The following is a 107,708-nucleotide window of genomic DNA, read 5'->3' as shown; positions in this document are numbered from 1 at the left end:
TTCGATCGATGTTTTACTTGTGGTTCTTCGGGTAGGCAATGAAACTCTGGTACAGGCAGTTCGAATCTTGAAAATCGTGTAACTTTACGTGCGACATAATTCACCTGCACAACGGTTTCGACGGTTACAACGATGATCGTTCAATTTTGTTTCTCAATATTATCCTATAGAATTAACAAGCGTAGCTATGATATGATACGAAGGTATGAAATTTACGATGTTATACATATTTGACAGTTTCTATGAATCTTTTTTTGCTATATCATGCAAACGTTATAACGTATCTTATCGAACAAACGCATAGCTGATACTGGTCATTATGAAATTAATATCGAAGAATCACCCTACAAAATACGTTCTCCTATGTATCCGATAAAAAGTAAAAATATAGAAAAACCAATAATCTCAGTCTGAAAAGAGAGCAAATGCCATAAACGTTATTCTATGTTCCGTGTGTAAAAGAACGTTGTTATAAATTATGCAGAAGTATGGATATTTAATATTTTTGCTATAGAGAAATTCACTGGTTTGCCTTTGGTGATCGAGCCGATACTTCAAAGAACGGATACTTTGTGCAATTTTAATGGTTCATTTCACTGTATCGTATGTGAGAGGCATATGTAATATTTACATGGCACGATATGGTGTACTTGCAATAAAATCAGTTCCACAGTCTCGCTTTTGCACACTTTATATTCGTGGATAAAGATACTGACGAAACTACAATGGATTTGCAAAGCGTACAGCGGAAAGTTGCCAACTTTTTTACCAAATAGGTTACAGGGGGTAAGAAATTCCGCTAACTTAAGATCATTTGAACTCTCGTGTGTAAAATTCAACGAGACGTTTCACGTGAAAGAAATTTTAATGCGCAATTTGTTTCGAGAGAAAGTCAAGTGTCTCGGTGAAAATACATATGCATATGGAAACTAGGACGGTCCTTTAATCGTATACAAAATAAGTTTACCCTGTTCACCTTGTTTTATACGAAATTTCTTCGCCAACAATTTCGCGCAAAATATTTTCAAGCGATCTTGCGACCAATTACAGCTTTCAAGAAATTCTTAATACGCGACATATGACGCGACTTTCTAGCGAAACGTTTCCCGTATATCTTATAAAACTATTTTTATCAATTTTACGTTGTCAGATCGCGCTATGAATTGTGCCAGAGCACTAGAAAATAAAATTATAATATCGCGAAATACGTATTTGTTATATCTGTGCTAACTGTTAAAGTAATTATTAATACGCGTTATAGTAATTATTTATACGATATTGCAATTCCACGCATCAAGTTATATATAAAAAACTACTTTTCGTGGACAGTACGATTATGAAAGATGTTTAGGTACAACGGAGGATCGTGCGTCGTTGTCAATTAAATTGAACGAATACTACGAAATACGAAGTGTCTCGAATCTGAACCCTTATTCCCGTTCGCACGAGAGTAAAATGAACGAAAATTCTTTTCTCCTCAGAAAGATCAAAGGCAGATCGAAACGCCGAATCGTTTGTATGTTCTAGAAAATTAGTGGTTCTCTTGGCAAGATTTTTTTATCTCTTTGCTCAAAGATATCTAAAGTATACAAATTAAAGTTACAACATTTAATAACTGAAACAAATCTGAAATATTTAGATCCCATTTCTTCGACTATAGTCATGCAAATATGAAATTGTATAAACATCCTTAGTCAAGAGATAACGATAATAGTTAACGATTGTGCAAAGTTGCGTGGCAAGTGGCAGAAGCGTAATTAACTATGTTACCGATGCGTCCGCCTGAAAGTGTTAATTTTCCAACAAATATTTTAATGAGTAAAGTTGGCGACTCGATGGTTTAGCGTATTATTTTGAAGGAATCCGCACGCGAATTGGAAACAAGTGCTTGAACACGAATCTACAAATTTTACTGATAAACCGGTGAGAGTCACAAGGTGAGTGGATGTGAGCGGAGAACAAGGCACCCGGTTCGAAACTCAAAGCCAAGTTTCTTTAACGATGAAACCAATGAAAGCACTACCTACTAGCATTGTAATCTGTTCGAGAGCGCAGTCGAGCAGCAATACATCGTTGAATCTTTGCGCGTCTACACGCGCGTCTATACACGCACAGTACAGCGAATTATCTAGATGGCGAAAAGCGCTGGAAGAAGTAGTTTGTTTCTCCATTGGCATAATACGTTATGGCAAATAACACGTTATTATCAGAAAAACACGAACGAGAAAATATTTTTCTCCATTTTCTTCATTTCAATGTCACCTTACGATTAAACAAGACAATTTCAATATGGCATATAGATTGGAAGAGAAAACAACCTATTAGGTTCAAAGATGTTTAAAACCAATTGATAAATTGACGAAGCATTAAAGTGATATGGAAGCCAAATGTATAATAATCGAGCGATATTTTAATATCTTGGATATTCTAACATTACGATGTAACATATTTTAAAAGTCTCGAAGGGAATAAAAGAAGCACGTGTTTATCTCGAAAATCATATATAAAGACAATTTTGTAATATCAATGTTAAAGCTACTTCGCTGTAATAAATAGAAAATGCGACTTGCCATGTTTTTCCTCCGTAGAGCATAATCGTATATGGTAATATCGTAAATGAAAGCAAAAATAAAAATATGAGCCGCCCGAAGGGCAAAATGATTATCTCCGTTTGACGAACTTTTTTTTAAATCTTGGCATCGATAAAGTCCAGCGGTAATTTTAGCATCGGTAAAATTCATCAATGTACAAACGTGTCATAAAATTTTAACGTTCTTATAATAGTTTATCGACTCTCTACAACTTTGATTTCTATAACTTCTCGTTCAAATGATACGAGTTTAACTTTCATTGTCTACCATGCTATGTGTTGAAAGAGAATCAGTGGCAGACTATACCCTGCACATTTACCCTGACATTTGTCAGTCTGTGTTTTCGTTACTTAGTTATTTATCGTTAATTTTACGCGATTCTACTCGATTTTACGGTTACGTGTTTTTCCTTTTGTATCGTTAAAAGTATATCTTATCAAGCAATTTTCATATAAAACACAAGCAATAATTAAGTATTTGAACGATCGAAAATTGAAGTAAATCTTATTCGACTATCAGAAAAGTACAAATAGACACTATAATTTCCCTCGAAAACAGCTATAATATATATAAAATATAAAACTTTATGAATATCGATAATTGCGTGAAATTGATTACAACGTGTTCGCATCTAGTATAATATTTACATAACGACTTGATCGATTTACGGGTTACTATACTTATACCGTGAAAGTTGCGGTTGGAAAATTACCGCTTGGAAAGCAACCAACTCGCATATACCATACGTGATATACGTGTGTAGGTGTTAACAACGCATTAAATGAGTTAGGAACATTTATCTGTACCTGTCAAATTATATCGCGACTAGTTACAATAATTATTGATTGCGCGAACATTATCCGAATAGAAGAATTTCAAGTATAATTTAAATGTCTTCGAGTCAGATTTGTTTAAGTTAGGCATTTCAGACTTTTACACGAAGTGTCCCTAGCTTTAATTAAAAATATCTCACGAATTGTCCATTTTTTATAACATTTTACCTCAACATCTTTCGACGTGGAACGTTCCAAAGAATCCACATATGTAAAAAAATATATATCGTTTCGTTAAAAAGAACAAAGTTCGTCTTCGTATGTCGTCTATTCCTCTGATAAAAAAGCTAATCACGTCAAATTATGTTCTCCCTCGGAACGATCCAAATTTTATTTGAAATATATCTCGTTAAGTCATTGTTTGCGCGATAACCAAAGTGGCTGCAATTACGTGACCCACCCTGTATACGATATATACGATGGGTTCGTTCGTAGTTGCATCCGATTATTGTCAACAGCACAATAGCAATGTCGTCTTTGGTCTCGTTTTGATCAGGAAAATCGCATCGATGCGTTATTGGAATCTTTGTTCACGGAAGATTTCAAATAAAGAAGTTTCGTCGTTGCATTAATGTCGTTGTCTCGCTGATACGAAAGCGAGAGCGAAAGCGAAAGCGGAAGCGGACCCCACTGTGGGGTTACTGGGTAACTGGAAATACTTTTGAAAGAAATTTCTTTGACGAGTATGCGATGATTATTACTACGATCATCGAACGATATTATACATACTTGTACGAAAGAATATGAAAACTTAGATTTCGAAAATTCAGAACGATGATTAAATTCTCGATAATTTACGGTTCGGTGCGCGTTTACGTGCACGCTACTGTTCTTTCTGACCTACTAAATAAGAAACTTGATAATTTATTAGAACGTTTCGATTATTAGCACTGTTATTTGAAAAATGAAAAGGAATAGAGCGAAGACGGTTGAATAAAACATTAGAAAAATAATTTCACGAAATTGTAGTTTGTCACGATGAGGTAAAATTAAATAAACTGCAATAGCGGAGATGTTAGAGAGCCGCGTTGACTCGGTCGACTGGGGTTCGGATTCGTGGCCAAAGGGCTCACGGCACGGTTCAAGTTCCGGTTGATCATCGGCCGGCATTTCTGCAACTCGATTTATTCGCAATTACGTTGTACTTATTTCAGCGTGGTTCTGGTGGTTCGGAACCCATCTAAAGCTGTAGCTCCCACATGTTTAACCATTTACAAGCTCGTCTTTACTCGCTCCACGTGTGAACGTTTACATTCATACTGGCATACTTAAAGAGACCAAAACCTCCGGCAAAAATGAAAGTATGGACGTACAAGTTGCAAAAAGTAGTTACAAATAATCCTGACAGTCGATGCGACTTTAGATAATATAAAAGAAACTAAGATATTCGCGATACCGACGATGACGTCTTTGTCAATTTATATTCTATACGGTTAATGAATTGAATATCAATAAATTCCACCACTGACGAATCGGTGGTACTTTACGATCGCTCGATCAACCAGAAGAGAAAGTAAAATTTTGTTCCGTGTTCTATGACACGTAGTTGACTCGAACCAAACGTTGTTGGAACAAACAAGTAATAATTATTTATCGCCATTCGAATTACAATTATATTACTTGCTTTTGATGCTACGCACAATTACCCATCGACGATGAGAAGGCGATGTTTAATTCTCCCTGTTCCTTACAAACCAAACTACGCGAACCGTGCAAGATCGAGCTGCGAAACTAACATTGAATCAGGAAACAGCCAAAGGGAGTCTCGTCAAAAAGTTCGATCTCGCATTCGACGATTACGCCAGTTTATTTCTTATCATACAAATCGTACAGTTTCACGAAAAGCAGTTTGAGCGATGTACACGACATGACGTGAACGATTTCACGAGGAAGATAAAGTTCTATAAGTAGTTGGTCCGTCGTAGCCAGCACGCAGACGATTTCGTAGCTCGAATATGGCTCGCATTTCCGAAGGGGGAACCGATTAAAAGGAGGAGAGAAAGAAAGAGAGAGAGAGAGAGAGAAAGAGAGAGAAAGAGCAGAAGACTCGTAGAATTATATTGCCGTAGATAGGATGCAAGAGACCGCCGCATCTCGAGAATACCAATTTGATTTCGCTAGAAACGCCGGAAACGCAGCCGGAAGCTCGTAAAGTATACAAGCAACGTGGTCAACGAACCTTACGTCTTGCCGCTGCAGACTACCGGAAGTACTGTCCGTTACGAAAGGGTCGAGTCGGAGGCGAAGGTACTTAAGGAACGAACGATGACGCATCCCGAGTCCTTTTTCAGGCACTGATGTGGTCGTAAGAAGGATCATGCACGTTGCTCGACTTTTTGTCCCGACTCGAGCATTTTACTAGAATTCGCTAATGAATGCTGACCTTATTACCAACTTATACAAGGTTCCCTTTGTCTACCAAGTAATAGTTTGGTCGATTTTGGAATTCAGCAACTTTTGTGCTCGTTGGTTCGATTAGTTGTAATTTGAGAGTAATTAATACAGAGTTAGTTTAGTTCCGAACTTACAAGTTTGATTATTATTGGCAAATGTTACAACATCGAATTGCTTGCGCGAGAGCCTTTCAGAAGTCAGACTATAAATTAACTTTACTTTTTGTTAATTTCGTTACACGAAAAAAGCCAATCGACGCTTATGATAGTACGAGGTGTGGAGAAACAAACGACTCGATTCCGCAAGTCCATTTATTGCACAGAAATGACACAAACAATAGCAAATTTTAAGGTATACGTTTGAACGAATAGAATCGTTCAAAATGGTCCCTGAACGGCTCATATTATAGCGATTTTGTAATACATAGGCTTTCGAGAATAGAAACTTTGTTTCAGAATAAATATATCTTCGTAATTGCGTAACGCTTGCTTTAGTGAATTTTTCATCGGCATATGTTTGAAACGAAATTGATATAAGAACGAATAGCTCGTCGAGTTCTTTACGTTAAACGGAAAATAAGCGTGCCTGTATATTTCTGTTCGGCAACCAACCTCGGCCCCTGTTCCTCGAGAAACACGTACAACCGCAATTTCTCTCGAGCTTCGTTAACAAACGTTGAGTCGTAGTATTTGTCGAGGAGCAAATCACTCGAAATTTTTCATTTCCGTAACATTCGTATTTTTGGCTCGTAAGATGCGTGGCAAATAAATATCCTGAATTGAGTTTACCTAATCGAATCGCATCCGCCCTGGTTATGCGATCGTTCGTAAGTCTAAAAACAAATATCAAGTAATTTGGTTAAATTTCTCTCGCGTCTCGTCGTTCGTTTGAAGATAAAAATAAGAACGTTGTCGGCAAATGTTTGACCAAAAATCGTGTTACGCGTGTACGGGTCGTTAACTTTATTCGCTTTAAATATCTTGCTCTCTAGCCATAACAAAATCATTAGCGTTGCATCGTAGCCCCCTTTATGGGATAGAATTCTGCAAAATGAAAACAACCATTTAGTCAAACAATGTTCAAACGTTGATACGTCCAAGATCCTCGTTACCTATCGAGTCGTCTATTAATCCGACGGTGTTATACCCTGAGCTTCGTAAACGATAAATGTCAAATGTTCTCTCTATGTTCAGCTATAACGTTATGACATCATTCGTTACATACGGTGTACCTTAAGAACGGAAATTTCTATCTGTATAAATAACGCCGAAACGGCGCGAGCGGAGAATTTAGACGAATGATCCGAAGGAGCCATGCAAACCGGAACTTTTCGTCGCCTCCATTTTCCACCGAGAGTTCGATTTAAATGCTTCCTTAGTATACTTAAAACCACATTCGTAACGTTTCGCTGAAACTCGTTACACGGGATAGACAGAAGTAAGTCATTTACATTAGTGAAACAGAAAATCGGTTTCCACTTTAACGGGATTGATTTGCAGTTTGATGTTGGTCGAGCATTTTTAAATCGTTTCGTTTAACGCTACGAATTTAGATGTTTGCACGTTTTAAATACAAGAATTTGGTATATTCAATTTTTCCAGTCATCTTAATTTATGTGCTTCGATGATCGATCTCCGTGTTTTTCTATTTATATGAACGTCTGTTTTTACATTCGGTTAGTAGTTACTTGGAAAGATTGAAATTCGAGAAACTATAGCGTTCTCTTTATAATAAATATATGTATACAATTGCAATTGTCATTCGCAAAGTACTTTATATTTTCATTGAACAACGAAGTATCTATGTTCTACTACCTCCGTTCGTTTTTTTTTCTTTTCTTTGGTATTTCGAACATCGCATAATGTATGCCAGGTATGTAAATATGAAACCGGAATTTGTGTATAGAAAATACACGTTTATTGTATGAAAAATAATTAAAAATATTTTACTCGAAGTATTGCCCATCGCTAGCTATACATTTTTCCCACCTGCCTGGCAATTGGTGGATGCCACGCCAAAAAAACTGTCGCCCTTTTGAGGCAAACCAGTCATCCAGCCATTTTCGTATATTTTCGTAAGAAGCGAAGTGCTGGTCAGAAAGTGCGTGTCCCATCGATGCAAATAAATAGTAATCGGACGGAGCCAAGTTTGGTGAGTAAGCCGCGTGCGAAAGTATTTCCCAACTGAACGCTTCGATCGTTTCCTTGACCGGTTTTGCTGTATGTGATGGTGCATTATCACGAATGCAAAATTACTTTGTGTTGCCTTTTTTGATATTCTGGTCGTTTTTCACGCAAAGCTTCATTCAAATCGATCATTTGTTGTCGGTAGCGCTCGGTATTAACGGTTTCGCCAGGTTTTAACAGCTCATAATAGATCACACCCTTTTGAGCCCACCAAACACAGAGCATTGTCTTACGCCCATAGCGATTTGGTCTTGTAGTCGATGTCGGTGGTTCGCCTGGAGCTACCCATGATCTTTTACGCTTAGGATTCTCAAAATATATCCTTCGATATAGATCGCGACGTTGCGTCGCCTCGCGTGGTTTGTGTTTTAGAAACGCAGTCGCGCACGAGCGTCATGGCACCATTTAGCGTTGCGTGAAATGGTCGACTAAAATTGTGTCTTACGTTTCTTTCTTATCTACGTTAACATAATAATACAAACGCGATTAAACGTAATCGATTTCTATCGAAATTATTACATTTTTATGACCAATTTCAACGGAAGAATCAACGGAAACTTAAAAATGAAAAAACTCACGATTCAATTAGGAATGGGAGGAAGTTAGCCGGTCGAAGTGAACAAAATATCGATTATGATTCGATAATTCTTTACGATCTGCCAATAGTAAGAATGGTACGTGTTTATGCCAGCAGAATTAACTGAATCGCGTTTAATTAAGGTGCGTCTCCCAACAACGTCGATAACTCGATGACTCGACGGAAAATGTTTTCAAATTCCAATTATTGGATCTCGTTGAAGTTCTGTTTACGAGCACACGCTTAACATTATGTACTCGAATTCGTGTATAATCTGCGACTTCATAGACATATCCAACCCCCGTGATTGTAATTTCCCGTAAATGCTCTTAAACCACTTAATTTGTGGCTTTTCACTTTTCGAATAGCAGTTGTAACATAGAAACGTTATTGTATTATTTTAGACAGTTTGTTCTCTATTGCGATAACTAGCGTCTATGTTATTTAAGCTGCTTTCGAACGAATTAAACTTTGAACGAATTCTCGAAATAAATCTCTATTTAGGTTCCGTTTCTCTAGGTGTATTTAGAAAAAATATAAATTTAGATAAACATCGATACGATACATTAAAAATTCCATTGTATTTTTTACCAACACCGTTATATCTATAAACTATAGATCCATAGATAACGTCACAGTTACTTCAAAATTATAGGTAAATATTTCTACACCTGCACTCTAATCTAATCTAATAATCGAATCTAATACGTCGAGAATCCTATGTTATATCTTTTCCGTCGCTAATATATCGATTTCATTAGCGGTAATTTGAGAAGAACGTGATTCTAGAACGTGTCCCTGGATACGTTTTCGGTCGAAGGAGCTTCCGGTAGACTCGCGGTCTAGTCAGGCGAAAAAATTTGCAGCACCAAAGAAAAGTAAATATTCTGCTTGTTGGCTGCACTTTGGCGCTGGTCGGCAAAGAAACGGTGAAAAAGAAGAGAGGGGCGGGGAATGGGAACGCTAAAAAGGCTACGCGCGAGCGCATGCAGCTGCAAAAGCGTAACCGTTGGCTCGCAGTAAATCAACCTGTTAAGATGTGATCTGTTTGTAAAAAAGGGCAAGATACGGGAAGACCATTCACAACGGGGACCGACACCCCGTTGAAGTTATATTCCGGCTGTGAAGGGTTGAATCGTCCGTACGCGTACCTGTATTTTCGATTCACCCCTTTGTGCTACGATTACCAACATGTGATCACGCTTATTTCCACGCTTATGTGCACACGAGCTTTACTATTGGCTCGGGCAATATTTTCGTTTACGGCGCGTTCGTTCGCCTTCAAAGGCGAAGGATAATGGAATTGCTGTTTCGTCGGGTAAACATTTATCCGGCGGGATATCTCTTGGTCCTGTAATTTTTACAGCGACGTGCCTCTGACTTTGCCTATGGCACGCAACTGCCACGCTTGCCAACTCTTTCTGTTTTCCTCCGGAAATATAGCGGCTTTCTTACCTCCGGAGTAATGTTTGTTCGAGAATGAGCCGTTTCTATGGTAATTTTGCGAATATCAAATAGTCACAATTTTTTAGAAGCGGCTTAGTAACGAGTACTGTATATTCCGTGTCACGCGAGTACTTACAATCATTTAAGTATAATTTTTACAAATCCTGTTAAGTAAATATAATTATCGTTGATCGACAGATAAACAAAGAATCGAAATAAACGATAACGTCGCACGTAAACTATTTTTTGGCTAAAACTTCGCACTACACGTTTATTGGGAATTTTACATATCGTTTCGATATATTTTGTAGCAAATGCCTATGAAAATACGTAGAATATAAAGAAAGACGTTAAACGGTAATCTGCAGCGTATATGTTCCTTGCCTTGCATTTGTAAGGTTTACAACGATCGAAATCAGAATACTTTTTAAATGAATTACCTTCAGACTCAAATACGTAATACGCACGAGCGGAAAGTTGGCTAACGAAACAGTCAACGAGAGACGTACCGTATTTGTTCCTGTTCCGTGATCTATAGATTCAGACGATCGGCGGACGATTCTGTTATACATACTATAAACCAAATAGATCCGAATTTAGCAAATTTTCGAACCTCGGTGATCAAGTACTCGCTTTAATAGTTTTTTTTAAGAAAAAAAAAAAAAGAAACGCATCGATCGATATTAGTATACAAACATTAGTATATAAACATAGATCGTTTTTAAATTAAGCTGCATGTATATCTCTTCGCGTACATCTCGTACACAGCTTAATTTAAACAAGGAAGAAAAATAGAGGTCACCTTTAAACGTTTCCACTGCCATAGCAACCGCATAATACCATAATACCGTACGATGCACTACTCGAAACCGCTCAATTTTGCCTCATAAAATTTTCCACCATCTATCATTTTGAAGCTATGGTTTGGCCCAGTTGTGAGAAACGCTGTATATTCGACTGCATTGAAAGGGAATTATTTATTTTAAATTTCTGCTGAATAATGGAATGCTGAATTCATTATCTGGACGATTATTGCTCTTAGTCCGACATTAATTGCAGCAATTGAATGGAACATTCGTAAATGGTCAATAAAGAAAGGTATCGTTCATCGATAAAACAGTATTAGCCCTCGTGTATCGACAAAGAGTCTGCAGACACTATTGGTCTTTAACTGAAACGTTTTGTTCCATCTGTTTCATTCAGTGGACACAGTATCGTTCAATTATCATTTCTGCTAGTACTTAACAAAATCGTTCAACACGATCATTGTTAATCGAACGTTCTCATCGTTTATTGTACGTTAATTGCTAAATAATTTTCATGCGAAATTAATTTTTATCGTGTGAATTATTACAAAAAGCCATAAAAAATTTTGCGATCCATTTAATAAATTTTCCATTTATTAGGATTTAGCGAATAAATATCTTGACTTTAAAAAATTTTTAATTATATGGATATATGAAACAGGTTACGCTTATTGATAACATTTATCCTGAAACGACATCTAATTACACAACGAATTAATAAAAAGTGGGTGATATTCATGTCGGGACGCAAGTAACTTTATTAAAAAGAATCGATAGTTTCAAGTTAGCTTCGAATAAATCGCTAATAACGTCTAATAATAATAAGATTTTTAATAAATGAAACATTTCCTTTTAGCATTGGATAAATGTGCGAGATTCGCAACGGTAATCTTAAACGTGACGAATGATACTAAACGTTCAAATAGACTATTTCGTGTCGAATATTGCGCGAATACTTTATCCCGAATATCTTTAAATACGTGTTGAAAGTTTCATCGATCGAACGAAGCAAACAAGGCGAACAAAGCAAACAAGGCGAACAAAGCAAACAAGGCGAACAAAGCAAATCGATTTTAATTTTTCATTTCATTTGTTTATATCCGTCGAAGAGCAAATTTTATTTCTATAACCAAAGTTTATATAATAGTTCGCTAATTCTTCGTGCCGACTAGAATTTCTCGTTCGTATAATAGGAGTTTGCGTTCAGATAAGTAGATTCAATTGGCAGAAGCGCAGTTAATCAAGCATTAATTAGAATTTCCTAATAAATAGAGATTAGATAAATGAAATTCTATCGTATCTCTGATGCTTTTCCTCGGTATGTTCGTTTATTATGATTCTACGTGAAGTACTTGAAATATTCATTTACGAAATTATCGTTTAAGAATTACTTTTTATTAAACCTATTGGAAATAAAACCTATTTAAAACCTTAAAAAATTGTTACGTATCTTCAAAGATAAACCGAATATAAGGATCACCGAACGATGCAAATCGTTTCTTACGCAAACGTTAATGCCAATTTTTTCTTAAAAGCGTTACATGTATATGCCATCCTCTCTACTGTATCTTAAATAATACATCTCCACCCGTTGTGTCGACATTTTGTGCTTCTACATGAAATATTTAACGCTTCGATACAGGGCTCCTATTTCGTTCGATTTATGTACATTTACTTGATAACGCTTGTAATAACACGTGTCATTCGCTTAATTCGTTTCTTGACTCGTCGATGTAAAATTGAAATATCGATGTATTCGAAGTGTCGTTTCATTTTGAGAGTGAATTTGTCGTTGATTCGCTATTCGTAAAACCTGTCATTCTCGATATATACGTAAAATTTTTATAGTAACAAGCATTAAAGGTTCAAGATATCCGATAGTTGTCGCGCATATGGCGAAAATCTGTTTTGCGCGATAGCATACCTGGACGAAGAGCTATTAAACTAGCGAAACAAACATTCGGTTTCTCGTCGCTCGACTTCAACAGTGTGTGCGTTATTTGCAGGGGCGAAGCCCGCGTTGGAAAGAGGCTGCAGCAAGTGGCGAGCATTAAAAATAACAATGACGCATAGTTGTAGACGGTGGAGGACGGTGGAGGACGGTTGTCTCCGTAAATTACAGAAATTCGCAAGAGAAGCCGTAAATACTTGGTTATCATACTTGGCGGAAGCATGCAGGGGTATTATACCTACATTCGCGTACATCGTGGCCAGAGATGGCGCCAAGCGTGGATATGGCTTCACCGTTTCCATTCATCGGCCTGGATATCAAATGCAATAGTTCATGCCGCGCTTCCGACTAGGTGGTCGACCAGTCCTCGACCTCTACCTCCTAATCCAGCCACCCACCGTTTCACACCGGTCTCTGGCAGATTTACAGGCGGAGAGGTTTGATATCTGCATCCAAGAGTCCTGGACTAGTTCCACCTGTCTTGGATCTCTGTATACTTTCCGTCAACTTGCGCTTCCGTGAGGGCACCGTTCGAGATGAATCAGCCTCCACTAATCGGACGGATCTTTCGCTCCGTGTTTTCGCTTCTACAACGTGGCGTGGTACGTTTGACGAACGATGTCCTGTTCGACCTTGTCGAAGCGCGGTATCTCGACGCGTAAATAAACAAACGAGTAACGATACAGTACAACGGTACAGTTTTGAGATTACTCGTTCGAGGACAGGTTGTAACACCGAGTTATTTAATATTTCTTACTATTACTAGAAACGTACAGGTGCCGCTGGTGAAATTAATGCGTTATTAAAAGTTATTTTATCGAATTTATGTGATAATATTCTCTCGTCCATATGTTTATGATACCGCTTTAATCCCAGTTCTCTATTATAGTTCTAGCAATAGCAGCGGTTTCGATAATACGCTTCCACCAGTGTTCAATTCGCTTATTATACGAATTTTCATACAAGTAAATATATTGTAAGGTGAACGCTGCTCGAAATTAATTTTACAATCGTACAACGTACGTACGACGAAGAAGAAAGAATAAAAAGAGAAAATTCTCTGTCAGAACATAGTTGGGACATACAGGACAAGTTTCTGAACTTTCGTGACGTTTGCAACTTTAAGAGAATGACGTACCTTCGTTACCAGATTATAACTTAGACATTGTCTAAAATCTGTTTTAATACAGATATTCAATACGTGTAGATGCCATGGTTGCATAAATTCGATTTTGCACTTAATTAATCCTTGAGAGAAACATTAATCCTTAACCTATAGAGATTCGTATTTTTAATATCGTCACGGACAATTGCGATCCTTCAAATTCCTTCATATTCTATTTATCGAATCACCGTGTCATAAAAGTTAATTGAACTGTATGATTTGCGGAGTTTATTTGTTTACCATAGAAGACACACAAATACCGAAGCTTATAATATTCTCGATTACATCGTGGCAGTGAAATAAGAATTCTGTTCACGAATGATCTCACGGATTTTTCGTAATTTTCGTTTACATCGTTACATTTGTAAAATAATTAAATATAAAATAATTTTCTCTATAATATAATACGATACGTAACATCTGTCAAGCATTGGGAAATAAATATCGTTAACACTCGACCATTTCTTGGCTTATTACACCGATGAAATATAGGGGCAATGCGTGATTGTTATACCCCGGGACAGCCTCCGTACAGGTTCGCAACGTAAGATACTAGGTAGAATAAAATTTGTTATAGATTCGTGGTAAACGTAGCGAATAACGAGCGCTGTAATACAATGTCAATGATCGACTGTGTAGGCACTAAAATTAACCGAGATGCGCCGTTCGTTCGTATCGAAGATCTTTAATTCTGCCAGTTACATCGTTTACCATTTCAACTACTCATTTCCACGGGACACAGAAGCGTGTCGTAGCCGACGACTTCCACTCCGCGAGTCTTTCGAGCTTTTTCGGCGTCCGGAACACAGATCGCGAGACATTCGCCTCAATTTCCACTTCTCAATTTCCGTTTCTCGTTCGAACTTCTTGATTGGTCACTTGGCCGTCGATAGATAAGTAACAGCGGTGGAAGACAAGGGCCAACTTCGATCGACGGCCAGATCACAGCTTCGGATTTCTGCGCCTTCGTGATTATGCCCTTTCCCTTAACCCTCCAACATCATCAAACTAGCTTCGACCAGTAAAACTAATTTTTTGAAAACGTGGCCGACTAGTTTTAGAACTGTGGCTTCGATCGCTTCAACGCGAGTCGTATCTTTTGTTCGAAGGGAATTCGACAAATTCGTGTACCAGGGAATGAGAAATATAAAATATAAATCGAGAATGTGACGTACGTTACCGTGAGTAACCTTAAAGGCACCTCGAGTTTTCGCGTAGAATCACCCCCTTTCCGCTTGTACCATCAGTTACCAACCGCCCTGTACACTGCGTCTCGTTACTTCTCGTAAGGATTCGAACCTTCTACGACTACTTCGGTAAATGAAAAACGATACTTCCAATAACTAATTGTTTCGTTGTAAAACAGTAAAAGTTGATAAAATAATTTCAATCTCGAAGCGACTTTAGAGAGATTATTATCGTACAGTGAACTAGAAAATTATTCGCAAATTCAGGATTTTACAAAAGGTATCGTTCTAGCAAAATTAATATTCGATAGAACAGCCTTTTCGCTTTGTAACTCCAGCATAGTTTTAGTGTAATTCGTTGCTTCGTAAGTACAAATCATCGTTTTCTTTATGATATCTATGCAGGTTTCCTTTACGATTCGGTTTGTTCGGAATCTTAATTATCTCTTTCTAAATAACAACTATTAAAAAGTCCTTTGTGTCGTTTTGTTACTTAAACAATTTCTAATATATCTTCGAAAATAATTCTGCGCAAATAATTTTGTAACTCAATGTACGTATATCGCGCTGCATATCGCTATATACTGTCATAGTCATTATTCTTATCGCGTCGTAATTTTCGCTGTACGACGATTTGTTCCTTTCGTATTCTCGAGTAACGTTTCGAGTGCGAGCTATTCGTTTACATGTCCGTTCGATATGAGTAAGAAAATCGAGTTGACGTTTAAGAATGAAACGTCCTGTGCATCGAAACAGCAGTTTGAGTGGCAGAAACGAATTTTGAATCGAAGCTTTCATCAGACTAGTAAACGTTTCACTTCGTTCCGTCTGTATTGAAATAAAGTTAGCAAAACCCTAACCGCCGAGCGAGCTGTCCCAGCCTTCCCGCCCTCAACTTTTCCAGGGTCGATTCGCGTTCACGGGAACCACTCTTAAGTTGTTCGATAACTATACCGAGCTACTTTGAAACTTGCCGCTGCCGTAACTTCATTAACGACAGGTAAATGCTTCGTATTGCTTGGTTACATTTTCAAATATTAAAAGGAAAACGGAGGGAAAAGGGGGGAAGAAAATATGAAATTTCTCTTCCTTAGATCCTGCGGAGATTAAAATACGTGTTTTTAATCTGTACGGTCTCTATCGGTTGAATTGACTTTAGTTCATGGAATCGATAATGGTCAAAATAACGCTGATGATAGAATAAAATTTCTGCCGGTAAGGAAAAGGCGAAGAAGGAAGTATCCGTTCTAACCTACGTGTAATTTCGCGTACTTTGAGAACTATACGTTGTAATTTAAATCAATCATTAGATCTCTCCAATAGTATATTCTAAATAAACAGATCTATATACTTCGATGGAAAGGATTGTAAATATGGTAGGAATATTAAAATACGATTCAGAGTAATCGGGAATAATTTGAAACAATTGAAACGATAGGACCATCGTCGTACAATTAAAATGTAACAACTTTGAATTTTATAGTCGAGTAAGAAAGATCGAGACAACGCTTATTTTCGCCATGTTAAGATTATGTTAAGATTTTATGACAATTCATCGAACGAAGCGTTATTGGTTCACTCGTGCAACGATACAAGGAAAATAATTCGAACGGACGTTGCTTCGGAAAGAATCGATTTTCCATGAAATTTACAGTTTCTAGAATTATTTCGTATTTCACGCGTTGATATGTTATAATGTCGATATGTTCGCTATGTCTGTGATAAACGTAGTATCTCTTACGTTACGCACGATCAGTTCGATCGCATAAACAGAATCACTAGAGATCGTAAAACACGAATGAAAATTTGAAGAGCAGTAAAAGGAAGAGTGGTGGCATTCGAAATGTTTGTCGTGCAATTAATCAGAATGGATAATACGCGAGATCCACTGTAACTTGTCATAATGACGAGCATATTAAGTTAATTATGGTCTTCAAAGTAATCTACGGCTGGCAGAGCATTAACCACGATCCCGGGGGAATCTCCCGAAATGTCAGTACGAAATGTCATACAAGTGTGGCGTTGGTAATCCTCGTCACCGCTTATCCTTTGCCTCTTCAACAAACCCCGAGTCAAAGGTTCCTTTACGTATTCCCGTTCCAGTTATGCACAAAACGATGAAGATCAAATAGAGACGATGTACCGATTCATGATCCGAACGCACGACATTTACGTTGCGCGAATCGCCGTCGAAATCGTAAGGCATTTAGAATATAAGCTGATTAAACGTATATTATAAAATTGTGATCGCTAAGTAGGTCGCCGAATAAAAGCAGCGAAATTTAACGTTTTATCGATGAATTTCGTTAGATCGATGAATTTATTAAAACGTGGTTACAGAATTTATATCTTATTTCTATCTTTATATCGTAATTATCATAGTTGTCGTAATTTTACTACCGTTAAATTCGTCTAGGTTCGATAACTATTCGGGAATTGGAAAAATTACCGATAAAATGTACAGCTTCGTTAGAATCTCCATTTAGATTCGCCATCTGCTGGTAGATTCGGCACCAAAGTTTCCTTCCCATTCTCTCGCTCCAATTGTACACGAAGGAATAGAGATCGAACTTGGTCCGTTACATAAATACTAGCATACTGAAACGTAGAATTCTAGAGGACTACGTTTCAAACAAATTTATTATTCGCGGCTGAAGATCTCCGTACCAAATGATGAACGAACGTTTACTTTGAAATTCATTTCTCGGGACGTGGTTCAAATCAAATATATTTTATGCGTGCAGCACGCTAGATATTCCAACGTACGTAGTACACAATAAATGAAGGTAATTCTTCTCCGAAAGCTAAATAAAAGAGGCAGAGAGGCAAAAATTTTCTGCGCGAACCGTTGTCTCGAAGAAGATCAATTTTTAAGATTTATAGAAGACGCCGTATTCTATCTTTAACTTTGCAGACTGTTTTTAAGCTAAGTGTACGATAGAATATCGAGTACGATAGCAACGATATTGGTTTATAAACTCCCGTCAATTTTAGCATAAGCCTTTTCGAATCTTTTCGAACTGTTTGGTAAAATTAAAAGAGAGGAAAAAAGGAAAAATAAAGAAAATTACAAAATTTACGTAGAAGCATATTTACCGTATAAAAATTTACCTTACGCTTAAACAGATGTAGATATATTTAAAATATATTCAAAAAGAACGTATAAGCAAAAGCTCTTTTATTATTACCGTCTTACTATGCGTTATTATGCATAAAACAATGTACCTATATCGAGCAAAGTAATTTTTCTTCCCTCGAGACATTCGCGTTTTACTTTAAAAAAATTTCCCGTTGGTTTACTCTTTGTTCGGAAATCTGTTAAAACGTATCTTTTACGGTGTTTCTGTATTTAATTCGATCCGTAGTTGCGAATACTTTACTTTTAACACAAGATACATTTCCTGGTCTTTGCGATTGTCGGTAATCACATTTACGATCGATGATGAAACGTTCCCAGGAATGCACACTAAAAATCCAAGTAAGTAAGAAAGTGATTCAAGTGCATCGTACGAGCCAATATTCTGTCCAGTTTGTACCGTCTTATGTGCGGTAATGTGCACGGTCTTGGATCTACGGCTTAACTGCTACACGTAGAAGGAAAGTCGTAAAAAATGTTATCTCGGTAAACGAGATAGTAAAGCACTACCGTCGTGTATTTAATGTTTTTGTTATTTTACATCATCTTTATGTCCCCTCTCCCCTTAACTTTACGTCGCGTAATTGCTTCGTTTCTTTGAATAGAAAGAACAGAGAGCAAGTAATTTTCGATCGAACCGAACGAAATGACGAAACGGTCACCAGGCTCCAACACGCGACGAGACAATAAGCAAGCTGCTTCGAGTTTTGTATTAAATTTATTATCACTTTAGTGTACCATTTTTTATCATTATTATTTATCGTTATTCCCGATAACAGATTGTAATTTAACAGCGTATGACATTAGAAACAAAAATTTTGTCCTATAAAAATGAAATGTAGGGCCTGATAGTTTTTGCGATCATCGTACGCCACTTTTGTACCTTAGAAGTCGACGAGCTATGACTTCTATTACGAAAGTATGCATTCTGGACGAGCAAGAAATACGAAGTTGCTTTAGGACGCGGCCATAGATCACGGTTTGTTTGTTGTGGCGTAGTGTGGTGTCGATCGGTTTTGTCGCTGTACATGCAGCTAGGCCGTAGCTTGTACAACGAAGAACCAGTACAAAAGACAGGGTTAAATCGCAAAGATCGATAAAATTGTGAGTATACTATTGTTACTGGTATTAGATCGACGAGAGAGAGATATAGTTGAAGCGCGTTCGTCTTGATTAAATTAATAATCTTCCGTCGCGATGCGCGTACAGGTATGTGTCTGTAGGCATTGGCGTTTTACACCGTATTCGTTAAGTGGTCGCAACGATATAATATTATTTTATCTCTTTATTTGGTATTAAACTGCATCCTTGTTCAGAAGAAAAATTTGCCCCATTCTGGAGAGTTTAATTAACTCGCTTTTATTTCATGTAATAAAATACGCAGACAAGTACATATACGTCTCTTGATGAGATTATCATATTAGAGTTATTTTTCAGCCTCCTAGTGTAAAAATTTTACATCAGGTTGCTTATTTAGTTCGTATTTACTACGTACCGCTAAATATCTCTGCCAACGTAGAAATGTCGTTTAACCGTTCGTACCGTCTACGTTATTTACTATTATTTGTATGTAAGCACGTATATACATATATCAGTGTAACGACATTTACGTATTTTGATTTTACTAAATTTTTCTAAATTCTATATTTTACGTAATTGCTTAGCTTTATATGCATTTTCATACAGTGCTCCGCCCCAAGGAACAAAAACGCCAGGTTTTCCATAGGTAGCTTTATAACGCTCTCGTGTGTAACGCACTAGAAGATGCTAGCTGCGAGTTTACTCATCGCCTGTAACAATGCCCTTTTTATTTCCTTTATTCATCGCGTTCTCGATAAATTTATCGCGAACAAGTTACTCCGGGTTAACTCGGACGAGAACAAAGTGCAGTATAATTACCTAACACATGACAAACGCGTTCAGTGGATAGAAACTCGTTACGTACACGAAACATCGTGAAATCTTATCGGTACCGTAACGAGACACGATCGTCTTGATTATATTGGCAAAGTTTGAAACGAATCTGAAAATATATATTATACAAGTTATAAAATATTCATCGGAAGCATACACTTGGCAAGATCGCCAAATCATTTCAACGGACGATTATTTATTACTTATTGTCACTGACCATCGATCGTTCGCAGACACGTGTCACAGACAGTGCGCATTTGTCTTTCGTGGAAAATCTGTAGACAACGCGAGACAAAATCCGATTCCACACTCCGCGGATGAAAACCTAATTCTGTGCTGACGGAAAATTGTCCGTAGACGTATATCCGCAGTTAATGGAAAGACATCCAAGGATGGAAAATAAGAGACAACGTCTGGGGAAGAACGTAGCGATCGGACAACACACGCAGTTCGATTTAATCTTTAATCGTTTTTATGCTGACAGATTGCTTTTGCTGTGATTTTCTCTTCTTTTGCCGACCTTTCTTTCCTTTCGGCAACGATTCTCACGTTTCTTTTCATTTTTGGGTCAATTTTTTCTAATAAAATTTCAAAATCACTTTTCACCATCCTTACAAAATTCCTAAATCCTCTTCCAGATTTATCTTAAGACTGTCTTCTAGATTTATTTCTCGTGGCATCACGGCGCACTTCCACGAGTATATACTAGACTAAACGACATTGTTTTCAGATAACCTGCGTACGTTGTCTATCGACTGTCGGCGTACAACAATATACGTAGACTGTCTGCTGACAATGTCCGTCGGCGTGGACGAGGCTCGAGGCTTTAGGTTACGGTTATACTCGATGCGTATTATCTTGGAAATTACAGCCGCACCATTGTAACGCGTATAGGTAAAAGTTGTTCGGAGTGTTAGCGACGATATGTTCAAAGTTATTGAAATCGTCGAAGTGTTCTCCACTATCTGTATAATTATTGCCGAACAAATAATTACTGCTGACGAATAGCGTACTAAAATATAAGAATAACGAGTTCGTGCAACCGATATCATATATCATATCGTATTATATCATACCTTAGTACGCAGCCATAGAATGACTGTTAAGTATTTAATCTTGTTACGGGTTTTCGTTGCAAATAAATAACGTAAAAATAACTTGTACGGTCTCATACATTTTATGCCGCGATGCGCACACGCATCTTCATCTCCTAAAAACTCAGGGTAAAAAGAAAAATAGAAGAAGAAGGAAAGAACGAATTAAATAATCAAACGGAAGACGATAAAGATTTCTCGGAACGTTGTCCTATTATTGCCACGCCGTTTTTAATACAAATATTGTTATTAAACGCTGTAAAACGAATGATATTGTCATTAGCATAGCAGAAAGAAAGTGAAACTATTCGATCTTTTACCTACTTTATACGCTTCTTTCTTTATTCGCTTTCGATAAACACCTCTTCGATAAATATTCGCGTTATTCCGCTTATACGCCATTCTAGAAAGGATAAGGATCAGCTGATTTCTCCGCTAATGTTCGATCTAAATGCATATTTGTCCCACGAGACTCGAAACAAAATTCCATTGTATTCGTAATTACCGCTACTACAGAATACTACAGAATATATCCTTTTTCTGTATTTCTACGATAACTACGGTTTGGCGAACCACGCTGTACGACGACGAACGAACAAAGCGAAACGATTTTCGTCGTTTCTTCCTCTTCCCTTAATTTGCCTTTTTGCGAAAAGGGAGTAAAAAGGCAGAAAAGGGATAGAAATTGAACGATAGAAGGAAAGCAACGATTTAGCTGGTAGATTCGAAGTTTTAAACGTTTTAAATTTATACGTGGTATTTTTATTCGACTAGAACTATTCCAGTAGAACTATTTCAGGATCATTTTCCTTGTCGCTTAAACACTTTACATTTTTTAAATAATTATCTAAAAATCTAATTGCTCTAGAAGCGATTTTTATTACGATATCGTACGAATCATACGTACTTGCACAACAGCGATCCCCTAATTGTTCCGAGCAATGTGTACGCTATACTTTTTGTTGGGTAAAATTGCTCAGGACGTTCTTCTTTGTCTTTATAGCAGCTGCACTCTGGAAAAGTTCGTCGCACATTGACTCGTTAGTTCCCTCTTCCTTCTTTCCTCTCTTTTTTCTTCTTTCTTATCGTCGTTTAATCGAAAGAAAGATTATAAATAATTTCTGTAAAAGTCGTTTTCAACGCTAGATTTGTCCCGATCCAGTTAACTACCGGTTACTCGAATACTTTCAAAAATTTCTATTCCTATGGGACGCGATCGCTTCGCAAAAACGCAGAATGCGAGATTTCCCAAGTTTCCATCAATTATTACACGAGTTTTAATTACACTAAGCGAATCGTGACACTGAGGTTCCAAGTATCTTTCGCTCGATATTCGCCAGGACGACTTTTACAGCGACGGGTAAAGGCGATATTCTGCGAGTATTAGACGTTTCAAATATTTACTTTTCTGGCCGCCAGTGGAGCGTGTCACGATTACGGTATTAATCTTCCGTTTATCGCGTGGCACGTCAAAGCGTTCAACGAATTCTCGGTAATTTTTTTGTTTCGCCTGGCTGCGCCTCAATCGCTTGGAAATTAGCGAGTTGAATTACGCGTTCACGAGGCGAACCTCTCGACGTTACGTAAAACTCGCGTTAGTCCGATGGAGCTTACTCGTCCCAAAGAAACTCGCTGCGGAGAACTTTCGAGTTCGTTAGCAACCGACTAGCCGGCATCCCGGTTACATTCTAGCAGTTTGCATAGTTTATGTCTTAACATCCCGTTAACGACCATATTATTGATACATTTTTTCTCATTTCTCGATGAAATAGTTCAAAACGCGAGAAAGTTTCGACCTCACTGTTGATGCTCGTACTTCTGAGAATCCATGTTTCACGTTGAAGTAAAAATTTACACAATTCTACGCCAACTATAGATACCCGTTCGGTTTTCTCGGAGAATGAATCTCGCGAAGAAAGACAGATACATGTACCACCAGTTGATTATACAGAATGACACATTGAAACATTCTATTAAGATCTATTTGCAAGTGTTCTTCCTTTTATAAGGAATAACAAACTTGCTACTTGATCGAATAATATATTCAAAAGATAATAATTATTCAGTCTGCCCTAGTAGATTATACAGAAATAGTTAATCGATCCGAAATACACGGTAGATCCAATAATATTTAAGTAGTAACGATAAGTAAACTGTACGACAAATACAAAGTGAAGGAACATTTTTTCTTATATAATCGACGAGATCTTTATTAGGATATTGAACGTATAAATTGTTTATACGTAGAGATCTAATCTAAGATCTTTACTTCGTTTTTCTTCGAATGTTTCATATTTACATACGAACGGAGATAGAAATAGAAAGTGTTCTGGTGATCGGCGTCACGCTTGATCCGTTAATTGTCTTTCAAACCGGGTGAAAAATTTAAGTTAATCTTCGGCTCGACGGGACCTTTCTGCCGTTTTTACCGTAACCGAATCGATTTTGCAAAACGGAAATTGTTTCAAAGCGATCTTGAATCAACGAGCTCCGAGAGTGGAGACGCGTTGGATAACAAGCAGTGTTTTCTTCGATGCTTCGGGTACGTGTATGTATTATGGCGGAGTAAGTACCGGTATTGCCAGACCAAGGAGACTTTGTTCCTACTGCGAGGTATAACGGGCAACCGGTTGGTCATAGGTTCTGCCAGGGTTTACGTTTCCGCCAGAGAGGTATCGTCGTGCTTTGAATTTTAATTGCCAAGCGTAGGGCTGTCTGTGGATCCGCACGTTCGGCGAACAGAGAGCGTTAACTACGATCTTGCTTAATTCAGGAACGTTCAGCGATTCTATTCCGTAGAAGTTGGTTCCTTGGTCGTCGTTTGCTTATCGTTTGCTAATCGTTCGCCGTTCCAAGTTGTTTCGTCCCGAGACTTTCCAACGGATTCCGTTCGCTCCAACGATGCTTTCTTCCGATCATGACTATCAAGCGGATAGAAGCAATTTTTTGTTATTCTCTCTCTCTTCGGAACCCTCTCAAGTACTGATTTTTCTAATTTATGTTTTTAATATTTACTTATATTTATCTGTATTTATTCGTAGGGTATCCATTATCTATTCAGCATATTTAGCTATGATACTTTTTAAGTTATTTCAGTTGGTTTTGCGTGATTTTTGGCAGCGATTAATACAAAGATAAATAACCTATGGACGAGTATTCGACGATTGTTGGATTCATGGTAGTTATCTGTAACTCGTTTTAAAGTTTTATCCTATTTACATTTATTGTTATATGCGACGTAAATGATGAAACTGAAACGATCTACACGAAACGCTTGACCGTTATCGCAATACATCGGAGGATTTAGAGATTAAACAAGAATTTAGTTGATTTACCGCTATTTATCGTTCTTATATCGTTTCCATTATTTTATTTTTCTAATAAAGTCTAAAGAGCGAGTGTTTTTTTATGTTTTTAATTGTTTCTCGTGTAACCTGCTTTAACCTGGATTAACCTTGAAGAAATTTTACCATTAAAACGACGTTTAAACTGGTGGAAAATTTATAGTTGTGGTCAATGGAAATATATCGAGCGAAACGATTAAAAATCAGTCTAATGGGAGAATCGATATTTATAACCGTAATCTAACGGTAAAAAAGTGATGTATCACTTTGTAAGTGTCATAGTTATTTTTCTCTGATATTTTGGTTACGAATCGAGCGGAAAGAAAATAAGTTGAAAAGCTTTGGTAAAATAATCGAGGCTATATTTAAAAGTTGTGCGTGCGTTTGCGATCGAAAGGAATTTGATATTTAAGATACTTTGCTTGAAATTCAACCAACTCGATAGCGACAATTTCGCGAAAACGAACGTTTCAGTAGGGAATAAATTTTCAATTATTGAAAATTAAAGTTTCAATTTAAATTCCCAAATACAATTGGCTTGTTTTTCTATTTTTATTCGGTCGAATCACTACCGTATATGCGGTCAAATTGTCAGAAGGAGTCACATTTCCTTTTACAATTGTGCGTAACGTTTGTGCAACGGTGGTAGTGTGCGGATTTTTTTTCGATGTTTGGTTAATTCGATTGTAATCGATTGAGAACTAGATTTGTACCGTAGATTCTATCGTCGGTTTACGACGCATCAGATTGCCCCAAATCAATCCCTATTTGCAAACATCGTCTTCGTTCTAGCTCACCCTGAAGGCCATTCGATTCATTGGTTTTCGGGCCACGGATTAATCATGGCTCTCTGTAAGCAGTGATGCATCTGTTAATCCGAGACCCTCTCACTCAATTCAATCATTTCTCTAGCTCGATCCTATCGTGCCGTTATATAATGACACTCCTCCGCCTCTGCTGGATTAAACGCACAAACTGTTAAACCGGATAACCGTATAAAATAGTTTCCGGTCAACTTGAACGCATATTTCCCGATTTCGATTATAGCGTCCGTATTTGATGGAAACGGCGCACTAACGAAATAACCGACTTTCATTTTAATTGCGTTTTCGATTTTCATTTAACAATCGTTGTATTTCTGAGTTATCCTGCCTCTGTGTACATATTTATACACCTATCGTATTCTTTTCTCTGATTTTCCGTATATCAAACGCTTGAAAATAACGGGTGTATAAATAGGAGAATATCAGATTCAATTTCATCGAATTTTTAGTCATGTACCGATCGAGATAAAAATTTCGCAAGCCTGTAATCGTTAACCACCTATTTTCTAAGAGAAGCACAGCTGCAGACTCTGTTGTCGAAAGAAGACCTTGCTGTACGAAGGCGAATTAGAGAGTTTCCGGAATGACGATAACAATAACAAACAGAGCAACTCTTAGCGTACGAGAGTACACGTCACACGATGTTTGATCGCGTACGATGAAGTAAACACGCCAATTATCGTATTTCGTACATTTTGTTTTCCCACGTAATAAACATTTTCAGTACAAAATGGCATGGAAACGATTTATCGAGTGAAATGTTTTTTCGATTTGACAAAAGAGTAATCGAATTGTAGAGTTTTCATTGTCGACGGATGATATTTCCGCTGTCATTATATAGTAGTATAAAGAATTGGGAAAAATATGATTTTCGTTGATTTTCGTTGATTTCCGACGTTGGTTTTTCTGTCACTTGGTGGCTGAAACGAAGTGAATTTAATACGAAATAGTCGAAGAAGAAAATAAGCGATGGATAGATTCAAAGATATAGATATAAATCTTTACTTGATATTAGTTAATATTAGTTACTTGTAATGTTCAAAACACATATTTAATAATAATGTCAAATGCAAAGACAGTTTCGGTATGCGACTGATCGACGACCTATGGAATTTTGAAATTGTTCTTCTACAAAAGACGGGAAAGGAGACTTATCGTGTGTTTCTTACCTAGATAGTCGTTAAATCTGTAGGTATACGTACTAGGTTTTGATTTGGTATTCGTTAGTTTAAATTTCTACAATTCAAAAGGAAAGCAAAAATAAATTGTTGGAAGAAACAGTTCGATAAATACATTTATACGCTATGCAAACGTTATTGGAGCGGAATCTCTGACGACATTTACCATGTTAATAAATGTTTCGAAATTGAAAATGTCGGATTACGATTGAACGTGTGCCGATATTTTCCAATTTTCACACGGACGCGACTTTAAACGGACATAGTTTTTAAATTTCAGATAAAAATAGAGAACGAAATCGTGCTTGCTTGCGAACGTACACCTACAAGGAAACAAGATGCGTTAAAGTTTATTTGGACACAGCAGCTTCTTCTGCTTTTTGATTTACAGAATTCACATTTATTTGAGACAATTACGACGTTCGAATTTTCTAAATCCGACGTAGTATGAAATAACTTATTCGAATGCAAAAACGAATAACACCGAAATCGATTTCCAAATCGTTCTTCGATATATTTCGAATAATTTGAAGACTATTTGGAGAAGGACGATTACACAGCCTGCTACGAGGTTCCATCGTACACCGTGTTTCGTCGATAAATGACTGCTTATGAGCGAACCATTCGGGAACCTAGTGTTAGAGAAAAAGAGTAGTTTGGTCTGTATGCATCGAAGCTCTTTCGTTAGATGAAATAAAAATCTTTTCCATTTCAAACGCATGAATTGCGCTCGAACCACTGTGTGAATGCATTTTCACGTGATTGGGGAGAAAAATGTAAGTAGAATCCAATCTGAAACGTATTCTGCTGCATCGAAGAGTGAAAAGTTAAAAAATCACGCACCATTGACACCGAGAACATTTAAAAGCAATTATTTCCCGAATAGAGAAATTACGATAAAATAATTTGTAAAAAATGACACCCTGTCACACGAATATGTATATCGTCGTTCTCCAAATAGCGAGTCACCAAAGAGTCGAAATATTATAATTTCAGTTGAAATACTTTCGATACCGTTGATTCTGTCGGCAAATGTTCTAGTCGAATAAAAGTTGAATGGCTCGAGGGCGGGGAGGAGGGGCTGGAGTCATATTTCGATGTTGTTAGTTTTTCTGTAAGGGAGCACGTAAAAATCGCTCTTTGTCTTTTTTTAATGGAATAATATATTTTTTAATACGTCGGTCGATGCAACTTGACATCCTTTATAAAACGAAGAAGAGAATTTTAGGTCCGCGCTATTATTTGTTTCGTTCCGAAGATGATGTACAGCGATCGTTTATGAAAATCCATAAATATTAATATCGTGGATATGGGAATGTACGATTTAAAGTTTAAATACGGTTAACGCGATGTTAACTAGTTAAAATGTTATCATATTTCCAATACTTTAGTTTTTAATTTGCGTTATCGATTAGAGGCGACTGTGATCGATGTTTAATTGAAATCGCTAACATTTTCACCACGTATTGCACCTATATGTATATATGGACGAAATGATACCAGAGAGGCGTTGTTATCTGTAGATCGTGATGCTGCCAGATTTCCGGCATAGTTGCAACCGTTATCCGTCATCTTAATGCATAACCGGAAGACCGAGGGATGCACCGGCGCGGCTTATAAACGGCGCGATTATTCCTAGCTTCCAACCTAGCTTCTCCGCCCCTTTACGATGTCTCATCCCTTAGCCACGATAACCTATTCCTCTCGTCCAGAAGAATGTAACGCCGTTTGCAGGTTAGACTGCCGACCTTTCTAAATACATTCGTTTGAATTTCATGGAACACGACCCGATCGGACGAATACCCTTCGATATCTTTCCCTCTTACTATAATCTACCAAATGAAACCGACGTGCAAATGTAAAATATGACGTACGTCAAGTGGAATTAATCGTTCGATGAACAAAAATCAACGATACTTTCTAGTCTAGTTTCGGAAAAGCTAACGTATATGAAACGAGTTTATTGGCGCGCTCGAATATTACGATAGAAGCTGAACTCGCTAGATGGAATAGTTTATTACGAGTTATTCGATTCAAATGCAACTATCGTTTGCGATCTGTATTGACAATTAAGCAAGTATCAGCAGCCACTGTGCAAGCACATCGAGACAGTTTCTCAAATATTCACGATAATGCAAAGATCGTACGTGATAAAACGCGATAGATAATGATGCGGAAGAGAAGGAAAATGTCGGAACTGTAGTGGAAACTTATTCGTCGCGTTCTGTGTCAGATTTTCACTTTCTTTCGATTACCGAGATACGCTATTTACACGGAAAACGCCTAAACTATTTCGAAATTGTACAAAATGCGATAAAATAGCTTTCCTATTTTTAATAATATATCGAAAAATTTATTCGAAGAGACGCGCAACGACTTCTATATACTATAGTGCTGTACGAAGGAAGATACTACATCGTTTGGAAGAATAGAAGCTGTTTTCAAAAAGCGAATTTGTGCGAGACTCGTTTCGTACCATGAATTTAACGTGTCTGCTTTAAACGTGAAAACGCGATGATGGAGCTTTCGTACAATATGCGAAACTAGTTGAAACAGCTGGAGATCGTATTAGTCGGCTTTATAGCATCTGGTGTAAAAGGCAAGTTAGTTAGTAGTGGTTGGGCTCTTACTTTGCGCGACCAAGCAAAAAAAGAAGAAACGCGATAAAAAAAAGAGGTATTCAACGGGTCAAACATTTCTTGGAACGGAGTTTTCCTTAAATTAACTGAACCTCTTTTACAGCATGCCCGGCGTGTCTGACGCTTTATAGCGTTACCAAAGGAAGCCAAGCATTCGTAATTTTCCATCCGGACTCTCCTTTCGCCGAACGAGATTCATCGCGAGGAAACTTTTTCTTGTCCCCTTTAAAATAAAGCCAATTAACGTTTTACATTGAAAGTCGATGTGATTTTTAAAAAGAAACGTTCCGACTCTTTATGAAACGTAATTGTTTCTGGAAGCGACTCCATCGGTGTCGACCGGGGAAAGGAATCGGCCAAGAGCCAAGACAAGAAATCGAGAAGACTTGGAGGTAACGGATCCTCGCCATTTCCTTCATATTTCATCTCGCTCGAATCGAAGTCCGTTACTTAAAACTGGCTACTGATATTTTCAAACGTAGTCGGCACTCGTCTGGCCAGCGGATGGTCGAGATAGGTACGAGATAGGATATTACTAAAAGTACTCGGAAGCAAAAAGCAATCTAGAGCATAGACATCCAGAAAGGTTGTTTAACCCGTTGACCTCGTTAAACGGCCACGAAAAAGTTAAGTGAATTTCTCCCTGTTTCTTCGTCGCTTTTTCCACCTTCTCCCCTCCCTTCTTTCCATTTCTTTCTCCTCTCTTGTCCTTCTATCTCCGACTATCTTTCAAGCTTCAAGGGTCTGCCTCTCGCCCACCAAAGCGAAGCAGTTAGTTAATTAATTAACAAAATTACGCGGACGAATAAAAACGAATACTCGTCGTTGTCGTCGTCGCCGTCGCCGTCGGTTGGAAAATTGCAGGTAGGCAGGCAGACGTCGATCTCGTTCGGTCTATATCGTATGGAATTTCGAGGGCCGATCGAATCGACTCGAACGAGCCGAAGTGGCTCGAACGAAAATGTTCGTCGGCAGTAACGGCTGCTAATTATAAGATGGGATACGAAAGGGCAAGAATACCGTCTCGATGGAAGCCGATAAGATTCGAGTGTTTGCCGTTTCGGGAACACAACTAGTCGATCTTAGTTAACCCGAGCCTGGCTGAGACTGCCAATCCGGATTAACGGCCATCTATAAATTACGGATCTTCGAATATCTTTGGCAATGATAGGTTGGCGCCGCCATTAACGCGAACGGGCCGACAGTTCAACTCGACGGAGTTGCGGTTCCCGCTTGATTTCCATGGCCGCTTGAAACTTGGATTGCTCTTTGCTAGATTACGGAAGTTTAGCTGCATTGTTGCACCGTTCCTTCTTATTTTAGCTCGCGCTACAAATTTTCCGTCGAACAATACGGTATGTATAAGTTAGACACTGGCAGAAATTTAATTTTCCTAAGTAGTCGATCGAAATTCATGAAACGGCTAAAGTTTCTTTTATTATCTAAAAGAACCATGGGTTGATAACCATTACCAAAATGAAAAAACAAATGTAAAAAATTTAGATCTTTATTCTTAAATGGATGGTTATCAAGCTAGTTGGGTCCGTTTTGACCGTAGTGACAGTTTTTAGCCTCGTTGACAATTTTTCAAGTGGCAGTTGGTCGATAAAAGGCATTATCAGCGCCGAAACTACGCTGCCATTTAAGGTAATTTAAAGCGATTTAGATATCCGTTTTCTCGAAGGACATACGCGGAGACAAAACGGCCAGCCAAAAATTTCGCGGCAATTTTTGTCGTACTTATTCGTGAGTCGTTCGCCCAAGCTTGCTATAAGATGCGCGTGCATGCAACGAGAAACAAAGCAGCATTCCGAACAAATTTTAGTAAATTTTAGTATCGATTTGCTATCAAATTCAAAAGATCGAAAAGTTGTAACGTTATGTTATAGAAAATTACGTAAATTTCCCTTCTGTTGATAATCGATATTGTTGTGAATGTGCTAGCGCTTAAAAAAACAAATTTCATCATCGACACTTTAATAACTAACATTACGATACACGCTAGAGAATAAATTTGATAAATTTCTCAAAACAATCTTCAAAACGATTGTCTCGTTTAGTACAAATTCGTTATAAAGTAATATGAGAATGCGTAGAATCAATCGTATTTAGAGACTCACTTTGTATTCTGCTAAATCTTGAACCACGCAAGATAAAATTGCTTCCCTTCCAACCGGTGCAGTTACATTGGTAATTGGTTCCTTGAAATTCGGATGTAAAAAATAAGAAAATTCAAAGGATTAACGTTTCGCTAAAGCAACGATTGGAATAAAATATAGATCAAAATCAACAGAAATTACTGATATATCGATACATTCTCATTCTAATAAGCTACGTGTTTGTCGCATTTTGCGGCAAATTAATTATATTTTCGACTAAAAACTAAATAGATATTTAGCTGGAAAATTTGTATACAAATTGGGTTATTTAAAAATAAGGCATTTAAAAATAAGGTAATTTAAAAATAAAAAAAAATAAGGCATCTTTTATCCAAGGAAATGTAGTATGAAAACAACTGCAAAATTTTACTTACGTGTACCTGAGTTTCAAGAACAAAGCTCTTTTTCGTAAAATTTCATCTTCTGAAAATAGTAAAACCCGCTCATCTTATGAAATATTTCAGCGTTTGCGTAATTTGCATATTAGTCGAACATGACATTTTATAAAATAACTAGCGCGATAGAGAAACAGCTGTTTAATGAATTTGGCTAGTTATCAAGGTACATTAAGGGATGAATGAAAATTCCGTAAAGTAAAAGCCGCTTGCAATCGTTACTCGATATTTAAGGGGTTTCGTGTAAAATCGTGTTATACTTTCCATTTTAAATATTTATCGAGTAAATATAAGATCATCCTACGTACAGAATTTCTTCCACAAAGAAAATAAAAACGACGAAGATAAAATTGGATCGCGAGGCTTCCAGTTTTGGTGCAGAAATTCTGTTCAATTTACGCAGAATCTTCATCTGGTTACGACTCCTTATTTGACACCCACAAGGTTTTCTTTAGCAAAATAAGAAAACGAATCTTCGACGTTCCACTCAACGTCTGCACTTTGATATCTGTTACGACCGTTCGCGGAGAGACGCGGTCGCGAGGAAAACGCGTCAGCGAGAGGCGTAAATTCTCGCTACGATTCGGTGAATCGACGCCGCGAAGTAGTCGTTCCCCTGTTTCGGTTAAGATAACAGAGGTGGTTGATTGAATATGACACAGTAGTAAGTTATATTTCACCGTTTATTCCACAACTTATAACGAGGATAGTTACACTGGTGCGTATATACGAGATGAGTGAGTGACTGATCTGCGGGTGTGTAAACCCACTCGAAGGATGTTGACCGTTCGAAGGATGTAGAATCAGTACTGTACTGGGAGACGATGATGTGTCGGAGGAAAGCTAAGGATGGGTATGTCTAGCGCACGGGACCATCGGATTTGTTGGTGCCGATGTTATTTAGGAGAGTGAGGGAATAGGCTTCGTTTTTAATTGGTTAAACGAAGGGTCTTAACCGCCCTCGAGAGAAAGTGGTTAGTGGGAGGAAAGTTGCAGCGTGCGTGAGAAAAACCAACTTTCCCTTGTCCAGCCGTGGTAGACAATAGTGTTTAGAAATTCCTCGGAAACAGATGTTTGTTTGAAGGACCTTAGCAGGCAAGTGACTCGGGTTTATGACGGATGCTTAAGGCTATTGAGGGGTACGCCGTACGGAAGAGCGGACATCTGGTGTCCGTCTGGCCCGCGGTGTGTGACCTGGGCCAGGCAGAGAATCGCCCGGCGTAACAATATCTACAAAAGAAAAACAAAAAAGAAAATGTGTCGATAGTAGAGTTCGACTGTATGTCTACCATTTTCTAATATCTATGTTATAATTATAACTTATAATTCGTTCGACGATATAGGTGTAATATTCGTGGGCATTCGAATCGCCTCGAATCGTATGAAAAAAGAAATCAAAGTTACGACCTGCTATCTTCATTTATGTGAAGTGAAGTCACTGAAAAAAATAAAATTATATACGCGATCGAATAAAGGAACGTCATGGGTGTGATGGAGAAAATGTATGGATCAGAAATAAGCCGGTCATCGCTGCTCGGTTAGTTTGCCATTCGATACCTACCTAAACATGCAAAGCTTTTCAGTTAAGTACTTTTTTTTTTTCGTGGAGAAAACCTTCATAGGCGCCCCGCGCCCTCCGGGGAGAGGGCGCTGGGTAGTGCCGGATTCGTACCGGCTAAAACCTCCACGGTGGCCTGTCCTGACGCCTGAGTCGAGATGCACCCGGGATCTCTCCCGAATTACTAGCGGTTACCCCCGGGCGACTATCTCTCCTTTTTTTGTCGAAGGGAGGCGTCCTGCTCTTCTTGGACCGCTGGGGGGGACCACGCCCCCTAGCGCCTCGCTCCTGCTGCGTCATCCTGGGGACCCCGTCCCCTGACGCCTCTTCCTGGTTCTTTCGCGCTCCTGTGGTGGCCGCGGCGGCGCCGGTGGCGGCGTCGCGCCCCCGCGGCGCGTTGTGTTCCTCGGGCGCTGCGATGTCCTGGACGGATCGTGAGCTCGCTCCCGGTTTCTTTCCGCCCGCTCCTTCGCCAGCATGACCTGCTCGCAGTAGGTGCGGATGGCGGCGAACTCCTGGCGCCCTCTGAGCATGGCCGCGACAACCGCTTCGGGGGCTAAGCTCTCGCCGATTTCGAGCCGTAGGACGCGTCGTGGTTCCGCCCATGCCGGACAGAACTCCAGCGTGTGTTGCGCCGTGTCCTCCTCTTCCTTGCAGTGGCGACAGACGGATGTCGCCTCTCGCCGAATCCTTAGCAGGTACTCGCCGAACACTCCGTGGCCGGTGAGCACCTGCGTCATCCTGAAGGTCAGCGGCGCTTCGCCTCGATCCCTCCAGGCCTCCCAGTTGGGAAGCACGGCGCGAACGGCCCGGTGCGGCCGCACGGCGTCCTCCTGGATCAGCTGCGAGCGCCATCGTTCCCACGTCTCCTTCTTCGCCTCCTCCCGGATGTTCGGGGCCGGCTGGCTGGCGGTCGATGGCGTCGGGCCCCTCTGGTGTTCGTACACGCGTTCGAGCGCCAGGGCTTGCAGCTCGAACGGGGGGGATGCCGCCAGCACGGTCGCCGACGCGTATGACGTCGTCCTGTAGCCTCTCGCTATGCGGATAGCGGTCGTCCTCTGCAGTCTCCGCAGCAAGGTCAGGCTGCGGCGACTGGCCGTCAAGCTTCTGGCCCAGACGGGTGCCCCGTAGAGGACTCGGGACCGAACCACTCCCTCGTAGAGTCGGCGGATTCTCGATCCTGCTCCGCCGATGTTCGGTAGGAGGTCGCACAGGGCGTTGGCTGCGGCCGTCGCCTTCGGGACCAGTTGCCCGAAGTGCGGTCCGAAGGTCCATCTGCTGTCGATCGTGAGACCCAGGTACTTCATCTGGCGTTTCACCGGGACCTCTTCTCCGCCAATGTTGACCGACAGTCCGGGAGGAGGTGTTCCTCTTCGTCGCTGGTCGAAGAACCACAGTGCCTCGGATTTGGCCGGCGACACCGTCAGGCCGAGCCTTCGAATGGCGCGCACCGCGCACGCCACGGCGTCCTCCGTGCGATTCGCCGTGTCGTGCCACCACCGTTCCCCGGCCAGGACCAGGGTGTCGTCGGCGTAGCACACCATGCCTGCTCCCGGGGGCATCGGACATCGGAGGACGGAGTCGTAGGCCGTGATCCAGAGTATCGGTCCCTGCGAAACGCCGCGCTCGATCCGTCTTCTTTCCTCCCCGTTCTTCCCGGCGTAAACGATGTATCTGTCTGTCAGGTACGCTCGGATGATCCCTACCAGGTACGCTCGGATGATCCCTACCAGGTACGCCGGGACCTCGAAGTGTCACAGGGCTTCCACGATCCTGGCCCAGGGGATCGAGTTGAAGGCGTTGGTGACGTCGAGTGATACCGCTACTGCCACCCCTTCTCGAGAGACCTTGTCCTCGGCCATGGTCTTCACCTTCTTCACCGCGTCCACGGTCGAGCGGCCGCGGCGGAATCCGTATTGGCTGTCGTGCCATCCGGGCGCCCTCTCGGTCATGTGAGCCTCCAGCCGGGCGGCTATGATCCTTTCGAGCATCTTTCCCACCTCGTTTCAGTTAAGTACTGCTTGGAAATCGATGGTTGTCGTCGATCTATGCGAGCATGCAACAGACGTGAAATATAATGCAAAAAAAATCAGTGAGCAACCTTCGGTCAAAATAGAATGGTCAAAGATGCAATAAGCTTTCATAAAGTTAATGCGACTACCCGTTCTAAAGTTACTGCTGGATTGTTTCCAGAGAATATGAAATAGGACAGTCTGTCATGTTCTTCCGTCAATTAATCTTAAAGCCTTCATTAGAATTTCATGGAAACACAAATATCAGGCCGTGCGTCTACAACCTAGTTGTACAATTTGCAAATTACGTTCCACGGTATGATATTAACGATTTTTGTGGCATCAATCATATTACGGTTAGATTTAGTTTAAACCTAAGACTATATATATGTTTTAATTATAAACTCGTCAATAATACATTTCGCTACATCGCGTTCCAGCTTGAGGAAAGAAAAGGGTGAAATATCGTAATAAATTTTTGTATTCGATACTCTAACTTTAATTACAAGGAACACTCGGATCAATTAATTAAATACAACTACTATAAAATTGACATATTTTCTTCCAAATATTTACCTAGATAAAAATCGATCAAGGATCTAACTAAACTAACGACGCGTTTATCAATAAATATCGCATTGACGGTACATACTGATCCTTTTGGTTGAGAAATTGATCAAACTTGAAATATCAACGGTAGGTATATCGTAGCGACGATCCGAGGACGCCCTTAGATATCATAATATTTTTACTTATTCTTTTACGCGTTTTCTTCTTCTTACTAAGGATAAAATATCACATTTACATTAGCAAGGATCAAATTGACGTCAATTTCTTTTTCGTTGATTCGATGATCGTGAAAATTTTTACTTGACATACAGTACACTAATGATGTTGAAATTTTTCTTTAAATCGAACAACGCGCTAAAATTGGGCAAAATCGATTGAAATCCCTGTACGAAGCGAACGCTATAAAGTTCATAGAAAGTTAATAAGGGTTCGGAATAACGCTAACAAAATGGACTGTGAACTCGAGCACGCCCTACGCGATTCATTCGTATCGTGCATTAGGAGGAAATATCGTCGATCAAAGGTCATTCACTCCGTAGGCGGATACACGGTCAGATACACGGAGATTATTTGCGAAGGGCATAAAACAGCGAAGGGCGTCGTTAAGGGCATCGAAAGGAGAGCAACCACAACCATAGAACGCATAACGTAGATGGCATAGTAATGGGAACATAGGGGAACCATAATTCCATTGTACGTGCCTATCCATCCAAGCTGCTTGCGGGGGGTAACTCTCGCGGGAAATTCGAGCGTATTAAAAGTCTCGATCTAGGCCGGTTTGATAGATCGGCTGTCTCGAAATGGTTACCGATGCCAGCGTCGTTTTAGACCGCATCCCCTAAAGAATTCGTTCATGTAGTTGGAAATCGGCTCTTTTTCTTGCTTTTCACTTATTTTTATCAATCAGGTTATTTCCTTTACAGAGACTACTTGGAATTCTGCTTTTTCTACCAGATGGAGCATGAAACACGAGTAAACGTCGAGTAATCACGTAGAATAGAGTAGACTTTACGAGTTTGCTGGTGATTCAGAAAAGTAATTTGTCAAGAACAACGTCTCAAGTTCGTTTCATACACTTTCGTTCACGAGTCGATCGATACATCGAAACATACGTTAGATAAAACAGGATAGTAATAAAATATCGCAAACGATTAATACGATTTCTCCTATTTTCCTTACAATACAGACAATTGATAAGTATCGATATCATTTCGTACGTAAAATACACGTGAAATATACTAAAATGTGTTTATCCTAGGTGCGCTGAGAAGAAGTCTCCAATGACATATGGACAGTAGTGTAAAAAATATCAGTGATATTACCTTTAACGGTATGCGGATACTTTCTCGTAACATGACAAAGTCGTATCTCTCGAAACGATAAGAAATACAGGAAAATTTTATTTAATAAAATTCGATGGTTTCGAAGTGGTGCATCGTGTGGTATGAAAGTAGGAGGAGCGTTGTAAACATTTCACGTTGTGAGCGTTGTATCATTTTGCGTTCCAAACGTTCTTTTTCGTCTGTATAAATAAAAAGGTACCGAGAATCTTTTGTTAATATTTAACACGCACATATTTAACAAAAAATGTCAATGTCAATTAAGTTTTGTTTTGTAAAAAAATGTCTTATTCGAAAAGTTGGATATTACTGTATTGATAAATTCAACAAAAAGATCTCGCGGGTTTTCTATAAAATAGCGAATATGACCACATCGATACGAACGAACTACCGCTACGTGTCACGCGTGTGAAGTAATTTAACATATTTTCGGTGCCGGTGATGTACAGACTTTGTTAACTGACAAGTGAATAAGTGTTCTAGTTAAGTGTTCTAGTTAAAGTGCAGAAAATGTAATAAACTAGCTTCGTATATCTCACGGGAGAAACATTTTTGCCTATATCAGAGCGAAACAATGAAAGCTTTTAACGCGTCAAAATATGCAAAATTATTGTTAAAGATACGATATCTCGTTCAAAACACACAATATTATGTACAATAAATTTCAATTTTACACGTCACTTTATTTAAAACCAAAGAATTTCCAAAAATTAATTTTAGATTATGTTTGGCTATGCAATTTGCGATATGAAAGACATAAAGCAGAAATATATAACATAAATGACTTTTACTAAATATTTTAACAAATTTTATTTTAAAAATTACTCGATTCGTTCGTTTCTAGAACAAGAATATTTAATATAACATCGCGCAATGAAGTTTACATTCTCAATACCAATATAAATAGTTGTTGTAACATTTCTGATATATATTTCATTGTAATTTAATAAAACATATATCGATTATGTTTATAATAACAGCCAGTTGTCATTTTTTATAGAATTTTCGTTCTCATTGAGCGAAATATCAATGAAACGCTTGTACGTTTATTGAGCGCGGAAAGAAAAAGCGGAACAAGGCGACGGTAGTGACTAATGATAAAAGTGCTATTTAAATCGCCGTCAATGCTATGAATCGTTTACATTACTTTCGAGGCGTGTATTTCGTTTTCTAATTTGTATTACATTTAAAGCGTTAATCGAATAAAAGCGGTGCAGCGTGTTCGTTGCAAATGACGTTTCTTCCCCTTCGTCGTTCTCTTCTGTAAAGTCATCAACGGTTGCTTGTTCGTACGAAAAGATTTACGTAATTTGCACACACGTTGATGCTCCCTTTGCAATTACGGAAGATGTGATTTTCCATCCGTGTTTACGTCTCTATATCTATTTCTATGTACACGTATACAAAAGAGTCGATGAATTTTTTAAGATCTAAGATTCACGGTACGTACACGGCAATCACATCTTAACATACACGAGCTGAAACAGAAAGCATCAGATTTCACGGAAACAAGGTGTTATTAACCCCTTCGGACTCTTTCGAAAGTTTCCGCAAACAGTTCACGTAACGTTAATTGCGTAAGAAACATTTCCATTGCCGATTGTGTTTAGTCAATGGCTTTTCGCTTAATTGGAAAACGTACTTCCGAGTGAAGCAATTAATGCCCGTAAATGGGAAAAGTAATCGACCGAGCGAAGGTCGACGTTAAATATTCGTCACTTATTCAATCCCATTGGCTTTCGCATTCTTGCTCGTTCTTTCCCGTTCTTGCCCGTTTTTCCCCTTCTTTCTCCTCGGTGCAATGAACTTTGCCGTGTAAATCGAGAGAAACAGATATGAAATAGAAATAAACTCGCCCTTTTGTCAAAAGCATATGGAAAGATTTATAGTCGAAGGTGATTTATCTCGAGATGTACTTTAGGTGGATGGTTTTATTTTTGGTAAATTATTTTCAAGTCCACGAATCAAAGAACGATTCCATGAATCGAATAACAGAGAAAAAAAGCGACGATGAATGTTTCGTTTAATACCTAGCGTGAAAAAGAACGTGTGGTGAATTATTAATAAAACTAATCGCATAAATTACTTCGCGCCCAAAAATAAAAAATCGAACGTTAACGGTCTGACAATTTGATAAAACGTTTTCTATTCGATTTTTCACGATTAACAGTAAAAATAGCAAAAGCTAACGGAGTAAGATTAACGGAAAGAATTTCAGTTTTTTCCTAGTTAAATTAATTTGTAGAAAATTAACTTATATTCGTATTATCGATAATTATTTCATAATCACTCGATGAAATATTTAAATATTATTATCTGTATCTGATTTGAAATTTGATCGATTTTGTTTAGGGGAATTCCATACGTTAAGAAAATTAATTACAATTGCTCCAATAAGGTTGAAAAGCACGTGAAACTAAACGACAGCCTAAATTCTTGCGAAACGTTTAATAGATGTTCGTACGAATCGGTAAATATGTTGGATCTCGCGCTAACGAGCGAAATAAACCAAGAGAAGATAAGGAGAAAGCTCGGAAATTTTAGGGAAGGGAATGCAAGAAAATCAGATTTGCGTGCTTCCGCGAGATTATTTTCGTGGGAATGGGTAGAAATCAGCGGAGTGCCGACGTCGACGTCCCTTTATAATGCCGCAAAATAATAAGAATTTCGTCTGCTTAGTCCCGTGGGTGCTTACATTCCTATTTATGACGACAGTATCTCGGCCTCTTTATGCCAGCTGCTAGCAAATATGCACGGCTCGATCCCCGAGTTGCCGAGTATTTTCTTCTTCGGACTTCCTTGCCCAACCCTGCGGCAGAGCAACGATAATGGAGACAAAGTTACGCATTCTCCAGTCGATTCGCCCATTCTCGTCTTTTTCATTTTCCGCTTAGCAATGATAGAGGCGCAAACTGCGTAATCACTGTTGGAATACAACGATATCAGTCGCATGCGGATAGAGTATTTGATCGTACAGATTCTTCCATTCGTTGCCCAGCGCCATCCCCACCAGCGTGCGTTCGTGAGATGCACCACGGCAGTTAGCACGCTTTTTCAAAAGGACGCCGGAAGAAGCGTGAGGATATGGATGGAACATTCTAGACGGGCACGTCGAGAAGCTACTAGAAGGTTCTGTGCCACATGTGACGCCACACAGACACCCACACAGGTCACACTCATTACTGCATAGAGAGTGGGGCTCTAAACCTTTTCAAGGGCCATGGGTCACTAAGCCAGTCTGTGAATAACTAGCCAACTGTCTACATTCCAGAACGCACACTTATAACTCTCGAAATAATTGTTTAATAAATATCACATTGTATTATTTCAACATAAACATTGTGTCTTCCACAGAATATTAATCCTAATTCCAAGATTAAATTCTAACAATCACTCGGGCCGATTTCCTCGGCAAATCACCGTAAAGTACCGAGTCTTTTAAACTTTCAACGGCCTTTAAGGTATTTCGAAAGGTATCCATATACATTTCGCACGCGTTGCTACATCATACACAGTTACGATATATCGCGCGCTCGCTTCGCAAATATTCATTTCTTTCGAAAAGGAAAACGGTCGTCGAGTTTTCGTTCTTCCGTTCTGAATTTATTTACGACATTATCGCGTATTCGATGGATATAGTATAAATATCATTAGTAGTAGGAGTATACTTTTACCATCGCGTATATAAATTTCCTTCAAGACTCGTAAGGTTGAATAACGTATACGTATAGTTGAAGAACTGAATGGTAAATATTGGATATTCCAAAGGCGAAGAAGCTTTCCATCAGAGAAAAAAATAAACTACATTTCCCTTAATATCAACACTTTCGTCATTTATCATTTTTAATATCATGTTCTTTCAATCGCGATCGTGTTTTGTTCGCACGCTACTTTCAACTCGTTCGATTTTATCCAATGTGTACTTCGATAAATTCCCTGTTACGTCTCGTTGTCACGTGGCTTGAACAGCGTTTAAAGCTTCGTTTGGTTGGCCGTATCGCAACAACAGCGTCCCTTTCATCCTCGCATTTATCTTCCTTGCTCGTAAGTTCGCCGGCGAGCTGCGCGCCTCGCCGCGTCGTCTCTCTTCACATTTCCATTACGACAAGGACCTTAGTAGCTGCGAGGACATGGCATATAGCATAATAACGAGCCATGAACAGCACAACACGCGGCCGCTTTATTTCACCGTTCCTGCAGCCTGAAATATCTCGACCCCCTGAAATCACTTCACACTCGCTTCCAGTAACTCGCGTCCCTCTGGCTTCTCTCTTCACCGGCGGTTCTCCATCCGCCTCTCTCCTATCCATAGCGGGCTTAATGCGCGTAACGATAACTCATTCGAAACTCGTTCCGCCCGGAGAATGGCTCGCCGGATCGTACAGCCAAACATGAAAATAGAATCTCTGCTCGATTTGTTGTCAACGCGATACCCAGGACACGTGCGTGTTACCGTAAGGTAACGATCGGCGTGAGTTACGCGGCTAGCAACGGACTTACCAGCAAACTTTCACTTACCAGCTTAACAACGACAATCGTTTACACGCTGAAATATCCGCTTCAAATTTTATAAATATACGCTATATCTCAATCTCGATTAATATATGACGCTAGATGCCTTGGTAGTACGGTAAACACGAAAGCGTAAGATCGGCGTGGGACGAGCGTTTTCTTTCTCTTTTCGTATCACGTTCGCTTAACGTATGACACGCGTACTCTATCTTTGTGTCTCTATGTTTACAAACGAGCCACGTAACGATTAATCGATGTGATAGCTCGCAGTAAATACAAAATGCAACTTCTGTTTAATGATAGAAGCGGAAACGAAGCGATTCAGAATCTGATCGAATTCACCGAAGAAAGTAAAATACACGATTGACAAAGTAACACAACGCTCTTAATTAAAACGCGCGGTTGACACGCCGGTAACTTTCGTTTTAAATATAATACGTACCTTCGATTACATCGGGGCAATTATAACTTGTAAATAGTTTATGTTAGATTCTTCGTGAAAGTATTTTAAGATCTCGGCATAGATTCCATTAATGTATTTCCATTCCAGCTTAATAGTTAAGTAGAAGGTTAACGGGTCCTCGAGCCAATTGTGCTCTTCCGAGGGGAAAAGAACTAATACGGAGAAAAATAACGTGGAAGGAGATAACGCGTGGAATTAAAAATTTCTTTCTGTTGTTTCAAAAATTGGGAAATCTTCTAAAGAAACACTGTGTCGGAAAGGACTCAAAGGTGGTGACTAGGTTAAGTGAAACACTTTGAAGCAAACCGTTTACCTTAGACTAGACCTGGCCAAACTGTGGTCTCCAAAACGATTTTTAGAAACTGGTATGCGAGCAAAATACGAATTTACAAAAATTCAACGATAATACCAAAAATAGATACCTTATTAGCGTAAATTAACCGAATATTATGATTATATCTTAAATATCGTTTTATTCGAAGCGAGACTAACGGGAAATCAGAAATTTTATTCGATGATCCTCGTATTAAGTATAAATATTATTAATTTTTGAACAGAGAAGAAACGTTCCGTGGAAAAGAATGCCGTTGCCAAATATTTCGCCTTCTTTTTATTTTCAAGCTACGTAAATCGTAATTACGTGTTATTTCGCTTTTCGCGTTAAAAACAAAAATTAAAATCAAAAGAGATAGGATAGGCATGTTACGTGGGATAAAAAATTACTTAAACCATAAGCAACGAGAGAATTTCGTTTGATTTTAAGGAACATTATACGCACTGTTACGAGGCCAGATATATATTAGTCCAAATACGATTGTATTGTACAATTACTAGTAGGTTGAATACATTAGATAAGTAAAAAGAACGACAAGTAAAGAGAACGATAAGGGAAAATACATCGGGCTAATAGGTGAATTACAGAAATGCGTTCCATATTCTACAGTACAGAAAGAGAAACATTGTCGACGATAAGTAAAAAACTAATTGCACGAGTTTCGTGTGTGCGATTGTGACTCGTTGAAAACTCGTTCTACCTGGAAAGAGAAACGGGAAAACAAAGAGCTTTGTTTGTCTCTCTGAAACGTGTGTGCGACACAATTATTCCCTAACACTACTAACGCCGCTGTCAAATATGTGCTTTGTAATTTTCTAAATCGGCGATATTTCAAATCTTTGATCGATCGGTCATCGCGCTACAGTTGCAGAAGCTCGACAAATTTTAAAACGTAATATTAATTAATTTATCGATCATCATTGAAAACAGCAAACAGCATAGAAAATGCTTGTTCCTTAAAAAATTTCTCGTAATTTTCGATCGCTAGTTTTTCGTGTTGCATAATATTCTACGATTTGGTAAAACGTTTAACCGATACTGCTCCAGGGGCGAAATTTAACGGCTCGGATCCTCGAATAGACGAATATAATTCGAATTTTTATACCAATAAATTCCAATCGTTAAAAACAGCAAACGATGAAAGACTAATTCGATAATGTCGTACGATTCGATTGGAACAAGGAAAGACGAGTTTCAGACGAGTTTCGTCAAAAATTCAGCGAACAAAAGATACTTTAGAATACCGATATCCAAAATGGAATTTTTCAAATAGAAAGAATTCTACGCGCATAGTTTTATCTGCAATTTTTTATTTCGCGATATAACATTTAGCAATTCGCATGTAAAAAATAAAATCGCAATTCAAATTTTTCTATTTGTCAAGTTTCAAAACAATCGGTTATCTACTTTGCGATGATTCTATTGATATTCTATCCAAACGCAGTGCACGCGAACAAAGCTAAAAAAAAATCTAACGGACGTTGGAAAAAAATATAAAGCTCTCTATTTCCATGGGAAAACAGAGACGCAAAATCCGTAAGCAAAATACGATCGTAACGTGCGCGCGGGTCGAGATTTGCTAATTCTGAACGGAGAATGCGAAGAATCGGAGAAAACTAGCGTAACGTCGAATAAAATAATAGGATGAAACCTAGAGTCGATCGATTATCCGCGATATCGCGTCTAATGCAGAAGAACACGCGTATAAACGATATCACTTGTCACCGCGTTTCTCGTTTATTGCTGGCAGGATGTGTTGGCAAAGAAACAGCATGTGATACTTGTAACAGATTCCATTTCATGCCCAGACACACTTTGTTACCTGGGTTTACACTTTCATGCACCAGAAACGACCTCACGTTTCCCGGCCCGTGTCGGTCTATTTATTTTGGCCACTTGGGTTTTCAAGGCGCTGTCACCTGGTTCGTGACAGCGGGCCCTTTTCAAGTTCAGCGATCCGACTCGAAAAGCGTTAGAAAAATAGGCATTTGATGCATAAACCGCGGCCTTAATTTCCTTTTTCACAGCGCGTATGTTTTCCAAATTATTTACTATCCGATCTACGTACATACACGTATAATGTAAACACACAGGTACGCATCGTATCGACGATAACTTTTAGACAAGAGATAAGAAAATATGTGTACGTATAACGTAATTCTTGGGGTTAGGGGTAATTTTACGAGATTATGATACATCATACACACGTATAATACGATTTTCGACATTTCTCGAGATAAAATGATATTCAAAACCACAATGGTCTTTCATGGCTTAAACAAATGAATTTTTGATGACAATAAACGCAAAGCGTTATTTCATGAAACGGAACAGCAAACTGGTTGATAACAACATTATGATTCTTAGCCCTCCAAATATCCATACATGTGCGTATAACACTAATCTAATATAATCCGAGAATCTGATTTTCCGTATAATTTTTTTATTAATTATATTGGATTCACAGATTATATCGAAACATCCTGCGAACGGAACGAGAACGACGAATAGCAATTAGGTGAGTAAAGTTATCATGATCAGTTGTTTACAACTATAGAGGTAACGCTTCTTTGTAATTTCCCCCTTATTTTCCACACAAATTATCCATTAGTCCCTGATTTCTTAGAATGCGTAAAATTAAATCATGGAAATTCATCTAGTTTTTAACATTGTTCCCTTCGTCCCTCCGCTATATGACACGAGGAATTCGTGTAAAAATTCGTCTTGCGGGATAGAATTACATCGATTTGAGTGCGTTTTGCCCCGATCCTTTTGGCAATCGTCGGGCACACATAAGTACAAGATTTCTTTCTGCCGTTAAGTACGTGAGCAGACGGAACACGCGGAACGCTACACGTGACACGTTATGTTCTCCCGCGTTTCTTCAGCGCACATTCGTACAATACGTTATATGTTCCTCGCTGGCAAATCCTGCTCGGTCGAACGATTTTCATATCGAGGGAAATCGTTTCTTTCACGAATTCCTTTCCGGCTGATGAACCTTTTACAGCTTAAGGGACGACGCGGTGCAGTTAAAGTTCACGACTGAAGCACCTATTCGAGAGCGGCTTCTGCGTGAAACCGAAATCATTAACGGTTAATCGGGCAATATTTCTCTGGACGGTGATTTCCCAATGATCGCGTTCAATTTCGTCGCAACCGATAGAATTCTTTCCTCTTTTACCACTCTTCTTCCGCTTCCCCCAAGGCCAGCCCCCTCCCCCCGCCCTCTTTACTCTCTTTCAGAGTGATACACGAAGCGATTTTGGGAAGGGAGACGTGACAAAAATTTTTAGCTCTGAAAACTGATGCTATATGTATCGGTGAAATTGGATACCGTTATAGTTTTCAATCGAATTAATCACGAGTTAATTTTGGCCATACTATATTTTCCATACATCGGTTGGTATTCTTATATTCACACAAGAGTTCTTTGCATTCGTATCTTTTAGCTGGAAAGCATTAATTCTCGGTATTACGAAATCATAATTTGCGTTCGAAAAAGATATTTCGATTGTAAGTTTTAAAAACCTATCGTACGAAAGACAAAGAAATCGTAAATAGGGCAAGCACGATAAAGTACGAGGCACGTGACATTAGGAGGATATAGATCATCATTTTGCTAGTTTCGAAATTTGTTGAAAAATACGGAGTTGCTAAATCACGAAATCGTGAACTGTATTTATGAATTTTGATGTCACAGTTGCGTACTATTTGTCAGATTCGGTTCACTTTTGTCGTCGTTAATATTATTTCAGTACAGAAGATTTCGTTCATTCTATTTTTGTGTTTATGCGACTATTGATTTGCATTTTGTATTTGGCAAGATAAACGTTAAGACCGAATTGCTCGGATAAAATAAACAGAGGCGAAGACTTTATTGTATACGCAAACAGCATTTAATTCCAGACTGAACAAACGCTAGATACGAATATACACGTATAAATGTGAAAACACGATAAGAAAATAATGTCACTGAAGAAAAAACGTTAAGTATGATAAGAATCAATGTCTAGTTATATGTATAGGTAATTTTGACTTGAGAACTAGGCGAGATTACGCGGTGGAGTTTTGGTCTTGTAGAAATAGGTAATGGAATAGGGATATGGTATATGTATATACATGCATGCCTAGGTAGATATTACATGATCAATACAGCAGAGTGGGAACTAGTAGTAAGAGGAAAATCATGTAAGACATAGCACATTTCAGAAAAAAAGAGACGAAAATGTAAGAACCGAAGAATGTGTAACGTGATTTTAAAAATTAGAATCCGTAATAACTTACTATTGATCATCGAATGTACAATAATTATTGGCAAGATCAGGACGGTACTATTACTTTCGCTAAGAAAGAAACCAACATTTCCTAGAACATATAAATATAGTTGCAAGCTTTAATCGACGAAACGAATGCTGTACTCGTGTATTTGTTCGTTTCTACGGTAAAAGCACAAATGCTTTGTGTCGCTTAATGCGGACCGTTTGCTTTGAAAGTCAGCTTTTATCATTAAAAGAGAGCAAATAATTACTTGAAAATTAGCAGAACATTTCTATATAATGATATTTCAATTCCTTAAATTGTCTACGAAATCTTGCAACTGTAATATGATTAATATTAAAAATATTCGAAACTTATCTTATACGCAGATAACGTAATTATCCGGCTTACAAAGTACCACTTACAAAATATCGATAGATGTATCTAAACCACTCGAAAGTTTTCCACTCGTTCTATCAATCTTCGTATATCTTATCGGAAATCATTTCATTTTTGAATCGCATTAAAAATTCTCCGACTTTCGTGTCAGATATAAAATTCTTAAACGTTTGCGTCGGACAAGTATCTGGCGTATGAATTTTTATCTTATTCGTTCATAATTTATCCAGCAGCACGTTAATTTTTCAATGACACGGCTGCTGCTATACTCGTATGCTGATTATAGAGAAAATGCCGACAGACTGAAATTCGTTCGCTAAGTAACGAGGCTAACTCAAATTTTCCGGAAAGCTCGCAGCTCTGACACAGAGACATCGAGTGTAACCAAGTCGAAATCTCTTCATCTGCCGTGTCGATACGCGCTGTCAGTCGTTCCGTTTCGATGCCTCGCCGCTATATATGGAACGAGAAGTTGCCAGACTATCACCAACCCCATCACCTACATCCTCTTCGCGTAGTAAGGATCCTCTTAATTGCATGCGGTAATTATTGTTTACGTGGCAAATACATCAGTGAGCCTCTATATCACAGATGTTTCGCGTAGAATCTTCCTAACTAGTTTTGCCTTTTAATCTCGCCAACAGCCATCTTTCAAATTCTAACCAATTCGATTTTCGCGTAAATCAAATTGCGAAATATGAGGAAATAATGAACGTTAAACGATCATATATATACAGGGTGGTTGGTAACTGGTGGTACAAGCGGAAAGGGGGCGATTCTATGCGAAAAAAGAAGTCGAAAATATAGAATAACAATTTTTCGTTCGAGGCTTCGTTTTCGAGAAAATCGACTTTGAATTTTTGCTCGGCACGCGTGCACTTTATCGCGTCTCGTTATAACGGATCTCACTGTAGATTTTTAAAAAAATTTAAAAAAAGAAAAATTAAAAAAAAATTTTTATTCTATATTTTCGAGTTCTTTTTTCGCGTAGAATCACCCCCTTTCCGCTTGTACCACCAGTTACCAACCATCCTGCATATTTCGTAAGGCTTGTTTAAATAGCGTATACGGTAGAATTTCGTTTATACCAATACCAATTTTTTCTAATTACCTATGATTCTTCGTTTACAATAGTTCAGATAAATGAACTCAGTTGACAGAAATTCGTTTAATTCTGTTAATTAATTACTAGCTAACTAATTTCGTCCAAATAAATGGAATTCGTATAGACGTAACGCGATAAGAAACAAAGAAAAGAGCTCCTCTGGACCAGCAAATAGCAGACTATAAAAAATGAAAAAGCTCGCTCTCTAAAATAATAATAGTTTTGAAATATCCGAGCGATGCACGTGAAAGCATCGTTTATCGGTGGACATTAAAAGGTACATAAACGCGAAAAAAAAAGAAATAGCGCGATAGGTAAGGTAAGTAGCGATATGGGGATAGCTGCGTCAACGGGAAGAAAAGACACAGAGCCACGTAGAGTAATAAAACGTGCGCCGGAACGACCCCTGGGCTTTCAGCAACACATCTTCATCGGTCTCGCTGGCCGTTCGTGTTCCTTATTCCATCGGTGTTAGCTCGGTTAGCATCATTAGTGACGTTAGTGTCTGTTTTGTTGACGCAGTCGGTGTTGGTATTGGCGTACACCTGACGGTTGTGTTCCGAAGCGACGAGTGACCTGTGCAGGTTCGCGGCAATGTAATGGAATAAAAGTGATAGACGAAACGAGATACGACGCGTCCAGAAAGGGAAGAAATTCCAAGCGAAACGACTGCTTTCCAACGATCTACCGACAATGTTAAAAGAGTAGCTATCCTTGACTTATGAGAACGCCATTTCCTTCGTCTTACAGAGTTATCGGAGAAATTGAAAGTGCCATATTTTCATCGGTTTCCATAGCTTTTTGACGGAAAGCTTCGAGATCCGGGTATGAAAGAAATATACTTAGAATATCGAAGAATTTCTTGTATCGATCACACATTGCTAGATAAGAAACAGTTACTGTCATGGTTCGATAGTGGAGGTATTTGTTGTATCGTTCGATTTCTTTGAGAAAATTTATGCAGCCGATATTTTATGTACTCAATTCGATAAACGCACGAGTTCGGTCTATTTAATGATCGAACGGTTTAAAAAGTGTTTATTAATCGATATATGTATAGCGAAAACGTTAGATCCCTATTTTTCACATTTTTTTACATAACGGCAAACGATAAGGAAATTAAACGATTGACAGAGTAGCCATAGAAATGGTGTTGACGTTTAAGAAGACGCTCCCGATATTGTGAACGTGAAATCAACAATTTGTCTCCGTTAATAAACAAGTCTGAAGATTAACATAGAAGCGAATTACAGGCGACCGATAACGAAATAAAGCTAAAACAGCAGAAATCATATTTTCTTGGAGCACCGACAGCGAAAGTCAAAGAAACTTGCGACAAATCTATGACAGTTCTGTTCGAAAAAAGATGTTGCCATCATTCTGGTGCCTGTGCGAAGTAAGGAGAGGCGAGAAATAAAAGGAGTAAAAATACGAACGCTTTCAAAATCAATAAGCGCAAATTGTTAAAATTTCATATCGACGATCGTGTCTCGAGTTGTAGAAAAGCGATGATATCATATAATAATAAGTACTTTCACATTTTGCCTCTTTACTCTCTATATTCTTCTACGTATAGAAACGCTACGTTATGTATAAATTGAATCGTTAAGAATGCCAGTTGGCATGCCGCGTCGTATTGCCGAAGCGTCAATGAAACCACTGTTTCCTTAGAATCTATAATTTTGTCATCGACATACATACACATATACACAATGGCTTGAGTACAGTTTTCATAAAAAATATTTTTCTTGTGGATTTTATAAAATATTTATAGATGTATTCCGTTGTTGGCTGACTCACAGCCTCGCGATTACAACGTAATATTTCCTAGCGATATAATTGTACGAACGACAGACGGTATCACGGACATAGAACGCTGCTCGATAACGTATAAAGTGGCACTCATCGAATTCTATAATCGGATATAATCCAAATCAATTACGTAAAATTGCATCCCATTCCTTCCAATAGATTTTATTCCAACTAAGAAATCAATCTGATTTCGAAGATAATATGTCACTGTACGATTTTCGATATGATGGATAATGTTCCATCCTACTTTGAATTCCGTCGTTCGACTGTCGCCCTATATTCCGATTTAGCGTTAATCGTCACGTTTAAAAACAGCATTCAGATTATAGAACGATACGACATATTTATTCCTAGCTGTTCGGTAACGCCGTCTCTGGAATATAACGAGCATAATATCGAAAGCAACGATGAAAGGGTACGACGATAAACACTTCGAACTTCGATTAGTATAGTATAAACCAAGGTACTGCTATCGCTTGTTTATACGAATCGAGCATCGTTAACGATGCCACAAATTCGTAATGCGTTAACATGTGATGTATGTAAACGATTCAAACGTTCGTATTTTAAAACAGATATATCTATCGCTTATCTCGTAAATTTATGAAAATGATACAAATGCTGAGTTAATCGCTTGTAATTAGGATATATAAACGATTATAGTTTTTTAGTTTGCGACTTGAAAGTGGAAAAGCAATAGTTGCAAAATAGTTGCAGAAAGAAAGATCGTCCGAATGAATTGAAAGATCATTTGCCAGAAAAATAAATGATTTGAAATGAGAATGTAGAACAATTGTCATAAGGTCTGAATATACACTTTAATATAGGACAAATAAATAAACATCCGAGTCACGTATAATTATAGATATCGTTCAAACGTTGCAACGAAATGAATAAAGTTACGATTTCTGAAGCTTGGACGTAGAAACGCGAACAAGTTAGTTTCTCACGAATAATCAGGGAAATAAGTGTGAAAATAAGAACGGCGAGGTAGCGGAAAAAGCGCATGGAAAAAATTTGGAACGTAAGGCCATAGAGTTTTGAGACGTTATAATACGTGCGTTGAGCATTACTGTTAAAGAGCTATAAGGCAGCTCGTCCTGCACCTGCTATGTTGAACGTTATACTTTGTACCATCCTCCCAGTAGTTGACAAGTTATTACACCTACGTTGTATACAAAGTATTATCTCGTATCGTACTTGTAAAATATGGCCTTCCATTATATTAAGAATTTTCCAGCAAGCACTGCTATATACTTGTTTTCCAGTTTGCTGAAATAAAACAATTTAAGTCAGCGAAGAAGACCGAGCTATCGTAGGCTTTCGCGAAATTTATTGCGTAACCATCGACAAAATTTCGTGGAATCTCAGTGTCCTAACTGATGCTAACGATGACGGAAGACCTAAGCGATGTTAACGTGAATTTAACTATCAGAAAACGTATAAAGATTCGCTGTCCAATAATCAAGGATAGATCAAGAAATTGTAATAAATATATAGCGTTGTTGGTAGTAAAATGTCATTTTAACTTTCCAAGATCGTCTGTTCAAAGTTAATGTACGAAATTCGAACAAATTTTACTTGTTCCAGATAACGGGTAAAATATTTGCATCTTGAAATTTCTAGTGTTTAACGAATATCTAATGACACTTTTAGTATTGCGAAGATTTAATCCTAAATAACGATGCATGAATAAAGGAAAGCTAATTCTTTATAAGGTATATGTCGTAGGAATTTATACCACGTATGTACATGCTTTCCAGACTAATTTAAATTTAGATTAGCAACGAAACTAAACAAGTTTTAGGTATGAGGAAAACGTAAGCCAAGTATACATTTCTTTGAAAATATTCTTGTACGATGTTTTTTACGAGAAGATACAATTAAATATTCGTACGTGGTTGTAAAGATTAGATAAATATTATATGGACACCTCCACCCCTGCCCTCCCCATAATACTCTTATAGTACTCTTACGACACAAATTCACCCTCTGATACCGTTTGAGAATTCCCCATGCAAGAGAAATTTCCCATACAAGAATTTTTAGATCAGATTCAGTCATTTTTTCTACGGTCAGAAGCTCGGAGCTTAGACCGACGAGCAAAGAATTCTGAAAAAGTTTGAACAAGAAAAATAAATGGTGAAACTGTAGAAACATTGTATCCACGGATTCGATAATTTTTGCATACGTTATATGTAGAATTCGATATTTTCAACGATCTTTTCTATACACATAGAGGGTGGACTAGCTTAGTTTCCGAGATATTGGGGAGAAAGTGCCACTACAGTGTGTTTCTGCCTGTAGCTTGTGCGTGTGTGATAGCATATACGTCAGTATTAGTCGCTGGCGATAAACGAATGATAAAAACTTGAATACATTATCTTATTGTTTAATCGTCGAATTTTATATTATATAATTGATTATAAGATAGAAAGTAATTCGTATATGTTTGCTCTCTTCCATAATATCAGTTTCTGGTTGAAGCTTTATGTATTATTTCTAGACAATTTAGTTTGCCAAATTTTCGCAATTGTATCGAGACAAGACTTGTAAATTAGTATAAACTAACGTAAAGTGAAATAATATTATTTACGATATATGATTTTAATAGGAATGAAAAATAATTTCACGCGTGGCCATTATATCTTTAGAATAATCGTGACAGTTATGCTTAGCTTAATGCATTAATTTCCACTACAATTTAACAACAATAAAATATCGAGCTACGTAAAACGTAAATGTACTTTTTTTTTAAAGAGAATGATAGATATATTAGGCCCCGTATGAGTCATGGTATTTATCTATGTTATTCCAACAATTGAATGCGGATAATCGCTTAAGCACGCTGAGGAAAGGTCTATTAACTTAGACAGTTTGATCGATGGAAAGAGTTAATTGAAAAGATCCTAGAACGAATTTCATTTTAGCAAGTGATATATTTTCTAGCATATATTTTCTATTAAAACAATTGTTCCTTAATTATGTTACTTTTACTTATTACTTAATTGCTTATTGTTATTGTTACTGTTACTTATTGTTATTGTTATTGTTATTATTATTGTTACTTAATTATAGATAAAAGACACCTGTTAATAAATTTGTATATTAAACAGAAAAAACAAACACGGAAAGCGGATCGTGGGAAATTTCAATCTGATCTTCCCTATGAAAATTAAATCGTAATTTCGTAGCTTTCAAAGATAAACGAAGAAATTAGTTTTCAAGTTGGCATATTTACAGGTTAGAATTCTGTGTCAACGCCGTTAGCCGCGCTGGAAACACTCGTTCCCGGCCGATCACGAAAGTTAAGCAGCAGCGGTCACGGAGCCGTCTAGGATGGGTGACCGCTCCGTGAGGCGTTGACGAAAGAAGGAAGGAGGCGCACCGAAGCCATTTTTCCGGGACCATCCAAGGAGCACGAGGCAGGCAGAAGCCCCCGGGACACAGGACTACCCTGGGAAAACACCGATGGATCTGATATTTCTTATAGTCGGGTGGCGGCTGGCCGGTGCCCGCGACACTAGCCAGTTCGCCGATCCGGTGCGGAAATTTTGGAGAAGTTGGTGGCCCCCACGGAGTCCTGTGAGCATCCCGACGGATCTGATATTCTCTCATAGACGGATGGCAGCTGGCGGTGTCCGCGGCACCTGCCAGTGCGCCGATCCGGTGCGGAGAATTTTCGGAGAAGTTAGTGGGCCCCACGCCTGCCAGGACCACGTCGAACCAGGAAGAGGCGTCAGGGGACGGGGTCCCAGGATGACGCAGCAGGAGCGAGGCGCTGGGGGGCGTGGTGTTCCCCCCCAGCGGTCCAAGAAGAGCAGGACGCCTCCCTTCGACAAAGAAGGAGAGATAGACGCCCGGGGGCAACCGGAGTAATTCGGGAGAGATCCCGGGTGCATCTCGACTCAGGCGTCAGGACAGGCCACCGTGGAGGTTTTAGCCGGTAAGAATCCGGCACTACCCAGCGCCCTCTCCCCGGAGGGGCGCGGGGTGCCTATGAAGGTTTCCTCCACGAAAAAAAAAAAAAAAAAAAAAAAAAAAAGGTTAGAATTCTGTGATCGAGAGAAATGTGCCGGAAACACAAAGTGTCGTCGCGACTATCCACTGTTCATCGGACAATGGTAAACATAAAACTAATAAACATCGGCGAGTACGAGGTGGATCAGTTTACGGCTCTCAGAGATGCAATGCATAGCGCAAAAGTCATGCGCACGGGATTGCTTGCGGGCTATTATGTCATATAAGGTGACGTTAACCAGCTTCGTGATTTCCTTGAATATTCATTCGTTCCATACCAAACTAAGCTAGGTACAATGCTTTGATGAATATTGTAAGTGTTTATGCTTTCACTTCAATATTTAAATGATACTGTAACATTTTAACACTAGTATAAATTCATCGACGGTGACAAAAGTTACCTTTCAAGAGCAAGGGCATGTATCGCTTACGTATAAATTAATATTACAATAGGCTATGTATTTTTATCTCGGTGTGTGCGTGCCGAGTAATTTTCGATATTGGATACTTTGTTCTTATTCGGCATTCGATTAGCTAAGTGTTTTATAATCGATATTTTGAAAGTAAGATAAAACTAAGATAACAGTGCAAAAATTTGTAGAAACTGCTTGCGAGGATCACAAAAAGGGAACGCGATCGATCGCGCATCTAGCCCACCACTTAATCTTCTCCCCTAACACGCATAACTCGGAATCAAGATCTGGAATTAGATAGGAGTAAATGTAATAAAAAAAAAGAAACACTGGTATCATAATTTGTGAAAGCTATATAAATAGAACGTTGTTATACAGGAAAATAAGATAACTAAGATAACTACAATCTCTATAGGTTTCAAATCAAACGATAATTTTATAACGAAGATTTTAATAATTTCCCGATCGTTCCTCAGATTTGCCGCATTTTATATAGATATCCCAATACTTATAAACAGAAGTGCAATAAAAAGATAATAGCAAAGAAACGGGTATATAATAAGCAGGTGATTAGATATGTTTGAAAAAAATGTAAAATTGCTTAATATCGTAAAGAAATTGCAATCTCAGCTGCGACAATTTCAAACTACACAACGTAACAAATCGTTGCGAATTGTTATTTTTACAACCGAGTTCGACGCTGCTTTCATCAGAGATAAAAATGAATGGATTTTTATTTATTTGAAGCGTGTCTGTCATCTATGCACTTTCTAAATTTATCTGTTAAAACTGAAAATTGCCTGTAGTCATCGGCCTGTAAAACATCGCGAGATAAATTACCATACAACGTATAAATATTTTAAAAAGGCGTATTTCATAGCCATCGACTGATACGAATTTCACACAATAAATTCTCAGCCGTCGACGGCAAATATTTAATGCTACGATTAAGCACGGAGGAAGTTACTTATTTAGTTATTTGGGCGATATAGGGAGGATATTGGCGGTGGATTATAATGGCAATTGATAGCTTTGAAATCTCATTATCAACGTAATAGAATAGCTTTTCCAGGGAAGAATGGTGGATCGTAGACGCGAAGGTGAGGGAGAAAGGAATCCGGTAGAAGGATTTCCTCTATGAATATCTGTGAAAATAGATATTTCAACTATTTAACTATACTTGTTAGTAAACGATATTTTGCACATGGCGATTTTCAACGTTATATACGTTCTTGTATGTTAGAATTGAAAGAATCTATGATAAGATTGAAGATTAACCATAACAAAATAAAAGATTTCGATAAAATAATACGAGACTAAATTATTAATCGCTGCTAGTTTTACTATATCGTTATTGCAACAAGTAATTTGATCGTGTCACTTCTTTCAAATATACAAGGAACGATAACAACTCGTACTTTTCTAAAAAAAAAAAATATATATATATATATAAGATACATAAAATATACAAAATATAAGTAATGTATATCGTAAAATATATCGATAAGTAAAAATAGAAAGGAAGAAAACAAATACGAAATTTCTCGCATCGAGATATGTACTTACTCGGAACGAACAAGAAGTTGTTGTTGTTACGAGCACGCAGAATGAATCGTCACGAAACACAGTATGCATGCAGAAACGCAATATAACGCAGTTTTCTACCGCGACGCTCGGTAAGGGAACGCGAAGGTAAGAAATGGAGAAGATTATCTTGCGGTTGCGATTACTTTGGCTTCCTTCCGACGTATCGTGTTGTACGTACGGGACACGAAGGAGATGCGACTGTTCGTCGATCAATGCAAAACGTTCTGCGTCGTTTCAAACATTATTGCCAGTCTTTCAAAAATTAACGTCTCCCTAGGGAGAATATTCGAGTAAGAAACGCAACTTCATCCATACCAAATTATCGATCCGTTTCGTGCTTTTACATCGCCGTTTATTTAAAGGACTCGAAGAAAATATGATGCTTCAACGTGATATATTAGTAAGAATTTTTTAGCTTAAAAGAAACATTATATAATAAATATGGCGCATTCGTTATTCCGAAGCGTGTATTCTTATTAAGTCGTTTTCTAGAGACTTAGGTTCGTGTATTTTTCTCGTTGCCTCAGTTTTTACAAAACAGAGAAGAATACATCTACTGCAATTTTTCAATAAAAGAGGCGTCCCCTTTTTGCGTCAATAACATATTTCCTTCTTTAAGTAAAATTGACTACAACGAAAAATTCAAATATCGACCATGTAATAAAGTATGTAATTTACTGCAAAATAACGGAGTTTCTAAATCGTCGAATAACTTGATAGTATATATTTCGCACGACTTTGAAAATTGAAAACAGTTTTTACTTAAATCCTTTACTTTTTCGGTATACGTATATACGTATACGTTTGGCGATTTATGAAACGGTCAGAAACGTGGTTTGATGGCATTTTACGGACTTCTTAGAACTTTACCTTAGCGTCTTTTCCAGACTTTTAAGTTTCAGATATACATATGTATGCCTTTGAACCGAAATAGTCCGAGTTCCGAACTGATCCTTCCCAATCTCTTCAAGTTGCCTGTTTGTCTCAAATTCCGTATCGCGTAGGAACCGCTTTAAACGTGCAAAAAAAAAAAAGGAAACGCGAATGAAATCGCATTTTCTGTTATTTCGAGTATGCTTTTCCCATCTATTATAAATAACGAAATACGTTTCTCTGATGAACGAGAAATATTCCACTAAATAAATACTCTATCGATAACGGTGTTTCACGGTGTTATTTCGTACAATACAGAAATCACATTGCATTATCGGTACTTGTTAAAATTTCTCCTTCGAGAATATTCGACTCTTTACACTTGAAATTCTATCCACTCGAGAAAGAACGTCGTAATCGATTGTAATTTCTCAATATCAGGAATTTGAAAATCAGTAACTAACAATTCGTATAGATTATTCGCGTTACGATGAGATACGAATAAAACTATACGAATAAAAGGAGAATAAAAATGTACACGCGTAACTTTTAAATAATACAACGCAAAAGAGCGTGAAAACAGTTTTATTTCTAGCCACACTGTTGGAATACCGGATGCAAAAGTCCCATCAACTGATACGCACATACATGTACAAGCTACTAACTACTAAAAGCGTACTACGTATTCAGAGTATAAAGAGATAAACATCCGTGCTCTCGACCCGCAAACAAAACTTTTACGATAATTCCATGGAGAATTAGTGGTCAAAGAGTCGCGCTACGTTTCCAAGGCTATCGCCTTTACTTAACGTACGTATCTTTGGTAACCCTGCTGCCACATCCCGCTCCTTGGTACTTCCGCTGGCTGTACGCTACACATCCGTTTCCTCGGCGTCATACATACGGCGTCCGCCGCCCTCCCCGGAATCAATGGCAGGTAACTATAACGTTGCGTTACGATCGCGTGATTAATTGAAAATTTAATTAGATGGCGCGGCGATCGGCGATATTCGCGTGGCCGAGTATTCAAATTGAAACGTAGGTTGAAGCGCCGCCATCGAACTTATATTCGACGTTCGCCTTTTCCCAGAGCGCGAGGGATCCGCAAACACAAAGCAGCAGCGGCTGCAGAAAACGTGGAAGCGACGGCCGGTAATGCCAGAGCCGCACTTATTTGTCGGTTTAATTAAACGCACTTCTTTTTCGTTCGACGAGTATTTTCGTTTTCGTTCGACGTTCGGTCCCCTCCTCCTTCTCTCTCTCTCTCTCTCTCTCTGTCTGTCTCTCTCCATCTCTCTCCCTCTCTTGGCTTTCGCTGCCTCGTTATCCTTCCTACCCTATTTCATCTCTCCGCCTTCTTACCGTTCGACCCTCTCAAATTCTCCGCCCGTACTGGATTTATATCCCCGTCGGTCGCGGTATTCGTTAGAAGCATTAAGCTTTAATTTCGCTGAGAACTCGTGCCTTCTTTGCTCTTTCTATCTCCTTCCTTCTTTCTCCTCTGCTTTTTCTCTTCGTCATTTCTCTCACTTGTTACCACTCTAGGAATCTACTCGTACCGTATTTTCTTTCCGACGTACATAATCATTTCAGCGTCGCTGTTTACAATATATGGGACCCGTTTGACCAAACTTTGGTTTCCACCTATGTATTCCTAAGTTAACGATAAAACTCGGTTACGAGTAAAGCGTTGCGGTAGACGTTCGAAACGACATAAATTGTAATATATACGTATATCAGTATTTTTCAGGTCAGGTCTTATTATATTTTCTCGAATCTCTCGGAAACTATAGGAGATAGAGAAAGGAATGCCGTCGATGAACAAATTTCGTGCTTTTGAGCGAGAGATATAACCGTGTAACCAGATGTTAAAAAATATCACTTGTCCGAATAACGTATTAAATTCATTCGTCATCCACGAGTCATCCAGGTTTTCCGAAAGATACCTGTCATATAAATTCCATTATGCCCTTTTTCCTCTCTCCCTTTTATGTCTGATTAGAATATCAAAAACTTAATATCGTGGTGAATACAATTGTATTCGGCAAATTGTGTCTTCTTATTGGTCGACCAAAGTACACCGAGGAATAAATTTCTTTATAAAACTATCTCGTGATATATACTTTATTCGCCCTCTTACGCTGTACCGTAAGCATGCTTCATCTGCATGCAGATTAAAAACCTGAAACGAAATAACGTGGTGATGGTTCTAATTTTGTCGTCTGTAAGGACGCCGCATCAGAAAATGTTAAGTAGGAATTGGATTTGTTTCGCGAAGAGGGTGAACATTTCAAGAATGTCGAAAAGAGAGAACAAGGAAATTAAGTAACTGGGTCAAACCCGATAGCGAATGCGTCGTTAACGAGCAGCCAATCGATAACAAGGAAATGTCAAAAAGGTGAAAACGTCTGTCACTTAGTTCTGCACAGGCTGTCATTACTTTTCAGCTGGATAATCCTACGCAATTACTGGCGACGCGGCGGTTCTTCGAAAATACTCGATTCGGAGCGTATCAGTAACTAATTGCATCGAACGATATATCTGATAAAAATAGAAAGCTGACAGGCTGCAGTTTATACAAATCTGAAAAGCCAGATTTATACGTTATTTTCGTATTGGGTTAAGTGTTTTAATATTTAATTGATACAACGATGAAAGGAAAAAATAAATAAATATTTAAATAAACTGACTAATTATTATTTATTAATTACTTGTTAAAAAATAGTTACATAAATCATTAGGATGGATTGTTGTATCACAATCGATGAAACAATTGTAACAATTGATCGACGATTAATATAGCGTAAATTATTTAATCATAAGTTGTCGATCGCTATTCTTGATATTATGATCGAACGATCGTTTATCGAACAGGTTAATTTGATTTAAACGTGTCAGAATTTGCAACTGTATTCTGTTAAGAAGGAAATCCAAGTATAATCTGTTGGCGGTGATTCGTTGGAATGCAAAATAAGTCCACGACGACTGTATCGTATTCGTGTATTCGTTGATCTAATAATTAGGCGTTGGGAGGAGAATCGGAGAAACGAACGTTGGCACATTAAAACACTGTGATTACGGTAAAGATGGAATAGGAAAAGAGGAGGGGCAGGGAAGGTAGAGAGGGAAAACGAAGAAGAGCAGGTAGGTAAGTAGTTATCACGGTTCCGTGATAAGTGGTAGTCGTCAGACTGCACGGTGCTCGCGCTTTCATAATAATCAAGTCCCTAGAAATGAAAGTACCAACTGCGTTTTCCCGATGCGTCGTACATTTTTGTCAGTTTCTCACGAGATCTTCGAGAGAGCTACGGGCAGTCGTATGTCATTCCTCTTTCTCAGTTAATTTTTGGTTGATCGTATTATCTATATAACAACTCGATTTCCCTGACAAGTTTCAAATATGTAAAATGATCTGATAAATCAATTTCTGCGTAGTCCGAATATCAACAAAGATATACGCGAAGATAAATAAAAACTTATTCTCTTAACACGGTTAACCTGGTTTGGCGTTGCCGCTATTATACCTTCGAAAGAAACGCAAAGCGGAAATTTAAGAAAATTTAACACTGAAATATTCACATTTATCAGTTATTTAAAACGAAAAGTTGCTTCACTTTGACGAATAGCGAATACCGTTGAGTCGAAGATGTTCGAATGTTTTATAGATTTTATCTTATTAAATCGACTATGAGTGTCTTTAATATTTATTATATATATATATTATTATTCGATACAATACAAATTCTAAAGTAATTTTTACTTTAGCCGTTTAAACGAAGAATTAGGTATTCTCTCATGGTAGATAGTCGCACCTTTCTTGTAAATGTCAATTTCATAAGACGAAATATTTTTCTAAAAATTTATGCACGGATGCGACGCATCGAAATAACAAACGTACTTTTTTCTCAATTATTCGAATCTATAAATTAAAATGTTAAATATTATTGAATATTATAAATAGAAAATAGTACCGAAGAATGTACGATAAAATATCCAAAGCATAGTAGTAACGATGTCTAGTGATGTAAAATATATCATTATTACGTAAACACGAACTGCATATTCCGAATATTTAACATACAACTAGGGTCTTCAAAAATGTATAGCACTGCATTGTAGACAGTCTAATAAGAATAATGTAGTATCTTATTTCGCGTCGAGGATCTTTATTAGTTCAACTGTTCTTCGTGGTAACGACGAAAAATGAACTTAATATTTGTATCGATGCGATGTTCACATATCGAATATAAGTTGATTTTACGATAATCCTATTTGCCGTTAGTATAGTGTTAATGTAATTACGGACTCGCGGTGCACTCGACGTATTATATAATTATGTCGATTGCTGATTCTTATACAGATTGACCACAATTTGCAATTATCGATGGTGAAATCGATAAAGCGTGAAATTGAAATTTCAATTCGACCCGATGTTGAACCCTCCTGTACAGATCAGTGCATAGAGAAACTGCGTGAAATTATACGCAGGGTTTTTACGACGGGACCCTGACCCGGCTAGAAAGAAAAAATTAATCTTCTTCCAAGTTGTAAAAATAAAATAGCTTCGCGATCGGCCAGGCAACTAATTTGAAAATGTAACAGCGACGGTGCCAGAACTTTTGTCGGGATCGTAAGATAATTGGGCAGGTTTTCTACGCTTTGGCAAATGAAAATTTCATTCTCGTTCCATGGAAGAATAAAGGTTGACTTTAATTCCCGTAGAAGCGCGTGTGTACAGGCCGCTTAATTATAGCTTGATTAACGTAATCAAAATTGTCGAAGAAAATTCATGTTGAACGATATTTAAAGTAAAATCGAACGTCGATTAATATTTAATATTTATTAATATTATGCAATTAAAATAAAGCTATCACACGTGTGCGACATGTAATACCGTTCTTTATAATGGGCATAACGAACATCGACGATTTAAGACTCGCACGAGCACCGATTTTAGTTCACGTCATACAATTACATTGTACTTCTCCGGCAGAGTTTAAAGATACAGTTCAATTAATTAAACCAAGTCTAATTTAGCTTGATTAAGCTAACGATGTCTAATGTAGTTTAACGTAATTGCTCGAGCAACGGAGACTTCGCTGTCTTTTATTCTATCGATCTTTCATCTCGCACCTCGACCTCCTTCGTGCCAGTCTTCGAACGGTTCCCTAGTAAAATGCGAAAGCCTTATTTGAATATGTATTATCACATTAGCGACGTAGGTCTTCGAAACCCGAATATAATATGTTAATTGACGTTTAAGCGATCTCCGGAACACCACTACTTTGTTCGACTCTCCTTAAATGCTACCAGACTTCTTTCATTTGCTTCAGATACCACAGGTCTTGGTTACAAATTACAACCTTACTTTAATTACTTTAATTATCTGCTCTCGTAGTCGAAGCACATGTCTACTTTTAAACATCATTTAGTTCCTTCTCAAACGTTTCTCGCGTATTCGTATGATAACGAAATGCTCGAAAACCGACTACGAAATAATTCCTATGACTGTAAACGTTGCTATACACGATTCAAAGATGAACATAGCAGTAGACGAAAGTTATGTAACAACTTTATACGTTTGATGCTGATATTTTAACGGCGGTATACATCCTATATGAGCTGGAATCCTATATGAAATAATCGGAGGTTATAATTTATCTTATCTATCTTATCCATCGAATTATGCGATCTACGAATCTAAAACGGAAGCACTTTTTGACAAGACGTGCAAAAGGCATATTAATGAGCTTGACTGAACGCAGGTCAACCTATCGCGCACCTAGACAGATATTCGTATCAATCTATATGCATAGATCGTATAAGTACTTGTTCCGTGGAAAACAGTACGCGAATACCCCACAGCTGTGCTCTTCGTATTCGAAGAATATTTTTAATCCGAACGAATTATCAAATTCGTAATGCACATGGTAATAAAACGTATATATTTTTTCTGAATTTTAACTATATACTATTTCCAGTTGATTTGTGACACATCAAACGAGAAGTTTTCTTTAATTCGTAAAAACGTGATGCAACGTTAAGTGAAATGAGTTGTAATATCGAATCGAGTAACCTTGTGCTTTATTAAAAGCCGCGATGTATAACGCAGAAGATAAAGTAAAATGGCCGAGATGCGATATAAAATCTATACATAAAATTCTAGGAAATGTGACATGAATCCAGAAATAAAAAGAATTCGGAATCTGAAAAGTTGAAGAAAGGTAATGGTAGATACGCTACACGTGCTACTTACGCTTCACTAGGTTTCCGCTTTTCGACCTAATCATTTTGTAAAATGTTGCATATCGCTTGTATAGTAAACACAGAAAATGTAAAGTTCACGAGACATACGACAAAGAGATTAGAGCAAGAGATTGAAATTTGTGCTGTCTTTGGTTGGGCAAAATCATAGAACGTCTGACTCGTTTTCCATTCTCACTATCGTTATCGGTAGTTATTCGACTATCTAATTTAATTTACTTGTATTAGCGCATTTAATGCATTTGATTCAAAGGATAGCATTAATAAAATAGCGAAATCACCGAATAATATTGAATATTTAATTGAAAAAATAATTAGTTGTGTCGTATGTAATGGAAAATGTAGTTGAAAAATACAACGTTGAACGAAGATCGATTCGATGACTATATATTTTATACTTCTTCGTACTTTGAATTCATTCAGAAAACTGAAAACTTGTCTACCATCGCAAAATATACCTACCTTCCTTTAGACGAAACGATAATTTTTCATCCGCCTTGATGGCAATTATGCCGGCAAAAAGGAAAGGCCATATGTATGCGTAATAAAAATTGTACGAAAGAGTAGAGAATGGGGTGGCTGTTGTATCAATGGACTATATCGAATGTACGCCTGCAAGCTGTAGGAAATGAATGGCGAAACGCGAATACAAGATGAATTTCGAAAGATTCGGTCTTAAAAATTGATAGGTTTCAATCACGTACTGTATTTCACAGAGTGTTCTGTCGCTATTGGAGATTGCTTCGCTCGACTACACAGTAACAAAAGATACAGTTATAAAATTTTATTTCTCTGAATATTGGAGAGTGGAGCTATCGAGATAGGAAAATTCCGATGAAAATACTCGATCTTTAAAATCTAATAGATCGATAATTAAGTCGATCGAACGTCCTGTTTTATTTTTTATATTTATCCCATCCTATAAACTCTTTGACCATTTTAAATATCCTGCAACGAATCTAAATTATCGAAAGAGAATATAAACTAACGATAAGATCGGTTGTCGATAAATGCCATTAACTTTTTGGGATATAATAATAAGAGGATTCTTACGTTTCGACCGGTTCGAAACTTTTTCGTAGAACTGCTCGATGAAACCGTTTAATTAGCTTCGAATGCGCGTTTCTTTCAAGGAGAGAGCGAAGAAAATCATAATCGTTTCCTTGCTAATCAATATAGTATACTTGACACTCTCTCGCCAACTAATTGCGAGTAATTATTTTCGTTGCAATTAAAATCGCTTGCCCCGCTGAAATCCAACGTGACTGGTTCTGACAACAACTATTTCGCTGGAACAATATCGATAACTCGCTTAGATCGGTAGAGCGCGAAAGGGAAACGTATTGTTGAAATTTAATTAAAACCAATTTCGAGCACCACTCAAAGGCGAGTGGTCTTACATTGACTCTAACCATCTTCGGCCAAGAGCCTCTGTTGTCCGCTAACGATGGCAAAAAACGAGATCTAGTGGCTAATTAGCAGACCTTCGGTCGTTCGGAAAAAACCGATGTATAAGCCGGATTTCTCGTGTAAACTTTAATATTTCTCCAGGTCAAGAAGAATAAAACCGATATTCTCTCTGAAAAATTATAGGGGACGTCGAATATTTCATTTAACACGATCTTCCATTTAATACGCGTCGCTTAAAATATTATTTGCTGCGCGCTACTAATTAACCGCTAACTGAATCAATCGAAATAATTTAGGGTAGGCGAAATTTCGAAGAAGTAGAATTATACCGATGCTGACACGAGAAATGCGATTAAATAGAAATAAATAGAAAAATAATAGACACGAATTCAATAGGTATAGTAATCATTTTATGCGAATTTCGTCTATAGAGCATTGTGCTTTACAGCTTTGTCTTTAAAATAATGGAGCTCGCGGCAGCTACGTAAGAAATCTTCCAATTAGTTTGAGTGGCACATGCAGGCCTAAATTCTTGACGATTAAACGTGAAAGATTAATTCGATGAAAATAAAGATAAATCTTCCCGTTGTTATTTTTTGAAAAGAGAAATTTAGCTTCCTAAAAGACTTTCCCACAAATTTCTAAATATTTTCTCCAAAGTACTGCTTTTCTCTACACATATATACTTAATGGTATATTATTAATAATTATTTCAAATAATTTATTCGAATGTGAAACACAGTGAAGTTACTTTCTCTATGTTATTGTTAAAATCAGAATAATCGATTAATTGAAACGATTAATTGTTTCAAATTGCTATTTTTTTGCTTTATTTCAAATAAAATGTGCCCGAACATGGTTACATCGTATCCCGATTCATATCATTTTCAACAACGCTATGAACATCGACGTTTTCGTTAAAAATGCAGCCGATTCAACTGCAACGGTACAAATAACGTATAAAAGTTTCCATCGTTTCCACGAAGAGCGTTCTAAACTTTAGAGCCACAATGTACACGTATAATACCGCGAGAAATTAACTCGCGAAGCTCCTACAGTATTTTCAGCGAACTAACAAACAGCGAGCTTAAACCGAAATCGAAACAAATCATTCGCCAATTTGTATCGACGCTTGACCATGAAACGCCAATTTTCGTGGTTACGCAAGTAGTTACTTGCGCGCCCTTTCGCGTCTAAGCTACACGCGAATGCGTGTCATGCACCTGTACGAGAGAATTTCGGTGAACAGCGCATTTTTTTTTTTTTTTTTTTTGTTGGAAAGTATTAGCAACGGCCTGTTTTTCGAACGACCATCGATCCGGGGCGTCGAAGCTGCGTCGAAGCTGCGTCGAAGCTGCGTCGAAGCTGCGTCGAACAGAATGAGGCAGGCACAGTCTTGCGTAACGAACTGAGCCACGCCGGCACAAATAATGGAAGTTTTGTTTGGCGAACGGGGTAATTCGTTTATCTCCTTTTTCCAGCAATCCAGCGGCCGAACAACGCTGGGCTCCGGTACAGAAACAGAGCAGGGGGATTGTCCAGCTTCGAATCAAACGGAATTACGTGCATTCGTTTCATCTGATCGTAAACAGTTACGTGTTAACAACGCATGTTTGTCGGAAGCGGCGGAAGAGAAAAAGATAAAGATGAAAGGAGAGATCCGGAGAATCGATAGATAGTTGAGCCAATTGAACAAAGAAATGAACGATCGACGAAGAGAATCGTTCGCGAGAAGGGAAAAAGTAATGGATTGATAAAGCAAAGATAGGAACGTTGGAAGGAAAAATGAGGTAGAGATATATTGTATAAATTGTTGCGAGCAGCTACGCGACGATTCAATCGGGATACGATTAGTTTTATTTTAAATAAATTTTTTACGCATCGATCGTTTCAACCGGAAGTTAAATATACAATCACGTTCGTTCAAGTCTTCGTAGACTTAAAAGAAGAGTCACTTTTTATTTAAATAAAGAATATATAACATACAATATGTTTATATATATAAACAATATATATAACAATAATATGTTTATTTCCTAACGTATGCAGGAATAATAAAGCCATTGTTAAAATGTTCCAACGTTGAAGAAAAATTTTGTAGCCTTTTATTTTAATAAAGGCAGTCTTTTGTACGCTCAAAAGTTCTACTTTTTTGTTCCATGTTTTAAAATTATAAACGACGAAAGTTAATCCTGTTTTTCTTAAATAAGAAGACTAATAGACAGAACAAAAGTGTCTGTTGACTAATAACAAAGGTTTGAAGAATCGAATAATTATTAGAATAACGTGTACGAATACTTTTGGAGAAAGAAATAATACGAAGTTTAAAATATAGAATTTAATCGTCTCTTATTTCTCTTCCTTCGAGTAAATTTATTGGAAAGAAGAAAGATACGCTTTGCGTATAGAAGAGATTCGGCGAAATAATTGTAAACTTAAGAAACAACAGGTCAATGGTAACATTTACAGATAGAAATATACCAATGACAAATACTTGGTGTACGATACTACGTTGATGAAGAAAATACTGTTATACATTTAGTTAAGTCCTACATATTTTATTTAATATCACTGCCTTTTATCTGTATATCCTATTTTATAATAAAACGATGAAAGAATAATAATACACGCTATAAAATCACTTTGTTAGACAAAATCAATGCTTTTATTTCTATTTTGTGATAGTAACAAATATATAGCGTATACTTATAATTTCGTTATACTTTAAAGTATAATCTTCGTTGTAATATATATAATTTTGTATACAACGGAAACAAACGATTATTATTTATGAATATTATAAAAAACAGATCGGCGTGCTTAACGGTACAAGTTCTTGAAAATTAAATAAAATTATTGAAAAAGAATAGTTGAAATGTAAATTTATAGCGTCGTTTAAAATAAAATTTTCCGTTAGTCCAGAAATAATTTGAAATAACATTGTAAATTAAATTTTCTATAGAAATTTCTTTGAGTCTTGTATTGTACATTAACGAGTTTTCATCTTGAATCAACAAGCGAACCTTCACGGCGTGCTACATATTAACGTGTTCGATATTATATGTAAGTGCTCCAACTATTCGCAACCATCAAAGATGCTATCAAAGTTATTGGTATTCTATTATGGTCGTGACAGCAGTTTCATTACAAAGCTTACCAAACTCGAATATTTCCATTGATATTAGCGATTGTTACACAAACTAAGCTTTAAATTACATATATTTTGCATCGGTATATATCACACACATTTTCGGCGTAATTATTTCATAAAGCTAAGATTGTATTAATAAAACACAGGCTCGTGAACATGTTCGGACATTTGTTCCGAAATACCTTTAAAGAATAACCCGTATAACGTCCGATAATAAGGAAAATAGTAATTAAACGATAGAAAATCACAAAACACAGAAACATTTACTCGTTCGTTCGTTAATAAATATACGAACCTTGCTAACGATAAGACTAAGACTCGCTAACCGAAGAATCATCGCACAACATCTAAGACGTTCGCAATCGCTCGTCGCATCGTATCATCCAGCGCGTACGTCGTAATTTCATAGGAACGAAGTCCTTGACGACGACGGTTACGAAGCGATAAGAATATCGCTAATCCTTTTATTCCGGAGAAGACCGTTCTATATTATAATCTGTACGCGTTTCACTATGTAGTCGACGGTGCTTCACAAAATGTCACTCTGCAGCTGTGATTAATATGCGGTTTATTGGTGAATTGCAGTCATGTGTGCGCCCTTGGTAGCATATTCATGCACCCGTGACTGTGAGGTAGTTGCAAAGCGGTTCGAATTTCTCTCTCCATCTCTCTCCCTTTCGTTTTGTCCCTGGCTCCTTCCTCGCTCTGTCATCCGACTGTCTCTCTTTCCGTTTTCTACATACACGAGGGCACTGGTGTGTGTACGCGTACGTCGCGTCGTATCGTTTTGGACGTAGCACGGACATTTGCTGACTGGCGTTTGGTCGAGATTACCCGGTCCAAACCCACGGTTTTCCTCTCTCTCTTCTCTCTCTCTCTCTCTCTCTCTCTCTCTCTTTGAATTACAGCAAGTCCAATTTACAAGCATCGGTACGAAACGAATGCAAAAATGAATTGGACGTCATGAGCGACTGACCAGCCGAGGACCGATGCGAAAAAAGGGACACAATGCGGCGCGCGAGCAGTCCGAGAGAGAATCCTGGCCACGTACTACCCGCTAGTTTCTAGATTGGCATATGTATATCGTTAACGTCTTCTTCGCTTTAGTACTATTTGAGAGGATAATATCGTTGCTTACGCATTATTACGTCATCTTTGTTGAAGAATGTTGGAAATAATTATTATCGTTGAGATAACCAAGATATTCATGCTACATACGAAGGAAAAGATAATTGAGACACGTTGATTGCTAAAATGGTGTTAAATTCAGATCTTTAACAATGTCGTCTTGTTTCGTTGATAATGAATTATCAGGCGATACTGTGAAATTTATGAGTTCATATTGGTAAGAGTTAGTAGCAACTGTTGAGCGTTATATCCGGAAACTCAGAGGGTTTCGTTTATGCCACGGTCAAGAACAGTCGCTGTTTTTGAGAAATAAAATTTTAACTCGGACGGTACGTGAGAAATTTAACCTATTTTCAACAGTATGTTTTTTCAACTTCTTCGCCTCACTTCGTCCATAGTTTAATAGCCGAAACCTTGTCATAACAGCCCGTTTCATTAACTTTGTAAAGCTGTTTTTCCGTAGCGAGCGTGTCCTCTTATATTCATTTCAAGATAACGTCTCTGGCCGAAATCATTAAAGAAGACATTTCCTTTTTATGAATTACGGACACCGCGAAACGTGCGGAAAAGGCGGTCTGCTGTCTTATCTGCGAGACAAAATAGGTCTGCGAGCCATTCGAAAGGATGGATACGTTAGCGCGTCGCGAATTACGAGCACTATGAACAGCGTGCCGAATTCTTTCTAATTTAGAGTCAGCAGCTATTACACGAGTCTCGAGGATCGAACCTTTATAATAGTTTACTTCGATCAGTTGCATAGGAATTTGTTGCCTATTTGAATATAGATTTGTTCCTTAATTGGCAATTAGTTCTTTGTCTTGCGTTCGAAGGATTGTACGTAATTCGCACTCTATTTCAATTGTCTCAAGTTTTCAGCGAAAATAATTTAATTTTCTTTCTTTAATGAAATTTATATCCGACATTTTGTACTATGCATGAGGAAAGTTTTTCTTATACCTGCTTTTAATTAAAATTATACTTACAGTCTATCCAAGTGCGTATAATAACATAACACGCTCCTTTTTCGTATTTATATGAAATATAACATGTACATATATCCTCGCATTTATATGAAAAATAGTTCCGACTTGTTAGCGGAATTAATTCACTTTACAGAAATAGACGCGCGTTATAGCAGCCGAGCGGATCGAATTTGTTTTGACAACATAGCTAATGTTCAAGCGCTTGTAATCGTATTCGTGATCGCGATCCACTCGTGTAACAATGTTGTCGCGACCTATCAACTAAGTGGCGATCAGTCGGGTTGCAACAGTTCGGTTGAGATCGCGAACCTTGAACGATATTAACGTTCAAGAAGGAGGTAGATTAAAGATGTCTGTTAAGCTGGTGTTTAGTAGGTTTGTTTGAACTGTTTATTTTGTATAAACGGAAGATATACCGATGACACAGAAATCCTAGCTCCCGACGTCGATCTAGCGAAGCTTCGGACAAATTACAATCACGGCTTAACGAAATAGCAGTCTTGTCGAGAACATGGAAAATTGAAGTTAACGTCGTCAAGTCAGTATATATTACAATTTACAATTCGAATTAGAACTTGTCTGGCAGTTATTTGTTATTTGTATAAATTGTTATTACGTAAAACGAATGTGTCGAAACGAATCTGAACGTACGTCTGCCCTATATGGAGAATGACGCGTGACTGAAATTTAAAGATTATCGAAAAATGGCAGAACACGATAGCATGACGAATCTTAAACGCAGTCTGGTATATACCGAATCCCATACGAACTGTCTGGCAACGAACCTGATAGATCTTCCTAACGAAGACTACCAACTAGGTTTAATTAAAATAACAAATTAATATACAATAAATCTGCATCGCTTCGTGACACGCCACTGGGCGTTGTACACATTTAGTGCCACGTGTCGTATATCAAAGTTGATGATTAATATCTTCGCTCGATAGATTGCACAGGAAGGAAGTGGACGAAAAAAGAAACTTTACACAAACGTTACGAACATGTTGTTACACTCGTCAGAACGAAATTGCTTGCCCTATATCTATTATCTATTTTCTATTAATAGACATTGTTCTTGTTACGACCGATCGCGGAGAGACGCGGTCGCTAGGAAAACGCGTCAGCGAGAGGCGTAAATTCTCGCTACGATTCGGTGAATCAACGCCGCGAAGTAGTCGTTCCCCTGTTTCGGGTAGGATAACAGAGGTGGTTGATTGAATATTACACAGTAGTAAGTTAGGTCACCGTTTATTCCACAACTTATAACGAGGATAGTTACACTGGTGCGTATGTACGAGATGAGTGAGTGACTGATCTGCGGGTGTGTATACCCGCTCGAAGGATGTTGACCGTTCGAAGGATGTGAAATCAGTGGTCTTGGGAGACGATGCTGTCTCGGAGGAAGGCTAAGGATCAGTCTAGCGCACGGGACCATCGGATTTGTTCGTGCCGATGTTATTTAGGAGAGCGAGGGATTAGCCTTCGTTTTTAATTGCTCAAACGAAGGGTCTTAACTGCCCTCGAGAGAAGGTTATTAATGGGGGGAAAGTTGCCGCGTGCGTGACAAAAAAACAACTTTCCCTTGTCCTGCCGTGGTAGACAATAGTGGTTAGAAACTCCTCGGGACCAGTTGTTTGTTTTGTTTAAAGGACCTTTTCTCGTAAATCTATGATTTATGGACGGTGCTTAAGGCTATTGAGGGTACGCCGTACGGAAGAGCGGACCTCTGGTGTCCGTCTGGCCCGCGGTGTGTGACCTGGGCCAGGCAGAGAGTCGCGCGGCGTAACAGTTCTATTCATTCATTATTCATTCATTCATTGTTCTATTCATTATTCTTAGAATTGTTCGGATCGTTAAGTAAGGATTAACATATGCGTTACTCTATACGGACTATGTTTTTTATGAGTAACGATGATATTTCTATATCTAAATATTTTGGATCGTATGTACACGCAATAATAGATGGTAATAGTAAATGGAAACTATAAAATACATACGCGCGTATAGAATCTTAATAAACGAACGCAAATAACTCTTTCGCTGTTTTCACAGCTACGATACATGCATTATCGTACGAAACATAGAAGCAGCAATTCGGGACAATTAGTAAGGAACGAGGGCAGATGTAAATTGGATATCGTGAGTGACCGATCAATTAGGAATGGATTACGGAACGCTAAAAGAGGAAGCAATAGCGCAACTAAAATGTGGACAAAGAAAGTATTAAATTATTTAACCGTGTCTCGGAAATGACCGCTACATTATCGAACACCTAAAATAAAAATCTAAAATGAAACGAATTAGAATAAGATCGAACAGAATAAAATCAGTACGATAGGATACAATCATCGAATAAAGACTAGAGGGAAAGTTCGTGAGTCATATTGATGCATACGTATTAAATAGATGAATATAACACTAACGATAACAACAACAACAACAACATCGCCAACAACAACAACACCAACAACAACGACAACAACAATAACAATAATAACAGTAATAATAATAAGTCACATTTCCTTTACCTTTTACGAGAAAACAGTTTCAAAGTTCATTACGCTGTTAATTAGCGTCGTAACGATTATAACATTTGTTTGTATATTTGGTTTTGAAATTAAACATATTTTTTTGTTCTTTTCAAAATTTGACAAATATTTCTCGTAATAATATTATGGCATCGGAGGCACTAAAACATTGCTTGTCCTAATAATTGTATCTTTGACTTTCGTAAAATTTCGTCAATTTGTCAGCTATTTTTAAAAGAGTTATAGATCTGGTCCTAACAGGTTGTCTTCAGTTTCGATCCTATCGTACTAAAATTCTTCCGTTTAGCGGTAAAGTGAGCACACGTATCATGATTTTCTCCTCTGATCTTCAAACATAATTAAATATGATTTAAGCGACAAGTTTAAGGCAAATTTGAAACTTCCCTGTTGAAATGTTCAAATTCAAAGGTAACTGTAGTAATTATCAAGCTCACAAACGCGAAACGCGTAACATCGTTTCTCCTTTGTTGTTTCTATTTGTTACGTTGAATGAATTAATGTTGCAATGGTACACGAGTTAGGTGAAAATTTAAAGGGAATAGCGACACGAGTAGGTTAAATACAGAGGAAAAGCTGTACAACACGCAACGACGCACATACCGGGGAAACTGCACGCATTCGATATTCTAATGTTCCGTCGTGTCGACGACGCGACGATTCGAATCCGTGTATATTTTTCGCCGGCTGTACTTTCACAGGTATTTGGTATGTAGTATCGTGGACGAAAGGCCTGGGAAATATCGGGCGAACTATGAACAGTGTCGCGAGAGCTGAGGCGCCGTCGGGCCCATCAATGTGTCATCGGTCTTTTCAAGTGCATAGTTTCGTGGAAAAGACCTACGTGACCCTGGCCACGAGCGTCTGCGGAACACGTGTGCGGTGGGCCTAGGAAAAGGACAACAGAATGGGACAACGGCCAGAGAGTGGCAGTCGAAAAGCAGTGTGCGAGTCGAGAAACAGAGCGCGAGTCAAGAAACAGTGTGCGAGTCGAGAAGCCGAGTGCGAGTCGAGCGGAGACGGAGTTTGCGAGTGGCGTTGCCGAGAGAGAGTGTGGATTGCGCTGTTTTCTGTACGTTTGGTATGAATAGTTCAAGTTAAGCCACAATCGTCTTTTCTGTCTGATTAACATCTCTATTGTCCACTTTTTGTAAACATATTACATCACGATATTACATATTTTTGGGGGCTCAGCCGGGATTGGACAAGACAGAAAACGAAACGGTTTAACAGAGCTATTCGAGCTAGTTGTGAATTTACCGGTACGCGGTGCGGTAAAAGACGATATCGTTGACTGTTTGAGTTTGTGTTGTGTGAAAAATGGCCAACGTCGGGGACGAACGATTGTCGGGTGAAGAGGGTTCGACGCTGGAGGAGCTGAGGGGTAAGCTCGCGCGAATGAACCTCCCTATATCGGGTGCGAGGTCAGTGCTGATTGCAAGGGTGAATCGGGCGTGTAGGGCTGGACAATCGTATCGTAAGGGATCGACGGGCGGTGAAGAGCTAACCGGTCAACGAGATTTTGAAAATGTACAGAGAGCTGAGCGTGATTGTAACGAAGGTGAGGATGTTGAGAAAATGAATACGAAGGAGTTGAAGGAGCGCCTCGCTAGTTTGGGTTTAAAAACGACGGGAAGAAAAGTAGAATTACGCGCACGGCTACGAGCGGCCATAGATGGTAATGACATATCGTCGGAAGAAGAAAGCGACGACGAAAGTGAGGATGAAGATGACAAGAAAAACGCAAGAGGATACAAGAGAGATACGCGAAGGGTGCATCAGGACCGTGACGAATGTTGTCGAAGGGCATGTGTTGGTTCGACACTGAGTTTTAGAGACGTCGAAGATGCATTAGAGTCGTTTAGTGGCAACAGAGGTGAAAATGTCGAACGATGGTTCGAGTCGTTCGAGGAAGTCGCTGATACGTGCATGTGGTCGGATGGGCAGAAGGCAGTCTACGCGAGGAAGCTGCTGAAGGGATCAGCGAAAATATTTGCGAGCTTCGAGTGTCATGCCAGGACTTGGCATGAGTTGAAGAAGGGGCTAGTGAAAGAATTTTCGAGGAAAGTCAACAGTAGGCAAGTACATCAGAAACTTGAAGAAACAAAAAAGGAGAGTGATGAAGCATGTTTGGCTTACATGTACCGCATGCTCGAAATAGCCAGCCATGTGGACATGGAGGAGGAAGCAAAGGTGGAATACATAGTGGATGGAATAATAGACGACGAGAACAATAAGGCTGTATTGTACGGCGCTACGTCAATCAAAGAGTTGAGGAAGAGGTTAGTGATGTACGAAGAGCAGAAGAGTCGCAGAGCAAAGTCGATTGTGAAGTCGGCTAAAACCCAGAAGAACGGGAAGCCCAGTCAATCTGTAGATGCAATGAAGAAAAGAAGATGCTTCATCTGCGGTAGTGAGGATCACCTAAGTGTTAAGTGTCCGGAGAGGGGAGAAGGTGTTAGGTGTTTCAAGTGCAGCGGATTTGGACATGTGGCGGCGAATTGTACAGCGCGACAAGTAAAGACTTACGTAATCTCAAGACCGGAGAGGAAAAAGTACGTGAAGGACGTGTCGATAGATGGCTGCAGGTTTGTCTCGTTAGTGGATACAGGTAGTGACCTTACGTTCATACGAGCGGATGAGTATGTGAGGTTAGGATCACCACCTCTGGGAAACTGCAAACTTAAGTTTGATGGTTTTGGTTCCGCTGGCAATAGTACCTGGGGCGAGTTCACAGGGGTAATGACGGTCGACGGGTACGACTTTACTGTCACTCTGCATGTTGTCTCGAATAAGGTAATGACAAGACACAGTCTACACTTAGGTACCGACTTTTTAGACCAGGTAGAGTTGCGAGTCAAACGGGGCGAGGTGACATTTTTACGACTCGACGATCAGACCGACGGTCACGAGGACGCGCCGGATGTACTGAGGGTAAACGCGGTAGAACAGACCGACGAAACAGACCTAACACACGTGCAGGAACCGCATTATCGTGAAGCGATTCGAGATATCGTTAGGGGGTATAGGCCGGAGAAGAAGCGAGACGTCGGAATAACCGCAAAAGTACTTTTGGAAAGCGACAAGCCGATAGCGCGAAGACCGCGAAGACTGGCGCCGTCGGAAAGAAAGGAAGAAGATGATTTGATGGAAGCGTGGACAAACGAGGGTGTCATCAAATCGTCAGACTCGGAGTATGCGAGTCCGATAGGTGTAGTTAGAAAGAAAAATTTGTGTGTGCGTGTGGCTAGATGGGCCTTGTTACTAGGCGAGATTAAGTATCAGGCGTGTCATCGGCCGGGGAAAAGTATGCAGCATGTAGATGCTCCGAGTAGGAACCCCCTGCCGAGCACTATGTATGTAACGGAAAGTGAAGACGGGGTGATTGCACGGTTGAGAAGGGCACAGAACAAGGACATCGAAGTCCGTAGGATTTTGGACGCCGCAACGTGCAGTCAGGCCGATGGGCAGGTAGTAAGAAACAATATTTTGTATAAGGAGTGTGAGGACGATGTGCTAATAGTAGTATCGAAGGCGATGCGGGCTCAGGTAGTCAGGCAAGCGCACGAGCGTGGGCATTTCGAGGTTACCAAAACAGAAGCTATGGTCAAGAAGGACTTCTGGTTCAAGGGGTTACGCGAAAGGGTCGAACACGTGGTATCCAACTGCCTTGACTGTAGCCTAACCGAACGAAACATCGGTAAGCTAGAAGGGAACCTGCGAAATTACAAGAAAAGAAGAAAGCGTGCGAAGCAGTACCGAAGGAAGGACCCGCACACACCTCGATTTTATGAAACCTTGGGTCCCAAACGCCGAAAGTGACGCATCTGATGACAGCGAGATAAAAGGCAACATCTGAGGGCAGATGTTATTGCAGGATAGCCGAATGTAGTATCGTGGACGAAAGGCCTGGGAAATATCGGGCGAACTATGAACAGTGTCGCGAGAGCTGAGGCGCCGTCGGGCCCATCAATGTGTCATCGGTCTTTTCAAGTGCATAGTTTCGTGGAAAAGACCTACGTGACCCTGGCCACGAGCGTCTGCGGAACACGTGTGCGGTGGGCCTAGGAAAAGGACAACAGAATGGGACAACGGCCAGAGAGTGGCAGTCGAAAAGCAGTGTGCGAGTCGAGAAACAGAGCGCGAGTCAAGAAACAGTGTGCGAGTCGAGAAACAGAGCGCGAGTCAAGAAACAGTGTGCGAGTCGAGAAGCCGAGTGCGAGTCGAGCGGAGACGGAGTTTGCGAGTGGCGTTGCCGAGAGAGAGTGTGGATTGCGCTGTTTTCTATACGTTTGGTATGAATAGTTCAATTTAAGCCACAATCGTCTTTTCTGTCTGATTAACATCTCTATTGTCCACTTTTTCTAAACATATTACATCACGATATTACAGGTATATGGAACTGGAACGAGTCTGACTCGCCAAGAATCGACGCGAAACAAACGCGAAGGTAAGTTGGCGGCGGAAATGGATTTGCAACGAATTGCAATAGAAACGATCGTAATAACAACGATCGTCTGATTACCTTGTAGCACGACGAAGAAAAAATAGCGGACGGTAGATGTACATTCTCGAAGATGATGGTGTGTTTGCGAACAAACAGAATCCGAACACGATAGCCTATTTAATTTACATATTTACGTATGTAATATCGTGATGTAATATGTTTACAAAACGTGGACAATAGAGATGTTAATCAGACAGAAAAAGACGGTTGTTGATTAACTTGAACTATTCATACCAAACGTACAGAACACAGCGCAATTCACACTCTCTCGGCAACGCCACTCGCAACCTCCGTCTCCGCTCGACTCGCACTCGGCTCCTCGACTCGCACTCTGTTTCTCGACTCGCGCTCTGCTTTTCGACTGACCCTCTGGCCGTTGTCGCATTCTGTTGTCCTTTTCCTAGGCCCACCGCACACGTGTTCCACAGACGCTCGTGGCCAGGGTCACGTAGGTATTTTCCACGAAACTATGCACTTGAAAAGACCGATGACACATTGATGGGCCCGACGGCGCCTCGGCTCTCGCGACACTCTTCATAGTTCGCCCGATATTTCCCAGGCCTTTCGTCCACGATACTACATTCGGCCATCCTGCAATAACATCTGCCCTCAGATGTTGCCTTTTATCTCGCTGTCATCAGATGCGTCACTTTCGGCGTTTAGGACCCAAGGTTTCATAAAATCGAGGTGTGTGCGGGTCCTTCCTTCGGTACTGCTTCACACGCTTTCTTCTTTCCTTGTAATTTCGCAGGTTCCCTTCTAGCTTACCTATGTTTCGTTCGGTTAAGCTACAGTCAAGGCAGTTGGATACCACGTGTTCGACCTTTTCGCGTAACCCCTTGAACCAGAAGTCCTTCTTGACCATAGCTTCTGTTTTGGTAACCTCGAAATGCCCACGCTCGTGCGCTTGCCTGACTACTTGAGCCCGCATCGCCTTCGATACTACTATTAGCACATCGTCCTTACACTCTTTATACAAAATATTGTTTCTTACTACCTGCCCATCGGCCTGACTGCACGTTGCGGCGTCCAAAATCCTACGGACTTCGATGTCCTTGTTCTGTGTCCTTCTCGACCGTGCAATCAGCCCGTCTTCACTCTCCGTTACATACATAGTGCTCGGCAGGGGGTTCCTACTCGGAGCATCTACATGCTGCATACTTTTCCCCGGCCGATGACACACCTGATACTTAAACTCGCCTAGTAACAAGGCCCATCTAGCCACACGCACACACAAATCTTTCTTTCTGACTACACCTATCGGACTCGCATACTCCGAGTCTGACGATTTGATGACACTCTCGTTTGTCCACGCTTCCATCAAATCATCTTCTTCCTTTCTTTCCGACGGCGCCAGTCTTCGCGGTCTTCGCGCTACCGGCTTGTCGCTTTCCAAAACTACTTTTGCGGTTATTCCGACGTCTCGCTTCTTCTCCGGCCTATACCCCCTAATGATATCTCGAATCGCTTCACGATAATGCGGTTCCTGTACGTGTGTTAGGTCTGTTTCGTCAGTCTGTTCTACCACGTTAACTCTAAACACATCCGACACGTCTTTGTTAGTCTGTTCGTCAAGCCGCAAGAAAGTCACTTCGCCTCGTTTAACCCGTAACTCTACCTGATCCAGAAAATCAGTGCCTAACAACAGGCCGTGCTTCGTCAATATTTTGTTTGAGACAACGTGCAAAGTGATTGGCAGTTTACACCCATCAACCGTCATTACCTTAGTGAATTCACCCCAGGTCTCATTGCCAGCGGAACCAAAACCGTCGAACTTAAGCTTGCATTTACCTAGCGGTGGTGACCCTAACCTCGCATACTCGTCTGATCGAATGAACGTGAGATCACTACCCGTATCCACTAGTGCCACAAACCTACAATCATCTATCGCCACTTCCTTCACATACTTCCCCTTTTCGGATCTTGACACTACGCAAGTCTCTTTCGGTCGTGCCGTACACCTCGCTGCAATATGTCCAAATCCGCTGCACTTGAAACACCTAACACCTTCTCCCCTCTCCGGACACTTAACACTTAGATGATCCTCACTACCGCAAATGAAGCATCTTCTTTTCTTCATTGCATCTACAGATTGACTGGGCTTCCCGTTCTTCTGGGTTTTAGCCGACTTCACAATCGACTTTGCTCTGCGACTCTTCTGCTCTTCGTACATCACTAACCTCTTCCTCAACTCTTTGATTGACGTAGCGCCGTACAATACAGCCTTATTGTTCTCGTCGTCTATTATTCCATCCACTATGTATTCCACCTTTGCTTCCTCCTCCATGTCCACATGGCTGGCTATTTCGAGCATGCGGTACATGTAAGCCAAACATGCTTCATCACTCTCCTTTTTTGTTTCTTCAAGTTTCTGATGAACTTGCCTACTGTTGACTTTCCTCGAAAATTCTTTCACTAGCCCCCTCTTTAACTCATGCCAAGCCCTGGCATGACACTCGAAGCTCGCAAATATTTTCGCTGATCCCTTCAGCAGCTTCCTCGCGCAGACTGCCTTCTGCCCATCCGACCACATGCACGTATCAGCGACTTCCTCGAACGACTCGAACCATCGTTCGACATTTTCACCTTTGTCGCCACTAAACGACTCTAATGCATCTTCGACGTCTCTAAAACTCAGTGTCGAACCAACGCATGCCCTTCGACAATATTCATCACGGTCCTGATACAACCTTCGCGTACCTCTCTTGTATCCTCTGGCGTTTTTTCTGTCATCTTCATCCTCACTTTCGTCGTCGCTTTCTTCTTCCGACGATATGTCATTACCATCCATGGCCGCTCGTAGCCGTGCGCGTAATTCTACTTTTCTTCCCGTCGTTTTTAAACCCAAACTAGCGAGGCGCTCCTTCAACTCCTTCGTATTCATTTTCTCAACATCCTCACCTTCGTTGCAATCACGCTCAGCTCTCTGTACACTTTCTAAATCTCGTTGACCGGTTAGCTCTTCACCACCCGTCGATCCCTTAGGATACGATTGTCCAGCCCTACACGCCCGATTCAGCCTTGCAATCAGCACTGACCTCGCACCCGATATAGGGAGGTTCATTCGCGCGAGCTTATTCCTCAGCTCCTCCAGCGTCGAACCCTCTTCACCCGACAATCGTTCGTCCCCGACGTTTGCCATTTTTCACACTACACAAACTTAAACAGTCAACGATATCGTCTTTTACCGCACCGCGTACCGGTAAATTCACAACTAGCTCGAATAGCTCTGTTAAACCGTTTCGTTTTCTGTCTTGTCCAATCCCGGACGAGCCCCCAAAAATATGTAATATCGTGATGTAATATGTTTACAAAACGTGGACAATAGAGATGTTAATCAGACAGAAAAAGACGGTTTGTTGATTAATTTGAACTATTCATACCAAACGTACAGAACACAGCGCAATCCACACTCTCTCGGCAACGCCACTCGCAACCTCCGTCTCCGCTCGACTCGCACTTGGCTCCTCGACTCGCACTCTGTTTCTCGACTCGCGCTCTGCTTTTCGACTGACCCTCTGGCCGTTGTCGCATTCTGTTGTCCTTTTCCTAGGCCCACCGCACACGTGTTCCACAGACGCTCGTGGCCAGGGTCACGTAGGTCTTTTCCACGAAACTATGCACTTGAAAAGACCGATGACACATTGATGGGCCCGACGGCGCCTCGGCTCTCGCGACACTGTTCATAGTTCGCCCGATATTTCCCAGGCCTTTCGTCCACGATACTACACGTATGTCATGCGCAGGTGGTTACAAGGATGAATCAAATTACATGGTGTCGCACTTGAAATAACGATAATCGCATTAAATAATTTCGCAGCATCAAATTAAACGGGAGGAATTCGAATTAATTATCGGCGATGGTCGCGTGTAGAGTGTCACGCGATGAATGTAATAAATAAAATGTACGCCAGTGAAATTTATAGATGATACGAAGGAATGTATCGTTATAACATTATGTAGATGGTATTAAGTGGTAACGAAATACGGTGAATATAATTATCGCGAAGAATACGATCGACGCCATGAATTGTGATTCTTCTCCATTTTTTATTATTTACAATCGCATCAAACATTGTCGTAGATTATTGGCAACTTAATAGAATGCAAAATTTACGTCGAATCGCAAGTTATTGTACATATAATCGTACATTTAACTCGTTCACAATTATTATACGATTATCAATTAACTAAACGATAAATGTATCGTTTTGGGTGAAACTGGTGTCAAATTTTGGTTCAATACCTATACATGGAAAGCGATACAGATGCAAAGTGTACGGTCTCTAAAATAATTACATAAATTTTAAATTGACGCTGTTTCCATGATATTAAAAATTATAACGAATTAAAAGTCAACGTTAAATAGTAAAATACGGAAGGTTCGAAGGAGTTCGCAAAAATGGAAAAACGTAGGAAATATGTTATAATGTATAAATACGATTAATTTCGACATTCGCAGAATTCAATAATCGTAAAATCACCAACAGATTTTCAAACCAAGTCAAAGGCAATACGAACAATGGAACGATGTTATAGAACGATAATACCGAATTCCAATGAAACAATGCCGAAAATTTGCCCACTAATCGTCGTTTATACCCCATATTTGTAGCCTGTGTGGTTTATGCTTTCACGTGTGTACACGTGTACGTGTATAACCCATTATTTTGCATTTCAGCAATAATTATTAGTATACGAAACGGTAGTCTGGAAATATACGTACATACACGCGGTTCTGTAACCTACGTGTTATAAAATTATAAGAACGAAGAGAGCGTGATTATAAAAATAATAACGAATAACGTTGAAAAATTGAGTACAACTATGAAAATCGATAATATATCAACTATGCTCTTTCGATCAAACCTTAAAAAATAACTTCCTTATCTAAACTTTCTCAAGAACGTATAAAAAGTTTTCAATCTTAGGCTAAAAATATATCTGCAGATAATATTTAACTAATAACAGTATATAAGCACTATTACGAAATTCTCGTTTCGTTCTCTAGATTTCTTATAGACTGAATCGTTCAGTCACGAAATTAATTATTTGTTTCATTTCGTCAAGACGCAAGCTGTATCCATAAAAAATTTGTTTAAACTGTTGAAATACTCATGAGCCACTATATCGTACGTATATATACATATATATATAAATATGCATACAGATCTGTATTATCATTTCGATGCACGTGCTTTTTTAAAACCGTTTGATATGATTTAAAAACAGTTTCACGAGAACCGTGAGTACCTTTGACTCTTGTAAACCGTCTTTTCTAACACGAATATTCCAGGTTGTACTTAAGTCACGCATCGCCAGAGTTCGAGACGTGATAAGTTTGCAAAAGGGAATTTCTCCAACTGATGTGCAAGTTATGGTACTTTCCAACTGGTAAACTTGGCAGATTATACAATAACTTTATGATTACTATTACGTAGATTATTAATCAATTTCCCTGCCTCGAGTAACCAAATTCTCCTACCATTAATTTCATCCAGAAAATGTTTATCGAGGAAATACAAATATCCATTAAATTCGTAAAGTTTACAAACCACTGCTGACAATAAATTCATGTACTACTGTTTATTTTAAATACTCTTATAAATACTCTTTAACGTTATAGTTTCAAAATATTTGAGACAAAGTGCGAGGTAATACCGATTATGAGATAAACGTTCTTTATACAAGTTATACGTATAGTAGACCTTCCATTGCACGAGCTAATAGAGGGAAGAATTTTCGCGCAATGGTACAAGAAGTGTTTAGCACTGAATTTTGTATACAATAATCGAGATAGTGAAACGTGAAACGAAATATAACTGTATAAAATAAATATAAAATCGAGAACAATCTATTTTGCTCGATTCTACTTATTTTTTACGGAATATAAAAAGCATCGAAATGGATTGCAAATTTTTGTGGCAACTAAATTACAATTTTTTCAGTACCGTTAATTTCGCTATCGATTGACAAAGAATTAATCTTGGCTAATTAATTCACGAACGAGACTGTGGATGTTCCGACCGACGAATTATCAGCGATACAAAGGAACGTTCTCCGAACGATGCGAAGTTTTCCGTTTCCTGTCGCCGACAGGACAAGACTGCTGCAAGAACAAGCATTTACTATCACATGGTAATATCAGCTCGTTCCCGCATTTCGTTTTGCTTTTTCTTTTACTGTGACATTTACGGCAAAATTTGAAACATACCAGTATGATTTTTACGATACTTTGTTCATGACAGGGAAAAATATAACGAATGTTTTGTAATAATAAGCGCAGAGCACCGTTTTACGAAAACTAGCAGCGATTTGTTTTACACCATTGTGAATCTCAACCTTCCGATATTATCCCGGCAACCTTCTGGACATTCAAAGTATTAAAAAAGGACGGCAACGTAAGCGTTACAAGCTTTGCCTTTTCCGTTCTTCCCTCGTTCTCTTTCCTGCGGTACCTAAACAATTTTGTGCGACGCTTCGCAGGTCAAGGAACTCTTTATTGCAACAGGACGGTATGAAAATAGACAGGAGTGGCTGTCAATAAATCGAAATACTATATTACGCACACTGTAACGCACGTTGAAGTTTAGCCAATGACGCGTTGCAAATTTATTTGTTGACATTTAGTTAAAGAAATGGAGGAAAAGCTGTTTAGCGAGGGTTTGGTACGATGGGAGGAGCGGAGGGTGAGTGTCGGTCCAGCAGAGTCGCCGCAACGTACAACTCTCATTTGGCTTCTATTGTCCGGGTATTGCTGAGCCCGGATATCGGCTACAACACATACCGGTTGATTGTAACATAAAAATCTACACTTTTCTTCATTGCCGATATTGTTTCCACTCGAAAAAAATATAGTCGTAATGCTTTTCCATCTACGCCAGCTTATTGGGAACTTATTTTGCAAACTAGTTGGAAAAAAATGTTGCCTTCGACTTTTATCATTTTGTAGCCGATCAACGCTTCATCGAAATTCATACTTAGTACTCCGTAACATTGTTATAATTCAAAAGTTATTTCCCACGTATCTAGTTACGACAGCTACGCACTGACCATCCACTTATAACGATTATTAGTTTGTTATAAGTTTTGGATTAATATATTCGTTCGCGTACGTCCGAGATGCAAGTCGTATGAATCTCTAAAACGCAAATTAAACGTTACGAAATACTGAAAAATAAGTTTTCGATTTTTTAACTTTTAACTCTAAACGTTACGTTTCTAAGAATCGATATTCGTGTTTCGAAAGTTATTAATTTTCTCTGTGAGCTGAAATTCAGAATCAATATCGCGTCTGTTTCGAAAATACGATACGAAATAATAATCATATTTGTGAGTATCGCTAAATTATTATATTATTTGATCTTATATTAAAAAGGTATGAGGTAACACGGGGAAAAATAGACGGTATTTCAGGTAAATCAAACGCTTTTAGCAGTATATTATTTAACTGTTTAGTTTGCGTGATGTCTTAAATGCTGTCTAGCTCGCGTTCTCAAAATTCTTGTGTTCCACCTTTCCAATTTAATACGTTTCCAACGATACGCGCAGTTAAAACGGAACTCCTCTACTACATGTATTATATAAGATCATGCATGCTTATATAGCGAGACTAATATACAATGAAGCGCATCTCGTGGCTCGTAAATCAATTAATCACTGTAGCCGAGAACTATTTTTCTTTCTACTGAAATTTCCTTACGAGATTTATGAGCACTGCCACCCGTACCAGTATTATCTACATATAAGGTCAGCCAGAGCTAGCGGGGGTTAGTTGATTTAAATCACTCTATTCGAACGTCCACTCTGCTTCATCTGCATTTAAACAGTTATGCAGAAGTTTGCATGCGTGTATTCACGTACGCCACAATTTTCATCCTATTTTACAATATGCATGGTATTTCATATTCCCCGGACCGTTTATAAAAATATTCCCAACTAATTTCCAACCACGGAACTAGAATAACGTCGAATTGAAATTCAAAGGCCAGTTTAATATTTCGCCGCGTGTTTTCAGAGGAGTTGATAAGCTGACAAATTGCGAGAAAAACGTTGGTCGATATTCTTGGCTCGTTTATCGAATCTCGTTTTGTCCGTAGTCCGAAAACGAATTAACTATACATTATATTTTTATGAAAATTTGATCATCTAATTCTAATTGATAGGATATTTGTTAACTTTCAAAATATTCTTTTCCATTCCGGTTTACGTTATGACCACTTTTATACTCGTATCGAGAATCATATCGTTTTTTCGAATCGGACAAGTAAAATGACCGAAACATCGGAGAACTCTCTTTTTAAAAGACTATTCCAAATTGAAACGTAAATAAATGTGTGGTGTAAAAAGTGTATATCAAAAAATTTTACTTTGCATTCCGGATTACGATGTCCCTTTGATAAAAGCATCCTTTTCGACGATCACGTATTCGGCCGTGAATCGATAGCGAACAATTTTAGTACGTAAACCAATCGGTTTGTATCATCCTCAATGATGCACTAATTCCCTAGACACGTGGTTCAGCTCTGATCGAAACAGAAAGGACCGAGGCAGTATTCATCGACCGATCAACCGTTAACGATCAGATCGAATGCTCAAATTTCCAGAAGTTAACTAACCGTAAAAAGGAGGGAAACCCTACTATTAACCCTACTATTATACATTTAACCGAAATTAGTTGAAAATTTTAGATACGTCAATTTAAAGGAGCAACAGTGCTCGGTAGAATATTAATGTCTAAACTGGAAAATTTCAAGATGCAAAAACGTATAGAACGATGGTAGTAGTATATTCCTTCTTTCTCTTGTTAGGTATTTTGACGTTTTTGTCAATTTCTCTCGATTTCTTTCTATCTTCGATTATATTTTGATTTTTCTCTCTTACTGCACAGCCATTGCCTTTGTAGTTTTATTTCTCTCTTCTCGCCTATTTTACTCTCTAAAGCATCCCTTCTTCTTTCTACTTCTGTTGTTGATAGGTCATTTCTTTGGTAAAATTCTCTCCTTTCTTCTTGTCACTTCGTCATCGTGCTACTCTCTCTTTCTATCTCTTTCAGACGTTCCTTTAATATTTCACTATCTGACTCTTCTACTCTAATTTTGTTTCATCTTATGACTAAAAAGAAATATTTTAATATAAAATAGTTAAAAGATGAAAGAACCTGTTAGGCATAAAGATATAATTAACGAAGTTTTATAGGAGCCAAAGATACATACTTTCTGTTAAAAGACATACTTTCCATGCTATGCGAAGGGTGTAGAAAAAACAGATAATTCTTTAATCTCAAAATCACATAAGAAAATAATTTTGGTCACATAAGATTAATTGACATCGTATTTGATTTTTTAAACGATTTCACTGTAAAAAGTGAAAGGTCCGAATTTTTGTATATCTCATTAAATTAATAATAAAAATTTATTATACCCACGAAGCCACATTTAATAGATAATCGTCGATATCGTAAGATTACGATATTTCATTTATCTGTGTTGTTATAGAGAAGTCTCTCTCTCTCTCTCTCCCTGTTTTATGTTATAATATCGTTAGAAAGTCGACCCTCGACGATATCGATATCTTGCATAATCAGAAAACTGTATCGTATAAAGGTGTCAGGAGTGGGATACCAATTCGATCTTTGGTTGCAGATCCGGTACTCTAGAAATCAGCGAAGAAACTCTAGAACCCGATAGAGAAGCAGTTTGGACCCGCTGGGAAGAACAGCGTCGGTTGCAATAAGAGTGGTAGGTGGCCGTGGACGTTGCCCGTTCGGAGGCACGAACGTCGATGGATGGAAGAAAGATCGAGGACAGGAATCACGAGATTGAAACCTGTTGGACGCCTGTTGGAAGTCAAGACAGCTGCAGAAGGATTGCTGGAAAAGGGAAAAGGTTCAGGGATACGGGAAAAGGACGACGTAGCGGGTACACGTGCAATTTCGTCAACTGCTTCCTCGCTTGTCAAATTCGTTCTGAACCGCGGGACGCTCGTCGCGAATCCTTCGAAAGAAGAACTCGTTTTAATCCACGAGAGCGAAGGTCGGTTGAAAGATGTTGATGCGACGAACGCTGGCGAAGAATGGGAGAATCGTGTCATCCGAAGAGTGGTGTCGGCGAACCTCGGGAGGAGAAAGTTGGGACTCTGAAATCGGTGAATGTCGGGGCCGCTGGAACGTGGATTCGCTTCGGAGCTCCGGGGCGGCCACTCGCGAGTACGAACGAGCTCTGATTGTGGCGGTCCTATGAAGAAGCCTGAATAATACAGAAGCGAATCTCCTTCCGGGTCAGCGCGATCACGAAGAACGCGCCTGTAGAACGTTGCTCTGAGCAAGACGCGAGCAGAGTGTAAGAGTGCTTGTGGGGGAAATACACATTCTTAGACCGACTGTTGCACAGAGGGGAAGACAGGACTCCGCAGTCTGGGCCAAGAAGAGGGCGTCTCGTTGGAAAAGGCTAGAGACTAAGCAGAGGGTGGCCGATCAGCCGGTGTTCCATAATTGCACCGCCGATGGGATTCTGGTGGCGGTTTGCGAGGGAAAGAAGGTTTCACGAAACAAAAAGTTCAAAATTGAAAAAGCAAAGTGAAGGCGAGAATGCAAATTAGTCATTCGGAGGATAGAGAAATTTCGGATACGGATACCGATGTCTCGCGGGGGACTTTTACGCGGTTTCGCCCTGGGACTTTGGACGAATTTCGAGGCGTTGGTTGTCTGTAAAAAGCGACGCAGGTAAATAGTAAAGTACCTGTTCGAGGTACAAAGAATATTCGTTGCATCTGGCCGCTGAGATGCAAAGTTGCCGATAAACAGAATAAAGTTGCCGCGATCGACTCGCCCGCCTTTTCACGAGAGGGGGCAATGACGCAAGCATGTGACAGCCACAGTGTGGAACACGAGTATTTGACAGTCGCTGTGTGGAATGCCATTGCCAACGCGAACCGCGTTCGAAAGTTCGAATTGCGCGCACGTGTTTCGATCTCGTCTTAATCAGAAAACTGCATGAACGTTAATCCATTGTATAAAGATGCAAATAAAGCAAGTTATGCCACGGGCACGCAACAATATAAATATAGTTTATGTACCATGATACGAACAATGAAAACCAATATTGCTGGTAATAAAGTTTCGTTGCTGACTACTTAATAATAAAGCTAATCCGCTTTGTGTACACAGCTGACCACCTTTATCCTAGTTAGTTACTCAGTTTTATGAATACCGCAGATTTATTATCTATTCATCGACCTTGATTTAGATTTTCTTTCATCTAATGATCAATTCGTTTTTCAATTGGAGTATTCTATTCTTACCAATTTTCGTTAATTCTCGTCGCAGCATAAAAATTGTTTTAATCCGTGTAATCGCAATTACATCGCCTAACTGCACAATCGACACACGTATTATTTTTATATTAATAATTCGATTCGTTTCGATTTGAGTAAAAGATATTAACTTTTTTCAAAGATATACAAGATTTTATAAATAATAGACGCAAGAAGTTACAAAAATAAGGATAAAAATAGAAAATCTGATACATACCGATTAAGTCGAGAGCATCGTTGGCTTATAAGAATACGAGAAGACCTGTTGTTGCGATAAGATGTAAGTGGACGACGAAGCGATATCAATTAATGGTTCGGAAACACCTTAGGATCGATTGGTGGTTACTGACCAGGTAGCCTGCGCTCGGTATCAAAGAAAAATCTAACGAGAATCTATATCGATATAATTTTTCGCAGCGAATCTCGCAGTGTTAAAAATTCAGAAAGAATATCCTTTCGATCTTATCGGATATTTTTATTCTATTCATTTTCTTCTTGATCGTAATGGCAAAGTATAAATAAAGGAAGATTATATAATATAATAATGGATGAAATCAATAATTTCGAAAATGAAACTCATTTATATCTACATCTATTTTTTGATAGATTTAATTGCGTAATTAAAATCAGTCGCTTCTTTTTATACCTTTTGCCTTTTAAATAAATTTGATAATTTATAAATGGAGGTAAAATAACGGAAATTTTATATTAATTCCGGCGTAATGGTTTGTGAGTAATTTCTTACTAATAACTGGGAAATAATCCTTTCAAAGACAATTTAAAAAACGTAAATGAATATCATAAAGGGAAGAAAACGGAGAAGGTTAATTAATCATTTTTATCGCTCTTTTACAATCATTGCTTGATTCTTCTCTTATCTTGTCCTTATTCGATACTTTATCTATCCAATTTCCATAAGTAGATCTTTTCCAGAGGAAAAATGGGATCCGCATAAATTATGAAATAAAAGTAAAAAATGTACATCGATGGATTAATTCAGACTGAAATCTATTTTCGATTCAATTTATCAACTCGATTAAATTCCTACGTTTAATTCTCGGATCACTTTATTAATACCATATTTCTCCGCGTGTATTTACTGTATAAATTCTTAGAATATATTATTAATTAAATATAACAAAACTTATTTCCCGTATGCCTGTACGAAAAGAAGATAAGAACAGTTCTACGTGAGAATCTATGGAGAAATATTCAGCGTTCGATAAATCGCTAATTGCCAATTAATTAGTTATCTATTATCCATACACTGGCACGATTGATTCTGTTTCGACGATTCGTACGAGTCGTATTCCCTTCTTTCCCAGAATCAAAGGTTAATTAACCTTTATCGTTGACAATATCGCTACTAATTCCACTCTTCGATTTCATATTGTGCCCGATATCGTCTATCTGGCATTGTTCTTAAATACGGTATCAAGCGCAGAGAGGCGTGACGGTGAATTCGATCGAGCTTTCAGGCGCAAATTGTTAAATTTTCACTCGATCATCGAGCCTATTGTCAAACATCGGCGTGCGGATGTAAGCATATAAAGCGTCACGGACTGGACATTGTTTAGACACCGACGAAAACTGCCACGGCGCAAAACAGAATATCGAAAAATGTAATTCGAATGATAGCGAACAGCTTTTGTTTCTTATTTTCAAATGATATTTTCCATTCATGAAATAGTAAATCGAAAATGAATATATTATATCCTTTCTACTCAGTTTGGCGATTTATTTACTTCGGGCATTGAAATAATTGTTTCAGAAAACCGTGAAATATTTCTGCTTGTTCGATCGCACAGCATGCGTGTAATCTTTAATTAACTGCGAATAATAGTAACTGTGGCATTACTAATGGTTCCACTCTTTGATTTCGCTTGTATCGTGTACAACGTTATATCGCGTAACGTATTTTGCGAAATCAACATTTAAAGCGGCACAATTAGAACCATTATTATTATTATTATTATTATTATTATTATTGTTATTATTATTATTATTATTATTATGTAACGCGAAGTTACAGAATGAGCATTGATCGATGTAACTGTAGGAAAGATAGAGGGATTACGGTAGTATTCCCATATTAAAGATATAATTGGAGAAGTAATTGGAATTCTGCAATGTGTATTGTAACAAAGTATTTAATAAAATATGCATTATTTAAAAATTGATTTGAATGCGGATAATGATGATTTCCAGATACACGTTACCTAAATACACGTCTAAAATGCAACGAAGGAAAAATTCGCTAAATTCGCTTTATAAAGTGACTTTATTCTATGGAGCTATTCTAGAGATATTTGACGAGATTTCGACTGAAATACCCGGTCTAGTTTCTAGATAATATGCGTGTTACATTTGTACGCTTGTATAATCGATTGGGAAAGACGCCACTTCCCGAACGAAAGTACGTCTACTGTCAGCATAGAAGATACGTTGATAGCCTGGATATTTTATAGAATAAAGAATAGATTATATATTTCAAACGATATATATTTTTCTTTTTTTTAATCAGAGAGCATCGAGATTATTGCGAAAAAGATGGCCAACGTAGCGAATACGAAACAGAATTCTTTGAAGAAGAAAAACCCAGTAAAAATAATATATAAAATCCTTTACTAACGATGAGAACTAAGTAGATACTTACAATTACGATTCGATATGAACGACGCTATAATATACGATAGTAAAACCATCCCTTCGTCAAATTCGTTTTCATTAAATTTCTTAATAACCGTTTCTCCAAATAACGACGAACGGTACTACTTAAATTTGAAAAATCCTACAAACAGAAGATCGTAGAGAAGATGATGCAAAAGAAATTGCAAAATATTAAAAATCGCAACGACGTGAAATGAAAAAATCAAGAAGATGGTTAAATTGATACTTGGTTTCTCTTTCATCGTTCCCTTTTCCAAATGGAAAGATCGATTGGCTCTATTCGAGTAGATATCCGAAAGATTTAGGACATATTTGAAACGCAGCTCGCACAAAATTTCCTTTTTCGCTGGGACATAACCTCGGAAGCCCAAGGGAACTTCATGGAAAAAACGCCCTGCCCTAAGTGATGGAGTGGCGCAACAGACCGGGGTCAGTAAATACTCCTATACAGATAACCCAATTGCGGCTGCTTGCTTCGAGAAAATCTATCATTATCCTTCAATAATCCTTCTTGTCGTTCACGACTCAATTAAATTGGATAAACGATGATGGGCTTGCAAGCTTTATACTTGTTTAGCATATCATCGAGCGTAATCGTACGCGATACGAACATCTTTTACATCTTATTTTTACTCTTGCGTTAACGTGTTACGGATAATATTGCCAATATCGATCATAAATTTTTTATATTGTAACTAGATTTTATGAGTTTTCTTATTGAATCAATCGAATTGACTATTACGTAGCGTAGATTATTGCCTAGGTAAACCTTGAGGAACGATCTTGTTATCAAAAACATTCTTCAGCTTCTCGAAATCGTTGATTTTTAAATTGTAAGTTAAATAATGTTCTTTCGAATCAGCGTAAATACTTCCGCCGACTTGATTCAAGCAGTGATATTTAAAATCGACGCGACGTTTTAACGAACAAAGCTAAGCCACGTGTACTTCAATTACGATATACTATAGCCAATCTTTTAATGGACCATTTGGACATATTACAACAAATTTTGCTACTAGTCGTTCGTTTTGTCTCGTGATGTGTATACTTTGGTAAAATTCAACCGGGCCTCGGTCTTCTTACACGGTAATTTACCTACGAATAATATTAATAAATCGACAAGTCACATGTCGTAGATTATAGACTTCTTGTTCGTAATTTCGTAATTTTTCATCAAACGAGACAATCAAATAATTTATAATTTGTAAAATTTACTTATGAAATTTCATTTATTTCGTTATTAAACTTGTGAACGCGTTATGCAGGATATTTGTCATATCGATATTAGTGACTTGTAACTTGCGATTTCGAAACTTTCCATTAACAATATTAATTCGATCGTACGGCAGGACTCTGCCGACGTATATCACAAATTCGATGCTTTTCATCGCCGCTTTTATCGTCTATGTATTATTTCATTCGCGTCATACGTGCCTTATAATAACATATAAAATTCCAAATAAAATAAAATTTGCGAAAGTTTCAGATTTTTATATCGAATTAATTATATGGCGTTGTATACGGCACTTATATCGTAACTTGCATGCCTTGTTTTTTCGCAAATTGCCTACATATGACAAACAATGGAATAGTTGATGGTTGTTGAGTTTCCAGAGGTTCGCTACTATGCAATTATGGTTTATTAATTTGAGAAACAAAGTAACAAGACTGGTTACAGAGGAAAAAGGAAGTTAAGTTCGTAAGGAGCATTAGCGCTAGAAAATAATTACTAGCCTTCGTCTATATTTTATACAAAGTGTCTCAAAGTTTCACGCAGCACTAAGGTATCGTGTTACCAATTATACTGTGCTATCATAGTTACTAATGATATCATTACCACCAACGCAGAAAAACGCAAGGAAATGTTTTTTATGGCGTTAGAACATTCTTTACGCTGCCTCGATCTACAACTTTCTTGCGAACTGCAAATTTATGTACTCGTTCCCCTTTAAGAGGTTGAAATTTTATAACTTTCATGCCGCACGGTATGTATTATGCGCAACCTTATACGAGTAGACATAAATAATTCGACGAAAACAGCGAAATTGTTCGAACTCGCCTTAAACATTCAATTAAAAATAAATGTAATATCGTGATGTAATATGTTTACAAAGAGTGGACAATAGAGATGTTAATCAGACAGAAAAAGACGATTGTTGATACCAAACGTACAGAAAACAGCGCAATCCACACTCTCTCGGCAACGCCACTCGCAAACTCTGTCTCCGCTCAACTCGCACTCGGCTTCTCGACTCGCACTCTGCTCCTCGACTCACACTCTGGCCGTTGTCGCATCCTATTGCCTTTTTCCTAGGCCCACCGCACACGTGTTCTGCAGACGCTCGTAGCCAGGGTCACGTAGGTCTTTTCCACGAAACTATGCACTTGAAAAGACCGATGACACATTGATGGGCCCGACGGCGCCTCGGCTCTCGCGACATTGTTCATAGTTCGCCCGATATTTCTTAGGCCTTTCGTCCACGATACTACATAAATAATAATCACTAGCTATTACTCGCGAAGGACTGTGCAAAGAAGTAAACGAATAGCGAAATAGATAATTTTGTATCGTGGAATAATCGTAAAAGATAAATACGATCATTTGGAATCTCAGATATCTACTCACATACATTGTACCGTGTAAAATGTATTAGTTGTATCGATCATCGAAATTGAAAATGTCAACCGAGTGTCTAAAACTTATATAACGTATTATTCGATGGCAAGAACAAGTGGAAAAATCTGTAACATTTGAGCAGTGGTATAAACATAGAAAAGATAATGAAATATTTTTATTTGTACTTGAAGTAAAAGTCGAACCTTTCGAATTAAAAGAAATTAGTCGTTCGATTATTTAATTCGTTCAACGATAAAATTCGCTACTGATAGCAATATTCTTTTAACGTACGTTCTACTTTCGATTACATAGTACGTTACTACAAACCCTTTACAATGTCCTATTCGTCGTTTGATGTATAAATTGGAAAATCGTTAACAAGGATTTTAATCCAATACAATAAATAAACAAAACATTGTTTATAAAAATTCATCGCTTGCAGAATCTGCGTACTAATAAGAAAAGCGTGTAATAGACGTGGCACGATCGATTAATTATACGAACATAATTATACTAAATACAGATATTCCAAGTAATTTCGTTGTTAACTATTGCAACAGGCAGACTGTTATCCTAGTCGTCTGAAGATTAATCTGGAAACCAAGATCCTTCTCAAAGGATTTAATTACAGATGTAACACCTAAGGATAATCGTTTAACGCGTAGTTATATTTGCAAATTTCTATACGACGGTGTTCCTTCGCATTACACTAACGTAGATACGGAACGATTCTTTATCGATCATTTACGAGATTTCATGATAAAATCGAATTAGTTACAAAAACATGTCACTCTTTACCGCGCGAAGATGAACAAAAATATAAAAATATATCAAAACTTCTAACCTTTCCGGACAATCCGATACTTTGCTACTAAGAAACGATTACCCTTGTCGTTGCATTTTTCATACCGTTTTGCGTAATAACACGCAACCCTGTTGCATTTGTCGATATCATACTAACAACAGATTTATTACGGAAAGTTGCGCTTAAAAAACAGGGATGTTTAAAAAGCACTCGCAATTTCCTGTCCGCGTGAAAAATTCAATGTTTTATTTTCTTCTTTGTTTCTCAAGTATGGATCGATCGAAGCGGATCAGTCCCGCCAGGAAACATTACGTGGCTCGTGTCAGACAGAGAGACGCGATACGGTCCTGAGAACGCATCGGCCCCGTGCATATCTCCGTTAACCACGCTTTTCTCTTTCCGTCTTTTGTCGCGATATTCGCGAAGCGGTGTTAACAAAAATTAATGATCCGGCGTGGCGCTTAAAAATTTTTACAAACCGTAACTAAAACGAACGTGAATGCATGCGAAGAGACGTACGAACCGATACATTTATAATTTTATTCACCGATACATGCTTCCACTTTAATTCGATATGCTGCTGCAAGCTTCAGTTTCATAGATGAAGATTCTGATTAAAGAACGGAAAAGGGATGAAACTGGCGGCGGTCGCTCTTGCCTTTTGCTCGTTGCTCGATCGAGGCTAATAAAATCGAAATGTAGTTGGTTAAGGTCGTTAATTAAGTAACGAGTACCCTGTCGTTAATAGTAGGAGACATTGAAATTGATATTCAAACGAATAGCGTTCGTTATTTTTATGTTAGAACAGTGGAATTACGTGCTCGCGTGAAAAGATGAAATATCACGTGACCATACTATTGATTAAATTCTGCTGTTAAGTCTGTTAGTGGAATTAAAGCACTATTCAGTGTTAAAATGTTATAAAGCATAAATTTTTAGTTTAGCTATTACCATGCTGTACTATCAATTTTTACTATTATTATATTTATATTATAGAATAGAGTTATTTGGACTTTTTAAGAATTGCACAGGAATCACGGATTTTATAATTAACAATTTCATGGATTTCTAAAACTCAAGACTTTCGCGAATTACATACGTAGGACATTAGAGCTCTCAACTCGAAGAACTCGAAGAACTGAGAAAACTTTGACATATCAGGATTGTTAGAAATTTTGTGGAATCGTTGTAAATAAAGCAACGTTGTTGCTTTTGTTAAATACGTTTTGTTATCCACGAGTAAGCAAATAAAATCAAAAAGTAAAATAAAAATCGAGCTATTAGAACTGCGTGAGAACCTCGATATTTACGAAAATGATTTTCGTAAAGTACGAGCATGCGCTTGCGGTAATACCGTGTCACACTCGAGAATAGCCAGATCCTTATAAAGTATATCAGTCGATAGAGAGACTTTTTATTCCTACGTTTTAATGCTCTTTTGATGCCGACAAGGGCGGACTTTCTTCAAAGGACGAACAAAGGAATTCGTAATTCACGTTGGGTAGCTCGCGCTATGCCACTGACTTCCGGACACTCCCACCTATCATTCAAACAGAAGTTTTACGCGGGGTGTGGGCATCCGTTTTAAAAGCAACTATACTTCCGAGTTTCGATACAAGGTATACGGTTTTATATGCACGATAACGTGTACCAACATTCTGCATTTATACTTATATTGGTCTTACTTAACGCTACTTTTAATGTATCTAATCGCTTCCTATGCTTCCTGATAATATTTCCTATCCGCTTTTCTTCGTTTCTTCTTCGCCATTCTTCGCAGATATAATTTTAGTCTAAATCATATTTGATGCTATTATCGACGTTATCGTCAAAATTACAATCGACCATTCCAAATCTTTAGCAATGCGGATGTTCACGCAAATTCACACTTTTATGAACGCAATCAAGGAAACGGTACGTGAGCAGAGATTTGTTCCATTCTCTAAACCTTAAAATTTTGGATATTTTTTGTAGATCTTACGTAGACTGTAAGTCTTTATCGTAAATATAGTTGTATGGAATAAAAGTAACGACGTAAAACTTATTTCGTTCAAATGCAACATTATACATCAATGGTACACTTTAATAACGTTTTCGTGTGTTTTCACGTAATTTTTAATTATATGCGAAATATTCAAAGAGACGTAGGAGGAGGACATTCTGTACGTGTTTATCGTGTAAGGATAATAAAGGAAATTGAACGTTAGTTAACCAGTACAAAAATAGGTATAATTAGGAAGCCGGTATAACGAGCTTAAAAACTGAAATATTTTCCATATTTTTTTAGGTAACTAACTGAAACGGGTCTTTCCTTACGGAGGCTAATTACGAGTGTAGCGTATTTATATAGTAAGGATTTAGTATCAGAAAGTTTGAAAGCTTGGAACAAGATTTTATTACTTTCTAGAAGGAAAACGTATATTCGACCAACATACATACGTGCGATTGCGTGCTGTATGTATTTACGTATAATAATTAACAAGTCGCGTTACGAACGGATTACTAGTTAATAATCGTTAAGTATAAAAGCTACTATTTTGCTATCTTTTTTCTATATATTTTCTACAATTACCTTCAGCTGTTCTACTACTATTTTGTTATTGAAAATTGTTTTTCTATAAAAACCGAGAAACGTGACTTGTGATTTTCGTTTTTCTACTCTTCGTACGTGAAAGTTCTTAGCTCACAGTGAACGTTTCATTCAAAATTCATACTTTAATTGGTAATAGCAAACGAACGATGTTCCCTCATTATTCCATACACTTCGATTCTACGTTATACGTTGAAAATGGTAACTGCTATTTATCCGATTTGGCAAAAATGAAACGGCAGTTTTGGTGGAATCGAAGTCGAGCATCCAACGTAAGATATAAATATTTTAGGCGCGAGTTGTTCCGCTAGAAAATGGCGATTGTGGATTAACAGGTCGGTAATCGAGAAAAGTCCTCGTGATATTGAGACACGACGTGCATTTAGACTCACGGCGCGGTAGCTAACGACGTTTAACGGTAAACTCGTAGTTGTACAGTTGATTTCGCGTAATGCCACGTTAGCCGCAATATGGAAATCCGCGCTGCGTGAGGATAATACCCTGTCATATTGTGAGTGCCGCATAATATCATATTGCAAAACATTACAACGCAGGTGTGTGCATGTAGGTGAAACACGTTGTCGGGCTATTCAACCAATCTCTTCGCTATCCCTCTCTCTTCTTCCCTCTTATTTCCTTCCGTCGGAATTTTTGCTTTCCCCTTATTAATCGCGGCAACCTTCTTGCCGTCGCGTTAATAATTACCAGCTGGCTGATCACGTGGTTTTGTTTCGGATTCTACTTAGCTTTTCCTTTGAAACTCGAATTATGATTCGAAAAGGGAAAGAGAGAAGGTAAAACACGGAGCTGAAGAAGCGACGCTCCGGCCGGCCCGTGAAATAAAAGGATCTCTTTTGAACAATTAGCTTCCGGCAGATATAAATATTGAGACAGCATTAACCGAAGAACTTTCTTTAGCATCGCGCGAAATATAATCAAAGGAAGGGAAATTGAAGGAGACTCGCGCCAGGGATGAATACTGCTTTCTGTCGTTTCCATGTAAATAAAAGATAAATTATCATACGATCTAGTTATAGTTATAACGTTAATTAAAGAACTTGAATGGATAACGTTCGCTTTTTTTTTTTTGATATTTTACATTCGTCTCGGATCGGACAGTACATCGTATAATGCAATACAAAATTTGCGCGGTAAAAGTAGAATTAGAATTACGAACACAATTTAATCTATTCGTTTTAAAGTTGAAAAATTTGAGAAAAGGATATGGTTGATTAAAAGAATGACGTTGTTGCAGCATACGATTTTAATTACCATTGAGATATGACTTTTAATCGCACGTATTTCTTATTGTCGTTTATTCTATTTATATCGCTATTTCATTGTTCGTCTTTATCGTTACTACTCGGTGATTGAAATTTCTAGCGCTCTAATCGACACGAACGTACTATGTATTTGATTGATTTGTTGTAACAGATACAAAAGGAAGCAGTATCAGTTACGGTCCGGTTAAATTAATTCTGATAATCCTACACATGTAACGTGCTCTAATTACTACAAATAATATTATTAGAATAGATTATTAAATCGTCCAAATTAATTAACTTATTGACAGATTTAACAATCACATTTAAACACTGCTGACGCGATTCAACGATGTAATATCACATTAATCGAGCGATTCGAACAATGAAAATTCATGGAATCGTCAAATCGTTACAGTTAGATGATACAGTTATACTGTACATGTGAATGTGTGCGTAAGCGTCAGAGGGCGTCCAGGTCTCAGTTGAGACAAAAGACGATTGGAGCCTGTTAGAAGAATCTAGAAGAGTCGGTTGACAACAAGCGTGCGTGCAAGAAGGTTATCGAGGTCTTCGGAGTGTAATATATAAGTATAGCTGTTGTGTGCGAAATAAAGTGAACTATTTGTATTTCCGAATCCTCTCTATACCTTAACAATTTCGTAAAAGTTCGTATATACGCGTGCAATTAATAACGATGAATATTGTATCGAATACTAACTATGTAATATAAATTATAGTTGAAACAATTGAATTCCCTTTTTTTAAAAAACCGAAACGATAGAACGTACAGGTCAACTCGGAACTTCTGAAACGTAATTGCATTTTACCAATATAATCAATCGAAAGTTAAACTATTTTAATCTTCGGCAGTACAATGCTGTTCGTTTTCGTCGAATGCGAACTTGGAGATTACGAAGCGATCGTGAGTACAGACAGATCGATCGTAATCTGACTACGAACTTCTGTATTCGTCGCATAAATCTAGCTTATCTACCAAGCCGCGGTACAGTCTCCACGCCTTCTTGTCCGGCTAGTTTTTGTTTTAACCCGATACGTTCATCCCTTTCTCCGACGATACATACAAACACTTGTCTTTTAACTTTTACTATCTGTTATATACATCGGCCAAAGAAAAGAAGTACTACTACTACTACAAATACTAAAAGCGAGCGTAGTGACAAAGTAGTAACAAGAATGGCTTCCCGGGCTCTGGATAGTCCAGAGGATGGGGAGTCATTGGTACTTGCCCTCTTCTATGGCAGTTTGCCGGTCCTCTTCGGCTCGTAACCTCTTCTTTCTTCGGGCGCAATGCCCGCTGAAGTTTCATGTAAGCTCGAGACTTTCAAAATCGCAAACCAAAAAATAAAGTATAAAGGTGAAATAAAAACATAAATCGCGGAAGCTGATCCGAGTGCACATGGATGAACAACGATCATATAGCGATCGTTGTCCGTTTGCATTTGCATGCTCGAGCAATATTAAAGTTCGTTTCGAAAACTACTCGCGATCACGACCGCGAAATTAAAAAAATCGACGGACAAAGCCAGAGACGATGACATGTTTCATTGGTGCCAGCTATACCGTCGATTATTCGAATGAAATTCCCTGAAACAGGTTGGTCACTCGAAAACGCGTCTAACCGATCAGAGGTTCACCTCCACAGCGTGGTTACGCTTAATCGTGTAGCTAATATTACCACGAATTGTGATTGTATTGATACGTCTCCACATTTTTCGTATCTTAAGTTGTAGCGAATGAGAAAAACGACGCAATTCCACAGCCTAACCACACACATACACAATATGGAAAATACGTCGTGCACGATACCCTAACACATGGTCAGCAGCTGAGAAATTTTTGCATTAATTATAGTCATCGTGCCCAATGTCTTTTTCCCATTCAAGTAACACCTGAGCACGTGAATGACATCCTGACAATGGGCACGGCAATTGTTAAATCTGAAAATCCTAATCTAAAAGCATGATTAGTTTGTCTCATTTGTATTTAACGGACTAACGTCCTTTGATTTTACATTTTATTACTTCGTTTTGGATTATAATAACTCTGCTTTATTAATTTAATAAATTACTGAAATTTTAATATTATCAAAAAAGTAACATTAATTGAAAAAAGACTAAGACTCGATGAAATAGAATAATTGTCTCTAAATGCATTACCAAGATAGAAATAATCTTCGGCAATCTCTTCGTCAAAGCACATTTCCAAAAATGCAGAAACAGTGTTACGACCGTTCGCGGAGAGACGCGGTCGCGAGAAAAACGCGTCAGCGAGAGGCGTAAATTCTCGCTACGATTCGGTGAATCGACGCCGCGAAGTAGTCGTTCCCCTGTTTCGGTTAAGATAACAGAGGTGGTTAAATGAATATGACACAGTAGTAAGTTATATTTCACCGTTTATTCCAACAACTTATAACGAAGACAGTTACGCTGATGCGTATGTACGAGATGAGTGAGTGACTGATCTGCGGGTGTGTATACCCGGTGGAAGGACGTTGACCGTTCGAAGGATGTAAAATCAGTACTGTCTTGGGAGACGATGCTGTGTCGGAGGAAAGCTAAGGATGGGTGTGTCTAGCGCACGGGACCATCGGATTTGTTCGTGACGATTTTAGTTAGGAGAGTGAGGGAGTAGGCTTCGTCGTTAATTGGTTAAACGAAGGGTCTTAACCGCCCTCGAGAGAAAGTGGTTAGTGGGAGGAAAGTTGCAGCGTACGTGAGAAAAACTAACTTTCCATTTTCAGCCGTGGTAGACAATAGTCTCTAGAAATTCCTCGGAACCAGATGTTTGTTTCGTTTGAAGGACCTTTTCTAGGAAATCTATGAGATTTATGGAAGGTACTTGAAACTATGGAGGATACGCTGCGAGTATCCGAAGACATCTGGTTGCCATATTGCCCGCGGTGTGTGGCCTGGGCTAGGTAGAGTGTTACGCGACGTAACAAACAGTGTTCAAAATTATTGCTTTGTTTCAAAAATCTGCCTGTCGCGAAGTTTCTTCTTGCACATAAAATTTCACAGATTCTTGTACGGAAAAGAAATAAATTTTAATTCATATTTTAAATTCTACTTACGTTTATAGTATCTGAAGTCAAACAAAAGAATGTGATATATTACAATTAATATTGTCACAAAATGAATGTATCGTTTATTGCATGTATCGTCATTATCATTGAGTAAAAATAGCATCTTTCATTCCAACGAAATCGGAGGGCATCCGATTTTTCCTTCGGTACCTCTTATTTATACTAAAATTCATTGCTTAAGATTAAGTGTATTTATGTCATACAAGTATATTCGTCTAGATATTTGCCTTTTGCAAATATTTATACTGAATACTATTATACATATTTGTCAGTACCACGAATATATTCTCAAATTTATATGTTTAAACTAATTATTAAAAAATTAATGATTATAATCGCGATGTGTAAGAAGACCTATCCTGAACTAATAAATAAAGCGATGAAAAAAAATGTTACTACTCACGGGTGTAAAAAATACCCGCGGTCACTATGCTCGCAAAAAATTCCACATAATACAACCAGTCACCCGTGCCGATTCGGACCTTTCATCCTACGACATGATTGAGTGACCGGAGGAACAAAAACGCATGCGACTCACCATTAGAAGCGGAGAAGCGGAAAACGTTCCCATCGACACTGCATTATCTCAGCAAATATCATTTCAAGGACTAACATCAGGCAGGAACTGTCGAAAATCCAATGGTGGAAATGGAGGTTATGAAAAATCTGTTACAAAACAAAACACGATAAGTGATCGCTGATTATTTGGAATGTTGGAGATTGTGAAAAATGGAAATTTATTACACTCGTAACATTAGTAATAATAAAGATTGAAATTCTAATAAACATCCATAAATGTAAAAACTTAAACTCTAATATAAAAGTTTAAAATCTAGAAATCAGAAGTCTAACGATTTTTTAAATATATTAGTCATTTGTTTTATAATTTGGTATTAAGACTTTAACACTTTTTTTATTTTAATAGAAGAATAATCTTAGAAAACCCTAACCTATGAAATTTTGAATCAAATTGTATTTCTTAATCAATAGTATTCAAAGCAAAATATACAGAATACACATAATTCAAGTAAGATATCTGAAGTTACTTACATTCTTGGCTTTTGAGCCACCGTTGGAGTATTCCCAAAAAGACAAAGAAGTTCAAGCTGTGATATGTCTATAACAAAACAGAAAATATCATTAATATTGTTAATACACAATAATAAGCATGGAAATTTAACAACAATAAAGACTAAACTCTAATAAGTATATAAATTGAAACTCTAATATAAAAGTTTGAGAATAAAACATTCACTGATTTTTGATACGTATCAGACAGTTTTATTGTACCTTAATGTTAAGATTTTAAGACTTTATTTCAATTAAAAAGGACATTTACAGCTTTCTAAATTATCAATCGTTTTATTGTATAATTAACAATATTTCAAAAAAAAATATAATAAAGAGAACAAATTGAAATACAATATGTAAAACTACTTACATTCTCGAGCTCCTGCAGAGGCTTTGTTTTCTTGATGCACTGACTCTAGTATCGAAAAAGAATGTTCAAAAGAATATAAAATAAGACCACATTACCACGATCGCAAAAATTATAACCGGCGAACAAGAGCTCTAATGTCGCGTGGAAAATTGTTTGATAAAATTTTACTACTTTCGCGTGTGATTATTTAATTGAATTTAATCAAAACGACCGTGATTTGAAAATATTGAAAAATACTTTTGCGGAGCAAACACTGACTCTACAAACCGCATTGCACGCGGTCACAAATATTCCCTAAAAATAAAGTTGTTTATGGGTGGGGTGGGGTGGAATGGGGAGTAGAAAAGAAGCGAAATATTGTTTCGATGTTTTTCTTCTTTTCTCTATCGAACGTTTATTTAGAAAATACTGCTACTTTTCTTTTACGTATGAAAAATATTAATTTAAAATTATAAGATATTCCTCGATATCGAACAAATGTTTTTACGAGTACCATGAATGCAATGTAAGCATTTGCAAGAATTATACTATGAATGTTCGTTACTAGAATATGAGATATACACTCCACTAATACACTATAATCCCGCGTTATAAACAGTTGAAAATATTTGCAAGAATTCGAAAGTTCACAACTAAATATACTTAAATAATACTACAGAAACGCATGCGAAATCTTGTTTTAAAGTACTTGAGTTTAGTTGCGCGTCACCTCTATCAAAGGAACATATGTTACGAAGTTAAACGATGGTAGAAAATATAGTAATGAATAATGCGAAAAATACACTAATGAAAGTAATAAAGAACCGATGCCACCAATAGGTTTTAATACGTTACAAACCTGACGCAACGTTATCCACGTTATCGGTACGAAATGAGACGACTAAATGACTCCTTGTACCTTAGTTTCGCATAGCAACTTCCAAAGTGGCGATGGAAGGGGGGACACACGAGCCGGTGGCACAAGCAGCTAAGCAGTTAACGATTACACGTTACTAGACAAAGAAATGTATACATCAACAAAAACATTCCTATTCTACGGAGAACTTCCTTTCGAATTACGCAGCAGGAATCTTTCGAATTGCGCAGCAGGAATCTTTCGAATTGCGCAGCACGACTCTTTCTCTACACCGATATTTACAAACATCGTACAATAATTCGTAGCCCTACTGGCAACATCACAGACACATTTGTCTAACTTATTACCTTAGTTACTTTATAATCTTAATTTCGTTAAAGAAAGCAAGATTGAAACAACAGCATGCAGAAAATGAAAAATTACTTAAAATTACCGGTCGGAAATGACCCGCAGAAGAAGGGTTAAGCGCTTTTTAAGTGCGTATTCGCTGTTAATACTAATATAAAAATAATAAAAGAGGAAAGTTATTTATTCCTAAGCGAAAAATGTGGCAAGAGAATAATTTTCTCACGATTAAAAATTTGAAGTCCATTGATATTTTCTCTATAACATTTTTATTATCACGACATAGTATCTGAAATTTTGACCAATCCAATGATTTTTATTCTTAGAAATATCTTGAATACGGAGAATTAAGAAATGTACAGTGAAGGATGTAAATAATGAAAATAAATTATGGCGGAGGAATCAACGAAGGAAAGTTATTTCGCTAATTATTATACGAATGAATATTCAAAATGTCGCGCAACGACTACTAAACTATTTAATAAGCACTAACCTTACAGGGCTAGTCAAATGACTGGTTTAAAGATCTAATTTAAAATTGTACATTTATCGTTATTTCTTTTGTTCATCTAAGTTTAGATGAATTCTTATATTCTCCGATTAATTGATTTCTCAACTTTTAAAACCAGTTATGTGACCGGGCCTGATGACATTAGTGTCAAAAGCCAGCCTGAAATTTTATTCAATTTCTGATCTTCGGCTGATTTTCAGTATTTTGCCACCGACCTTTCACCAGCAATTAGATTTGACAAACAAAATGCAATGTAAGACTTGCCAACGTTTAGGCCATGTGGCTTCTAACTGCAACAGACTGCCGCAGCGTTAAATTCAACGATAAATTAATTATGATCCAGAGGAACGTATTAATCCAGATTCCAGAGGATAATACAAATCAACCTTGTTGCGTGTGGTGTAAAAATTTTGATCATCCTGTTCACATCAAGATTGCTCTCAACGCTTATTATTAGTGTTAAAATGCCGATAGCAAAAGAGAATTTGGAATATTAACGAAGACCGAAACAAATAAATACGATTCGTTCGTGAAACAAGTGATTCAAAAATTACTTGCAGTCAAATTCCATCGAATAATAACTAGATAATTGTCCTAACCTCTGTATTCCCTTATTTCATCGCGATATATTTGATGGCTAAATATGAACCACAACCCTAATACTGTCCTTGGAGAAACGGCTAAATACTACAATACAAAGCTCAAACTCTAAACTTATAGGGGAAATCTTCACGTTTATACCGCAGCAACATAGCTCAATAGTGAACCGGCTCCTCTCACTTCACTAAATAATAGGGCGACGGTCCCCTAGACGAGTCAAGTAACTCGGCGGTAAGAACAGAGCATCGCTTGCAGCATTCAAGATTTTCAAGAAGCCAATATGAAGCTAAATCTGTATATCCATTATTAAGAGCGGGGGGGGGGGGGGTTAAAGTTTATTCGTACAAAAAAAGGCGTGTTTTGTGAATTTTTTCTGACGATACAGTTAAAATTTCTTTTTTAAAAGCAATAGTACATTAAAGTATGACATTCGAAGAATATTGCATAAAATTTTCGTTTGGGTCTGCAATTTTATCAAGATAAAGAGACCAAAGAGATAAAAGTATGTCAAGAGTAATATATTACAGATATGGTGAGGAAATTCGGTCTTGAGGATGCGGAAATTGCAACTACCCCATTGAAAGCAAAGTTGTTTTGATAACAACCCAAAGGAAAGTCATTGGTTATTCGCCAAAAGGGGCTGACGTTACTGTTACGCCATGCGGCTTACCATAGGTCATATTCTTAACTGTCGATCGCAGCACTATAATGTCGCAGACGGATCGTCGCGTCTGCCCGGCAAACAAACATTGTAGTGGCAAGCGCATGGTTCATTAAGCAGGGCGACTTCCAGAAACGTCGACTCGTGGCCGTTATTTTACCTCGCGTAAAAGAATGTGGCGTGATCCGAACGTAGTGGGGGTCGCCTTCCAGAAAAAACGAAAAAAAATCGAAAGGCGTTCAGAACTTTTCGAGAAGTCGAACCGTCAACACATCTCATATGTCGCGCATTATTTATCAACCAAACGCAGTTACATTTTTTTTTGTTCCATTTATATCTTTCTAGTTAATAAGTTGTTGAAATAAACATTATTTGTGTTAATTCCGTGGAATTTCATTGAACTACCCTTATTATCATAATCGAAATAAGGGGATCGATCAGTTCGTGGCGTCGATTATTTAATCGTAACGGGAACTTACAACTCTCGTTGACGTGCTATCTCGCGATCGCGTCTCTCCGCGAACGGTCGAAACAGTTACCTTAAGGGAACGTCTAACATTGGTCTGTGTTTCAGGGATATTGGTGATGATATAACAGGATATGTCGACTCCGACTGGCGGGGGGGGGGGGTGTGATGTTGATGATAGAAAATCCAGAACTGGCTTCATATTCAAACTATCGAATGGTGCTATATCATGGGAATCTAGAAAGCAAAAAAGTGTAGCAATTTCCAGCACCAAAGCAGAATACATGGCGCTAACAGAAGCCACTAGAGAAGCCGTATACTTGCGACGATTTCTATGCAAGTTTGATATGATGGCTGAAGAAAGAGCAACCGAAATATATTGTGACAACCTGAGTACAGCCAAATTAGTCCAAAATCCAGTATTCCATGGTCGCACGAAACATATAGACATCCGCCATCAATATATTCGTAAGATTTTCCAAAAAGGAATCATTGGAATTCACTATATGTTAATTTACTAACGAAAAGCTTGGGCAAGCCAAGTGCTCATATAATGACCATTGGTTTGACGAGCATTCGAATTCCGATGAGAGGGGGTGTTGAAAATTACAACGTGAGTTCGTGCTCGCCATCCATATGCAGATGCGTTAATTATAAGAAATAGTAACTAAAGGGTGATCCTAGTTACATTCGATTGATTTAATCGATATGCTTAAGATGCCTTTTTGTTTTTATCCCTAGTTTTTGTAAGCGCGTGCAATAACGGTTTTTTGGCTCAGAACAGTGTGATAGATTTATCCATTCAATAAAATAATAACTATTGTCATCTTACCTCTGAGTATAGAAATAACGACAAAAAGTCATGTCTTCGATTTTGTAAACAGCAAATTTACAAATATCTATCTTTCTGCAAAAGTTGATGATTTCTGACGCACAATGGTGAATGGATTTCTTATCGTGTATGGCTTGTGTTTGTTTGCACATTGTAATTCCTATTTTTATATTAGACTTTTGATCGAGGTATTCATTATCAACGCTCATGTATGTATATTGTTGTGTAAAAAATATTGGATGTTCAACTACTGGTGCCAGAAATGCATGGCTTCTTTTGGTTGGTATGAGGTATACTCGCACTATATCCCATGCCGAATCTGTTAGCAAAGGTACAATTATTTTAAAGAAAACATTACTTGTGACAGCGAATACAGTTAGCCTTGATATATCTAGAATGAATTAATAATTTTTGTATTTCGTTTCTATTGCTGTGTTATACAGGTGATGTCATAATGCTTTCTTATAATTTTCGATAAACAGTACATATTTATAGCGTTGAATATTTCATCGAATGGAATCTGTTAGTAGTCTCTCTTTAGTGGTATTCATCATATATTCGTCAAGT

At 38.4% G+C, this 107,708-nt stretch overlaps 2 long non-coding RNA genes across 2 annotated transcripts; one reads left to right on the top strand and one right to left on the bottom strand.

Annotated features, from left to right (window-relative positions):
- The first annotated feature begins 19,285 nt into the window (after positions 1-19,285).
- LOC143304330 (uncharacterized) lies at positions 19,286-66,599 on the top strand. The gene is made up of 3 exons (XR_013061047.1): positions 19,286-19,376; positions 45,076-45,126; positions 66,233-66,599. It is a non-coding gene; the product is annotated as an uncharacterized LOC143304330 (long non-coding RNA).
- LOC143304331 (uncharacterized) lies at positions 35,098-102,535 on the bottom strand. The gene is made up of 3 exons (XR_013061048.1): positions 102,480-102,535; positions 101,968-102,095; positions 35,098-35,423 (listed from the first exon to the last, which is right to left on the bottom strand). It is a non-coding gene; the product is annotated as an uncharacterized LOC143304331 (long non-coding RNA).
- Between the last annotated feature and the right edge of the window lie 5,173 nt (positions 102,536-107,708).

This window comes from Bombus vancouverensis, unplaced genomic scaffold (genome assembly GCF_051014615.1).
Source record: "Bombus vancouverensis nearcticus unplaced genomic scaffold, iyBomVanc1_principal scaffold0030, whole genome shotgun sequence".
Taxonomy (NCBI): Eukaryota; Metazoa; Arthropoda; class Insecta; order Hymenoptera; family Apidae; genus Bombus; species Bombus vancouverensis.
Note: the sequence above shows the minus strand (reverse complement) of the source record. Positions and strands in the feature narration are given on the sequence as shown.